The 132,884-nt window shown below is 33.5% G+C and overlaps 14 protein-coding genes and 1 pseudogene across 22 annotated transcripts; 11 read left to right on the top strand and 4 right to left on the bottom strand.

Moving 5' to 3' along the window:
- Positions 1-2,950: 2,950 nt before the first annotated feature.
- LOC11420339 (endoglucanase 9) lies at positions 2,951-7,096 on the top strand. Its single transcript, XM_003598278.4, has 6 exons — positions 2,951-3,243; positions 4,817-5,320; positions 5,669-5,818; positions 5,904-6,015; positions 6,229-6,392; positions 6,475-7,096. Exons 1-6 carry the CDS (start codon positions 3,046-3,048, stop codon positions 6,799-6,801), a joined length of 1,455 nt encoding a protein of 484 aa, XP_003598326.1. The 5' UTR covers positions 2,951-3,045; the 3' UTR covers positions 6,802-7,096.
- Positions 7,097-7,388: 292 nt separating this feature from the next.
- Positions 7,389-9,137, bottom strand: LOC11408530 (zinc finger SWIM domain-containing protein 7). Its single transcript, XM_024778016.2, has 5 exons — positions 9,004-9,137; positions 8,869-8,890; positions 8,646-8,751; positions 7,906-8,013; positions 7,389-7,774 (listed from the first exon to the last, which is right to left on the bottom strand). Exons 1-5 carry the CDS (start codon positions 9,062-9,064, stop codon positions 7,673-7,675), a joined length of 399 nt encoding a protein of 132 aa, XP_024633784.1. The 5' UTR covers positions 9,065-9,137; the 3' UTR covers positions 7,389-7,672.
- A 75-nt stretch (positions 9,138-9,212) lies between these two features.
- LOC11406994 (cell division cycle protein 123 homolog) lies at positions 9,213-11,828 on the top strand. The gene is made up of 2 exons (XM_003598276.4): positions 9,213-9,344; positions 10,529-11,828. Exon 2 carries the CDS (start codon positions 10,570-10,572, stop codon positions 11,584-11,586), a length of 1,017 nt encoding a protein of 338 aa, XP_003598324.1. The 5' UTR covers positions 9,213-9,344; positions 10,529-10,569; the 3' UTR covers positions 11,587-11,828.
- Positions 11,829-15,948: 4,120 nt separating this feature from the next.
- On the top strand, positions 15,949-18,530 carry LOC11406993 (phytolongin Phyl1.1). The gene is made up of 2 exons (XM_003598274.4): positions 15,949-16,088; positions 17,045-18,530. Exon 2 carries the CDS (start codon positions 17,407-17,409, stop codon positions 18,241-18,243), a length of 837 nt encoding a protein of 278 aa, XP_003598322.1. The 5' UTR covers positions 15,949-16,088; positions 17,045-17,406; the 3' UTR covers positions 18,244-18,530.
- An 11,209-nt stretch (positions 18,531-29,739) lies between these two features.
- On the top strand, positions 29,740-34,775 carry LOC25488520 (187-kDa microtubule-associated protein AIR9). 4 transcript variants are annotated; one of them, XR_003010163.2, is made up of 7 exons: positions 29,742-29,832; positions 31,102-31,725; positions 32,089-32,261; positions 32,718-32,903; positions 33,032-33,149; positions 33,566-33,613; positions 34,464-34,775. XR_003010163.2 is itself a non-coding variant. In XM_039832444.1 (4 exons), exons 1-3 carry the CDS (start codon positions 32,736-32,738, stop codon positions 33,577-33,579), a joined length of 300 nt encoding a protein of 99 aa, XP_039688378.1. In that variant the 5' UTR covers positions 32,611-32,735; the 3' UTR covers positions 33,580-33,613; positions 34,464-34,775. The 4 variants fall into 4 exon arrangements, 1 of the variants encoding a protein (XP_039688378.1); XR_003010159.2 differs by lacking the exon at positions 31,102-31,725 and having other exon boundaries at positions 29,740-29,832; XR_005645479.1 differs by lacking the exons at positions 29,742-29,832; positions 31,102-31,725 and adding an exon at positions 31,850-31,918.
- Positions 34,776-41,406: 6,631 nt separating this feature from the next.
- Positions 41,407-45,769, top strand: LOC11417828 (serine/threonine-protein kinase D6PKL1). Its single transcript, XM_003598271.4, has 3 exons — positions 41,407-41,844; positions 42,347-44,052; positions 44,678-45,769. The coding sequence occupies exons 2-3, from the start codon at positions 42,494-42,496 to the stop codon at positions 45,525-45,527; spliced, it is 2,409 nt and encodes an 802-aa protein (XP_003598319.2). The 5' UTR covers positions 41,407-41,844; positions 42,347-42,493; the 3' UTR covers positions 45,528-45,769.
- A 5,047-nt stretch (positions 45,770-50,816) lies between these two features.
- On the top strand, positions 50,817-54,268 carry LOC112419802 (uncharacterized). Its single transcript, XM_039831217.1, has 4 exons — positions 50,817-51,494; positions 51,580-53,199; positions 53,341-54,174; positions 54,233-54,268. Exons 1-4 carry the CDS (start codon positions 50,817-50,819, stop codon positions 54,266-54,268), a joined length of 3,168 nt encoding a protein of 1,055 aa, XP_039687151.1.
- A 12,886-nt stretch (positions 54,269-67,154) lies between these two features.
- LOC11422411 (KH domain-containing protein At5g56140) lies at positions 67,155-72,683 on the top strand. The gene is made up of 7 exons (XM_003598267.4): positions 67,155-67,428; positions 68,152-68,237; positions 70,735-70,880; positions 71,369-71,488; positions 71,575-71,691; positions 71,942-72,085; positions 72,175-72,683. Exons 1-7 carry the CDS (start codon positions 67,310-67,312, stop codon positions 72,322-72,324), a joined length of 882 nt encoding a protein of 293 aa, XP_003598315.1. The 5' UTR covers positions 67,155-67,309; the 3' UTR covers positions 72,325-72,683.
- Positions 72,684-76,533: 3,850 nt separating this feature from the next.
- On the top strand, positions 76,534-81,204 carry LOC11416314 (SOSS complex subunit B homolog). 6 transcript variants are annotated; one of them, XM_024779949.2, is made up of 4 exons: positions 76,534-76,838; positions 79,217-79,437; positions 79,932-80,439; positions 80,701-81,204. In XM_024779949.2, the coding sequence occupies exon 4, from the start codon at positions 80,705-80,707 to the stop codon at positions 81,116-81,118; it is 414 nt and encodes a 137-aa protein (XP_024635717.1). In that variant the 5' UTR covers positions 76,534-76,838; positions 79,217-79,437; positions 79,932-80,439; positions 80,701-80,704; the 3' UTR covers positions 81,119-81,204. The 6 variants fall into 6 exon arrangements, 4 of the variants coding, with proteins under 4 accessions (XP_024635717.1, XP_024635720.1, XP_024635719.1 ...); XM_024779952.2 differs by lacking the exon at positions 79,217-79,437; XM_024779951.2 differs by lacking the exons at positions 79,217-79,437; positions 79,932-80,439 and having other exon boundaries at positions 80,701-81,201.
- A 3,510-nt stretch (positions 81,205-84,714) lies between these two features.
- Positions 84,715-85,266, bottom strand: LOC112419798 (uncharacterized). Its single transcript, XM_024777709.1, has one exon. It carries the CDS (start codon positions 85,264-85,266, stop codon positions 84,715-84,717), a length of 552 nt encoding a protein of 183 aa, XP_024633477.1.
- Positions 85,267-86,197: 931 nt separating this feature from the next.
- Positions 86,198-91,853, top strand: LOC11422410 (phosphatidylinositol/phosphatidylcholine transfer protein SFH13). The gene is made up of 15 exons (XM_039831676.1): positions 86,198-86,421; positions 86,896-86,998; positions 87,292-87,598; positions 87,794-87,893; positions 88,524-88,790; positions 89,082-89,159; positions 89,245-89,349; positions 89,443-89,492; positions 89,572-89,671; positions 89,797-89,892; positions 90,019-90,129; positions 90,233-90,386; positions 90,612-90,997; positions 91,087-91,161; positions 91,434-91,853. The coding sequence occupies exons 2-15, from the start codon at positions 86,992-86,994 to the stop codon at positions 91,452-91,454; spliced, it is 1,857 nt and encodes a 618-aa protein (XP_039687610.1). The 5' UTR covers positions 86,198-86,421; positions 86,896-86,991; the 3' UTR covers positions 91,455-91,853.
- Positions 91,854-96,026: 4,173 nt separating this feature from the next.
- LOC11416313 (GPI-anchored protein LLG1) lies at positions 96,027-97,901 on the top strand. The gene is made up of 3 exons (XM_003598263.3): positions 96,027-96,300; positions 96,420-96,476; positions 97,294-97,901. The coding sequence occupies exons 1-3, from the start codon at positions 96,201-96,203 to the stop codon at positions 97,647-97,649; spliced, it is 513 nt and encodes a 170-aa protein (XP_003598311.1). The 5' UTR covers positions 96,027-96,200; the 3' UTR covers positions 97,650-97,901.
- Positions 97,902-99,032: 1,131 nt separating this feature from the next.
- LOC11405404 (actin-related protein 8) lies at positions 99,033-105,874 on the bottom strand. The gene is made up of 12 exons (XM_003598261.4): positions 105,447-105,874; positions 103,969-104,051; positions 103,804-103,874; positions 103,199-103,266; positions 102,362-102,423; positions 102,145-102,242; positions 101,621-101,702; positions 101,170-101,312; positions 100,919-101,070; positions 100,422-100,555; positions 99,824-99,942; positions 99,033-99,383 (listed from the first exon to the last, which is right to left on the bottom strand). The coding sequence occupies exons 1-12, from the start codon at positions 105,770-105,772 to the stop codon at positions 99,306-99,308; spliced, it is 1,416 nt and encodes a 471-aa protein (XP_003598309.1). The 5' UTR covers positions 105,773-105,874; the 3' UTR covers positions 99,033-99,305.
- Positions 105,875-113,509: 7,635 nt separating this feature from the next.
- On the top strand, positions 113,510-117,490 carry LOC11406992 (uncharacterized WD repeat-containing protein C2A9.03-like; annotated as a pseudogene).
- A 5,596-nt stretch (positions 117,491-123,086) lies between these two features.
- Positions 123,087-125,670, bottom strand: LOC11427996 (subtilisin-like protease SBT4.8). Its single transcript, XM_003598253.3, has 2 exons — positions 125,213-125,670; positions 123,087-124,881 (listed from the first exon to the last, which is right to left on the bottom strand). Exons 1-2 carry the CDS (start codon positions 125,646-125,648, stop codon positions 123,140-123,142), a joined length of 2,178 nt encoding a protein of 725 aa, XP_003598301.3. The 5' UTR covers positions 125,649-125,670; the 3' UTR covers positions 123,087-123,139.
- Between the last annotated feature and the right edge of the window lie 7,214 nt (positions 125,671-132,884).

Genomic DNA, 132,884 nt, shown 5'->3' with positions numbered 1-132,884 from the left:
GTTTGCTTGTTTGGACATCGGCTAATTTATTTTGAAACTTTTGACCGATTGTTTGTAAATTTTAGTGGTTTTCTTGGTACACCTTGTACTAAGGACACTACTTTGTCAATGTTAGTATATTTCATTTTTGTTTGTTAAAAAAAATTATTCACACACACTTATAATAAAACTGTTTCATATAACCAAAAAATATTTCAGCTAATTTTCTTAAACTAAATATAATAAATTCCAACTTTTTGCCATGAAATAAAAATAATTTCCTTTAAAATACAAACGTTCTGTCTCTAATGATTGTCTCTAACTGAAATAAATAAGTTCATAGCTATATCAAGACCTTTTATCGTTAACAACCCTCTCTAAGTTGAACTTTACCACCTCAATAAATATATAGTTAAGTAATTTAAAGTATAATAAAATGCATTTTCAAACTGTGCTACATCATAAAAAAATTTAACTAGATATATAAACTTGATGAGTTACGTGAGGAGTTTTCGAAGTCATGCACATTCGATTCATAGCAGCGAGACGAGAGAGACACCACAATTTAATCCAAAACTCTAAAGCATTGAGTTTATAGATCCTCTCACTTATAAAATGGTCGACCTTCATTTTTTTTTAAGCAATAAGATACTTTTAACTCACATTTGCCATAAAACAATCTACCCCTCAAGTTTGAGTCCATCAATTTAGCATGCTCACTCCTCAAACATGAGTTTTTCATTTGCATACACTTACTTGAATCGTCGTTGCCACTGCTCAACAGAACCCGTTGTTTGAACACTTTGTCAAAAAGATTTTGACACAAGAAGTTGGTCGAACCACAACTTTGATACCACTGTTGGGGCCACGAGGGGAGCCTAAGGGGTCATCTATATTGGACTCGGAACAACGAGACTAGTGAGAGAGAAACCACGCTTTAATCCAAAACCTTAAAGCATTGAGTTTATAGATTCTCTCACTTATAAAATGTTCAATCTCCACTTTTCTAAGCAACAAGAGACTTCTAACTCACACTTATCACACAACAAAACTTTTATTAATTAAATTTTCCCTCGTAATAAGTTTATTTTACGATTTTTTTTTAGTGGTTTTACTATAGTACTTGTATATATTAAGTTGTTTCAATAAAAATAAACAAACTAGATAATTTGAAATGGCGGGAAAAAGGGAGATTCAAAATGTTTTGTTTCTTCTTCTTTTTTGGATAAAGTGTTTTGTTTCTAAAAAGGATAGGAAGAAAGAAGATAGGATTTGGGAAATACCAAGAAAAAGTCACAACATTTGAAAGCAAAAGCCAAAACCTCAGAAAAAGCAGCAAAGAGACCATATGCATGATTATGCTAATTTTTTGCTTTAGCAAAATAAAAAATGTGATTATGCTAATTACTTAATTTTTCATGTCTCTTTTGAATCCACTAATCGGCGCCGTTTACTTAGCATAATTCAAGGTCCATATATTAGGCATAAAATAACCCTCCAAATGGCGCCATTTACGCCTCTTCTTTTCATGTCAATGTTGACAAAAAATAGAATCAAAGAAAGAAAAACCAATGAGGAATAATATTGGTAACTTTGCACTTTTGGTTTTGGGGGATTGTTTCCAATGTCACACCAAACAGGTTTTAGGGATTCACATTTTAGCCATGATGGTGGATAAGCTAAATCACATGAGAAACATAATGAGAGGATTAAGTCATGTGTGTTTCGAAACTTTGATGCTATATGGTCCTACATTTTCATGTGGTTTCATCATTTTAAAGATGTCATACGAGTGTTAATCAAATATTGTTTTATTCATTTGGTATTGGCTTGTGGTATTCCAATTTTATCTTTTATGTGTGTTTATACATTTTTTTTTTTTTAATACATTTCTCTTTAGACGTTATATATATAAATCTATGTCTGATGATTCTCGAATTCATCAAAGTTAAGGTATACCTTAAGATACAGAAGCACAAAATATTATTCATCGACACAAATTTTTTTTGTAAAAGTTGAACTCACTCTTACAAGAGATACGTCGCTCCTTGCCGACCATTATATATTAATTTCTTTTTTAACGCATAAATGACATAAAAGAGGGGTATCCCACGATACTAATATGTTTTTTTTACGCATGGTACTAATATTCTCTTTTTAAGGATGGTAGCACTAATATCTATTAAGAAATGTTATATTTACATTAAATTTGACAATAACTTACATTGTCTTTTTAAAATTATGTTCAGTTATTAAGATAGAGAAATTATTTATCTTTCAATTTTCTTCGTTTAAATAGGAATGCGTCCAAACATAAATCCTCGCCTCTTCAATCACACTTAAATTGAGAGGATTGACATGAAAACTAAATTTATTATAGCTAAAATTTGAAGAAAAAATTAATAGTGTTAATTAGAGATGTATTATATAAAAAAAAAAAAAAAAAAATTGGTAATTTATATTTAGAGAAAGATGTACATGTACTGACATTATAATAGGTCATTACTCCCATTTGACCAAATATAAATAGATTATTTTCTTCTCTTTGCCTCCATTATCCAAAAGGAATAAAATAACATAGAAAAGGCAAACAGTATAAGTTCCAAAAAATAATTATTCAACTCTAAGGTTTGGTCATCATAACTATAACTAATTACCAAACTACAATAAACCAAAAACAAAATTGGTGACTATAAGGATTTGTTGGAAAACGGTTTCAAACTTTGTTTGATTTGTAGTGCATGTCTCAATAAGATTCACAACTTACTTGCCATTTTAAAATCCCCATGCAATGACATTACTTTAATATTATCAAAAATATCACAATTGAATTGTTAATCAAGGAAGAAAAGACTTAGACTAAAACACTATACAAGTTTTTTAATATTGTTACCCTTGAAAAGCCTTGATCCACGCCAAGTGATTTTTTTTTCTTTTTCCCTTTGCTTGTATTATAAAAAGGGTAGCATATAACTCATTTTGCTTCATCCAAGAAGTCATAAAGCCAAAAGCACTTTGGTGTTGATTCTGCAAAAGGGTCACACAAGACAACAACCAGTGAGCATAATGAGAACTTCCTTGGTTTTCTTGTTACTTCTTACATGCTTGCTGGTTGTTGAAAATGTCCAATGCAAACCAAACTATAGAGAAGCTTTGGCTAAATCCTTATTGTTTTTTCAAGGCCAGAGGTCAGGAAGGCTCCCTCCTGACCAACAAATCAAATGGAGATCCAATTCTGGCATGTCCGATGGTCGCCTTGCCAATGTAATATACTCCATTTTTGCTTTTATTTTTTTTGTTAAGAGTCATACATTTGATTAGATATGAACTAAATATATTTTTATAAGTGAGAGTTTTCCTCACTTATATATCACCGACATGTGTGGTGTCTGCATGAAAACGACATTGACACGTGTGTTTTTGTCACTATCGTATATGGTGTTCATGTTTGTGTCGTGCTTAGCAAGTTCTCACCATACAAACCTATTTTTGTTGGGGTTGAATCCAACCAAAATTATAATGTTTTGCATTTTCTTTTAATATGCTTATTATTTGTGCTCTACTACGGTTGTTGTTCTAATGCCGGAAAAAGCTTCTATGTCTTTACGGGGGGGTAAAATGGCCTGCATCTATCCTCTTCAGACTCCATCTTTGTTATAATGTTTTAAAATTTTGACCGAATTGACCGGTTCCTTGTTTACCGATTTGTTTGATCTCGATCATATTATTGTCTAGTTGAACTAGTTCAATTGTGGTTGAATCGGTTGAACTACGACTTTAGAGGTGATCTTATTGTTTCAATAATCGGTCCAGTTTTTAAAATATTGTCTAATGGGAGCTTGGTCCTTTAAACAAAATTGTATGAGGAAGCACCCTATCTTATATTTGCTATATCTGGTTTGTCATTGAAATATATTGCAAAAGCAAGTTTTTTTTTTGGAGCCAACGTAATATGTTTGAAAATTTTCAACGGTCAACCAAACCAAACATACCAAGTACCTCACCATGTACCTTGCTGAATCTGTTAATACTTGATATTAAAATTCTAATTCATGTTTCTATATATATTATAGGGTATCTTTTTTGTTGACTTGTATAGATACTTTACTCTTTGATGCCTAGTTTATTTAGTCTTTGTTTTTTTCAATCACTTAAATGGTTTAAATTCAAATATTTCCTTATTTTAACTTTTGGTTGATATATGTTTTTTAATAGTTCTATAGTGACTTATATTATAATAAGGGAAGATTTAATGTTTTATTCTTTTGAAACGATTCTATTCTGTACATGGCTAAAAGATTCCAATAGTATAGAACAGAATAAAGACAAAAGTCAAATAAAAAAGTTAGAATTATGGTCTTTTTCTTTTGTCAATATTAGGAAAATTACAGAGTTCATATTCCTTCACCAAAAGCTTAAGAATACATTGAACTTACACTGTTTCGGTTTTTTATTAAATAAAAAACTGTGATAAATATGGAAATTTGCCTAGCTTCAAATCAGACAAAAAAACAATAATTTTGTTACATCATATTAAAAAAAAAAAGTTAACCAAAACAACATCATATAACAAAAACTAAAATAAAGTCAATTTTTTTTTTGTATACGTTATAAGTTGTTTTCATAGGCTATTCTAGAGAGCTTGCGGCAAGAAGCTAAAAACAGCTCATGGACATGTCATGAGCCGTTTTCATAAGCTCTCTCAAACAGACTTACAAGTGATTATGCTAATAGATGAGTTCAAATAAGTAAATCCAAACACGTCATTCTATAATTTCACTTGCATTATCCAATGGAACAACAAAGTGCTAACACATACACAAACATTGTTTTGCAGGTGGATTTAACAGGAGGCTATTATGATGCAGGAGACAATGTTAAATTCAATTTTCCAATGGCATTCACAACAACAATGCTATCATGGAGCACAATTGAATATGGAAAGAGAATGGGACCACAAATGAAAGAAGCAAGAGCTGCAATTCGCCACGCGACAGATTATCTCCTCAAATGTGCAACATCAACACCTGGAAGACTCTATGTTGGTGTTGGAGATCCAAATGTTGATCACAAATGTTGGGAAAGACCAGAAGATATGGACACTGTTAGAACTGTTTATTTCGTATCTTCAAAGAATCCCGGTTCTGATGTTGCCGCTGAAACCGCTGCTGCACTTGCTGCGGCGTCTATTGTTTTTAGAAAAGTTGATCCAACTTATTCTAAGCTTTTGTTGAGGACTGCACAAAAGGTTTATCAGTTTGCTTTGCAGTATCAAGGTTCATACAGTGATTCACTTGGTTCAGCTGTTTGTCCATTTTATTGCTCATATTCTGGATTCAAGGTAAAATTTATTTTCCAGTTAGTTTTAACTTAAGAGTATGTCCAATGCTCGGGTTCTTACTCGGTTCGTATAGTTAAATATCTAGTTTTGGTGAGTATCACTATTACTATTAGGGGTCTGGATTCTCAAATGTAGCATAATCACACATTTACACGTAGTAGACAATTTTGGTTGTTACGTTTACAAGATCAGACATCTCAGATCACACATTCACAAAATAAATTTTAAACATACGGTCGAAATCACTAACTGTGTGACACAGTTTTTGGAGGCAACCTATTTCTTACTATTAGAGAGAATTGATGTGATTCTACTAGTGCTGTTCTAATAGGCATTATTTATCTTCAGGATGAACTATTGTGGGGAGCTGCATGGCTTTTTAGAGCAACAAATGCTGTTAAATACTACAATTTGGTTAAGTCTTTGGGAGCTGATGATCAACCTGATATCTTCAGCTGGGATAACAAATATGCTGGTGCACATGTCCTTCTCTCAAGGGTAAGTTGGATTTCATTGAAAATGTGAATAACCAATTTGTTTGTCTAAACTTTGCTGATTCATTAGTTTTCTATTGTTACTGCAGAGAGCATTGTTGAATGGTGATAAGAACTTTGATCAATATAGGCAAGAAGCTGATAATTTCATGTGCAAGATCTTGCCCAATTCACCCTCTTCAACTACACAGTATACACAAGGTAAAAGCAACATGACTATCAATATTTTGACTTTCAAAGAAGTAATCATAATTTGAAAAGTGGTACCATCAACTATTATAGTAGTATTCTAAATGATTCCAAAAATATAAAATGATTTCATGAAAATGTAAAATGACATAAATTTCAAATCAATAGGGCTTATAGAGTATTATAAAGGGTGTTGTATCATGTATTGCTTGAATTAATGTGCAGGGGGACTCATGTTCAAGTTACCTGCAAGCAATCTTCAGTATGTGACATCTATAACATTCTTACTTACAACCTACTCCAAGTATATGGCAGCTACAAAGCATACATTTAACTGTGGTGGCGTCTTTGTCACTCCAAATACCTTAAGAACTGTTGCGAAAAGACAGGCAAGTCTTAATATTATTTTAACAAAAAAGTTGTAACAATCTCCTCTCCTCTTTGTTAATAAAATTTGTTGTAAAATTTCAGGTAGACTATATATTAGGTGAAAATCCACTTAGAATGTCCTATATGGTAGGTTATGGTCCATATTTTCCCAAGAGAATTCACCACAGAGGATCTTCATTGCCTTCACTATCAGTTCATCCACAGACAATAGGATGTGATGGAGGTTTCAATCCGTTTTTCCATTCAATGAATCAGAACCCTAATATATTGGTTGGAGCCATAGTTGGAGGTCCAAACCAAAACGATGGATTTCCGGATGACCGTGGTGATTATAGTCATTCAGAACCAGCAACTTACATCAATGGTGGGATTGTTGGACCTTTAGCGTACTTTGCTGGTAACAATTAATGTTAGATTTGACTTTGATAGCAAGGTTAAAAACAGAAATCTGCTATCAAAGTGTAGATACTATCTCATCTCTACCCAACAAAGGGATGTCTACCAAATCAAAAACAGATGGTGGTGGACTATGAAGGGAGCAGTGTTCTTTTTCAGTCTTTGATACAAAAAATATATAGCTTTTAGTAATCTTAAATGTAATCCAACATCTTTACTATGTTTTACACTACATGGTGTATCATAGCACCCAAAAAACTTATGTAATCACTTATTAAAATGAAATAGCTTCATCCATCTTTGCATTCGTCTTTATTCTTTTTCTTTGTTCATCTTTCTTCACAGTAATATTATAAAGGCCAAATTCATATCTTCTAAAATACATGATGCATTAATGTGAGCCACGGTAGCTCGATCGGTGAGTTAAGAAACATTGAAGAAGTTTTAAAAATGACATCCAGAGTCCAAGCTCTGGAACCCTGGAAACTAACATAACTACTAATTACTAACACTTGCATATGCAACAAACATGATGCATTAAGGCATTTTAAGGAATAACTTATGAAGGTTTTAACCGCCAATGTTGAATAAACTCAATCTTAAATGTAGTGTAGAAAGTAGATAACCATTAATAATCAAGAAATTGAAATTTTATACAGGCATAACCATAACAGATCACGGACTTAAGATAAGTCACTGTACTAGATTCCACATCAACAATTAACAGAAAAAGTCAATCTAATTCTGATGGCTTTAGGTGCTTCAGCTTTTCTATTTCAACAGCCAATCTATTCACACTCTTTTTACTGGCAACAAAGTGCTTTTTGTCTAATCTAGTTTCCACAAAGCAAAGTCTTTGTTTTCTTAATAAAAAATAAAAGGGCTATATTTTAGATAGCAACAAAGCTAATTCTTCATCAGATACCTTGACTTCGACGTATGATCCTAATGATGCAGCAAGTCTTGCAGCTAATTGATGTTTGCACTGAAAAAACACACACACGCACACAATGCACATTGATTGTATACTTCAGCACTAGAATGATACTAAGAATGTTTATAATGAATTGAATATGAAGAAAATAAAAGACAACAAGGAAGTGTATATGGTCTTACACAGAGTTGCTCCCCTCTGTTGACAACATCATAGAAGAAAGAATAACAGGCACAAAAGTTTTCAGCAAAACACAGATATTGGTCTTTTTTCCTGGATTCCCCTGTAACCTAAGAAAATGGAGAATATGCACATCACAGTTTCAATCAAGGGAATGAATGATTCCTTACACTGTCATGAAAATTTACAAAACGAACAATATTAATATATTTTAGCCAACAATTAGATGCAACCAATGAAGCAAACATAGACACAAACAGGACACTAACATGTAAACGCAGACACAAATTTGAGAAAATGAAAGTGATTAGTGTATGTTTGATTTCACTTTTGGTGGAGTCAAAATTGTTTCTAAAGGTGTAAAAATTTATTTTGACATGTTTGGATGTTCTCAAGTAGAATTGATTTTCCGCCTCAAATTTATTGTTCAACTCACTTTCATCAGAATCAAATTTTATACAATCAATCCATTCAAAATCATTTTTTGTCTCACAAAACCAAACATACAATAAATGTAACCACATATGTCGGTGTCTGACACGTGCCTTCAATCTAAAGAGTCAGTGCTACACTGTGGCAAATATTTCAAAAAATGTGTGTACAAGTTAAAATCATATGATATATAACCTAGTTTTAAACTATTCAATTGAAATGGACCCCAAATATGTTGAATGAAGAAGACAATAAACAAATAAACAAAAACAAAGGTAAATGCAAAGAAAGAGTGGTGCAAAAGAAAAACCTGAAAAATAAACCTTCCACTAGGGTCACCAGAAATCTTCTTAACACCTCTTTGATCCACTATTCTAGTAGCTCCCTCAAAATTCTTACCAAATAAGAAATGTAATCTGGTAAAAAAAAATAAAAATTAACCAAAAAAACATAAAATTTCAAACACAATAACAATCTATGCTACAAAAAAACAAAAAAGAAGTAAAAGGGAAGCAATATACTATTATACTTACATATAAAGTTGATCATCATTCACTGTGAAATAAAAATAAAAATAAAAAGGTGCAACAAAAGTTAGGGTAAATTGAAATTAAAGCAAAAATGAGTTTGGAATTTAAGCTATAAATACACATTACACAAATTAATACCAGTTTGTGTAGATTCAATTTGCTTCCACACTTGATCTGCTACCAAATTACTTGCACTCATTCTCACTTCGAAACTTTCTAGTATTCGTTGGTGATTGTAGATTTCTCACTTTCCCAGATTTTTTTTTTTTAACCGCAACATAATATTTTGTGAACTGGGTCAGAAAACCCGACCCAAATCTGTGATATGGGCCATAGCTCGGACCGGATATTAAAGACTCGGATTTGAAAACCGGGTTATGATACATCACTTGTGGTAACCCTATATTCCCAAATCAAAGTTGCTCAAATCGTGATTCTTCATCAAGGAGAGTTCTACACATCTTGTTATCAATGTTGAGGTAAAGATTTGTTCATAATTATTAGATATATTACTTGTTTTCATTGAAATGCAACTTATTATCGTTTTCTAAGTTATTCTTAATCTTCATCGTTGTTTAGAGTTATTTACTTGAATTTTGAATATGGTTGAAATAATTAGGTTAATTTCTTGTTAAATAGAGTGCATTGAAGTGTTCCTACTGTATTATACTGTGGCCAATTAGTTATGATGACTAATCTGAGTAAATAATTGTTATACCTACATCCTATGAAACCTGATACAGACACGGACACTTACACGACATCGATAAAAATTTGAAAAAACCACATAATTCAATGTAATTATGTTTTGTGTCGGAGTCAGACACTGATGCGTGTTCGACACCGGGACACGCCTAATCTAAGGAGTCTCCGTGCTTCATAGCCTACATGTGTCCTCCATAATTTTTTTTGTTTTTGACACTTTACATTGATCTCATATTTGTTGATATCATCTTGCATAGTTAAACTTGTATTGTCATTGAAAGGTTGACCCTACTTTGAGCAACTTTGTATGTAAGGTGACTTGTTTTGTTATATGCTTTTAATCGACTCAAACAAAAATGAGAGTGAAGTACTTCATTTACTACTTTTAATTTCATTTTCATTGCAATTTTTAAAGTTGGTACTTGATCTGTTAGGTATGTGGTTAATGAATTTCAGCTAAGGTTGGTCGTATCTAAGTTCGAGCTCTAGTCGAAATAATTCTTACTTAGGTTTTGTTTACCTCACTGCGAAATTTTGGATTATTTAGGGTCCTTTTAATTTAAAATTAAAGAGTAATGATAAAAATTAAATAGGTACTTGCTCTATATGTTGCATCTAGTTGCCTATCTTTATTGAAGCAAAGATGAAACTCTTTTTCTCTAATCTTATTTACAATTTCTTAGCCTTGGTGTGTAATGCAATGAACTGTGAGATTGGTTTTGTGAGTTCATTTTATTTGCTAACATATGAGCTGACCTGAAATGATAGCTAATATAATTAACTACGTCGATTAATCACTGGTCATGTACCAATGGCTATTTCTCATTGCAATTTTGTAATCGGTACTTGATCTATTTGATATTTCTAGTCAAGTTGTCCACCCTATATTGACAGCTAATAATTGACTACATTTCAATATTTAATTACTAATCATGTACCAATCGCTATTGCATACCAGGTAGTTGAAGACAAATTGTTCAACCGGTTTGATTTAAGAGAATGCAGAATATAAAAGAGGAAGAGGTGAATCGTTGCCAGATTCAGGAATGGTACCCAATTTTCAAATCTGTATCCATCAAGACCTTAATTCATCAACTTCCTGAATCTTTCATTCAGTACCTTCTTGACGACTTGGGACCCTTCCTATTGCCTGTTTCTGTTTTAAACGAAGATGCATTGCCGAATAGAATTCATAATCCTATTGATGAAGAAGACTTTCAGGTGTCAGAGGGATCTGAAGATGAAGCAGAAGAATCTTCTCCACCCCCTTCTTTTCCAGAACTCGAGTTGCAAGTTAAGGAATCCGTTGAGTCACTTGGTGGTGCAGTCTTTCCCAAATTGAATTGGAGCTCCCCAAAAGATTCAGCTTGGATAAGTACTTCTGGCTCTCTTCGCTGCACTACTTTCAGTGAGATTGCACTTCTGTTCCGATCATCCGACTCATTAGTCCACGACTTGTGTCATGCTTATGATTCCTGCGATGATAAATCTTCATCTAGACCTCATAATTTCTTCCTTGCTCTGCGTAAATGGTATCCGTCCCTTAAGCCAGAGATGGAGTTTCGGTGTTTTGTGCGGAATCAGAAATTAGTTGGAATCTCTCAGCGAGAGGTCACTACTTTTTATCCCATTCTTCTTGAAAAGAAGAATGGTCTCCTGTTACAGATACAAGGATTTATCAACAATCATGTGAGAAATAAATTTGAATCAGAAAACTATGTGTTTGATGTTTACATTACAAACGATGAGAGAGTTAAGATTGTGGATTTCAACACCTGGGGTGGCTTTACGTTGTCTTTGTTGTTTACATGGGAAGAATTAGAGCATATTCACAGTGAAGGAGATGATAGTGTGGAGTTTAGAATTGTCGAAGATTATTGTGGCGTTAGGCCGGGCCTTAAAACAGCAGTTCCACATGATTACTTGGATACAAGTCAAGGAAGTGGTTGGGATCAGTTTCTAAGGAATACTGCTGACGAAGAGTTAAGACAACAATCTACTGAAGCTGGTGCATGATAATAAATTCTTGTTCGAGATAGCAAATAGAATAGTATGTTCGCTATTTTTATATTGTTTACTGAGATTTTAAACAAAGGGGGGAATAAAGCTTGTGTTTGAAACAGTTCTACCCTATTGAGGATGTTTTTGTATTCTCACATAAATTACTACTCACCTCAGTCTAATATTTGGCATTGCTTCATGCCTTCAGTGTTATTTCTTCCCTCATGTTTTAGTGAAGGTTTTTTTACAACATTTAATTACTGTCTTAATTTGTGTATAGCATTAGAGTCTGTTTGCATACTTACTTGAGTTTATTTAGTGACATAAGTAGTCTATTAGTTTATAAGCATTTAACTACACTTTTAGCATTATAACAGCTTGGAAATATCTTCTGGTACATCTGATTGGTTAATATTTATCTTTTCATACACTTCTTAGAGTTCAGTACTAAAACTTATCTTTTCAACTTGTTCAATGTTGTCTTAAGTGCTGGAAGTAAATAGAAGGTACTATGCTAATTATTGTTGTTATACATGTCTGCATAAATGATAAAATACCATTAACTTGATTAATATTCTGTTCAAAGTGGGAATATTTTGAATTAGCATAATTATATTGCAGAAACACTTTGGCCTATTTCAATGCTTAGAAATATTGTCTCTTGGTTAGAACTTATCAACATATTTTTTTATTCAAAGAAGCATTATGCATAAAGTTGTTTATTTGGGTCAAAAGTTGCTCTTTATAATGACTATACTTTGAAGATTTGTATTACTTTGTGTTTCTCTGGTCAAGTTTGTCAGCAAATGGATTCTTTTAATTATATCTTTAATCCCTATCTCTCACCAGTAGGCCAAAGAAAAACATGTTTTATAGAACTCTTGAGGGGTTATCCATTTAGCTTAGAAGAAATGGTTCCTCAATGTAGAGCTTCTGATGAATCCATTTGTAGTTAGACTAGTGGTAGCCTTAATAGTTGAGCACATTTGATCATGAGGAGAACTGGAATATGAAATTTAATAATGTCTATTGAGAAACCAACAATGTTGCAAACTCTACCTAATTTGGGGTGTGATTAAGATGCTTATTTGGTAGTCCTTGCGCAACCTCACTTTTTCTTGAGCATGGTTTGCTTGCTTGTTTATGTTTCTTCAGCTTTTTTTATGAGCAAAATCATGTCTCAGCTAGAAGAAAAAGGTTAATGTTTTTTTTATGTGAGTTTCACTGAATTCTTGTATCCAAATATGTTAACAAATAACAAATGATAGAAGAATTGTGCCAATTCACACAAACAAAGTGAATTGTGCATCTGGTGCATTGATTAAAACTCTGAAGAATTGTGCATCTAGAGTCGAGTAGGTTCAGAATAGAAAATAAAACTTTGTTACATAATCCGTTAAGAGTCATAGATTGGATGAGATAATATGGGAACATGAGTTTAGTGTTGAGAAGCATGTCTAACATTTATAAGTAGAGACGGTCTCTATACAAGTTGGTTTTGTAAAATTGAATTTTACTCAACTCAACATAATAATAGTATTAGAGTCTATCAAATATTAGTCAGACCAATTAAGTTATTTATGAGAAGTATGGAGCATAAAAAAAAAACTTAATTATTGTGACTATTTTACTAATAGAAAAGCAAAATCACTATCTTTTTAATAAATCAAAATTGATTAAATTAATATGAACAAATGGGTCTACCCAGCACAAGTTGTGTCAGAGTATAACATGAAGGATTTAACAACAGTTATAAATCCAACACATAACATCAAAGATTTAACAATAGTTATAAATCCAACACATACGATACAAAGTAAGAAATAAAAGTTATTGAATGATACTCATGCATAAAAGCGATTAAGCCACCCACATGTGATATTCAAAAATAAAACAAACGCATTTTACTTTCAACTCCAAAATTCCTTAAAAAAGAAAAAAAACTCCATAATAAAATAAACTTTATTTTGTCTATTGTTGCAATCAAAAACAAAATCATTATTAATTATCAAAATACTTATATTTCTCTTTTTACTAACAGAAGGAAAGTGCTAAACAACTTTTGTCCAAAAAAAAAAAAAAAGGTGCTAAACAACTCATGAATTCCTATGATTTCCTATTAACACGGTTTGATACCATTGTTGTAGTTTTGCATAAACTAAACTACATATTTAATTTAATTTAAATTTTGTATATATCACAGTTTTTTAATTCCCAAAGGTGACAGTGAAGAGTCACTTTCTAATTAATTTTTGCTGTAAAAAGAAATGTAATTAATCACTTCCAAAGATATCCTTACCCCATCCTTACCCCAATTGAACCAAATTCCACTTCATACGCAAAATATCTTATCATATTTTATCTATTTACGTGTTCCGAAAAGTTAATTAAAATACTTTTCTTAGGAAAAATTAAATTGTTTTTTATGTCTCAATCAATATAATCGTAAATTAAATTGTTTAAAAAAATCGTTGTACTTCTTATGAATCGTGATTAGTCCTAACACAATCTCACCAAACCGATTTATAAGGAGAAGATTAATCCACTTATAGACACGGGTTGATATGTTTTATCTAACGTGAAACTTTCTAATACACATCACCACGTCGAACACTATTTTTTCCCTGTTACGGTTTTTAAAACTAAAGAATTTTTGATGAGATTTTGGTTGAACGTGAAGGGTTTTCCTTTTACGTTGATATTGTTTATGAATGGCTTTCTGCTTATTGTCATAACTGTGCAACAATTGGTCACGCCATTGGTCAGTTTAAATGGTTGCATAACAACCAGAAAGCTTCTAGGGAAGTTGCTAAGAAACAAAAAGTTGTAAACAAAACCTCTGAGAAGTTGCAGGATATAGAGAAGGGTAAGACTTCTTCTTCTAATGATGCTCAACAGCCTATTGTTTTGCAATCAACAGGTTGTAGTAAAATTGTTGTAGATGAGGACCCTCTTTTAAGTAATATGATAATGTCTAAAGAGATTGTTACTGGAACTCTTTCTATGCAACTTGTACAGGTGGGAGACTCTTTAGCTTATGATTCTCATACGATTGAGAAACATAACAGGGATCAGCCCTTTCCTGATTTGCGTATAACCGGTCCTTGGTGTGATGTTGTAACCGATTTAGATTACTGTCAAGATTCCACCACTAGTGATCTTGAGCATGATTTTGGTTATGATAGGAGACAACTTTCTATAGTTGCTCCACCTATTCCTGCTGCAGTCCAAAAAAATATGGATTTTCTTAGACAATCATGGGATAATATGGCTGAAGTTGATGTCTCCAATCAACAATTTCAAATGGTTGTCTCAAAGAAAAAGAAGAAGCATCAGAAGCAGCAGACAGAAGCTAGCAAAGGGACTTTTCCTACTAGGCTCAAGGTAAGTACTTCTAAAGGTTTTCAATAGAAGCTTTGATCTCTCTTTCTATCGTTTTTTGCTTTCTTTCAGGGTTTTGATTTATGTCCCGCCTCTTTTTTGTACTTTATTTTCTTTTTATCTATATATATTTTGGATGTGGCTGAGGAGACCCCTCTACCTCATCTTTCGCTTAAAAAAAAAATCAAAAAATATAAAATACAAAATTAAAATTAGCCTTTTCTTTGATAGGTAATTTAAAATTAATCTTTATAATTTGAAGGTTTTCAATCACCTCTATGAGTTAACAAGGTCTTCGTCAAGAATACTCCATTTGTCAAAAAAAAAAAAAGGTCTTCGTCAAGAATACTCCAGTCAACACATTGTCTAAGTCATGCCTAGTCGAAACATATTTTCAAAAAATTTCCTATCTGTAATTCTTTTCGTATTTTTTAGTGAATTTTTTCTTTTAAAAAACAAATTAACCACAAATAAAATAATGTTTTTAATTGAACCAATAAAAAAATTCATGTTTTTAGAAAATACAAGAGGATAAGAAAAAGAAACGACGCAATGAATTTGATGACCAACGGACGTTTCTATGATTTTTGTTCACTTTGTTGAAACGGAGAAAAATATGGTATGCAATGGTCGTTTTAGTGATTTTTATTCACTTTGTTGAAACGGAGGAAAAACAGCGTCTAATACTACATTTACTATTTTGTCTCGTTTCACGTTAAACTCTAAATTACTAAGGTCATGTACTCTCTAAAAATAGAAGGACCAACACAATAAAATGTAGTCCTCTTCAAAAAAAAAAAAAAAAACACAATGAAATGTAGTAAATTGGTTAACAAATTAATTTATCATTTCATAATTTAAAATAGTAAAAAAAAAATAAAAAAATTGAGGGGAATTTAAAATAGTAAATTATTCTACCTAGTTTAAAGGGAAAATAGTCATTCAGTCCTCAGAAAATATACGCGTAAACATTGTTTATTTTTTATTTCAAAAAATCACTATTTATTTAATTATTACATTATTATTCGACTGTGGAAAACAAAATCTGGAACCAGACTTTTTCGTCTTTCTTCGTCTTCGCCCTCGTCTCCTCTCTCTCTCTCTCTCTCTCCCCTCAACTACTACACATGCATCAGGTATGATCGATTATACTCTTAATTTTCGAATTTAAATTTAAGCTATGTAACACTTTTAATTTTAGACAAATTTTAGTCTATAGTGCTAATTAAGTTTGATTTATAATCCCATTTTAGTTTAACTGATTGGGCTGTGTTTATATCTTTTAGTTTGTCTTAAAAATTTAAACTTCCGAATGTTTTGGATCTTTGACTTCATTTCAATATTTTGTTAAAGTAAATTTGAATTTCTCTTCTTTTTTTTTTTAAATTTTTTTTTTTTTTTTTGGATTATTGATGTTAGAGTTTATAGATTTTGTGATCTGAAGTTTTGTTACTTCTTTGGTTGAAGATCTGATGGATTTACTTGATCATTTAATTCAATCTACGAAGCACTAAAACTGGCACCGAACACAACACTGACGACACGAAGAATCTAGTAATAATTTGAGAAAATTGAAGTGGTTGACTGTAAAATACATGTCTGTCTCGGTGTCTTGTCAGAGTCGAACACCGAACATGTCTTTGATATGAATCTTATTTGTTATTACTTTGTTTACTGGTAATAGTTTGAGACAATCGAAGTGATTGAATGTAACTAACTACATGTCTCGATGTCTTGTCTGTGTCAGATAGTGAACATGTTTTCGATCTAAAGTGTTGGTGCTACATAGCATTTAATTGATGAGATTTGTTTTCTTAGTTGCATGTTGCTTCTTGGTATAACTTTATTTGCTTTACTGCTAATAATTTGAGAAAATCAAAGTGATTAAATGTAACTACATGTGCCAGTGTCTTCTCTATGTCGGATATTGAACATGTCTTCAATCTATAGTGATGGTGCTACATAGCATTTAATTGATGAGTTTTGTTTTTTATTTGCTTGTTGCTTCTTGTTATTACTTTATTTACCTTATTATTACCAGCAGTTTGTTCCTATACTAAAATAAGATTTGCCCTTTTTTCCATGTGAATAGTCAAGTTGGACCCTTGGCAAGCCTGAAGGGTTTCGTTAACGATTTCCCTAGCTGAAGGGTTGTGTTGGTAACCTTGGAGGTCTTTGATTTTGTCGCCGGCAAGTTACCATCACTTTGCTTGGTGTTTTGCCTATTTTCTTAAGGAGTTTGTTGGAATCTTCTTTAGCCAAATCTTTGTTGCTTTTGTTTGTGACAAGACTTGAAGAATTCGGTTTGTATGTTTGATTTTTTGTAATAACTGGGTATCGGTGCTTTTCCGAGAAGCAAAATCAAAGTAATTAATTTTTATGATTTGCGGTTCTGGCATTTGAGTGGCGTTGATTGCAAGCTGATACGGGAAATAGTTGTTGCACCACTCTTCAATGGATTCAATTCAAAATAAAGTTCATTACTGTTGTGTTTCTAAAGGTAGCCACATCCTGTATGCGTATAGTGGTGGAGATAAAGAAGTTGAGAATGTCACAGCCTTGTGCTTGGAGGCGGTTCCTTCTTTCCACAGGTGGTATTTCGAGACAATAGGCAAAAGGACTTACGGGTTTTTAGTGGAAGATGGATATGTTTACTTCACAATTGTAGATGAAGGTCTTGGTAACTTGGTAGTTCTTCGGTTTCTGGAACATGTCAGAGATGAATTCAGAAAGGTAGCTAGAAAAGGTTCAAGGGGATTTTTGCCAAACGCGAATTCAGTTTACATTCAAGAGAAATTGGTTCCTGTCATTCGTAATCTGATCACTTCATTAGAGAATGTTTCACATAGTGGTAGTAATTGGAGAGACGAAACTTCCTCGACTTTTGGCATTGGTCCGTCTCCATCACCAAGTAATTTGAATGGACAAATTGAAAGTGTTGTTTCAACCAAAGCCCCTTTATTGGGAAAATCTAGCAAGCAAGAGAAGAAGAAAGTAAAGGATCATGTGATTGCAATGAGAGATGTTGAGTTAGAGGAGCATAAAAAATCTACAGATAGAGGATCAAGGCCTGATTCAGGAAATTTAGACGGTATTAGCCAAGGTGGTGCTGCTACATCTTCTTCTTTGCAAAAGGATATGGGTTCAATGAGGACGAGATCAGGCCCTCAAAACGTTCGTAAGAAATGGTGGCGCCAAGTACGCATTGTTCTAGCTATCGATGCAGCTGTTTGTATAATATTATTTGTCATCTGGTTAGTAATATGCCGTGGTATATCATGCATTCGATAGAACTCAATCATCTTATGTGACTCCGAATTTGATCGTTATCGTATTGGAAGTCGAGATTGCCCGTGCCTGATCTGATCATTTACAGAAATTAGTTTCTTTAGTGGAGTATTTAGTTGGAAGTTACATATTTCTGCTGTTATTTAAGATTTATTTTTAGGCATGTGCTTCTGGTTATTCATATATGAGCTTTTTAATTATAGAAGTCTATGTACAGTTTCATTACTTTTAAACATCTGTACTTGTATATGAATTTTGGAAAGATTTTAAAGGTTTGGTCTGTTTCTATATTTTTCTTTTATGCTTACATACATGCATGAGGCAGGTGTGAGCACTTGTTTTCCAAAATAGAGATTACCGTTATACTCAAGTTTTATCCGCAGAATAAGTCATCAAAATTCTTTAGGTTGGTTTTAGTTACCTTTTTGGGGTGAAAAATCATTTTCATCTTTAACAGTTAGCTGCAACTTACTGATCATTGATGACATTTAGCTTGATTTAGAATTTTCATGCCACTGCCTTTACAAGGATCCTTAAAATTGCAGCATGTATATCAGGTGAGAATGTGTTTTGTAATTATCTTAGGGGGGTGAAAAATTAAATAAATTGCAGTCTGAGAAATTTCGCAGTTGATCTGTATGATAAAGCAAAAGAATGAACAAGTTATTGGGGTTAGAGAAGGGCTTAAGAGTTGCATATCTAGCACCAAAACTATGCTAAAGACATTTTGTCTTGTGATTTAGAGTTCAAAGGCTTATGTTTCGATATGATTGGTGACACGACAATATGACGTGGTTTGATCTATGTAGTCGACTCTAAAAATTAAGTGAATCAATAGTCTCTTACTGCTGTTATGGCGATTCGTATGTGTTTGAGTAATAACCTGAGTTAAACCTTTTCTAATGATAGTTATCTTTGTTGTGGCTGTCAACTTTTCTATTTGATTCACATATATTAGAGAGCATAGCTGGCATGTTTACAATCACCCGTAAGTTTGATGAAATCACAGCGACATCGTAAATTTCTAAGTTCCAAAATATAGTTTTTGTCAAAATGTTCTATCAAACATTTTTTTTTTTTCAATGTTTCATCAGAAGTAAATATGCTGGGTCAAATACGCCAGGGAAAGCTTTGCTCTAGTAATGTACTTTTCTTTTGATTAAGTTCTAGTTATCTTGTGAAGTCATATTGCTATTTTCTTTTTGAACATAATTTATTTTTTTGACCAAGTAAGTGGCAGAAAAAAACATTGACATTTTTATAAATAAATAAAAAATTAAATTGTCTCATGAAAGCTCTATCAATATCATCAATTGATTGAACCTAGAATAAATCATGTGCTCGATTCGTTTAACTAAGAAAAATAGTTGATCCAAGGTCTGGTTGTGAAGAATCAGTCAGATTATACAATTTAATCAAAAATATAAAATATTTCTAAGCCAAACAAAGTTTAAAATGAAACTCTTAGTTAAAAAAAAAATATTGACTAACAAAATCTATGTAGTTTATTTTTGACGGGGTCATGTAGATTATTATTTAATGTTAGATTCTAGAGTAGTCTATCTTCCTACGAACGAAGAAAACTCTAAAATGAAACTCTTAGTTAAAAAAAAAATATTGACTAACAAAAAGGAACATCCTCAAATTCACATAATAGTTTTTTGTTTTCCTTTCTATGGATCATACCAAGATGCATGTCTTAGGAATCTCTAGTAATTTTCAACTTTATGATTGTATTTTAGTTGTAATATTCTTATGCATACATTTCAAATGTTAGGTGTTGATTGTGTACTTGGCAGCTCCCTAGTCAGTGTTGTTATGCAGGGTTTCTTGGTAACTTCTAGTTTATTATATTGTTAATTTTGTGAGACATCTATATTAACAAATAACAATGACTCTATATGTGACAAGTTTATGAATAAAAATATATAAAATAAGTCAGTGTCAACTAGTTGGACTCATTCTCAGTGTTGTGATGCTTTTGCATTCCATCTTTCTACGTAAAAAAGGTAAAAATATATCTTTAATTTCTTAACTTAATTTCAGGTAATATTTTAGTTTTTTATTTTTTTTTTAATTTCAATTTTGTCCTTTTGGTCCTTTCAAGCTTCAAATTCATGGTTTTATTTTCTTATGACATTTCAATCTTCAAATTTATGGTCTTCATCTATATTTACATAAGAATATTAGATTTGAAGTTTGAAAATCCATATGAAAATGGATCAAAAGGACAAAACTGAAATTAAAAAAAAATAAATGACAAAATTGTTACCTGAAATTAAGTTAAAGGACTAAAAGTAAAAAAAATTTGAGTTACTCACAACCAGACGCATAAAATGGAGTAGTTGAAAGATTTATGGTTGACTGATCCTCAAAAGACTAAGTCACAATGCTGAAATGAGAAATACTAATGTTTAGTGGTGGCGTTTACGGTACCCAAGTAAAAGAGTTGTGTATCATGCACAAATTGATAACCAAATGACAGCTGTCGGTCTGGATTTGTTGTACTAAATCCAATTAAATAAACACAAGACATATTTTAATGCTAAATATTGATTTTTTGTTTTCGCTAGATGCACCCCCTTATCTGAAACAATATCAGTAGCAAGGTTGAAAAGCAACGTTGTTTCCTGCAACCTGCAATCTTTTTTTCCCCAATCCAGTTATGCAATATCATCACACTCTCAATATTTTTTATCAAGTGAGAAAAAAAAGAATTCACCCTCACCCACAAACCAAGACATAGTTTGATTTATCTCTCAATTCCTACCTATCTCGTTCTTCATCTTCTTCCTCCACAATTCTCAAACCTAACCACAATCCAGATCTTGATTTCATTACAAAACAATATTTTTTATTCACTCGCTCTTCGTCTCCAACAAGATGCATCCTATCCTTTAATTGATTTCCAGAAATTCATATTCACATGCAACCTTCAACTACAAATTTTTCATACTCACCAATTATAGTCAATTATAAAGCTCACCCATCATGACCCATTTTCAAAACATCTTATGCGACGTCGATTTTCTTCAGATCTCATGTTAAAGATTATTCCTCAAAATCCTTTCAAACCCATAACTCCAATTTCAAATATCTCAATTAGGGAGAGAGAAAAATTAGAGAAAGAGAGAGGGTTGCACACAGAAATTCGAAAGAATTATGGAGAAGAGTTTAGAAAGAGAGCTTGGTATACATCTTCAAATTCGAATAAGAATAACAGATTTAATTATGCAATTAAATTTAGCCAAATTATGCAGCTACAATAAATTGCTCTCTCCAAATGCTAAAAAACGAGAGCAACCCAAATGCTACAATTACAACAACAACAACAAAAATATTGTTGTTTAATGAAATGGTGGGCCTCACATTTACTGTTTGAGAATCTAGCAAAAGGTCACCAGAAAGTTCCAGGTGAGAGATCTAAACCATTGATATATAATAATAGTATATCAGCGGTCTACAACAACTGTCATCAACAAATCAGTGTACTTGTGTATCATGCACAAATCTTATTGTTGTGCATAGCAAACGCCACCATGTTTAGTTGTCCATTTAGCAAATTTAAATGCAAGTCTTCCTAATTGAAACATGACATTGACATGTGTGTCCTAGTTTGGTTTCACGTTGATGTCATCTCTAGATTTGCCTTTGCATTCTCTCGAATAATTCAAAGAAAATTTATTCTATAAACAGAATCTTCCGTTTGGTGGTCTCTTGATTTGCCTTTGCCTTTGCCTTTGCAATAAAGGTATTCATACATGACATGAAAGGTTCATGTTCCCTAAAAAAACATGTGCTGTGTAATTTCATCTTGCACAATGGTGTTGATGATATCCAACTATTATGGAATTCCATTGTTGTGTTATCTATTATAATTGGGATTTTCACTTATATCTAAATTTAATGGGGTCTTTTGAACAATGCATATTTTGATTTAAAGCTGTAAAATTGAAATTAAAACGGCAGTTAACTGCCGTTTGGGGTAAAATGATAATTTAAGGGTGCATAAGAGCAAACTAGTATGTTTAAAGAGCGATTTTGAAAGTATTTTCACTCCTCACAACCTGGCTAAAATGGGATGGAATGACCTATGGAAAACTTGGCAGTCAAGAACCTCAAAAGAGTAGTATTTGTAAGTTAAGAAGAATGTTGTTCATACACTGTGTTTGACTGAAAAACACAAGTTATTTACCAATATAGCCTCATCGGTAGTTAACTGCCGATGGATTTTTAACCGGCGACAGTTAACTGCCGATGAGCAAAAATCTCTCTGATAGAATACACATCCAATTTTCTCTCTCTAAACAACTTTCTCCACCCTCTCTTTAAAACCAGCAGCGCTGCCCCAACCTCTTTTCTTCAACCCGACATATCCAAACCTTCGTTTTCCTATGTAGATATCAGTTTTGGGTGGTGTGACGAGGATCTTCTCCTCCGCACCACCGTCACATTAGTCGGTTTTAGTTTTCTCTCCGACCGGTGGCTTCCATTCGTCCGTGTTTATTCCTCCGTTGTTGCGTTTCTTTGAGTCGCCGACTTTGCAAGAGACATGGTGGGTCGTTCTAGGTTGTTTGATTCAGATCCGGTTTTGATCAGCAAGATTTCGAGCGAATCCGACGCAAGTGGCAATGTTTGTTGCTTTCTCTCTTTCGTGTGGCTTTGCTCATTGGTTAGTTTCATCTGGTTTTTGCTTGATTTGGAGCTGCTTGGGTATCTTTTGTATCAGCTCAACGCTTTTGGGGTTTGGTGTGTTAGGTGGTTGTTGTCCGGAGATCTGTCACCGAGGTTTTCGTTTGTTTTTTGTTCATGTTTGTTTCGTATTTGTTGTTACTTACGTGTTTGTTGTGTGTTTTATGAGGCTTTCTATCTGTACCTATTACGTTTGGTTTTTGGGAAGTTATTTTTGTTGCTGTTGTTAGGCAGCTTGTGTTGTGCGATGCCTAGGCTTTTTGGCATCAGGTGTTGTGTTGTTCATTTCTGGTCTTGGGTCTTCTTATTGTTGGGATATTGAGGCATGGTTATGCATATGGTTCCTTGCTCGAATGTATACTATGTACCTCGCCGGTGGTGTGGTTGTGTTTTGTGTTGGCCATGTTATGTCGTTAGTGTTGTGTTGGTGTTGTTCTTCTTTCATGCAACTTGGAGGTAATTTTGGTGTGGTTCCTTAATTGTTCTGTTTCATCTTTGTGATCTTGAGTCACCAGATAATGCTCGAAAGGGTTTGGTGCTTAGACGCTCCGTGTTGGCGGTAGTAGTCATTCATGTACCTTCAGACCGGCGTCGCTGTCTGTGTTTTGTTATTGGGTTTCATCTTCCTTTTGGTCTGTATTTGGGTTACTGCCTGTTTCCTGGCGAGGTGCTTTGGAGACGTAGTTTTTGGGGTTGATGATGTGTGGTGGTGGTTGGTGTTTTAAGTGAGGAGGCGGGTGCTTGTTGGGGTGATTTCCTTAAGAAGCAACCTTTGTTACATGGGTCCATATTTGTCGTCTCTAACTCTTGTTTATGCTTTTCTTGGTGGTTTAGGTGTTTACGGAGTTTGGGGGGGGGGGGGTGTCACGCTGTGGTGAGTCTTGTCCTTTTGATTTGTTTGTTATTTAAACTTCGCACGCCATGTCTTTCGTCTTACATATTGTGTGCTGGTTTTCGATGGGACGGTTCATTTGGCTTCAAGATCGGGAGTCGGGGTCTAGCTGCAATCTTTGTTTGACTTGGTTTGGTTTTACTCTGGTGTACCGGGGGCGAGGGGTGCCCTGCTAATTTGGTACTATAGCCTGGTGGACCGATCACTTTTGATTCGAGATTGGAAGTCAGTTCTTTGTCTTAAGTTGGTTTTTGGGTCGGTGGATCGGAGGTCGCGAGGTTTGTGCTAGCTGCATGATCCTTCGGTTAGGATCTCTTCAAAATGTGGCTCAGCTTGGGTGTTGGGGTCTAGGAGTTTTATTTTGTAGGTGTTATTTGTGGGTGAGTAGTGACGATGGGCGGTGGTGGATACCGTGTTTACAGTGCTTTTTTTTTTTTTTTTTAGTCTATTTTAGGCGGTGATGTGTTTTGGTGGGTTTATTTTCAGGGGTGTTTTTAGGTGGTTATGGTGTACCGTCTATATGCGGCACCATTTGTATCTTGTTTCGTCCATACCTTGCGTCTTGCGGGGATGACGTTTAATAATATTTTCCGATTAAAAAAATTGCCGATGAGCATTTTAGTCTTTTACTTGTGTTTTTCAGCCAAACCTAAAGTGTCAATAACAATCTTCCTAAGTTAATCATGATGGTTGTTTTGAAAAAAAAAAAAAAAAAAAAAAAAAACCATGTGCTTGATCTCTAAGAAGCTATACAAAGTTACAACTCAATATATTTGCAAACCGATGTTCATAAGTGATTCATGTTTTAAACCATGTTTTGTCGTCCAAGATCTTTAAGTGTTTTATTGTTTTGAACTTCATTTTAAGTGTTGAAAAGTTGTTGAAAGCTACATCGCATCAGTTCCTATGAGTTCGATCTTTTTTATATTATTATATGAGATAATATATATTTGCACCAATTAACTCTGAAAAATACGATAGTGTTTTCCATATTACCACTAATATATATAAAAAATAGGGATCATAATTGTGTGTGATAAATATAAAAGCATCAAGATTCGCAATTTCAATGCATTAACTACTATATAATTTCCTTTTTCTTATCCTTAACCAGTGCCCCAGGGTCTGGGGCACCGGTTAGCAATTCCGATAAATATAAAACAAACAAAATCAATACCTATGACCGTTATTCACTTTATAAGGTGAATTCTAGCCACTAGACTACTGACAAAAAAAAACTTTTTTATTAAAACAAAGGCTTATACCCAAAAGAGAAAATAAACTACACGAAAATCAATTGAAGTATCTCTTTTGCAGCTCTTCCTCCAAAATTGAATTTCATAGAAATCATTGGAAATTACCATGAGGGTGGAATATTTCAGTGCTTCATATGAATATGTTGGAGGCCATGAAGGAAAATTAAATTTTTATCTATTTCCAGTTTTGCTTTTCACTTCTTGATACATGCTAGACTTCCGTGGAAAGATAGGCTCATTTAGATTTTCAGTGTACCATGTTGAATAAAAGTTGAATAAAAGTTTGTTTTATTTCTCTATTGTTTTGTAAAAAAATTGGAATTCACAATAATAACATTTAAGCTAGAAACTTATGATGTGACAATCTAGAAGCCTCCAAAAGATACAAAGAAAAAGGAATTCAATAAACTATCCAACTTTAAAAAGAAATTCAATACTATTAATTTGTTTTGTTTTGTCCTTTTGACGCTGTGGTGAGTCTTGTCCTTTTGATTTGTTTGTTATTTAAACTTCGCACGCCATGTCTTTCGTCTTACATATTGTGTGCTGGTTTTCGATGGGACGGTTCATTTGGCTTCAAGATCGGGAGTCGGGGTCTAGCTGCAATCTTTGTTTGACTTGGTTTGGTTTTACTCTGGTGTACCGGGGGCGAGGGGTGCCCTGCTAATTTGGTACTATAGCCTGGTGGACCGATCACTTTTGATTCGAGATTGGAAGTCAGTTCTTTGTCTTAAGTTGGTTTTTGGGCTTTGTGTTGTGCTCTTTCGGTGGATCGGAGGTCGCGAGGTTTGTGCTAGCTGCATGATCCTTCGGTTAGGATCTCTTCAAAATGTGGCTCAGCTTGGGTGTTGGGGTCTAGGAGTTTTATTTTGTAGGTGTTATTTGTGGGTGAGTAGTGACGATGGGCGGTGGTGGATACCGTGTTTACAGTGCTTTTTTTTTTTTTTTAGTCTATTTTAGGCGGTGATGTGTTTTGGTGGGTTTATTTTCAGGGGTGTTTTTAGGTGGTTATGGTGTACCGTCTATATGCGGCACCATTTGTATCTTGTTTCGTCCATACCTTGCGTCTTGCGGGGATGACGTTTAATAATATTTTCCGATTAAAAAAATTGCCGATGAGCATTTTAGTCTTTTACTTGTGTTTTTCAGCCAAACCTAAAGTGTCAATAACAATCTTCCTAAGTTAATCATGATGGTTGTTTTGAAAAAAAAAAAAATAAAAAAAAAACCATGTGCTTGATCTCTAAGAAGCTATACAAAGTTACAACTCAATATATTTGCAAACCGATGTTCATAAGTGATTCATGTTTTAAACCATGTTTTGTCGTCCAAGATCTTTAAGTGTTTTATTGTTTTGAACTTCATTTTAAGTGTTGAAAAGTTGTTGAAAGCTACATCGCATCAGTTCCTATGAGTTCGATCTTTTTTATATTATTATATGAGATAATATATATTTGCACCAATTAACTCTGAAAAATACGATAGTGTTTTCCATATTACCACTAATATATATAAAAAATAGGGATCATAATTGTGTGTGATAAATATAAAAGCATCAAGATTCGCAATTTCAATGCATTAACTACTATATAATTTCCTTTTTCTTATCCTTAACCAGTGCCCCAGGGTCTGGGGCACCGGTTAGCAATTCCGATAAATATAAAACAAACAAAATCAATACCTATGACCGTTATTCACTTTATAAGGTGAATTCTAGCCACTAGATTACTGACAAAAAAAAACTTTTTTATTAAAACAAAGGCTTATACCCAAAAGAGAAAATAAACTACACGAAAATCAATTGAAGTATCTCTTTTGCAGCTCTTCCTCCAAAATTGAATTTCATAGAAATCATTGGAAATTACCATGAGGGTGGAATATTTCAGTGCTTCATATGAATATGTTGGAGGCCATGAAGGAAAATTAAATTTTTATCTATTTCCAGTTTTGCTTTTCACTTCTTGATACATGCTAGACTTCCGTGGAAAGATAGGCTCATTTAGATTTTCAGTGTACCATGTTGAATAAAAGTTGAATAAAAGTTTGTTTTATTTCTCTATTGTTTTGTAAAAAAATTGGAATTCACAATAATAACATTTAAGCTAGAAACTTATGATGTGACAATCTAGAAGCCTCCAAAAGATACAAAGAAAAAGGAATTCAATAAACTATCCAACTTTAAAAAGAAATTCAATACTATTAATTGTTATGCACTGTAGGGAGAAGTTTGATCAGCTTCTGCAGTTTAGTAGATGATCGCTTGGTAATTAATAAATATTTTACATGATATCAATACATTCTTGTGTTGACATACCAACAATTATACAATGTGAATGTGTTGTAACTGATGTGTTCGGAAGGTTGGATGAGGTGGTATACATTGAGACAACACCTGTATTGCCAGATGGTAGCTTTGATTACATAAGCACTCCTGCTTTACCATTATACCCCTTTTGCATGTACAAAAAAAAAATATAGTCTCCCTATTTAGTTAGGTCATGATTGTGTTTGAGATGTTTAGAACAGCAAAAAATAAGTTTACAAAAATGGAGAGAAAGAGATAAAGGGTGCATAGAAAATTCACTAATCAGTGATATATAAATTTTCTTTGCTTATCATTTACGGCTTGCAATAGTGGCCATATAAGCTAATGAACTCTTGAATGCTTATAGAGGAGTTTGTTGAAGTTATAGGGTTCTATATAAAGAAAGAAGTGAAAGAGAAAAAAAAAATTCAACTATGAATATGGTTTGATTATTATTTCTATTTATTAATTAATTATGTGTCAATTTTCCAACATGTTATCTATTAGAATTGGGATTTACGATCCCCGTAAGCGTAGCTCAGTTGATAGGGATATTGCATATTATATGCAGGAGCTAGGGTTCGAACCCCGGACACTCAATTTCTCCACAATTAAATTGTGTGAGCTCTAGCCGTTAGGCTACTTGACAAAAAAAAAAAAAAGAATTGGGATTTATGCTTATGTCTAAAGCCAATGGTAATCTTTTGAATAATGCACATTTTGATTTAAAGTCAAAGTCTTAAAATCAGAACGATATTTAAATGCCGTTGGAGGTAAAATAATAATTTTAGGGTGGATGAGAGCAAACCAAACTGCCTAAAGCACAATTTTCAAAGTATTTTCACTCCTCACAACATAGCTAAAATGGGATGGAATGAGATGGCACTTAGGGTGGGTAAGGGAAAGAGTTTCCCACTATAAAAAACTTTTTTTAACCATTGAATTAAAGGAGGAGTACTGATTTTATCATAGTCTACCAACACCGTATTCTGATAAACCCCAAACATAATCACTTCGTATTTTCTATACAACAAACTTGGTAAAAATCTCATTGTAACAAAAAAACATCATAATCATAATAATAAAAGAAGTTTTAACTTATATAATGTGGTCAGACCATGATAAAATCAATACTCTTCTTTAATTAAATGGTTAAAAAAAGTTTTTCCATAGTGGGAAACTATTTCCCTTACCCACCCTAAATACCAACGAAATGACCAATGAAAAACTTGGCAGTTACGAAACTCAAAAGAGTAGTATCCCTAAGTTAATCATGATGGTTGTGTTGAGAAAACCCCCAGGACCACTTGTTCTCTAAGAAGCTATACGAAGTTACAACTCTATAAATTTGCAAACTCATATTCATATCTGATTCATGGTTCTAAACCATGTTTTGTCATATGAGATTTTTAAGTGTTTTATTGTTTTGAAGTTCATTTGAAGTGTTGAAAAGTTGTTGAAAGCTACATCGCCTCAGTCTCTGTGGGTTCAATTTTTTTTATACTCTTACATGAGACAATATAAACTTGCACTAATTAACTCCAAAAATATGACAGTGTTATCCATATTAGCACGATAAATATAAAAAAAAAAAAAAAATCATAATTTGTGTGTGATAATTTGATAAATGTAAAAAAACACAACCTCAAGATTCAATTGATAAATATAAAATATTGTACCAAGATTAATGACTGAAAAATAAAAATAAATATAAAAAAACACGAGATCAAGATTTATAACCGAGAAATATAAGTCAAAAACATACGAGAAGACAATTTGTGACTAATAAATAAATGGGTTAAATATGTTTTTGGTCCCTATATTTTATGCAATTTTGAGAATAGTCCCTACATTTTAATAAATGTTTTTAAAATCCCTACATTTTTCCTTCGTTAGTGCAATTGGTCCGTGCCATCACTGCCATGTTGATGAAACACAAGCCATCCTAACAAGTTCAACCCCACCCCACCAAATCTCCACCACAACACCTTCCATACCCGCAACGGCAAAAACTTTCAACGATAACATCATCGCTTTCGGCCTCCAAATCTTCCCCTCTAAACCAACATATTTCACTGGAAATGTGACGAACGGTGGCGATCCGCATCTACGACGCTGCGGAGAAAGATCGTGGTGAAGTTCCCCGCCGTTTTTCGGCGAGATTGAACCGCCAACATTGGCATCACGTTAGAAATTTGACAACAGGGACTATTTAAGCTAACGGAGAAAAAATGTAGGGATTTTAAAAACATTTATTGAAATGTAGAGACTATTCTCAAAATCGCGTAAAATGTAGGGACCAAAAACATATTTGATCCTAAATAAATATAAAAAATCAGAAATCAACAATCAGTCTCAACAACAGCCCTCTCTCTCTCGCGTGAGCGTGCTTCTCAGCTCCTGTCTGCTCACTCTCTCTCTCTTAGTTCTCACATTCTCACTTTAAGGTAAGCAAATTGATTCTCCAATTTCTCTTCCTTCTCCATTTTCTTGTTTTAGATTTAAGGTTTTAAAATTCGGAATTGGAAAATTGCTTTGTAAATAAGCCAAATTTGAACATTTACTTGTGCTTTGTCATGTGAATGAATTATGCTTGGTTTGGTTAATTGGTTTTGTGCATTGTGGTTTCTTTCTACAATTCTTCTTACAAACTCACTATGAACAAAAAATTTCCTGTAATCTCTTTAGAATTGGGAATTGAAACTTTGTTATGATTGGATTTGGATTTGGAATTTTGTTTGTTATGAACAGGTTGTATTTATTTAGATTGGAATTAGAATTTTGTTATCAACGCTTTTTTGTTAGTTAGAATTGAAATTGGAATTTTGGAATGTTAATTTTTACTTACTGAATTGGAATGTATTAACTACATAGAATTGGAATGTTAATTACCTAGAATTGAAATTGGAATTTTGGAATGTTTGTTCTTTGAAATTTTAGCCACACATAGACTAAGGGTGTGTTTGGATTGAGGGTTTGGGAGGGGAGGGTTTACTTTTCTTTTCTAAATCACGGTCTATATAACATGTTTTTCTAAAATAAATTAAGTGTGATTAAATTATTATATGATCGTTTATCATGTTATTATTTTAACTTATTAAAAAACATTCCATAGTGTCCGTAATTTAAAAACGATTCCAAATCCTCTTGTGATGGTGTGGGTTTTGAGGGAGGTAGCTGGTTAGAGGAGAATGTGTGTAAGAAGATTGGTAGTGGGACAACTCTTTTTTGGTCGGATGGGTGGGTAGGGGAGGTACCGTTGCAGGAGAGGTTTAGCAGTGGCGTCGTCGTTTGTTGGCTTGGGAGGAGGAGTTGGTCAGGGAGCGCTAGATGGTTATTTCTAACATTCATCTGCAGGTTGATGTGACTGATAGATGGCATTGGCTTCTAGATAGATGTGGTGTGTATTCTGTTAGAAGGGTATATCACTATCTTACTAGTCTGCAAACTCGTGTTCATAACATGGTTCTAAACCATGTTTTGTCCTATCTCCTATGAGATCTTTAAGTGTTTTACTGTTTTGAACTTCATTTTAAGAGTTGAAAAGCTGCTGAAAGCTACATCGCCTCAGTCCCTGTGAGTTCGATCCTTTTTATACTATTACACGAGACAATTTACACTTGCACTAGTTAACTCTGAAAATATGATTCCATGTTACCACCGGTAAATATAAAAAAAAAAAGTCATAATTTGTGTGTGATAAATGTAAAATGAAGGCCAAGAAAACAAAGGCAACGCTGAAGTTCAAGAAGAGAAGGAAGCACTAGTAGCATCTCAAACTGAAGTAAAAATTTGTGAAGTTTATAGCCCACAGATCCAGAAAAACAGTGAAAAAGAAGATAGGATTTTGGATACCGAATTTGATCGTGAAGGTGACAAAGTGAAGCATATGGGTTCATTGATGGGTGCCACTGCAGTTAACGTCCATCGAAGTGATGGAGAGGACAATCCATCGCAGGCAGAAGACTCACCACCAACGTCACCATTGCCATCACACTTAAGAAATTCGGCAAGTGGGAAAATTAGAGAATTGAGATTCAGAGATGGACCAAATAAGCCCCCACTGCCAGAATGGTTCGACCAACAGCCGCCATTGTCAAAACCGCAGGACATCGGCTCTCACACGGTGGCTGCTGATATTCCTAAGATAAAGTCTAGGAATGAGAAAGTTCCATTGTCGGGGACGCTCTCGTCCCAAAACCCGGTCACGATAGGACTGAGAGCAGCGAGAGAATTTGATCCAGGAGGAAATTTTCCTATTTTATGTACGACACAATGTTTCTGTTTCAACTTATGGGACTCTGGTGGACACTTATGCTATCCTTCACCTTGAGGACAAGGTGAATCTTTAGGGGGGGTAGTATTAAGTTATAGAATACTAGTTGTTTATTTAATAATATTATAAATAAGTAACTGTTGCTTGTCTGCAGTAATTGCTGTCTACTAAACTTTTATGTAACTGTTATAGGACTTAGTATTATAAATAAGATGCAGAGGAAAAGAAAGGCATTCAGGGATTGAGATAAAGGATAGGTAGGGAGAGACCAAGCTCTCGAATTCTTGGAGGGGAGAGAACCGAGACTCTCGAATTTCTTGGGATTATATTGTAATATTAGTATATTACTATTAGTTTATATTTTGATATCAGTTTCTATCACATCCGTTCCATTTGAACTCAGGTTTTTTTTTTGTTTCTTTCTCAGTTGCATACATATGGATCAGGAGGATAACCAGGATGAGCAGGAAATTGTTGTGAACAAAGGTGGGAAATCATTCCGTGTTAAAGTGAAGGGTAGCATGACCTTTGATGAATTGAAAGCAAAGATTAGCCAGGAATTCGACATCCCGCTAGAATATCAACGTGCCGCAATTTTGAGTAAGAAACTTAAACAAATTCTACTATACTATTAAATAAATCTTATGCATGTGTCCTTTCTGTTTAATTGTTAATTTGTTATGTTCCTTTGTGAAAAAAATAAAACGAGTTTGGTTAACATTTTTAGAATTTATTTGTAACATTAGTAATGTGATTTCCGCTCTTTGTTATTGTAAGGGTGTGGTGTTATTTTTTAAGCTATTTGAACTGTTTGTGTAAAAACAAGTCCTTAAATGTTATTAAGTTTTTTAAACATGTTTTAAAACTAAACTTTGGGTTATCTTGGAATACCCCTGTTTCAATGGTTCACTGATCTGAATTATAGGAAGTGTTTTATTTTTGGTTAACATTTAAGTTTGAAAAAAATGTTTGTTGCGGATGATTTTAAGAATTAAACTTTCTGCTAATATATACCGGTGATTAGCATATGGTTATAATGCTTCATCTCAATTTCAGGCAAGCCAACAGTAACAAATGTCTAACATAATTGGTGATTTACGAGAGAAGGCCAAAGTCAGGGTCACTGGTACTGTAACTGGAGGAACTGATGGATCTAGTAGAGTTCAGTGGTACAAATCATATTTGTCAACACTGGATGAAAACAATCTCGCAGCATTAAGTACTTCTACAGCAGTTGCTAAAGTGGGTTATTTGTTCTTTTGTCCATAGGAGTTCGGCTTGTTTCCCATTGAATTGCACTATTATTTTTCCATGTATAGGCTCCTCTATGCACTAACTTCCCTTTTATTGTTTCATTTGGATCTGGTTAGGCTTTCCGCATTCCTCCTGGAGCTATTGGCTGTTACATTGTTGCAAAATTTACACCAATGTCTCCTGATGGTCGTTCTGGTGAACCAACATTTGTCATATCTGACAGAACAATTGAGTGTAGGTTTACTCGTCTCTTTGCACTGCCCTTTTCTCTTTTTATGTCATATATATAACCAAGGATATAACGACATAATCTATTCATGTGTTTGAGATGGCGTTGGGAGAGGTCAAACACTATTTTGAGTTCTCATAAATATTTGTTGCATTGGCAATGGATGCGCTTTAGAGTGTGGACCAGTGCTAAACCAAACACACCATATATTGACTGATTCCTTAAAGTATCAATATAATTTCTTTTCCAAATCAAAATCTGTGGGAGTTTGATATAAAAACTTCGTATCTCTTTTGCACCCCCAAACTTGAATTTCTTAGAAATCACTGGAAATTACCGTGAGGGTGGAATAATTGTCGATGTATCCTTTCTATTTAATTTTCATGTATTTCTATCGCATCATCACTGGTTTCTCTTTCAGGTCGAGAAGGATAATCATTGTCAGCAGTGTCTCCTGTTGTAAAACAAGGTATCTCTCTTTTCTCAAAGGAAACATGCAATGGATTTACCATTTGAAAATTGAAATTGATTTTTTCTGGAAAAAATTGGAGTTCTTGTCCTATCTAAATGCAAAAGCAGTGTTTTAACATTATGAACATTTCCTTCTTCAAAAAAAACATTATGAACATTTCTTTTTCTTTTATGATTGATTCTATCCTGCATTTTTGTCATGATTTCTGCCTTGCCCTAAATATTATATGTGCATTCTTAGGGATTCCTAGAATACACAAGCTGGAGGGGGATGGTTATTTTTCTTTTCAAATTAAGGAAGTTATAAAATGTTTCTAAAAATGAATTAAGTGTGATTGAACTAATAACAGTATGACCATCAGCCTCAGTAGCTTTGTGTATCATTTAATTTGGAGACTAGAGAGATGCTTGATTGTTAAGTATATGTGGATGACTAAGTGATCACAGGCAATGATTATAAATGTATCAGTACTTTTAAGTTCTCTTTACTTTGGTGCTCTAAAGTAACTTTATAGGCAGGCATTCAAGTTGCAAATTTAGGGAGGTGTCTCTCTTTACTCAAAGGAAACACACAATGGATTTACCATTTGAAAATTGAATTTTTCCGAAAAAATTGGAGTTCTTGTGCTATCCAAAGTTGTTTTTTAACAGTCATTATGAACATTTCTTATGCTATCTAGTTGCACCTTTACTTTTTTTCCAACTACAGAAATTCGTGGTAGTTATGCCCCTCCCTTTCATGTAAAGTTTGGGTGACATATGTAACGCATTTTCCTCATCAGTTATGTAATGTCATTGCCAGATTATTGTATCCTTGCTTTACTTATGTTGTTATTTGAATGTATCAGGTGGACCAGCTTTTCAGAAATGATCAACACGGTCTAAAAATAGTAGTGGATAGTTAGAATGAATCTGACTTGATGGTATAGTTCTGACACATTCGGGATGTTATTTTTCTTGCTATTAGAGGACTTGCTCTACTTCCCTAATTCCCGTCTCAAGATAGAGACATGATTTTTCTAATTGGAACATTGTATAATCTAATTTGATTTGGGAAACCAACTTTCGGAAACCGTTATCTCAATGTTTGCTTGTCCGCCAAGTATTGTTTGACATCACGGTTTTTTTTTAGGGTTGACATCAGTTATTGATGCTATAAATAGAGTTGTGAGTAACATGAGATAATTACTACTTTGAAGTTTCACATTAAGAATTGCATGCATATTCAGTGGATTCTCCCATCCACGAAGAGTTCCATTCCACTTGTTCAATGAAATGTCGGTTAGTTATGGTTTGCACACGACCAAATGAATTTTTTCTACTCAACTTAAGAAATAAGTGTGCACAAGAATCCGTTTGGACTCTGAGTGGAGGGGAGAATCCACTAAAATTGGTTGGATTTTAGTTGGATTTGCACACGACCAAATGAATTTCTTAAAATTCTTAAACAGTAAATCGACTAGCTTCACTGCTGGACACTGGTTAGCATGTGGCTTGTTTTTTTGACGAAGGTTGGCACGTGACTTCACGAACCATAAAATGAATTATAATTATTTAGCCTGAAATATGTGCTAAGGAGGGCTAAAACAGTGGTGATTTTACATTAATAAAAAACTAAAGAACAGAAATTGGCAATTTAATTATAATTTTAGATGAATAAAATATTAAACAGAGACTAAAACAAAAAATTCAATCTAAGGTTAAATATGATTATAGTCCTTACAAAATCACAAGTTTTTAACTTTAACCCTTATAAAACTTTAATGGTAATTGTAGTCTTATATAAAATTGCAGTTTGTGAGAAATATTCTCTATTTTGAAAACTTTTTACAAAAAATGAATACTTTTAACCATCCAAAATAGAAGTATATAATTTTGTAGGGACTAAAAACATAACTAACCCTAAAATCTAAAGTTATATAATTTTCATATAGAAACTAAATTTAAATTATTATGAATTTTACTTTACATTGATTTTCTTTCTTTGAGATAACTTTATTCGAAACTGTTTCAGACGAAATTCGAACTTTAATCTATACATTATGATATACTAACAAATTCAATTAGACCCAACTCTGTTGGTTAATGATGATGAATTTATAAACTACAAACATAATTTCTTTTCTAGAAAGTATTATCTGGATCTCTCATTCATTTTGTAGCCATCATCACAATATGTTATGTATCCAAGAATGATGGCCCCTTCTCAATAGCAAGCCTTTCCTTGTGTTCTATTATTTGTCCTTTTTGAAGAAAAAAAACTACACAAAGAAGGAAAAGAGAAAGGTTCTTTGTATCCTTCGGTTTGGTTTGTGTCTTTGGTCTTATTTACCAGCAATGCATCATTATTACTCACACAAGTAAAAGCATTACCTTTCATTGTTTTGGCATCATGACATTAAGTTATAAGCTTTCAAAATTCAACAATTGCCAACCAAGGTTACAAATTTTAGTTATTTCTCGTGTGTTTGAACCTTTATATCACATGTCCTATGCCCTTTTCATTAATAAACTTTTAAAGTGTTTAATTAAATTGCAACACTTTCTTAGCGGGGTTCATGAATTTGGTAGTTCTGTTGTCAATGGCAATCCACGTGAAAGCTTCCATAATTTAGTGCATGAAACAAGTCCATTATTATCATTTTAATTCCATTGAATGTGATCACCATATTTGGGATGGACATCCATTGAAATTTTGATGCAAGTGTATAATCACTAATGTGAAATGATTGTTACTTTGTTTGTCTTGTTAACGAGTATTAAGGGTCTTATATAGATAAGACATGGATATGAGTTCATATGTGAAAGATGTCATCATTTTACAAACCGATTTTGTTGAGTTTTGAGTTCAACCTAAATTTTAAGATGGTAGTCTATCTGAAATTTGGCGAGCCTCCTATTATCAAGTCGCTATGATTGGACAGACCACTCAGTTCATGCTCTAGATGTCTAATCTTAGACGAGAGCGGAGTGTGTTAAGAGTCTCACATTTGATGAAATAAAACATAATAAAAGTTTATAATAGCGACTTACTACTCCATTTTGTAAGTTTGAGTTAGTCTAAAATTATAAGAATGGGTGTCATAAATATATTGACCAATAAGATGAGAGAACAACAAAGTTGTCTTAAAAAATATCACAAAATAGTTATATAAATATCATTACTCTTCTTAAAAAAGAGATACAAAGATGATTAACTAAAATAAAACTAATACAATTGCTCCCTAGTTTACAAACAACGTATACCACCTATTTTTGTTAAATATGGTTTTAATCTTTATAAAATATTTTCTAGAGTCAAGATAATCTCTACAACAAATCTCATCTATATTTAGTCCCTCATTTGATAATTTTGGTGAAAAAACAATTATAGAAAATATTCAAACCTAGAAAAAAGTTGTAGGAACTAAATTTGAAAGAAAAAAAAAGTATTTTATAAAAATTAAAAAACATAGTTAACCATTCTCTTAAATATGTAACTATGAGACAAGCATAAGGACCATAAAGATCAAAATGTTTAGGTAAACGCAAGGCCAGAACTGAACAAACAAATGCAATACAAGATAGGTTATTGCTTTCCCCTATAATTGTACAATAATTATTCTTCTCATCAAATCCAAGCCGACAAGGTCATTTTGCACATCAAAGATGAAGACGAGGACCACATTATCATTAAACACTACACCAAAGGAAAATCAAATGCTATTGTCGTGTAGGATTTTTAAAAGCCACGTTAATTCTCACCTAGCAAACTCACAACAACTTTGTACATTCACAACCGTGCTTTTTTTTTTTTTGTCAACCCGCAGTAGTTAGGGACTCATTCCTTGCAGTAAAATCATATAGTTACATGTGATAATCAATCTCAAATATTGATTTGAGACTGATAGGTTTAGATTATACAATAATAAGTAAGTGATCTCGATAATATGAAATCAAACAATCGAAATTTGTAAATGTGTTACATATTTATAGTTGAGAACACAAACCGTTAGTTAGGGTTTTAAGATCTCTAGTGAAATCTTAGTATACGTCCACAAAATTCAACACTTCGATCGAGATTAACCTACATTTTGGATCTAGTATGTAACAATTGAAAAGACGTATCTGGATTAACCTATATTTCATCCAACCTAAAACATATATTTATCGCACATTAGTCTTTCTAATCCAAGATCACAAGGCTAAGACCATATAAACACTTATTTTCTGCATCACATAGAGACTCAAAAGAGAGATGTGATACATAATCAAGAAAGTGTAGATTTAATATTTTGACATATCTCATTGTAAATGTGTTACACATTTATAGTAGAGAATGGAGATCAATAGGTTTAAATTATACAATAAGTAAATTAATTGTAAGTGATCTCAACGATACGAGAACAAATAATCGAGATTTGTAAATGTGTTACACATTTATAGTAAAGAATGCAAACTGCTAATTAGGGTTTTAAGATCCCTAATAAAACCTTGGATTACGTCCACAAACTTCCACACTTTCGGTTAGGATTAACCTACATTTTGGGTTTAAAATGTAACAATTGAAGTTTTTCATCCTATCTAAAAACAATTTTGGTTGAAATCACACATTGATCTTTCTACTCCAAGACTTGCACAAGGGTAAGACCACCAAAAATATTTATTTTATGCATTATATAGAGAGACTCACACTTAATATTTTGACATATACCTCATTATTTTATTAGGCCTCATCCAAAAGAGCTTTGTTATTGGAAGATAAGTTTATTGACACGGTACCCATACACTAACCAAAGAAGCAAACTATGGAAACCAAAGTATTCCAACCGTATATTATACGGTGTTCGGTGTCCTGTTTATGTTCCAAAATCATTTCTCATTTAAAAAGGGGTTCACATTTTTATTTTATTTTGAGTTGACTTTAAACTTTTAAGTATATTCTATCTACGGTAAAATCTATACTTAAAAATTATTCAAAATTTAAAAATATAAAGGAGTTAACTAGTGCATCATGAATATTGATTAAGCAATCAAAATAAGTAAGTTTTTATTAAAAAGTAGTGTAATTCTTACTTGATTAAAGGAACAACTTACATTTTCAAGACAGAGTTTCTATTTATGGATCCCTTAATCAATGCTTCTGAGACACTTGTTAACAAGATCCAAATACAAATTAGATTGTTTGCTTTCCTCTCTTGATTATATTTTTATTTTTTAATGAAGAGAGTAAGATTAAGAGATAGATAAATACAACTCCGGTCTTTATTATAACAAAAAGTTTAATTTTTATATTCATTTAAATAACTAAATCAAAATTTATTGAGTAAAACTAAAAAATGAAATTTTTCTTTTAATAGAGTTCAAAAAGATAGTAAAAAAGTTGATGCATGTGAATGAAATATATATATATATATATATGTGTGTGTGTGAGAATTAAATAATGGAGGAGTATCCAACAACTTTTATATATAGGGTTTGTCTCACATGTGCAATATGTGACATGTGCAATATTGCACATGTTAAAACAACTAAAAGTAGTAAGTTTTTATTGAATAACAATTATTTATTAAAAAGTCATATATTAAATACAAAATATACAAGTTTTAATGCAAAGTTATTAGTTTAAATTTCCTAACATGTGTAAATTTGTAGATGCTAGAAAATTACTAATACCTCAAATTCGTCCTTGAATTTTAAAAAATCGGTCAATTTCGTCCCTGAATTTTGCAAAATAGCTATTTAGTCCTTGAATTTACAAAATGTCAATCAAATCAGTCCCTCCGTTAAGTTGGTTTGTTAACGGAGGTGACGTGTAATGTTAACATCTTACATAGCTTACCACGTCAGATGTCACGCAAGCAGGGACCAAATTGATTGATTTAAAGAAAATTGCCAATGACCAAATTGATGGATTTTCAGAAAATTGCCAACGTTGCCAAGGATCAAATTGATGGATTTTCAGAAAATTGTCAACGGCTCTTTCTCCTCTTTCTCTTAACGGCTCTTTCTCCTCTTCCACATTAACGACTCTTTCTTCCCCAAATATATAAATTTGGAACCCTAATATTATAATTTGTTACCTAGAGTTCAAAATCCCCCAAATTTCTTACATGAATTGATGTCAATGTTCTTCCCTAATTCAAAAAACTTAAAACCCTAATTTTTTTGATTCAATTCGAAATTCAAAAACCAGTGGTCATTGTTGAAGATTCGGTGGTCAGAAATGATGAGTGGTGGGCGTTTGGGCAAAAACAACTACAACAGTCGGTCTTCATCTTCAAGCTCTATGTAAAATAATGAGGTGAGAGAGCTTCAATGTTGGTGTCCTAGAATTTGTGTTGTAAGAAAAGCCAACACTGTCAATAACCCAGGAAGGCCTTTATATGCCTGCCCTCTGCCAAAGATTTGTTTGTTTGTTTAAATAGTACTGATTTTGTCTTTTGATTGTATAGGATGATGGTGAAAATTGTAAAATTTTTGTGTGGGTTGATGAAGCTGAAGAACTAGGTTATTTTAAAAACAATGGTGCTGGTCATGGAAGAAATGCAAGGTTGATGGATAAGTCAAAGGATAGGGGCAGAGAAGAGGTTTGGAGAGCAAGGTTGATGGATAAAGTTGATTGCGTAGGAAATGAGCTTAGGTTGATTAAGATATTGATAGGAGTATTTTTTTGATTGAGTTGTTTAAAATGTTATTGATTGTGCCAAGTCCATGTAATGTTGTAATGAAAAGAGGTTGTAATGAATCAAACCCTTATGTTAAAAAATTTCAATCAAATTGGTCCTTGAATTATATGCATATCCATCATAACGATCCTCAAATTAGTGAAAATACCATCAAATAGGTCCTTGAATTTTCACAACAGATATCACTGTGATCCTTGGTGCATACATTTGCTGAACAAAGTAAAAACTAAAAGACAAACACTTTGATTATAAAAAGACAAATATTTGCATATCATCATAAATCATATATTTGATGTTCATAAGTCATTACATAGCCAAAAAAATAACATTACATAGCCATCAAGTCATCAAATCATTTGATGTTCTTAAGTGATTACATATCCAAAAAAGTATAAACTAAACAAGTTCAAAAAGTATAATTTAAACAAGCATAAATGCTTTGGAAATCCTGGAGTTGGGTTAAACTCCATGTATTGGGGTTGAGTAGAAGCGGATGGCCCATAATTTGGATTTGAAACTGTAATAACTCTAGGAGCAGTTGAATTTTGTGGAACAGGACCCTCAGTGATGTTTGTTTATGCATGTCATTTGAAATCACAAGTCATCTAATGCTATATCTCCTTGTACTCATTTTCTGCAAATAAAATCAATCATATCAGCCCTTAAATTATAACAAAATCCATCAAATTAGTCCTCAAATTATGTCAGTAAGTCTCAAATTGATCCTTATGTAATAGCAGGGTATAGTTGGAACACAGGAAAAATTACATTGAAAAGTCAAATCTCGAATTTTTACCATTTCCATCAAATTAGTCCTATTACACGTGGCTGCCTTGTTGACACGTGTACATGACAACACATCATGCAAGAGGACACGTCATCACCACTAACGGAGCTTTTAGACGGAGGAACCATTTTGATGGACGTCTGTAAAATTCAGAGACTAAATATATTTTTTGCAAAATTCAGGGACGAATTTGGTCAATTTTTGAAAATTCAAAAACGAATTTGAGGTATTAATCGCTAGAAAATCCATATATTTCTAAATAAAAAAAAAAAAAAAAAAACATATATATATTCGACATAGATACACTTAGATAGTTTGATGCCCCTCTCTGTGTTTGTCGTGTATGCCTGCCTCTGGAACACAACATCATGTCATGTGTTACATTAATGTTGGTGTAACAGTTTAGTTACACACACAACACAATAATGAAAAACAAGAAAGAAAGATAGAGTAGGTGTGTAGTGTAATGTGCTTGTAGCAACTACAGTTACACTATTTTACTTGTACTCTCTCTCTCTCTCTCTCTCTCTCTCTCTCTCTCTCATGCTTCTTGTGATTTTCATTTCACACCTTTTATGTTTTTCTCTTTCCTCATTCACTATCCCTCTCTCTATCTCTGTCTTTTACACGCAAACTTCAAACTTCTAACCCTAGGAAATAGGAATACCCTCTTCAATATTTCAACCTTCACCTCTAAGCTTATTTTCCATTTTCATATTTTCTATTCTTGGCTCTTTCAGTTTTCCCTTACGCTGTCTTTGGATTTTGTTTCAGGTAATGTTTTTCTTCAACCCCTTTTTTTCCCTCATTAATACTTAATTAACTTGTTTTGTAGCTTTTTTATTTATTTATTTATTTTGTTTTTGAAGTGTTTGCTGGATTAATTCTTTTATTTTTTGGTTATATATTTCCAAGTTAATTGTAAAGTAAAAGATTTTTGTGTTTTATAGCTACCTTTTTTTATTGATGGATTAAGTTTCAAGCTTGCTATTAATTATGATCCATGGTGACTATAATTATCATCTAAAAATATTTAATCTTGTAATATTTTTTCCTATTTATTCATTCTGGATTTAAATTAAATTCAAGGTTCTCTTTGTTTTTCCTTGTATATGTAGCTATATATAAAGTATGTTTCACATGTTTACTAAATAAATTCTAATGCATTAAATTATAACTATCTAAGCTCTTCACTTTGACTGAAATTCTTGACTAAATCTGAAATATTTTATTACTCAAATTTCAAGTTTTGATGCTTGGTTTTACATTGTTAAAGGAATTCATGTCATTCACTCAATTCTGCTCAATCCGGAGGATGCTCCTTTGTGGATTTTGATTTCCTTGCAATTATCTATGTGAGTCATCTTTATAGTTGAGAAGATAAAACTAAGTTGTTGCTAGTTATTTTGCCGAATCATCAAATATGAATGCATCTAGCAATACATGTGAGATAGTGGAATACCGGGAAGAGATATTTCCCGAGTTCGAAACAGATGAAAAGCCTCAGAGTAGTTGTTCCTACAAATCAGGAAAAAGGTACTCGATTGAGGCTGATATTGATCGTCTTTTCAAGGCTATTGAGATTAAAAGTTCATCTAGAGGTCATAGTACATCGCGGTCGCAACAGAGTTCTCTTAAAAGACCGATTAAAGTTTGTCCGTCTCAGGCTTCAGGAATTGGCATTGCGGAGCCTGTCAGTTTGAAGCAGGCACTTAGAGGATTGTGCATCTCTCAGGCATCAGAAATGGCTGCTTTGAAAAGAGTATCAAAGCAATGCAGCTCATCAAGAGTATCAGAGGTTGGCACGGTAAAGAAGTTGGTCGAAATCTCCCTAGTGCCAGAGATATCTACACTTTCCGGTAAATTTCCTGTTGTAGCAATATCGAGTTCAAGTGCTAATCATTCTATTCCTGTGGTCAGTGCAACAAGATTAACAGAAATGACAACTAGGTTTGTGTCCCAAGATCAGATCGTTCCTCTTCCACCTGAGGTTGAAGCTGGCAAGCAAACGCTACAAACCGAGGAAGTGCTAGAGGTCAGAATGAATCCTGCTACGACGAGTAAATCTTGTCTCAGTTCTTCAATGCCGGATAAGGACCGGGAGAAAAATTTTCATTGTGCATCTTGTCCACCTAGTTCTAGCAATGATAGCGGAGTGGGCAAAAACTCAAGCCTTAGTACATGTTTGGCAAAACCAATATTCAATAACATGAACTTCCTTAAGAAAAAAGTAAAGAAAGATCAATGTTCTGCCTCAAGCTGTGCTACTAGTAGTTTCAACAAGGAGAATGGAAATTCTGATCTTAAGCATGATATTAAAGAAAATGATGATAAACCATCTCCGTGCAGTTCAAATCATAGTATTGAAGTTAACTCAATTAATGTTAGTAGGGATTCAAGTAAACCTGGTTTTAGTTTGAATTTCAGTAAGAAAACTAAGTTTCTTGTTACAAAAGTTGACGAAAAATCAAGATCAAAGGAAAAGGGTGAGTTCTCTCAGAGCTCAAAAAGTAGCATGGGTGAGTATAGTACTAGTAGCACAAGTATCAGTGAAGAGAGCAATCTTAGTGGTTCAAGTCGCAGTGGCCAACGACCTCACATGTCAAAACACTCAAGATGGGAAGCTATTCGTGCGATTCAACAGCAGCATGGTAACCTAAATTTGAGGCACTTTAGGCTGATAAGGAAGCTTGGTAGTGGAGACATTGGAACCGTTTATCTTGCAGAACTAATTGGTACTAGTTGCCTTTTTGCACTGAAAGTTATGGACAATGAATTTTTGGCTAGCAGGAAGAAAACATTTAGAGTTCAAACTGAAAGAGAGATCCTTCAAATGTTGGATCATCCATTTCTTCCTACACTATATTCCCATATTACTACGACTAAGCTCTCTTGCTTGGTTATGGAGTATTGTCCAGGCGGTGATCTGCATGTGCTGCGACAGAAGCAAACGTACAAGAGCTTTTCGGAGCAAGCAGCTAGGTAGGGTTTATGGTATTTTCTAGTCTTGTTCATTACTTAAAGATATCTATTTGCTGTTTTGAAACTTAATCTTGTTTGGAAAGGGATGGAAGGTCATGGGAATCCCCAAGAGAAATAAATCACGTAGAAAATTTCAAAATTGCATTGATTAATGTAGCCAAAATAATAGTCTTTATGCACCTGCAACTCAGCAGGATGCTGATTAGGTATACTAGATTGGTTTAGTCCACCACATTATCAGTATACCAAAATGATCTACAGAATTAGAAAACGTTAATCAAGTTTATCCCTCTGTTTGGATCTGTTAATACTTATATCCCTGACATTATTCCCGTAGTTTCAATTCACATTCGACATTACCAACTTAATGTCATTGCAGTCCTTACAAATATTAACAGAGGGACAAACCTGAAAAACTTTTTGCAATTTTAGAGATCATTTTGGAATATTGATAATGTGGAGAACTAAATTGATACAATCTTACAATTTCAAGGATCAAATTAGATATTTACCCATAAATGTTGTATTTTACGATAAATGGTTTCCCTAGATGACAAACAAACTAATGCAAGTTGATAACTTTCCAGTCATTTTCCTGACTAAAGTAATGTCATTGCATTTCCAGGTTTTATGTTGCTGAAGTTCTTCTTGCCCTTGAGTATTTGCACATGATGGGAGTTGTATATCGAGATCTAAAGCCGGAAAATATCCTAGTACGCGAAGATGGACATATTATGCTGACAGATTTTGACTTATCACTCAGATGTTCTGTCAATGCAATGTTAGTCAAAACATCTTCACCCGATGCAGATGCCGCAAAGAAGACCTCCAGTCCTTGCTCAGGGGCTAGTTGCATACACCCTTTCTGTCTCCAACCGGATTGGCAAGTTTCCTGCTTTGCTCCTATTCTATTGTCTCCCGGAGCAAAATCTCGAAAGATGAAGGCTGACATAGCTGCTCAAGTTGGTCCACTTCCACAGCTTGTAGTTGAGCCTACCAATGCACGGTCTAACTCCTTCGTTGGAACATACGAATATCTTGCTCCAGAGATCATCAAAAGCGAGGGACATGGAAACGCTGTAGATTGGTGGACTTTCGGTATATTTTTGTTTGAGCTTTTATATGGAAAGACTCCCTTCAAAGGTCCATCAAATGATGATACATTATCAAATGTCGTGTCGGAGAGCCTTAAGTTTCCAGGTACTCCTATAGTCAGTTTTCATGCAAGAGATTTGATAAGAGGATTGTTGATAAAGGATCCTGAAAATCGATTAGGTTCGATAAAAGGTGCTGCAGAAATAAAACAGCATCCCTTCTTTGAAGGCCTCAACTGGGCTCTAATACGGTGTGCGGCACCACCGGAGCTCCCCAAGTTTCGCGATTTTGGAACTAGTGCTCCATCTATGGCTGCACAGAAGGAGAATGCAAATGACTTAGAGGATATAGATGATTGTGAAGAGTTTGAGCTTTTTTAGTTAAACTTTTGTTTGCTGCCCTTTTCAATCTGCTTTTTTTCCCCTTTCTTCTTATGCTGGGAAGGGAATTAACTTGAAACTGACTTTGTTTCAGAACCTGTTCTCATCCTTGTAACACTTAGTATAGCTTATAGCATAAATGTAATTTAAACAATGTGACAAACATAAAGATTAGTATATGTTGATACTTAACTAGAAGTTGCAAATGGATTGAGGAAATACGACGATGTCTTTGGCTTGTCTGTCAACCGTTTCAGCCAATGTTTCAAACAATGGACCGAACTAACTGATTAAACCAGCTGAATTGTGAACCGACTAGTTCACCGGTTGGTTTGATCTCATCAGTTGTATTATGGTCTGATTAAATCAGATTGAAGTGGTTGAACTGCAACTGGAACATGGTTGGTTCAATTGGTTTTTATTCTTTTGTACATTTTTATTATTTATTTGGCATCTGATCCAACCATGGTTGAATTGATTGGTCCATGACCTGGAGGCTGGAGGTCTCACCGGTTCGACCTCGGCCCGGATTTTAAAACATTTGTTTCTGCCTCTATGATAATAATATCAATGGATATTTCTTTCTCTTTTTCGTTTCCATCTAGGGTCACGCTCCTTTTTTTTCTTCTTTTGGTTGTTTAATACATTCTATTCATTTGTATACCTTGTAAAAAAAATTGTCACAGTAACTATGCCAAATTTTATGTTTTTTAACATGAAAACAGGAAATGCAATTTACTCTTCTTTTGATAGTTATATAATTCCTTCAGATAACCCTTTCTAGGTCAATTTTAGCAACCTATTTTGATTCATCATGAACTTAATATAGCTGGTTGTCTTATTCTGCCCTTACACAGCCATGAAAAGGTTAGCATATGGTTTTGTTCAGCTGTTGTGACTTCAAATTTCTAAATAGACTAATGTAAATACTGATGAAACAGGTTGGTTGGCATGCTCATGTTACAAGAAAAATAACAAGGGTGGGAAAATTTGATTAAAATTTTGCAATTCCAGAAAACATTTTGGAATATCCATTATGTTAGGGACTAGATTGATACAGTCCTACAGTTTCATTGACCAACTATGCAATGTCAGGGATTATTTTGGAATATCGATAATGTAACAGACTATATTGATAAGAGTCTTACAATTTCAATGACCAATTAAGACTAGCTAATTTTATACTACTATGACAGGTTGATAAAATGTTCTAATTTGTTTGGTGATGCAGCAGTTGTTCTACCAGATACTGTTTCTTGTCATTCAAACAACCTATCCTGAGAGTTAAAGAAAATAATTGGGGAAGGTTGAAAAATTCTTGAGTCATTGTTCAACATCAGAAAGAATCTTAATCATGGAATGCAACTCAAGGTCATATAATATACATCAAAACACTTGCATTGGAGAGAAAAGTTTCTGTTTAACACTTTATTTGTACAAATGGACCAATAAAAGCAAGTACATGATTTGAGCACTTGAACCAATGATGCACTATTTATATACATGATTTGTGTCCTATCCATCATCACATTGGATGATGGAACTTCACAATTTATTTCAAAAGGCATCAAAGTAGCAGCTATTTTGTATCTTTTGAGGGGTTAACTGTGCATTGTTGGCTTGTTGCCATGCAAATGTTCAATCACTTGTCTTGAGCACATTCTATACTGTTTTTAGAGACAGACTAAGAAGTCATGTGACCATCAAGTTTGTTATGTTTCTGATTAGTCAATCAAATTTCCATGATTTGACTTGATTGTCCCAAGCATACAACTCAATTGATGAGCCTAGAGACACTGAAGGAGTACTAATTAGGTTGGTCCAGAGTTCAAATCCACCATTTTGCGCCCTATGCATCTCGCGGAACCACTGCTCCCTTATTTCGGATACCCCTCAGTTTTTGTGAAATTTACTTTTAACTGCCCTCCTCCACGGTGCCCACACCTCGGCAGATCTTACGGTCAGGTGTTCCACATCGACACATTCAATCATTTCATTGTACGACATCGGACAAAGGAATTTCCATTGAAGACGTGTCTGTTCTATAACATGCGTCAACTTTTGTCATCGACACATTCAATTATTTCATTTGTTTAATGTATTATCAGTGTAAACGTGTTGGTATCATGTTTGTTGTTTGGATCAATGTTAGTGTGTCAGCTCATAACTGTGTACTAAAAGAGCACCTTACTAGATATAAATTTCACCACCAACCATGGAGGAATTTATGAAACAGTATCACTAATATGCCTTTGATTAGTGGTAAACATGAATATATTTAAAAACTTAAAACTTAAACCACAAGAAAAGAATTATAAAAGAAAGAAAAAACAAGAATTAAAAAATATTACTATTTTTTCCAAAGGCAATATGAATATCTTAAAAAATCACACCCAAGAATGATGAAACATCACATAATAAGTTGAAATAAGAAAGACTTAGAAATCACAAAGGAGCCATCACTCCATTCAATCACCGAAGCAACCACTCCATTCAATCCCGCTACACACATCTACACAACCTCCACAGTCACAGTCACAACCATCGCAATCACAATCTCCCCAATCATCTGAAAAGATTAATACTCCATTATTCCTATTCTTCCTTTTTTTCCATCACTTGTCTTTGTTTCTTGTTGGCAAAAACAAGTTCCCATTATTTTTTTAATTTTATCGTACCTAGATTTTGAGACTTTGGCTTTGACAGCATCATTCCTATTCTTCTTTTTTCTGTCATCACTTGTCTTTCTTTCTTGTTTGGAACAAGAAGTTTCCATTACAACTTTATACGGATCGGTGGAGGAAGGTAATAATATATATGCGTGGTTGTAGTTCTTTTTCTTTTCCCCTATTGTTTGTGTTAACAATGTTGAGAATTAGAGAGAATAAGAAAAGAGGCTAACAAAAGCGATTAGGGTTTTCCTCTAAGAAAACAACAAATAGGGTTTTGTTGGAATATCAATTGCATTGCTTTTCAAAATAAGAGTTTGGATATATATAGTAAAATCTACTAAACTTATGATTTTTTATTTATTTTGAGGGATTTAATCTAAATTTATGAATTTAAAAAGCCCAACAACATGAGTCCAATAACTTATTATATATGTTTGTGAAATTATGATGAGATATTATATATATATATATATATATATATATATATATATTTTATTTTAATTTTTTTTTACAAACCAAAATGATATATATTAACAAACCACGATGCAAATCCCCTAAAATCATACTTCTAAAATCTTTTAAGAATTTAGTAATCTGAAGCACTTGAAATTCAATAAAAAATTAATGCGAAACACATTTTTTTTTAAGGGAATTAATGCAAAGCACTTGAAACTTTTTTTTTTTTTTTTTTTTTTATAAAGAAAGCAATTGAAACTTGAATATTCAGTAATCACATTGCTATATCCCACGAAATCTGTAAACACGAAAGCCACGATAAGCATAGTCAAACAGTTACAAAAGTTTCTTTTTTTTTTTTAGTTTTAAAATAAGATAATTTAGGATTTGGTGGCAATCATGTTAAGGTTAGTCTTATTCTTGGTTTTCGTGGAAAACAGCATTTATCTTCACGCAATTGCCTTAGTAAAATCTTTTGAGAACCTGATCAGAAAAAAAAATAAAAACTTTTGAGAATATTTCATAGCTCAGTTGATAAATACGCTGCAATGCATGAGCCGGGTTTTAAATCCTGAAATTTCCATTTATTTATCTTAAAGATGGATTTCTTTTTTTTTTGGTCAAATAGCCTAGTGGCTAGAGCTCGCACAATTTATTATAGAGTGTCTGGGGTTCGAACCCCAGCCCCTGCATATAATATGCAATATCCCTAACAACTGAGCTAAGCTCACGAGGATTTAAAGATGGATTTCTAGTCATTAGCTATTTAACATAAAAAAATCTTTTAAGAATCTATATCTATACTATATATAAAGAAAACTATCCCCTTTTAGTTTTTTTTGGTTGGATTTTTCTTTTCAAAAATACCCTCAATTTTCAATACAAATAACACATGTAACAAATAGATAAGAACAAATTTAAATATTAAAAAAATGTAACAAACCCGATAGGTGTGAACAAATTTAAATTATGTGTGATGGACTGTGGATCTTATTTGCGTACGGACGAAGTGACGTTGGAAAGTCTAAGATTTGATTTTGCTCGAGTTTTGATTTCTACGTCATCCCTAGAGACTATTTCTTGTGTTGACCGTCTTGTGATAGATGGTCAGTTGGTGGACATTAAGATAGTCGAGGATTGGGGAGGGAATGTTGGGGAGGATGCTTGCCTTTTTGAAGAAGAGGATGAGCGGCATTCACAGTCGGATAATGAGGAATTGTTTCGTGATCCGGAAGCAAGTAAAAATATTGATTTGGTGGTAGATGAAATGGTGAAAGAGTTAGAGGTGGAAGATTTGAAGAATGTAGCTGCGTTGAGGGATGGTGTGGATGAAGGTTCTGATCGTGCGTTTTTGGCAGATGAGGGGCCGGGAACTACATCGGTTAATGGGGAGTGTGCAACATCACATCATTCTACTGTTCCTGTGGTGGAGCGACCGGATTTAGGTGTTGAGAAGGTGGCTAGTCTTGATGGGGAAATGCTACAAAAAGTCCGCGTGGTCAATTTAGTTAATCAAGAAGGTGTGGATGTTGTAGGGGAGGACGTTCACGTTACGAAAAATGGTTTAGCGTCAGAAGTTGTTAGGCATGTTAAGGCCGTCTACGGACCTCCTTTCGAAGGTAAGAAGGTGTTATCGGGGCCGTGGAGTTCAGAATGGGTGAAGGACCATCATGGAGATGCAGGAATTATTTTCTCAGCTAAAAGAAAGTTTTTAAAAGTGGGGAAAAGAAAAGTGCTCAAAAGTCGGGAAGGAGAGGATGCGACAAAACGTAGGAAAATTGGTGGTGAATTGCGGCATACAATACACACCTTGAAAAAGGTGGCGTGGCTGTCTAGTAAAGACCGAAAAGCTGTTTTACGTACCTTGAAGAAGAGAACTTGTAAGAAAAAACAGTCTATTAACGTAGATGCCTCGCAGGGTACCTCAGTTGAAGCTTCTTCTTCTGCCTCGGTTAATCAAGAGTGGAATAATTGGGTGGTGTTACATGGGAAAGAGAAGGAGGCGGCTGAGGATGTGTGGGGAATAGGGAAGGCTGTGGGACTGCATTTTCAAGGGGATTTTCATAATATGTTTGGAGCGCTTGCAAAGAAAGGGGAAAGTAAGAGGGTGTCCAAGAGAAGTGGTGAGGGAGGGAGTGGTGCTAAGTAGGCGTTGGGAGATATGGGTGGTGGGGGGAGGGTGTTTGTAATGAGGATTGTGTCGTGGAATGTCCGGGGTTTAGGAGGGATGGAAAAGCGAAGGGAAGTTAAGGAGTTAGTGCGGGAAAAGAGGCCTTTTGTGTTGTGTATTCAAGAAACTAAGATGGAGGTTGTTGATGAGTTTTTATGTACTTCGGTTTGGGGTCCTACTAATCATGACTTTTCTTATAGCCCGTTTGTGGGGGCATCTGGTGGTTTGGTTACGATTTGGGATAAGTCGGAAGTGAAGGTTTGGTACACCGTTCGTGGTGCGCACTTTCTGATGATTCATGGAAGGTTTATTAAGACCAATGAGGACTTTTATATTGTTAATGTGTATGCACCTTGTAATAGGAGTGCTCAACAAGTGTTGTGGAATTTACTGTCAGCGAGGTTGCTTTCTTTAGGGAATAACAAGGTTTGTGTTTGTGGGGATTTCAACACTGTGCGGTCAGTCGAAGAAAGGCGTTCGGTTAGAGGTTCTCAGTTGGTGGATGATTGTGCACCTTTTAATGATTTTATTGAAGATAGAGTTTTGATTGATTTACCATTATGTGGGAGGAAGTTTACTTGGTTTAAGGGGGATGGACGCTCGATGAGTAGATTGGATAGGTTCTTGCTCTCTGAAGAATGGTGTTTGGTGTGGCCTAACTGCATTCAGGTGGCACACTTAAGAGTATTTGAAGTGTTGGCAAGATATGCCTGGCTATTATGATTTTGTTCGTGAAAAGTGGGGTTCGCTTCAGGTGTCTGGGTGGGGTGGTCATGTTCTCAAAGAAAAATTGAAACTTTTAAAGGTGGCTCTTAAAGATTGGCATGTTTCAAATACTCATAATTTACCTTCAAAGATTGGTGAGTTAAAGAACAGACAAGCGCTCTTAGACGGTAAAGGGGAGGAAGGGGAGCTGTCAGAGGACGAAATCAGTGAACTTCATGGTATTTCGACGGATATTCACTCTCTATCTCGTCTTAATACAAGTATTTGTTGGCAGCAGTCACGATTAAACTGGCTCCAGGATGGAGATGCTAATTCAAAGTTTTTTCACTCTGTTCTGGCCGCAAGGAGAAGAATGAATTCGTTGTCTTCGATTTTGGTGGATGGGGTTATGGTAGAGGGTGTTCAACCTGTTCGTCAAGCTGTGTTTACGCATTTTAAAAATCATTTTCTTAATCCAAGATTGGAGCGACCGAGTGTGGGTCACCTTCAGTTTAGGAAAATCTCTCTTTTAGAGAGGGGCGGGTTGGTCAAACCCTTTTCTGAGGATGAGATCAAGGCGGCAGTGTGGGATTGTGATAGTTTCAAGAGCCCGGGCCCTGATGGGATCAACTTGGGTTTTTTTAAGTCTTTTTGGCCTGAGATGAAAACAGAGCTTGTGCGCTTTGTGACTGAATTCCATAGGAATGGGAAATTGACGAAAGGCATAAATTCTACATTCATCGCCCTTATTCCTAAAGTGGCTAGCCCTCAATCGTTGAATGAGTTTCGCCCTATTTCTTTGGTGGGGAGCTTGTACAAAATTTTGGCGAAAATTCTAGCAAACAGGTTGAGGCAGGTTATTGGGAGTGTTGTGTCTGAAACTCAGTCTGCTTTTGTGAAGGATAGACAAATTATTGATGGTATCTTGATTGTGAATGAGGTGGTTGATGAGGCAAGGAGATCTAAGAAAGACCTTTTGTTGTTCAAAGTAGATTTTGAAAAGGCGTATGATTCGGTAGATTGGGGGTACCTTGATGAGGTGATGGGGAGTATGTCGTTCCCGACGGTGTGGCGAAAGTGGATTAGAGAATGTGTTGGTACTGCTACTGCCTCAGTTCTTGTGAATGGCAGTCCTACTGATGAGTTTTCTCTTGAACGGGGATTACGTCAGGGTGATCCTCTATCTCCTTTCTTATTTTTATTGGCAGCAGAGGGTTTGAATGTGTTGATGAAAGCGTTGGTAGACACATATCTGTTTACGGGGTATAGAGTGGGGAGAGAGAATTCAGTGGTGGTGTCTCATTTACAGTTCGCTGATGATACACTTCTTATTGGGAACAAAAGCTGGGCTAATGTGCGGGCGCTGAGGGCTGGTCTAGTTTTGTTTGAAGCTATGTCGGGTTTGAAAGTTAATTTTCATAAGAGTTCTCTGGTAGGGGTTAATATTAATGATTCGTGGTTGTCAGAAGCGGCTTCTGTGTTGGGGTGCAAAGTAGGTAAAATCCCGTTTCTCTATTTGGGGCTCTCGATTGGGGGCGATCCGCGTCATCTTTTGTTTTGGGAACCTGTGGTGGATCGTATTAAATCTAGATTGTCTGGTTGGCAAAGTCGGTTCCTATCTTTCGGTGGTCGTTTGATTCTTCTAAAGTCTGTCCTGACTGCTCTACCTGTCTATGCACTTTCCTTCTTCAAAGCTCCGACAGGTATAATCTCTTCCATTGAATCTTTGTTTAATAAATTTTTTTGGGGAGGGGGTGAGGAAAAAAGAAAAATATCTTGGGTTAGGTGGGATTCTTTGAGTATGAGGAAGGAGTATGGAGGGTTGGGGGTTAAGAGGTTGAGGGAGTTTAACATTGCTTTGTTGGGTAAATGGTGTTGGAGGTTGTTATTGGAGAGGGATGCTTTGTGGAGAAAGGTGTTAGTGGCTAGGTATGGTGTGGAGGATGGCGGTTTGGAGGATGGGGGCCGGAGTTGTTCTTCGTGGTGGAGGGAGATTGTGAGGATTAGAGATGGGATAGGTGAGGGTGGAGAGGGATGGTTTGGGTCTTGTGTTAGGAGGAGAGTGGGAGATGGGGCAGATACTGATTTTTGGCGTGATTGTTGGTGTGGTGATGTTCCTCTTTGTGTCCGGTTTAGGCGCCTTTTTGACTTGACTGTTCACAAATCAATCTCAGTTAGGAATATGTTCCTGCTGGGGGTGGATGTGGGCGGGGAGGCGTTGAGGTGGCGTAGGCGGTTGTGGGCTTGGGAGGAGGAGTTGGTAGAGGAGTGTAGGGCTTTGTTACTAACAGTTTCTTTGCAGGAATCAGTGTTAGACAGATGGCTCTGGTTACCTAATCATGATGATGGGTATTCTGTACGTGGAGTCTATGACATGCTGACATCACAGGAGCAGCCCCAGTTACACCATAATATGGACTTAATTTGGCATAAACAGGTCCCTCTCAAAGTATCTATCCTTGCTTGGCGACTACTGAGGGATCGGTTACCTACAAAACTTAATTTGGCAAATCGTGGCATTCTATCTGTGGAGGAGCGGTTATGCGTTGCTGGATGTGGGATTGTCGAAGATGTTACTCATTTGTTTTTGTCTTGTGCAACTTTTGGTGCATTATGGCCGATGGTGCGGCATTGGTTAGGAGTGGTAGGTGTCGACTCTCAATCAACTTCAGATCACTTTGTGCAATTTATTCATTATGCAGGTTGTTCGAGAGGGCGACGGTCTTTCTTCCACTTGATTTGATTGCTTTGTGTTTCGGTGTTGTGGAATGAAAGGAATGATAGGCTTTTTAGAAATAGACAAAGTACTGTGCCTCAATTGCTAGATAAAGTGAAATTAACTTCGTTGTGGTGGTTAAAGGCTAGTAATGTTGTATTTAGTTTTGGCACTCATCAGTGGTGGTCGAGCCCTCTTTTATGTCTAGGTATTGACTGATTTGTTTGTAATTTTTGCTTAGACTCTGACATTTTTGTGATTGTTGGGCACATCTTGTGCGGTAACAATTGTGGTGTCCGTTTTAATATATCTCATTTTTGCCTGTTCAAAAAAAAAAAAAAAAATATATATATATATATATATATATATATATATATATATATATATATATATATTTCTTTTATCATTTAAGAAATGTAACAACTTTTTAAATATTAAACTAGATGAATATATTTAATACTTACTTTTTTATTAAATTTTTTTTTATAATAAAGATTGTTGTTGGTGTCATTAAAAAAAGAATTTAAATTATACTTTTTTATTATATTATTGGTGTCATTAAAATAGATAATCATGGTTCGTTTGGTTTGTTATAGCTTGAAAGCAACAAACATTTATATTTTTAGTTTTCATCAAAATTTCATAAAAAAAATATCATTCATAATTTTCAAACATTAGCGTAACGTGCCCGTCTTTTCGCAGTATTTAGTAATGTAAAGCACTTTGAAACTTGAATTTGTGTCAACGATCTATAAAAGAATAAAATAAAATTGTGTCCAGCAACAAATTAACATATCATGACACCATGATATCCATAAATTCAAAAAAGAAAAAAATCTAACCCTTTTTTATACTGCAAAATAGTAAATCGCTAGCCTATTTGATAGCGTGACGAAAATTTAAGCTTGTCTATGTATGAATAAGTGACGAAAGTTTAAGCGTGTCTTTTTTTTTGGTGGCCACCTTATAATTAATATATTATATATTATTCTTATCAATTGAGCCAAACGTGTTTATATATGAATAATTTATGATTAAAAATTAATCTGTAAAAATAAATATTTGCTTAAAAAAATAAGGGTCCTGCTAACCGATGTTTCCGGGGCACTGATTAAGCATACCATAAAAGAAAACTGTTTTTGATTTTATTATCAATTAATTACACTATTTCAATGCATTAACTATATATAATTTCCTCTTGTAAAAAAAAAACTATATATAATTTCCTTTTTCATATCCTTAACCATTGCACCGGGAGCACCGGTTAGCATTTCCCAAAAAATAATTATGAATGTCTTGAACTTGGATCTCCATTTATTTCTTTTAAGGGCTAAGATTCTCACCATTGGATCACTTGATGAAAAAAAATATGAATTAACATGTTAACAAAATAATACCACTTTTTTCTTTTAAAAAAAAAAAAACACTTTTTTCTCCTTCTCAAACCTGGTCATCGCCATTCTTTTTCTTTTTTATCGAAGAGGGTGATTTAGGGTCAATTTTGACTCCAAATCATCCCTCAAATATGTTTTTTTGTCTCTTTTAATTAAATAAGTGAATTTTACATATAGTCTTTTTTTCGTTTGTTTTGTGATTTGTTCGTTTTAACACGACTGTGTTTGTTTTGGTTTTCCGTCTTTGTGCGGTGTGTTTCTTATTTTCCGTGTAGTGTGGTGTTTATTTGAATTCAAGTTAAAAGATTAACTTTGATCATGGGTAGATCCAATAAAATGATTTTAGGGTCGTCAGTGTTGCAGATTTGGAGGCATGACATAAGTATTTCAGAGATTTGAATATAGTCGAATTTGTAGGCATATGTACTCTGGCGCTGATCTATGTTATTACCATGAATATTATGAGTTTGTTCGTAGATTTTACATTTCCGTTTTCAAAGACTTTAAATTTACAATGTATTAATGTACTCTATCAATTTAAATGAATGACTATCATTTTTTTTCTTCCCAAAGGAACATATTAAAAATACTGTAGATGCTAGTATTGTTTACAATTATGTTTTACACATTTGAATGCTTCACTCATTGCATTAGTAAAAGTAAAGTTAAAATTAGTTTTTCCCAAGAGTGTTTAATCAAATCTCATATAATATTGATTAAATACAAAACAAATATTAAGAGTTTGCAAGAAGGTTTTGTCTAACATGTATAAGTAAAATGGTCTTATACTATAAACAGTGTCTTTTCTACAATTAGATCAAAAAGTCACATCATATTTCAATTAATTTAATAGTAAGAATTATTAATTTAATGATGAGAACTAGCTTGTGTGTGATGTAGATTTGTCTTACTTATACACCATAGATCGACCTTGCAAGAAATATATAGAGGTAAGGTATATGGTTCATTACATGTTTTGGTAGCATCCTTGTTTAAATTTATAACTACATTGTGGGTTTCAAATATTAATATTGTTTAGGCTTAAATAGAGTTTTTTTCATCCTTTACCTTTGACAAAAAATGTGTGTTTGATCCTTTATCTTATTTTTAATAAGTTTTGGTCTTCTATCTTTTAAAAATGTGTTGTTGTAGTTTGTGAGTCTGAAACATAACATAAGTTAACAAAAGTTGAATACGTTGACGGTGTTAACATTTTACCCATATTCTAACATATTTTGTAGTGATTCAGAGCAAAGGAATGAAAGCCCAAAACTGCCAGCACGATTCAAGTCAAAAATTTAAGCCGAGAACACCTCACTTGGCGAGTGATGGCGGTTTAAAGCCCCACGTAATTGAGTTGGAAGAAACTTATTGGTGAGAAAAGGTTCATTCACCTAGCCATCAATGCATTTGTCTGGAGAATTTTCAGTAGTTGTCTTCATTCTTTGTTTAGTTTTAGAGAGAGATACTAAGAACTAAGCGAATTAGCTCGAGTGATTAATGAACTCTATGTGAGATGAATCGTTTGGGAGAAACTGAGCTTGATTCTTAGTGGAAATAATTATTGGTCAGACTTTACTTACCTCTCGGTCAAACTTCGGGTTACTAGAGCTCCCTTCCCCTAAAAACCGGATGTTAATACAAAAAAATAATAATAATACTTGAGAGAGAGAGAGAGCACGTGTATATGTAAACAAGGTGGGAATGTTGGAGGCTTGTAGTTCAAATCGTTTTATGCAACATCTTATCATCATTTTCTTGATATTGTTAGTTATACAATTACATGTAATTAACATATGTTTGTGTGAGATTAGGTGTAGTTGGTTATGAATCTAATGTAAATACTTGATATGATTGATTATATATAAATCACATCTAATGTAAATAGTTGGTTACTAATACTTCTACTCCTGCACTTGATGCTTTTTTCGAAGTACAATCTGAAATTGATTATTTGATTTAGGGAGTGCTAAATATATACCTCTTATTTACGGGACATGAAATATATGCATTTGTAGATGTTAGTTGTGAAACATTGAACTAGATTTACAAACACACGCATTATCAAAATGCAATGTTATTCAATCAACAAACAGAGCGGGATATTGAAGTTAATGATAAAATAAATCTCCCGTTATCTACAGGATATCGAGATGTCCGAAAACAGTAGGTGAATGTGTAATTGAAATATGAAAAAAAGCCTATAATTGATCAAGAAAATACATTAGAATAACTAATGAAGATTAATCCCAACGCACTTTTACATATTATAGTTTCAAACCCCTTTCATTTTGTCACCGAAACAACCAATTGTTTATAACATTGTAACTTTAATAATCAAAATAGTTGAACGGTTCAATTACCAAATCTCTTATTAGTAGCATCTTTTGTAAGGTAAAAAAAGGTAATAATTTTTTGACAAAAAGAGGGGCAACTACTTATAAAAATCAAAAAGAAAAAGAAGGGTAAATATTGAATGATGCAAAAGGGTAGAAGTGTGTTGGTTTGGTTGAACTGGTATTAGTATTACAAAAAATAATTCGACACACTATAGCTATGACACACTATATACTTTTTAAACCAATAAAATACATTTTAGGTATATTTTAAAAAATATAAAACACTTTTTATAAAGAAAATACAAAACTATATCAAGGATATTCTATGCTTTGAAGTTTTTTATACTAGTTTCTTCTTAATTAATCTCTAAATCACAATAATCCACTTGAATTAATTTGGTGGTGTTAACTTAAAACCGTGCTCATTTTTTATTCTCTCTAATATCAATTTTGATGAACTGTTTTTTTTTTTTTTCTTTCAAATCTCTAGATCACAATTGTTGTTGTTGTCGTCATCTATTGTTAATATGAAATCTATAAAAATAAACAAGTACTCATATTTTATTTTTGTAAAATTTAAACCCTCGGGCGAATGATGTTTATACATATTTATTTGGACATAGCTTTTTTTATTTTGAAAGAATTTGGACATAGCTTTTACCACTAGTTTACTTTTTATTTTTTTAAAAATAACCGATTTAACTTTTTGTACATCATTTTAATTTTTTATAAAGATATTGTCTTCTTAGAAGATGAAACAATCATAAAAATTAAATAAACGATGAAAGCATGTTTTGGTTGACTTTTGGGAAGCAAATTCACATCTTTTACATAATAAGGTCTTAGTTTTATGTATGTTTGATGCTTCTTAACACTTGTGATGTTGTTTCCGCCCATAGTAAGTAGAAAGAAAGAGAGGAGAAATAGAAGATAATTTAATATTAGTTTTGAATAGAAAAATAAAATAATATGCAACCGTATTTTGGACAGCGGAAGCGGACACTATAGTGCAACTGCGGTTGTTGACTGTGATTGTTGATTATTCTTCACCACGATGACTATTGATTAAAGTAAAGACACTTCAACGACTGAGTAAGTGATGTCAAAAGGTGCATTGAGGAATATTTCAGAATGAGAAAGTGTATTTTTATTTTTGCAGTGGAGCGCTTTATTTATAGACTCCCCTGTGACACATGAGTGTACATTTGTTATGGTTATGCCCTTCAGGCAAAAACATTGAGCGACCATTTGATTGTTCGGAGGGCTCAAATTTTCTCTTAGTGCATTATTTTGTGCTTCGCGACCCTCTGATTGCGCATATGGTTTGTAGATGTCTTTGGGCGCTTTATTGGGCCTTGGCTTCATTAGTAAACTTTATATTCGAGAATTGGGCCTTGGTCCATTTTAGAATGAGTATTACTTTTCCCACCCTATAGGATTCTCGCGCGCCCTGTGTTTTTTTCAAAAATGCCCTTGAGGTTTCCGGATTTCATAATCCGGAATGGTGTTTTCCTTTGTTATAGGGTGAAAAATGGAGTTACGGATTTTCCTGGATTTTGTAATCCGGAAACTTCAAAAAAATAGGGCGTGTTACATGATGTTTCCGGCTTACATAATCCGGAAACCCTCCAAACACCCTTTTTTAAGGTAAAATAGTTCGGATTATATAATCCGAACTGTATCAGCATAAATCCTAAACATATTTGTAACATGTATAGCCATTTTAGGGACAATATTAATCTTCCTAACTCTTATCCTTTTGTTTTGGGTCATTGTTGCATATTCTTAGTCAAAAATCGGGTTTTTGGGCTACTTGATCGAATTGCTCTGAAACTTCCCCAAAAAATCAGAAAAAATTCAAGGACCATGACTCCCCTAGAAGGGACTTCTTACGGGACTACGCCCCTCAAAATCTAAAATTCCATTGTTTAGACCCATTTTTCATTTTTTTTTTAATTATTCATATTCTCAGAAAAATCTGAAAAAATTTGCACTAGTTTTATTTGATTTTTAGAATTTTTTGGTAGTATTTTTATATTTTTATGATTTTATTTGACAGGTTTTTAGCATTTTTTACTTAGTTTTTTTGTTGTTTATAAAAGCAAAACTCAAAACTGCTGAAATGTGAGAGATTCTGATGGCTGATTATACATAAGAATTGTCCGGATTATAAAATCCGAAATAGTAAACATGATTCCGGATTATGAAATCCGGAAACCTCAAGGGCATTTTTGGAAAAAACGCAGGGCGCGCGAGAATCCTATAGGGTGGGAAAAATAATACTCTTTTATAATAGTGGCCCCCAAAGTCATAATCTCGGTGGTCAAGGTAGGCACTTAAGGTTTGTAGTCTTCCAAAGTATGCGATCATCCTTGAGGGATGATGTAAGATTTTTACATGTCATAAAACTATTTACACGTAAGTATAATATGATCGTTTCTGCAGGGACTAGCGGAATATTCAAACCATTCAACAATCAATATTGTTCTAAGTGTATGGATTTAAAATGTGTGTTTGTGTAAACCTATAAACTATTTGGCATAAAATAAATAGAGAAGAGATGTGGCCATTTCGCTTGGGGTCAGAGACACTCAACCAAGCGTAACAACTGCAATCTCACGATCAAATAACGGATTCTAACTTTTTAAACGATATTATCACAATCACTCAACAACATCATTTGTGTCCAAATGATGTCGTGATTTCTAATGAACTATTCAAAAGTCGATTTCCCAAACTATTAAACAATCACAAAGTCGATTGGTTCATTTAATCGATGATTTCCCAATCAATTAATTGATCCAAAAGCATTAAGTTCTAGATTAAAAGTGATTATCAAATATTAACATCTGTCTAGAGTGATAACTTAATATAGATTATTATTCTATTTCTTAGATTCAAAAGTATTTGTCAATATCATTTTGAATCTCAATAAAGCATTAAATGCAAGAATAACAACAATATTGAATAAATAAGCTAGAACCATATATTAGAAGATCAAGAGTTTACATCATGGTTTGTTTGAATACCTCAAAACCCACAATGTTAGATGTAGCTACATATGTCTATACAAGCTTGGCAAAGGATGAAAGAAAGATGAAGATTTCATGCCTAGACTCATGATGTCTCAACAAATCTTGGGTTGAATCTACTCCTAACATCTTGCTTTGTGTTTCTCTATAGAAATGTCATCTCTCTAGGAAATCAAATCTCCACCAAAAGTGTGATGTGCGGTGCCCTTTTTCCCTTTTCCAAAACGTGAAATCCCCTTCTTTTCAAAAGTGTGATACCTCCTCCATTCCTTTGTTCTGCCATCATTCCTCGTTCATAAGATGTGCAAGACCTCCTTCTTTGTAACTCTCGGGTAAAAAAAAAAAGTTTCTTGGCCAAAGTCCAATTCTCCCTTAATCATTTTGCGGCTGCACCTATTTTGCTTATTCACACAACCCATGATTTAAAGGCAAGTGGCACATCAATAAAATCCATAGAAGCACAATTAAGTTTTCTTTCTTTGCTCCTATGACTACTAACTATAATAATAATAATAAAATAAATTAATTGACTCAATTAATAAATAAAACCACAATTTATTTAAAATGACTCTAAATGAAATACTAAACTAATAAAATAGACTAAAAACTTAATTAAAAAGACGCTAAAAATGTGATATGACGGACTGTCATCAAGGGACCACCTTTGCAAGGTTCTTGAGAAAAAATCGTGTTCAGGTGTAAGATGACCTTCCTTCACTGTTTAACCATCTAAGTGGGATGTTGTCGGAGGCTGGCAAAATTTAGTGTTGCCAAAGGACATGTATCTTTGTTTTGATAGGAGGCTTGGACTTAGTGCACAATGATTACGTTAGTTAGTCATGTCTCTTTGATTGTGTTTAGCATGTAATATCACTAGCCAATGGACATTTGATGAAGTGTGATATTTGAAAATGCGCTTACACATGGTGAGGAATTGGGATTGTTGGGTCACCTATTGACCTATGATCTTTTCATTTAATGAAGGAGTATATTTCTCACTTTTGATTTCCACATTTCATACATAAGTGAATTTATGTTTCTCTAAGTGAACTTTTAATTTTCTCCTTCTTTCTTGAACTCTTGAGTTTCGATGTTCTATCTTCTAAATATATTAATGTTATCCTCAATTAAGACAGGTCTCTCTTTTTTATCCTTTTTATTTTCCTCAATGCTAGAAGATAATCAGTGTCATGTAAGGGGAAAAGTGATTATGGTTATGGTATGTCTGCTTTATTGTTGAATTTTGTGAGGTTTCGTGAGTAGAGGTAGAGTAACGTGCGATTTGTGAAACTGGGTTTTAACTAAGTCCGCTTCATTTGATTTGTGTAGAAATATGAGGGTGAATAGCGAAGGGTGCATTGTATGGAACAACCAAGACATTCCTTCTAATTCTAGAAAATACCACTGGGCAGGTGAGGAGTTCATATGTATTTGATCTCTGCACTCTAATTGTGAGAGTTTTAGAAAAGTTTTGGATTATTTACATATTAGACCCCTTGATGATTGGGAGGTCGCTTGACCCGACCATGGCACCTAGCGTAACACTCCAAATTTTAATATTAATTTGTTAGTGATATTATTAAATAATACTGATATTATTATTGGATAATATTAGTATTATTGTTATTATTAGTATTAATTGCTCGATATTGTTAAATTAAATTTTTCACAGTTGTAGATGTTATGAATAATGACAAAGTAGGGGGAATAACTTGTCGGTTAAATAATTGAAGAAAACAATTTTAGGAAGAAAATAGTGTTTTTAGCAAGGGTAAGAAGGTAGAGTGCAAACAGAGGTGCATTAGTAAAACTGGATAAGAAACGGGTGTAAGTAATAGTTGTATATCATTAAGTGGTGTGAATAGAGGTCGTGTAAAAAGCAAAGATGTATAGTTGCAGCAAAGAATAATAATCATACTAGTGGTGCAGAAAGATTAAGAATGGGTGAGCAAGATTAAGCCCAAGTAGTGGCTATATATAAAGAAGAACATGGAAGAATTAGAGTTACAGAAAGCAGAAGAAAGAAATAGAGAGAAGCTGAGGAGGTTGTCACGTGGGAACCATAGAAGAGACGAGAGGAAATGAGACTAATCCTAGCTAAGGAAAACCAAGCCAAAAGCTACACTTTCGGAGAATTCGAGGTAAGAGGGAGAAACTTTCATCTTAAGGTATTCTTATATCAGGGTTGTTATAATTCTATGAATTTGGTGTTGTTATCATAGAAAGCATGATGAGTATTTGGTGATGAAATAATGATGCTTAGAGTTATTGGTGTGGTTGAAAGATTAGAGTTGTGAAACTAATGTTAGGGTAATCAATTAGAGTATTCAATCATGTGTGAAGAAGTGTATTAAGATAGATTGAGTAAAAATTGGTGTTTGAATGATAAGGTAACCTTAGGGTATTTTTTGGGATGATTTGGGTGAGTTTGGGGTCAAATTCAAACCTTGGGGGAAAATTGCAAAAAACTGTGATTCTACACATACTTGAGGGAAATGCACGGCCGTGCTTTAAAACAAACGGGTCGTGTATTTCTTGCTGCCCTTTATCCTTCTATGCGTTGTAAAAACGCACGTCGTGCACTCTGAGGCGCACAACCGTGCACTTTTCCCAATCTTAGGAAACCTTACTTTCCTTCCTTAAATGGGTTCCTAAAGTGAAGGTTAGGGTCCCAAAGTAATGTACCTAAGCGAGAGAAGTTTGTTTAGGTGTTTTAGAATTGATTTCTTAAAAACTATGGCGAGTCTAAAACATTAATTAGTTAAAGGGGCATAAGACGATTATAAGAAAAGGTATGGGCTGGTGATTTAGGATAATTAATGATGATAAAGGTAAATTCCCTAGAGTAGTAATGAGCCTAAGATAATTGTGAGATAGAGGAGTATAAGATTAAAATAAACGAAGAATAAGGTGTGGTTGTTTAAGATAATTAATGAATGCGAAGAGTACTCACACCAGTAATGTGATCCTCCGCGGCTTGTCGTATGTTCCTTCTCTAAACTAAGGGGTGGGTGCTGCAAAATGCACTCTAGGCGATACGTAGATATGCGTTCTATTAGGTAGCAAAGTTATTAAAGTAAGTTGATCATACTTGGGAGTGAGACCCCTATTTAAAGTGACATATTTTGATGATACTCTTCATGTTGTTGCTATTCTTGCTCTTACAATTTGGTCGAGTATGTTACAGATGCTACCCAATTTGTTTATAGTAACAGATTTTGAGATGGGTAGGAGTGACTATCTGATTCGAATGAGTTCCACATTACTATGAATAACCCAAAAATTATGTGATGGTTTATTGACGCCAAAAGTGGTAAAGCGTATGGGTGTTTGACTTATCTGGATGTAAGAACAAAGGGGTTCCAAAGACGATACATGAGGTATTTTCATGTGATGCACATTGGGTCTGAGACATAATATCGAATGAGGTACAACCCTGTGTTGTACCATGTTTTATGACGAGGTTGTAACCTCGAACGAACTTGAATCCTTTTCCAAATTTGAGCTATGTGTTATGTTCATGATGAGATTTCTATTTGGACGTCCCATAGGATGATTGGTTTGAGCCTTCTAAGCCCATACCAATTCACTACCAATCATATTTATGCAGTTATTCACCTTTTTATTGATCGTGTTTGCATATTAGTCATTATTATTAATTAATATACTAATCATATTTATATAGTAATTGAAGTTGCCTAGTTGGTATATTTTGTATGATCAATATTTTATTATTTATCAATTTATTATACATAAAGTATACATAACAAGTCCAAATACGAGTAATTATGCAGTATAAATTAGTGATAAGAATTATCTCTAAATAATAATCAACACATACATACAAAATATCAATTAAATATAAGCAAAAGAGAGAGATCAATAAACTTATATGCTCTTAACATTGATGTATAACTAAGCACATATACAACTCTATCAACATTCTCCACCAACAACTCATATGTAACCTGCAAAATAATAAACCGTTATATAACCTGAGGCATGATGAAGTCATTGTCCTTAAGGATTTATCCGCCTCATAAGTGCTTATCCTCCCAGGATACAACAGGTTCTTCTCTGATATGAATCATATAAGAGGTGACAGAACAACTTGAATTTGATAAACATTGAAATGATTTAACCCAAGAACTCAATGGTATTGGTGGAGAGAAATTGAATTTTGTGTACGGAGAAAAAATGAATTACCCAAGTGTGTATTTGTGTATACTATTATTTATTATATTGATCAGAATGAAGAAAAAACGTTTTGTATTAAGTGACACTAGTTGTTCCTACTAATGGGGAAGTAAGGCATGATAATACCAAAAATCAAACAGTATCATGGTCAAAGCAACACCAAATATTATTCAGAAGAATAAGGTTTGGCCTAAGTAAAACATCGCTTGGTCAAAACACTGTGACATGTAGTTTATAAATCATGAATTAAAACTCTAAAAATTACAACAAATTATATTTCTAATAGTTTCCTACAAACATGAATGCTACTATCCATGTGAGTATGAGCCAGAGTGTGAGTATTTTTTATTTTATTTTTATCAATTATGAAAGTATATAAGAAGGAATACTGATGTGTCATACCTAAACTCATTTCATCTCCATTCATAAGTTGGAGTGGGCATAGTGTTGAAACAATTAGATAACCAAAGAAAGTTACGGAAAAAGAAAGAAAAACACACTCATATATATGTCGTCTTTCTTTGCACATAAATGAATAAATGAAAAAGGTAGATGAACCATAAGGTTTTTCTCTTTAGTATTTCATATATAATTCTAATGTGACATATATCTTATTTCTTCTTTATCTTTCTTTTAATGACGTTTCTTTATTCACAAAATCAGCGCAATCAAACAAACTATGCACGTGTCTATTCATGCAGTATGCAGTGACACCCATTCCAACTTACAATACACCTTAACTTAAAAGAAAGAATTAACACAACGTAAATGAACATGCTAAACATAGCAAGGATCATCAATCACAATTCACAAAATGACATATCATATCGTTAACATGAATCCAATTATCCCTCCAACAAATGGAGTCGACCCTAATTTCTTCTATCCATATTTTTTTCTTGTGATTTTGTTCTCTCAATGCGGCGTTGTTTTCTTCGTCGTCTTGATGTGACATTGCTTGATTTTCTGTCCGAGTGTAGTATTCGGTTGGTTCAGATTGACATATCAACTTCAATCAATTACAAATTAAATCAAATAACTAGATCTTCAATGTTGCAAATCTGAAGGCATGTATGTGCAACGATCTACTGATATATTTCTCTTTGATTATGCATTTAGCTTACCTCATATTCGTTCAACTTAACTCACAACTTTGATTGCGTCAACAAAAACTCATAAGTTTGATTTTTTACTTTGATATGCATTTAACTTACGTCATAACGCAACACCCATGAATATATCTCTCTTTGTCGGTGCAATGACGTACGCTCCAAGATATATCAATCTAAAATTTAAAAAAGTTATACTAATTTAATAAAAACAATAAATGCGAATGTGTAATTATAATTCATTTCACTTAATAAATCAATTATAATTACCAACTATTTTTTCGATTGCCAATAATATCTTTTCGATCGTAGTTTAGAAAGTAATCCTTCAAAATACAATGATACATTTAAAGTACCCACATATCTTAATAAATTCTCTTCTAAACATATCGATCATAAGTTTAAAACCATTACCACATGTGTTAAGAGTTAATTTCCTATCAATCGCTCCACACTATATTGTTACTTTTCATAATTAACAACTACCCAACCATCAACAAGAATTTAAATATTAATAAGAGAAAACACAAAGATTATAGATACAAATTAAAATACTATATTGTCCCTATAAAAAAAAATTACATTGTCACTACATCACAATCAATTCACACATGCATCTAATCAAGTATTGTCTACTATATTGTTTTAAGAGTTAAAAATACATGGTTGTTTTTTGACAAGCAAAACACATGACGTGTTGTGTCTTTTTAATTGATGCGACAACATATCATTAAAAGTTTATGTAAAATTTATTTACATGGACGGTCTATATAAATTAAACTTTGATATACTGCTGGTAAAAATATTCATTCATGCATAAAAGGAATAAACCCAAGCATCCATTTTTAAGACAACAAAACCTCACTCACTCACAAATCTCTCTCTCTCTCTCTCTCTCTCTCTCTTTCTCTCTCAAACACACACATACCAACCACACACACACTCTCTCTCCCAAAGCCATCTCAGAGAGAGAGAGAGAGAGAGAGTGATCGATGATGTCTTCCTCCGGCGCCGGCAGGTACATGGCTTTCCCGCCGTCACCATCACAGTCACTTCCTCATCTCTCCGGTCTTCGTTCACCTGCTTCATCTGTCATCTCTGAACATGATCAGTATATATCTCTTTTCTCTCTTTCACCCTTTTCATATTTTTATAGGATCTATCTTACTCTAATTGTTAAGCTGAATTTTTTATGTTAAAGCTTATACCTTTGTTATTGTTATTTCTTAAATTTTTCTATGGTCAAATGGGTCATACCTTCTTCATTTCTGTTGCTTGCTATAGTTGGATTTATATTTGATTGCTTCAATTATTGATTTTTATTACATGATCTGATTTTTTTTACTGATTTTATCAGATCCATCATCATTTTGATGCAAATTATTCATTTTTATTTCATGATCTAATTTTTGGTGAATAATGCCTTGTTCATGCCATTGATGATTTTGATTTCAGAGCTTATGAAATATCACGATGGATGAGTTGAATATTACTTGATTCATGTAACTATGTCTAGATTACTGTGGATTTTTTTGTATAAATGGCTTGATCTTTGTGAAAAATAAGTTGATCTTGTTGTTGAGTTGAAGTTTTTTTTTTTGGGTTGAGAAATGAGAATTTGTAGATGAATTGGCTTTATTGCTAATTCATTATATGTAAAAGCACTTCCCTTTTCTTTGCTGTAATTGCAGTTCATGATCGAGTTTATTTATAGAAAAAAAATCAATTTTTGTGGATTATTGAGAGTTAATTACGTGTACGTTTGATATTTGCGAATAACGGATGGCTGCGATGTGCTATTCTCATTGCATGGTTTTTTCCTTTTGTTTTGCAGATATCTAAGTGAGTTATTGGGAGAGCGTCAGAAGATTAGTCCCTTCATGGCCGTGCTTCCTCACTGCTATCGATTGCTAAACCAAGGTTAGATTCACTGTCAAAGTAGTGGTGAAATTAGCGTTACTGGTATAACCCCCTCCCCTGTGTTTTTCTTGTTTGTATGCTAATCTAATACTGTTCATTGTTTTTAGATGCTCTTATTTTTTGTATGATTAAATTATTTTTGTTTGATTCAAGGAAGTTTATGGGATTCAACTCCTCTGCTCTATAAGCAAATTGAAACTACTTTTATCAATAAATTTGTTCAAGATTTTGTATTTCAAATGTTAAAGGATTTTATTTTATTTAATTATGTAGTTCCATCAACTGTATAATTAAATTCAAAACTAAATAAATAATAACAATGTATGGTTTGTTCGTTTATCGACCAAGATATTATGGCTTGTGAGCATTGGTTTATTTGTTTTGTGAATTGATTTATCTGTTTCATGCTTGAGTAAGTCGAACTGAATTTTTGAGATCAAGGTAATAAAAAATCGAGATCCTATTTAGGATCGGGCGAGAAGTGAAAGATTGTTAATGGTGTGATCACAACGCCGCAGATCATACAGCCCTACTAAAAATATAGAAGTCTATTTTAGTAAAAAACTTAATGATGTAATCAACGTTATCTGGGTGCTAACTGAAAAAATAAAAAGAAAAAAAGTAAAGTAGATTAAAATCTACTCCTCCCGTAAATGAACTACCCCCATTTTATCCGCAAGAAGTAAATGTCCTACCTTTGGCGGAGGCGAAACCATGCTAACCAGAGTTCCCTGTTTGCCAAGAAATAAGCGATCTGATTACCTTCTCAAAATGTATGGTGAAGCCCGAGTCTCCATAATAATTAATACATATAAGTATATCACTTAATTTCTAGTAAAAGTTAAGATATTTATTCTATAATTAATAATCTTTTATTCATAACGTATTGTTCTATTATTATTATTATTATTATTATTATTATTATTGTTATTATTATTATCATGATAATATTATATCGATGTGTATTTTATATGTAATAGTAATTATGAAATAAGAACACAAAAGGAAAAAAGAGAAAAACCAAAGACGGAGAAGTGAGATTAGGTTTCTAACAGAACCCGAAACAATTCATCTTCTGACATTAAAAAAGAAAAACACTTGGAATCTTTAGTTTCATTGGACAAAGAAACTAGAGAATGGGAACAGAGGTTTAGCGGCAATGTCACCTTGAGGGCTGCGGATTACTGCTAGATGGAGGCATGTCGGAGCTCTGAAGGGCTCCTGTGAGTTTGTAACTGAATCAATAAGAGATGACAAACGAACTGACAGATCGCACCTGGATGAGGGCGGAACAACAGGATGAAGTGTGGATGAGTACAGTAGTAGCAAGAATCGTGTTCAATTTGATGCGAAAACTGCTTATTTATACGCCTTTAAGAAAATCCGTTACAAACCTATTATCTTAATTCCTGATCATACCCCATTTAAGGCTTAATATAATTTAATCACGGTCAATCAGTGTTATCGATTGTGGCTGGCCGAAAGCCCAAAATCCTCCATAAAACACCAGGGCACTGCCATCCTTCACAAATTGGCCATGACAGCTGTCTCAAAATCTGCCACCGCAGTCCACCATGGCCATGACAACACTTTGGTTAATCAAGTTATGAAAGTCACATGACTTTTTGATCGACCGAGTAAGATTGAGCGGCAGGTGGTTTAGAATATTATACATATTACTCTCCTAATCATAGTTAAAAGTCAGGCATTATTATCCATGCACACATTAAATTAGAAGGATTTTAATTTTTTAAGCATCCAATACTTAATCCTTTATCCTCTTCCCTTTCCTTCCCGATCATTTTCTTCATTTCCTCCTCCCCCTCTCCCTCAACTTGCAAACTTACACTGATTGGATCAGATGGGTATGATATGTTCTATAAATTGAACACAAGTCTTTATTTTTCCTTTTTAATTGAGTGATGTGTTTCTTTTGTTAATATTTTATATGTTAAGAAAATGAAAAAAATTAGATGCCATCTTTTGCTTCTTTGAACAGTAGAGATTCTATGTGAAAACCATTTACTATATTATAATTGTTTTTCTTCCTTCTGAAAAAGTAATGGAATGATAATTTTCCTGCCGGCTTCCGGTTTATGTGATTGCTGCTTTTTGTTATTGTAATGGTGTGGTGTTATTGTTCGAGCTATTTGAACTGTTTGTGTAAAAGCAAGTCCTTAAATGTCATTAAGTTTTTTAAAGATGTTTAAAACTAAATTTTGGGTAATTGTAATACACTGTTTCAATGGTTCACTGATCTGATTTCTTGGAAGTGTCTTTTATTTTTATGTATAATGTCTATTCTATTGATATATTTAAATATTAACATGACACTTGACTGTATGTATTTTTTCTTGCTGCCTCGAGTACTACCATAAAAAGCTTTAACTTATAGAGATAGCAATAATTCTTTACTGACTCAGCAAACATCCAAGCTGTCTATCGGTTTTGTAGTGACTGCTAACTTGTTAAGAAAATGCTGACATTTTTGGAGCAGAAATTTTGCGTGTTACGACAATCTTGGGGAATGCATCAGTTTTAGGTCAAAGTGGGCTTGAACATGGTAGCCCCCTGGCTGCAGGAGGAATGTTTTCGAAGGGAGGTCTTGATCCAAATGGATGGGTATCACGATTTCAATCAGAAGTACGGATACTAACCATTAACATAACTTCATTTCCATCTAATTCTGTACTTTAGAAATTATTCTGACATAATTTTACATCTTATACTAACTCATGAAATTCATTCGACTGGTTGTAGTTCTATATTTTTGTACAGGTAATGCAAAGCTAAGTTATTAGCTAAGTTTCCGAAATGAGTTAACTATCTTATACCATCATGGTTCAAAATCATCTGTAGTGCAGATGTCGACCCATCATTTACTGACATCCTGATCCTTTCATTGACATAGTTAGGATATAACTTGCATTTTTTATGTTATGGCTGTTGATAGTTAGTTATTCTTCGCATTTTTTTTATTTATAATAATGAGTAGTTTTCTGAATTTTGATCAGCTAGTGCAAACCTTTTTGGTGGCCTCTGATACAGTAGTAAATTCATGTTCATCTGCATGCCGGTAAATAGACAATCATATCTGTTTATGTAATTGACATTAGAATGAAAACATGCAGATGCCAAGTCTGATACAGTCCTCACCAACACCAAGCTGGCTGAGTCCACAAGGTAGCTCGTCTGGTCTTCTTGTCAAAAAGACAATCAGAGTGGATATACCCGTGGATTCATTTCCTAATGTATGGAGGATCACATCTCTTCCCTAATGAACACTAGATTTTTTTTTTTCCGACATAAGAATCTAATAGATATTTGTTGATTGCAGTTTAACTTTGTTGGTCGCCTCCTAGGCCCGAGAGGAAACTCTCTAAAGCGTGTAGAAGCAAACACCGAGTGCCGTGTCTTGATCAGGGGTCGCGGTAGCATTAAAGATACAGCCAGGGTAAAAATAAACATATTATTTTTAGTTTTGTTATTTGTACCGAGATAAAATTACTTTACTGTGAACATGAGAAGATATTGTTAATGTGTTTCTTGTATAATATCAAACTAATGTGTTCTCTCCATCATCTGATGAATATTTTCCATTTATTTCACCTAGAGATCTATCACTTATAATTATTCTAAATGTATATAGATTTCATTTGGATAGTAAGACAGTTATAGTAAACGAATTTTGATCATATTTGTAGGAGGAAATGATGAGAGGGAAGCCTGGCTATGAGCATTTGAATGAACCTCTCCATATTCTGGTTGAGGCAGAATTACCAGCTGAAATAATAGATGCTCGCCTGATGCAGGCGCGTGAAATACTCGAAGATTTGCTCAGGCCTGTGGTATGTTTTTGTGAATTCAGTATGAGATTGGACAGCTTGATAGGGAAACTGTTTGATCTAATTGTTTGAATTATTGTCTTATCTTTCAGGAAGAATCCCATGATTTCTACAAGAAGCAGCAGCTTCGTGAACTTGCAATGATCAATGGCACTCTTCGCGAGGAGGGTTCCCCCATGTCTGGTTCTGTTTCGCCCTTCCACAACAGCCTTGGTATGAAAAGGGCCAAAACAAGGGGCTAAATTCCCTTTAAGGGGCGAGTGAGAGGATTTTGGAGATTGTGTTAATTTTCTACAAAAGCATTTACCATTGTCACAGGTGATGCTGTCAACAAATGCCCTAAACTGCGATCGAGGCACTGGCACCATAGGGTCAGTTTTATGTGCAGTGTGTTTACATTCAGGTTTAAAGATGGTAGCACATAGTACAGTATAATGGTCCGCTTGAGTTTGGTGAATTTGTTTTTTTTTTTGTTGGTTAGGCTGTTTGGTTACATGTTTCTGTCTATATTATTATGATTTTATCATTATATATTTCAGTTTGCATTTGACAGTTTTGATATGGTTTTGCAATATAATGTATGGTTTGTACCCGCATTGTATATATTGTCTTCTGCATTGCATGTATGGGTGACATTTTGCATTAGCAAATGTAGATTATTGATTTGTTATTTTATTTATTTACATACAATCAGTTTTTTATGCATTTCTCAGTACCTTGTTTCATAGTTTTGAGGATCTTATGGAGTGTCCCTGATAGGAACCTAGAAGCCCCGATACTAAAATTATTCTAGAAGGATTGCGGAGTTAGGTCTGGTAAGCAATCAGTTAGAAAAAATGACTAAAAGTATATAGTTTTTTTTTAGCTGAATTGTTTGCATGAATTGGAACCTAGGGTGGAATCACTTGAGCACTTCCAACATGACTTTTATGAAGAATATTGTTGTAGTGTGCCTTCAAGGAAACTCAAAGTTAGCTATTCCTTGAATTTGTGAAGTTAAGTTTAGTAACATGAGGATGTAGGTGTGTAGGTGGGTGGGGGCGGCAAGAACTATCAGTTGACTTCTATGGTGTTTTCTCTATTCCAAAAGGGTTATCAGACACAATAGACGAGTAGATCGCATTCCTCTCAAATTTGGCGACGATCCTATAAATACGAGACCCTACCATTACCCTCATATCCAAAATAGTGGAATTGAGAAGTAGCAGAATTGTTGAGTCAGAAATTTTTAACCAAGTTACAACCCTTTTTCTAGTCCAGATATCTTGGTTAAGTAAAAGGATGGCAAGTGTATAATCCTTGACCAACACCCAATTCCAAATGTTCGGTGAGTTACAATGGAAAATTCTCTTTATCCAAAATTGACCTTCGATCTGGGTATATTATCAAATTCAAATGCATTAGGATGATATACTGAAAACATCATAGTTATGGCTTTAGAGTTAACTAATGCTCCAACCTTATCTTTGCAAGTTTGTTCTAGTTTTTTTAATGATATTCTCATCTTCAACAACTCTTAGGCAACACATTTGCAGATTTAGAGGCGGTCCTTCCAACATCACAACAGTACCAATATTATGCTTATGGAAATAAATGTAGTTTTAAGAGGATGATTTACTATTAGGAAGGGGTATCTATGGATCCACATTAAATTGCATAAATTTTACTGTGATCAATTCCCAAGGATGTTAAAGAAGCAAGGAGCTTCTTGTGAATAGCTGACTTTTATTGTCGATTTGTTAAAAACTAGGACTAGGATAAGAATGCTTAGGCATTGACTGACTAGGTGAAAGTTTTTTTTGTTGGAGCTCAATTGTTGAAGAGGCCTTCAGAATGTTGTAGAAGGCACTCGCAACATCAACAATGTTGGCCTTGCCTTACTTTAGAAAGTGATGCTTTAGATAAGGGTGTTTGATTGCAGCTAGGGAGACTACCAATTGCCTACTTTAGCTAGACAATAGCTCCAACTTTAATCTCTAATAAATTGATATGTGAAAAAGATAAAACAACATTGGTTTTGGCCATTCAACACTGAAGACCATATCTGGTTGGTGGAAATGTACAATATTTTAGGATTAGAGGAGCCTAAAAATTCTACATGAATGAAGAATGATCGGCCAAAACCAACAAAACGGTTGTGGCTTAGTTGATGGGGGGTATGACTTCAAGATTGTAGATAATAGAGTGATAGATTCACTCTCAAGGAAAGGGAAGAAGACATCGGGATACAAGTAATTATAAGATATTTTGGCCAGATCATGTTGGTATTGAGTTGAGCAAAATAACGACGACATGGAAAACGATCCCAATTCCCACTCATATTATATACCAAGAGCATACTCACTTGTATCACAAGGGAAAACTGGTTCTTGCACTAAATTCTGCATGGATTCAAAAGTTCTCTCAGGAATTTAATACTACAAAATTGTGCAATCATTTTATTTGAGTAGAATGTTGCGATCGGTTGTCGTGTGTGCCAACAAAAACAAATACTCCTAGGCAGCTTCACCTAAATGTTTGCTGCAACTGTTGCTTATATCAGTGTGGATTTTATTACATGCTTATTTAGGTAATTGTGGACAAATTGGGCAAATATTCTCTCTTCATCTCTATCTAATGTCATTTTACTGCTCATTCCTTACCTGCAATTTTTGTAAAAGTAGTGCAATTGCATGAAATTCCATGCTGTGAGCAACAATTTTCGTGCATTCATGAGTAATTTATGCCAGAAAATCTTAAAACGACAGTGAGTTCAATTGAGGATGAGCATAACATATCATCCTAAATGTGATGGCCATACTGAAGTAACTAACATGACCTGGAGACATGATTTAGGCGTTTTCTAGTTGAAAAACGAAAATTCAGGGCATATGTTTTTTTCATTAGATAAAGTTTTAGTTTAAGGTTCGTCCAGACATATCGTTCACAACTAATGTTGGTTGGTCAACCCAAGGAGCATATGAAGTGTTCAAACAAATAGGTAATGTTGTGTTTTAGCTACAGCTCTATTAGCAAGCTCCTGGACATTGGATATTTCTTGTTTCCCATTTCAAGAAGAAAACTTGACAACTGATGGAACATTTCTTACCACTAGAGTTATAGATAAAAGCAGAAGTTATTCCAAAGCAAGTGTTAGACAACCATTTTGTTGAGGGAAGTCTGATGCTCGAGTCATATAGATGCAGCTTCCTTAATTCATTCATTGATTGTAGTACAATTTTTTATTTTTGCAAATGTGACACATGGGTCTTTTTTATTTTTGAGCAAATGTGACACATGAGTCTAAGATAGTATTTATTGTATAAATTTAATCAACCATGCTCACGATGCAATTTTGAGAAGAAAAAAAATCTCATCTAAAGATTAAAACAAAATATGGTTTGGTTTGGATGATTTGTTTAAAATTTTGATCTAATCCAATTAAGGAGTTAAAGTACATGGTACAAATCATGACAAGGGATAAAATACTAGTATAACTTTTTTTTTTGACAAAAACAAAATGATATTCATTCATTCAAATCGAGAGATTACATCGTTTAACACCGCTAAAGACGTAAAGGATGAATCTGCGAACAAACTCACAGCATCCAAGTTAATAATGCCTACAAAAATATATGATAAAATTAAAGTGACCGGAATATCCATATCCTCCGAATTTGCAACGTTGACGCCCAAATCTTTGATTGAATAATCGATATTTCAATATGAATCAAACAACGCCGCACTAGACAACGAATAACAAACCACCACACTTAGATGATGAAATCACAAAGAAAAAAATATAGATATATGTGAAAATCACTTATTTAGATTGAAATAGAGAGAAAAAGATGAAGAGGGTTGATTCAGGTTTAGAATTGACCCAAAACCACCCCTCAACGAAGAAACTGTAAGAGAAAACCTATAAAAAAAAAATTAGGGCCGGCTTATTGGAGAGGGAGAAGAAAACAGGAATCTTTACTGATATAACTTTTAACTTGCTAATTTGTTATTAAAAAAATAAAAATTAATACAATATCTCATCATACTAAAAAAAATGACTATAGAATTTATATATACGGTTTCAATTAATTTTACAAAATGAATATGGAATAAGAAAATTTAAAACATCCAATTATTTAGGTTTAGTGCGGTTTTTTTGTTTTTTTTTTAAATCAGTTTACAATTTTGATTTTGCTTATTAGTCTAGGATTCAAACAACTTTCTTTAAGATGGAATAGATTCACCCCTCTAAAAGAATGGATTATTAAATCTATTATTTGAAGATTTGTATAATGAAGATTTGAATTCGTTTATGAGTTTTTCTATTTAAAAAAAAATGTTGATATTTTATAATATAAAAGATTAAATATAAAAAAGATAAAGAAATATTTTTTTTTTTAGTCAAAGTAAAATTTTATTCAAAATTGAACGAGGAAGTACTAAATAATTCCCAAAAAACAATTGTTTATTGAATGCTGTACCACACCAAACCTGAGTTTCTCTAGCGCAACCTTCTTGCTTCTCTTTCAGACTCAAGTAGGGTGAGGGTGTCTCCTTCTCTAACTGGTCCCTTCACGTTCCTAACTAACTTGAGTCACTCACCTCACCTGTCCTCTAGAACCATTACGACCCATACTTGATTTTATAATCCATTCTTGGTTGCGGTGGCCTGAGAAGAAGAAGAAGAAGACCTCAATCAAGCTCTGCCGCGAGAAGACACTGAAACCCCCAAAGAAGTGAAGCTACTCCCTTTCTGTCGTCAGAAAAGCTTTAGGTAGCTGTAGCTATTACTTTCAATTACTGTTCCTTCTTTTTCCTCATCTCTATTTTAATTTAGTGAAAGCAATGTTCATTGTTTCGCCCGTGATTGTTTGTTTATATCATGATATATTGCAAATTGTTTAAATCTTATTACACAAATTTGGGAAGGAAAAAAAGTACCTTGTCCCTCTTTAGATAAACAACTTATTTGCAACGTATAGCTCAAATAAGCGCTTAAGTGTAGAAAAAAAAAAAAAAAGTTTAATTATTTTTGTATAAGCTATAAGCTATCTTAGAAATTTTATCACTCAAACTGAAAGGAAAATTTTATCATACAGTTGTTGTACGACCAGCATTGTTGTATGAGACAAAATGTTGGGTGGTAAAGAATCAACGCGAGAATAAAATAAGGATAGTGGAGATGAGGATGTTGCATTGGATGTGTGGTAAGACTAGACATGATAGAATTAGAAATGAAAACATTAGAGAGGGTGTTGGGGTAGCACCATTCGTAGAAAAGATGGTGGAAAATCATCTTACGTGGTTTGAGCATGTAGAGAAAAGATCTATAGATTATGTAGTGAGAGTAGAGCAAATAGAGGGTAGTCAAATCACTAAAGCTAGAGAAAGACCTAGGAAAACTATAAGAGAAACTATTAAGAAAGATCTAGAGATTAATGAGTCGGAGAGGGTAATGATATATGATAGAACATTATGGCGTTGTTTGATCCATGAAGCCAACCCCACTTAGTTGTATAAGGATTGGTTGTTGTTGTATATAGGTTTAGTTAAGAAAATTGATAGTGAATATTGGATAGCTTAAAGATATGGTAACTAAAACTGATAATGCAAACCCTCTGATGAACACAAATTCTTCAAATTTGTATCACTACTACACTAGTAGTAAATATAGCTGAGGAAGGTGATGAAAATGCAGTTGTGGGAGAGGGAAGTAAGATTAGGAAATCTAACGTGTGGAGTCATTTCTCCCTTGGTAGTTACCAAAGGGGGACATAAGGCAAAAATAATCATTTTCGTGTTTTATGGTACACTTGGATATGTGGTAAAGATTAGATAAAGAAGATGTTTTAGACCGAAGAAATTATGTGGGTTATAACAGTTAAAGCTTGGAGGGTTGTGGCTGAACTTGTAACATATTATGGAATATTGTAAATTTGTACTTGTAACATATTATGGAATATTGTAAAGTTGCAGAATGATGAATATTCTTTTAGAACATAGATTTTTGGTGCCGTCTAAGGTCTTATTTGCAAGTGAATGTTACCAACTATTTTTGGATGAGAAGAAAAAGTGTAAGGCTTGGTTCATAAAATGCAGCATTAATGTTTGTATGACAACTGATTGTTGGACGTCAAATCATAATCTAGGTTACATGTGCTTGACGATACATTTCATTGATGAAGAATGGAGACTAAAAAGAAAGTATCCTTAAGTTTTGTTTAATTGAAAATCATAATGTTGAAACCAGTGTAAGAGAAATTGGAAGATGTTTAACCCTGTAAAACTAAGAAGAATGAAAAAATAAATTGTGAGAACTTGAGAATCATAAAGATTGGGTGGGAGAGAAGGGTGGCTTGACATATGGAGAAAATAAAAGATGGAAAGTAGGAGATAGGAGATGACTTGATTAAATACAAAATGAAAATAAGATTAGTTTCTACATACGACTATATATAAGAATATAAGAATTATATTATACAATTTTTTTTTTTAGAAAAAGACTATTTTATTTATTTATAAGTTCTATCTCTCACAGTAGTACTGCGTGTGAGAATTATTACATGGCTACTTGAATTTAATTTACACTCACCATGTTCCCACTTTCCCTTGAGTTTGTAGACGCAAGAAGTTAAACATAGTCTTATACATCCTTTCTTGTAAACCACTGAAGACAGATTTTAAATGATCAATTGAGTTGGAAGTATGAATTTTTACAAATGAGATAAAACAGCCTAAAAAGCTTAGTTCATCACTTGCAGGTTCCCCAGACTCTTCAGATTTATTTATCCATCTCTAATCTGAGATCTGATTATCTAGAAAATAGATGCACATACACATGCACATGTAGAGATACTATTATATATTATTTTTCTTAATGGCATAGGGAACCATCATACAATTATATGAGTATAGAAATTTGGGAAGGACTCTTGATATGTCTTTTGCACAACAACACAAAGGAGAGTGGAAATTAGAGAATATTGGAGAAACTAGAGAACTAATTTATTTTGTTATCATTCTCACAGCAGTGGCGGAACTGGGGGGTGGCAAGGGGGAGCCACCGCCACCCCATTCTAAAAATAAATAAATTTTTTTATATATTGGAAATTACAAAAATATCCTTCAATAGTACTAATATTTCCTATTCAGTCTCATTTCCTCTTCCCGTTTCTCTTTCATCTGAGAACAAGTGAGAAACGCGATCCTTTTCTTCTCCCAACCAAAGCAAATCGATCCACCACCGCCGGTGAGCCGCGACCACTCTCCTCCTTCTCCATCCATCACTGCCGCCGCGATTACTCTCCTCCTTCTTCAGTTTAGAGAGTTATCTCCATCTCTCTCCACAAACCCTAATTGTTGTAACTTGTAAGGTAATGTGAAATTGAATGTAATTTCCTTCAATTATGATTATGATTTGTATTACATGTTCTTTATTTGATTGCCATGAGTTCTTTAGTTGATTTTCAACTCTAATTGTTAAACCTGTTGACTGTTGTTCTTTGCCCCTTTGGTCGTAACCATATTCACTGTCCTTTGTTAATTGATAAATTCATAATTGCATAACCTTTACTCTCTTTACAAAGATTTTTTTGTTAATCATAGTTTTAATCATAGCCTAGTGATGGTTTCACTTTCTAATGAAATTACTTGTTTAAGTCTTTGTGGTAAATTCTTGGAGGAATCTACTGATTAATTTTATGTGAAATATAGTATTATTGATGTAGGACTAAACTTTTTACATCTTAAACTGCTCCAAATTGAAAGCTAATGGAGTGGAATGGATGATGACTCAAGAAGATATGCAGTTAAAATGCCGTATATTTGATGGTTGTTTGAAATTGTGAATATTTTCATGTAATGTTAGATAAATTGGAGCAAGAAGATAGCTATGTGGTTGTAGCTTAATGTTGGAGAAGAGAAGAAGAGTTATTTATGATAAAATGAAACCTTAGAAAAGAACTTTGAGTTTGACAACTAGCTAGAGCAAGAGCCATAGGAGAGATCATGGTTTAGTATTCGGAGCTGTCTGTGCCTTACTGCCAGTTTATTTTCTGCTGTTTTCAGTTTTTTACTGGTTTTTTGGTGCTACTGGTGTAGCAGATCAGCGCTGCTTGCAGCTGTTTTTCTGTCTTTGGTGGTTGCTTTTCAATGATGCTTGGCTAGTTCAGGAGTGAGGTAGGGGTATGCTTGCTCTATGCTAGTATATACTTCGGCCTCATTGTTTGATGCCATTGTTGGTTTTGGGTTTTCTCGGGGAATTGGTGTTACGTATTTAGGCGGCACCTCTTTGTATTTTTTCCCGATTTTTCCTCAAGTTTTTTTAATAGCAGCCACCCCAAACTTTTTTGTCTGGCTCCGCCACTGACTCACAGGTAAGTTTTGTTATTTGTTGAGTATATTTGATATATCATCGTGTGTGTTGACAATTGTGTAATCATATTTGACGTGTTTAGTTGATGTGATTTCCTGTTCCTATTTCATATAATAGTCACTTGAAGCACGTGAATTCGTTCAACTGATTTTTTTTATGCAATCGTAGTTAAACCGATTGAACCACAAACTAGAGGCCTCACTGGTTTGATCTCCGGTTCAGTTTTTTAAACTTTGGCATAATGAAGTGTGCGTTCTTGCAGGAAGATGATTGTTCTCAAAGACGTTGTGCCTGCAGCTCAAAACAACATAGAAACTAAATTTATAATTTTGGAGAAAGGGAGGACAATACTTGAAGGGCAAAATAAAAAGTGTTTGGCACTTGTAGCTGATGAAACAGCTGCAGTTCATTTACAACTTTGGGGAGATGAATGTGATTATTTTGATTCAGGTGACATCGTTTATATAACCAATGGTATCTTTTCCTACCTGCGTGGAAACCTTATTCTAAGGGCAGGTAAGAGAGGAAAGCTTGAGAAGATAGGAGAATTTACTATGTCCTACGTTGAGACACCAAACATGAGTGAGATTCATTGGATTCCTGACCCAACAAATCCTAAGAAGTATATCCAAGAGTATGTCATATCTCCTCATTCCCGTGCCTTCTCTCCAGTTTTGTAGATTTTGATGTTAATTTTACTCGTTGCAAAAGATCTGTTTGTTAATAAACCTATCTTTATTTAAGCACTTTTTTTTTTCTTTCACTATGGGTATTTTTATTTTTCTTTTTTATTATTTGATTGGTATGATGGAACACATGATCACATTGCGGAATTAAAAGATGGGATGTGAATGCTACTACTTTTGCTACCATCAAGTCTGAGAAAACCATTTTATATTTTTCGATTTCTCAGTTGGTAACCCAAACCTATGGCTTGTTTTGGTATTTGTTGAACTAAGTACAAGCCTATACCAAATACAGCAGAACAGGGAGATTAATAGAGCAATGCGTAAATGCAATCTGATATGGTCAAATTTGGGTCACTGACAGTAAATAATTGTGAACTATTTTTGACACGGTTGACGTTGTGGAATCCTAAAGTTTTACAGATAGTATTTAATGACGGAGGACCTGAGAGAGAGGCAGGGAGTCTGATGGAAAGGACTGAGGTAGCATGGAGGGATAGAGTAGAAGATTTCAGTCCTTGTGGAGGATGTATGGTGTTGAGACGAAACTGAGTGCTGTGTTGTGGGGGTAGAAGCAGCAGATTGATACTGATGAATAGAGTTTTTCTTGTGTGTGAAACAATGTGGCTGGTGGGTGATGGAGAATTTTGAATTCAAGCATTTTGACAAGTAGTGGTGTATATGTGATCAAAGCAGACAAATTAATGGACTGACGGGGCTGGGAGTATTGGTGAAGGAATGTGGTTCTAGGTGGTATGGGGATTTAATTGATTCGTGATGGGAAGTTCATCTGATGGTGTGGTATAGTGGATAAAAACAAATCACTTGCTGCATATGTGTTGAAATTGTAAATTCTGGGTATTGGAATGTGTGCTAGTGAAAGACAGAAATAATTCATTCTTAATGTGGAGTAACATAGTGATTCCATAGCACAGCATGTTGATATTGGTGATCATAGAAGCACATGATTTTAGCTTTGAGACATGCAATTTAGATATGATAAAGATGTTTGCCTATCATTTGTGTCACTACTCCAGTGAGTATCACATAAAGCAGGTGGTGACTCCAACTAAATGTAGCACATGATTTAGTATATTTTGAGAAGAGGTGTATCGTAAGCACTCTCTCCGACATTTACTTTTTATTGAGTGAAATTCATAAGAGTACCACACTTTAGAAATGAATTCCATATAAAATGGTGAAATTCACATGAGTTTTACCTAATAGGAGAATGATGTTTAGAGAGTGTTTATTACATTTATCATTTTGAGAGTACACTTAAACACCCACCTGCATGCAAGCGACAATGAAAACATTCTTGTTTTGGAACAATATATATAACAAAGACAACATCACGATGATTTAAACACAAAGTTCAAACTCCGACTCCTCTATTTGCATGTAAATTTCTAATAACTATTATCATTTCGTCTATTAAAAAACACATAAATGCAATGTGCGAGTGATGATGAAGTAGAGTATAAAAAATACTATCAATTATATTTTTCGGTGATGTAAATTTATTTTGTTTATTTTTTTAAGAAGAAATGTACATTTATTTTGTTGTATCTTGATTCACATAATTACACTACTAATTATTGTATTAACAGAAATATCTAATAATTAAACTTATTTTATTATAAATATGCATAATATATATCCAATCATTTTTTTGAGAAATATGCATAATATTAAACATTGCTTTATCTATGAAATTGAAAAGGTCGGTTGCTGTTTTTTTGTCAAATAAAAAACCAATTATTTTGAATAGGAATTGATTATCAGCATGGAACGAGACTAAAAAGGAATGAAATAGGACACGTAATAGGAGCACAAATAGAAAGAAACGAAAAGGTAGACACATCGTCACCCCCACAAATATTTTATTTTTTATAAGATCTACAAATAATTTGATAAAGTAAAAATAGATAAATTTACTAATTATTTATATTATATAAATAGATATAAAGTAGCAAGCACAACACAAAGATGGCATGACACGAGTACTCGGTGGGGGATGCTTCATGTCATGCCAGATGCTGGAACCTTCAAAGTTCACATCAATAGACAAATAATAATATCACATTAGTTCTCATCTTCCAACTAACTTTTTACCATCCTTCATCCAATTTGAATTTCATCTTTATTCTCTAACTCCTTCAAAAAAAAATTCTTTATTTAAAAAAATACTAACATAAATAAAACAACTAAAACTGTTTTTATAAGTAAAATAGTACATGATTTTTAATTTTATTGGATACATTTTCATTATATACTTTTTTTTTTTAAAGAAATTTAACTATACACTTTAAAATTACAATAGTAAATTTTATGACCGACCCTCAAGTGTCAATTATTGTTTTGGTTGTGCTATACCTCTAATTTAAAACTCATATTTGTTAGCTTAACTAACTGAACCAACAGTTACGAGAAAAATCCACGGAACAAAATAATGGAAATAATAATATTACATACTTTGTTAAAAACCTAAAATATGATTTCATTAATTATGTTAATTTTTAAAATAATAAAATAATACACTTTTGAAAAAAGTTGTAATACTATTATTATTTAGAATTTGGCATAATGGTAGTATTATTTTGAAATAAATAACTTAAAGTTTCTTAAAGTAAAATTATTATATGATGAGATGATTATGATTGTTTTGGTGTGAACCGGATGTTTTATGTTCATAACTATAGAGATGAATTCCACAAGTTAGACAGGACCACAGTGATATTTTTAGCATATTGGAAAGTGAAAAGAGTAAGGATTCTCTCCATTTTTGTGCCTTGTATTTTATACGATGCAATTATTAAATGAACATTTAGATAAAGTAAATTCACTAGTTGATTGAGAAAAAAGAGTAGGAAAAATTAAAAAAGAAAAGAAATGAAGATTGCAGCTATTGAATGAACATTTACTTAAAGTAATTAAGTTTACAAGACCTATCATAAGATGAAAGTGTTAAAATTGTTAGACCGAATATCATTATAAAGATTTGAATTCTAACTCCTTCACTTTTGTATGAATGAAAAAATAAAAAAGAATAAACAAAAGTGAAAACGAAAGAATATTAGCTAAAAGAATCAGACAAAGAGCATAGTGATCCATTGGGTCTCTCTTTTCATTCTCTTCTCATATATCCAAAAGGTAAGTATGCACTTTCCCATATTCATTTTTTTTTTAAAGAAAAAAATATTATTATTATTATTATTATTGTCAAAAAATATTATTATTATCATTTTATGGGAATTATTATGATGATTATTTCTATTTTTTTGAGGGGATTATTATTATTATTATTAATAATAATTTGGTGTGTGGTAAAAATAATCAATGCAAACCATATGTAATGAGATCCAAGAAAAATCAAGGGTTGTTGATAAGTATATTTTTTTAGCAAATGCGAAATTACTGCATTTAATTTATAATAAAAGAGTACATAGTAGTGGGAACAACATGGAAAACAAAGAGGAGAAGATGAGATAAGGTAGCACTAACAATACTATGTGCAACCTTATTTACTTGCCTCCTAACAAACAACATCATAAAGTCGTGATTACTTAACAAGATGTTTTTACATTGAATCACAAAAGGTCTCCAAATTCATTGAGGGGAGTGGTAGTAGAGTAGAGTGCATTCTCCATGGATCTACTGTCAGTTTCAAATATAACATTATGCATGCCATTGGAGATTGCCATCTCCATAGCTTCTAGCAGCCCAATGGTTTCCACCTTAAGAATAGTAGCAGAATTTTGCATGTAATCTGATTTTTCAAGTAAAAGCTGCCCCAATGAATCTCGAAAGCACATACCATACCCTACCATGGAATTGTTGTTGAAAACAGCGGCATCCACATTGCACTTGATCGTACCATTTAGAGGTTTCGTCCATGAGAAGTTGATGTCCGAGTTAGGCTGAGTGAATTTCACCTTTTGCATGCAGCTCCACTCGCGGTGAACATCACATGCACGAGATACGATGGCAACAGCGGTAGTATCAGTAGATTCCCATAACTTTAGATTGCGGCTCTTCCACAAACTCCAGAGAGTCATGACAGTTGTTAGCCTTTGTTGTTCCGGTAACCTGTCAAGTAAATCAAATAACATAGCCGTAAAATTATCTGTCATTTGTACCATATTCTGGATCAAGCTGTCAATGCCAATTATTTCCTAACAAGTTGCGGCCTGAGTGCAAATAAAAAAGGTGGGCATATGTGACTCCGTAAAAAGATTACAAGATACACATGAGTCGTCACAAGGAATACCACGAACGAAAAGGTTAGACTAGGTAGCCAAACTTTGATGAGCCAGTCGCCAAAGAAAGAAACAAACTCTCGATGGGACCTTTAAATTCCAAAGGAGCTTCCAAGAAGGGGTGAGATGTGTTGTAGATGATTCGTGCAAGAGATCGATGCAGATTCTGCACGTAAATTTTACCGTATAAGAGCCATTAATTGTTGAATTCCATATACGGCAGTCTTCACTTGGATGGTTATAAAGAGGAGCGGAGAGAATGGTCGCGGCGTCCGAATGATTAAAAATAGAGAGCACTGAGTTACGGTCCTAAGAAGCCATATCTGGAAGCATCAAGTGGCTGACTGTGAGTTCCTCATAATGGGGTGGTGGAGGAGTGGAGGGCTTGAGAGAAGTCAGATTACGAAGCCAAGGCATTTTCCACACATTAATTTTAGAGCCATCACCAATTTTCCATCTATAATACAAGGTAAGTAAATGTTAGTACTCCAAAGACTCCTCCAAGTATAGCTTGGATTATGACCGAGATGGACATCCAAAAATCCCTACACATGAAGTATTTGGCTTTGAGAACACGAGTAAGTAGTGAAGAGTCGGACAAGAATTTTCAACTTTGCTTATCAAACATAGATAAATATGACTTTTAGTGGATGATCTATAGTAAAACCCGAATCTAAAAGCTTAAAAAAAAAAAAATTGAAGTGTTTAATTTTTTTTGACTAATTTCCATCAAAAAGTACAAAATTTGTCTGTGTTTTAAGTTATCTTTTTTGGGTAAAGAAAGGAATAAATAAATACAAGCATGATCTAAAACCATGACATTTAACATTAACATAAGCTTCCTCTCTCTTCTTCTTCTTCATATTCATTTCATAACGCCTTTTTCATTATAAACTTGACATCTTTCTCTTGAGCTCACTTGAATTAGCATTTTCCTCAAAAAATAAATTAGAATAAAATAAAAAGATAACTCTTGAGAATGCTAAGTGGTTTAAACGACAACAATCTTCATCATCATAGCTTGTAAAGTCTCAAACGGCAAGTCGTTTTTTCAAATCTCACCTTTTTGTTTAATTTCACTTTCTCTCTCTTCTTTCAACATTTTCTGCATTAGATTTTATTTTCAGATTTATCAAATCACTGATCATGATCATGATACAGCTTCACAACTGTTGGATTTATGAAATCATTAACTGAGATTTTTTTATTTTTTTTTGGGTATATTTTATGTATTTTTTAAGAATTCATGTAGCATTAGTTTTGATTAATCAGCTTGATAATGATAATTCTAGTAGTTAGCATATTTTTCATCATTAAGGAAAATGTAATTTAAGTTACTGTTTTCTTCTAAATCAATTTAATTAATTACTTTATTTGTATATGTTAGTCTCTGGAGTAGTGATTTATGAACAAATTTGCTGTGAATTTTATTTATTTATTTTTATGTAATTTGGAGAATTCATGAAGGAATTTGGTGTGGATTTTACTTATTTGTTTGTTTGTATGTTGTAGATTTTGGAGCAGCTACTAATGAAGGAGTTTTCTGTGAATTTGATTTCCTGATTCAGTAATTAGGATAAACTTTCTTTGGTTTTCATTTGGACCAAAATGTCAGGTATTATTTGATATCTATCACTTTCGAATGTAATCAATTTTTTTATTTTATTTTATGGTTTATGATGTCCGTAAGACCTAGCTCGACTGGCAATGCTGATATTGTTAGTCTGGACACCTTCACCTGGGTTCGAGTCCAGAATCTCGTAATTGTGGGTTGAGTTTTAGGCAGTGTTTGCCACTTCGTCTGCAGACCAAAAACTAAAATTAAATGTGTGTTGTGATTGGCATGATTTTGTGTGTGTGTATGTGTGTGGGTAAAAAAACTGATTTGTATTTAAAATGTGTTGAAAGGATTTGAAGGGCAATGTAGTAATGATGAAATTAGGGAGAGGAGACTGGATGTTGAGTATTCGGAAGATGATAGGCGGCAATATTCTAAAATCGGAACACTTAGGAAGAAGGCAATGAATGCTTCTTCTAAATTCACTCACTCACTTAAGAAAAGAGGAAAAAGAAAAATTGACTATAGGGTTCCATCAGTGGCTATTGAGGATGTTAGAGATGCACGTGAGGAGACCGCAGTCCTTGAATTGCGCCAAAGACTTGTCGAAAGGGGATCTTTGCCTTCTAGGCATGATGATTATCATACATTGCTGAGGTACTTCCTCATTTTTTTCAAACTATTTCGTAATTTTTAACTAAACTACCTTGGAGAACTGTTTTTTGGATTAGCACTTTTGTTGTTTAAGGGCATTCTCACTTGCATTTTAAGTGTGTTGTCATAAATAAAAAGTGTTAGGTTTTTTATTCGCTCACATTACGTTGATTCTTGTTAATCTGTATTTCCCGCTAGGTTTCTTAAAGCTAGAGATTTTAATATTGAGAAAACAATTGAGATGTGGGAAGAAATGCTTACGTGGCGAAAGGAGTATGGAACTGATACCATTCTTGAGGTAATAATACTAATTTAAGTCATAGCCATAAAAAGGTAGATTTTCTTTAGGCCACAGAATCTTTCGGTGTAACAGAAGGATAATTAGGATTCCTTCAGTTTTTCTGATTTTGTCGATCGTAAATTCAATACATTTATTATTTAATTTGAACAAAGCAGATACTCTAGCCTCCACCTCACAGCTCATACTTGTACATGAATTGGTTGTTGATACGGTATTAGGGATGTATGAGTGTATGACTAAGCAAGTGGTCAAGAGTTCCACCTCCTATTTTTATAAAATTTAAATTTCTCCAAAACAACTGTTGCTTGAAGTGTGTTAGATATAAAATCACTGACGAGTTTCCACCTTAACAGCCCAAGCTTTTAAGAGAGTTGATATTTGTCGTAGTACCGAAGTCTCTATAACTATAATCTAGTAGTTATGAGTTCAATGCTTGCTACTCCCATTTTGCACACCATCAAGCATAAATAGCTCTTGCGGGAGGGGGAATGTTAGATAAAAAAACCTCCAATAATTATTGATAGCATAAGCAAATAAGAGCAAAATATTTTACTTTTGTAATATTTGAAAATTTTGCTTTATACATGTTTCATTTTCTTCTAATGCGAGAATTATCTATCCTTGAAGGATTTTGAATTTGAAGAGCTGGAAGAAGTATTGCAGTATTATCCTCAAGGTTACCATGGAGTTGATAAGGAAGGTAGGCCGGTTTACATTGAGAGGCTTGGGAAAGCTCATCCAAGTCGCTTGATGCACATCACCACAATAGATCGATATTTGAAATACCATGTGCAAGAGTTTGAGAGAGCGCTGCAAGAAAAATTTCCAGCATGTTCCATTGCAGCAAAGAGACAGATTTTTTCGACAACAACAATACTGGATGTACAGGGCTTGGTATGTTGCGTTACACTAATAATTTTTATAAGTTAAGCACCCTTATTACTAATATCAGGTGTGAACCCTGTTAATCATTCGGTGTGTCGGATAGTTTGCTAAGCTGCTTGTTAGTAGATTGTTTATGTGTTTAGGATTTTATGAAATATGGTATCTGCCTAAAAATCAATCTCTTTAGTTACTAGTGAGGGGGTTCTTTGGTGTTTCTCAATTTTAAGAATTTCCTTGTTTGCAAGTTGTTGAAACGTTTTTATGCTGAAATTTTAGCTGCAATTGAAATGTGTGATGCAGGGAATGAAAAATTTCTCACGTACTGCAGCAAATCTCTTGGCTTCCATGGCTAAAATAGATAGCTGTTACTATCCTGAGGTTTTTATCCTGTCCGTTTCCAAAGAAACTTTTTTGTTGCGTCCCTTTTCATTTCTATGTGATGATTATCCGTTTGTATTTGCAGACATTACATCAAATGTACATTGTCAATGCTGGTACTGGCTTTAGGAAGATGCTTTGGCCTGCTGCACAGAAGTTCATAGATCCCCAAACTATTGCAAAGATACAGGTGAAGGATATAACTATCATATCAGTCAGCAATATTTAACATGCTCGTTTCTTGCGAGGTTACTGATCTTATATTCATTTCCCTAATTTTCAGATTGTTGACTCGAAATCTCTATATAAATTACAGGAAGTAATTGACTCTAGGTACGCCTCTGTTCCTTTGTTATACTGCATTCTAGTTTCTATTTAACTTACTGATTAGTTTGTAAATGAATCTGCACAGCCAGTTGCCCGATTTTCTTGGTGGTTCATGTAAATGTCCTAGTGAAGGTGGATGTCTTAGGTCTAACAAGGGTCCATGGAATGATCCTGATATCATGAAGGTAATGTTTCTTTGTTATCTTGTTTCTTAGCCCTTAATTGCGCCAGCTTTTTGAAAATATGTATGGTGTAGAAATACCTTGTCAAACTAGCATTTGGCCAACTAATGTAGATATTCTGATTTTAGCTATCAGGTAATGCGGAGGCAACTTTTGTGAGGCAAATCACCAGGGCGTCCAATGAACAGAACAATTTTGACTCCTTTCAGTTACACTCACTGAAGGCAAGTTTAAGTCTTTTGGTCATGAAAAAGTTGGGATTTCACGAGTGTTTACTATCTTATGGTAGGTAGACATTCATTAGAAATTACAATCTTATGGTTTTTTTTAACTATTTTCTTATCTCCCAGGGGCGATGCAGTGACTCTTCAGCAGAATCAGGGTCTGATTTTAATGATTACTCATCTCCTACCAGACAAAGGAGATGTAGTTATCCTCGTTTAGCGCCAGTTTGTGAAGAAGTAAGTTTTTTAGAATCCTCATTCTTATCTTAACACACGGCATGCGCATTTTGTGTGGTTGTCTTGAGCTTTTAATCATACCTAACTGCTCTGTCTTTTGCAGGTCAGGGTACCAGATGTGAATGGCTACTACAGCTGTGATGATAGTGCTCTATCAGCTCAGAATGTAATTGAAAATGATCAACATCGCCTTACTCGAGAGCAGTCATTGCAAACTAATGATATGGAGAATATTGCTTGTAGGACAAATTCAGAAGGTATTGTTATAAAATTGTTGAAGGCTTGAACCAATTATATTTGTGTTCCTTTCATATATCGTATAGAGTCCAAATTGTGCATATCCCCTTGTCATATTTGGACTTCGAAGTTGGAAATACTTGATGGCTACTATTCATGCTAAGTTTAACTCATTATTGACAAGTATTTCTGTTTTATCCTTATCTACTGAGCTCCCACTAACTTTTTCTTCTTCTTTCATTCAGGTACTGTGGTCAGCAATTTGCTTAGCATTATTAAGGAAAAAATAGAGAAAATGAATTTTTTATATGTACCACAAGTGCTGACATCCTTTATGGAAAGACTCGCTGCGTTCATCTGCAGTCTAAGATTTGAATTTTGGAGAACACGGAACATTGTTCACCCATCAAATTCCACAGAACGCGTCATTATTAACCATTCCGCAGCTATTGAATCAACTTCTGAAAGAGATTATATTCTTCCTTGTGAACAACGTCTTCAGAGGCTAGAAAAGGTTTTTAATGAACTCAACAACAAACCCGATGGCATGCCTTTGGAGAAGGAGCAAATGCTTATGGAATCCTTGGATAGAATAAAGTCCGTTGAGTTTGACCTTGAGAAGACAAAGAGGGTATTTGTCTATGCTTTCATCACTCATCTATGTCTTTCGATTAAGTTGATCTGATGGTGTGGTTTTTAAAATTTGTGTTTTTTCTGCAGGTGCTGCACGCTGCAGTGATGAAGCAGCTTGAAATTAATGATTTACTGGAGAACATGCAGCAGCCGAAGTGTCGAGTAAGTTGATCGTTGTATGATATTTAAATAAGGAACATACTTGAAGAGGATGATAAACTTCATGAAATTTAACTAAAGAAGTAAACTTGAAAAGAAGGATAAACCTCAAAAGTAGAAACTTTTTTGACTGCTGTGATCATCTGTATTAATCTTCTAACGGCATATGTTCGTAAACCTATAAAGTTGCAACATCATCAGTTAAGAATAAGTTGCTTGTGAGAACATTAAATTGGGTAAGCTTGTCATTAACTTTTGCTATATTATTCTTGCAGCAAAGAAGGCTATTCTGTTGAATCATCATTTTTAGTTAAAGAAGTCCTTTAAATGTCGGATATCAGGCAACACAGTCGAACGTTGATCGGACCCAATGAAGCCCTAGGCGAGGCATTCAAGTCTAATGGGTTGCTAACTAGAGCATACATACTTACTAGAGTGACATGAGAATTTGGTATAGTACACAGTTCAGTTCACTTTGTTTTTTTATATATATTATACTAATAAAACAATAAAACTATATATAATGACTTGACCAAAAAAAATATATATGTAGATTTCTTATACGCTTTTTTTGTCGTCTGTTTTCACAATAAACAAGTGACAAAATTTGTACTGTAATATGTTATATTCAGTAGTATACAGTGTATAGAATAGAGATATAATAGAAAAGTTTCAGTGCTGAAAATTTAGAGAAATTAATGGTGTATTTTGCGTAAAGTTTTTAGGTAGGCATGGGAAATATATATTGTCTATTAATTAATATCGTGACAATGAAATTTCTTGTCACATTCCCATGTCCAATATAGTGGATTGCCTACTTTTTTCTTTTTTTTGGGCAAAACCTTTTTCACATAAAACGAGCAAAAACATACATAAGATTGCAATGCATTAAAATCAATTCCACTTGCAGCAATATTTTGAAATTCTTCTTTCTTGTTTAAGAGCAAATTCAATACGTTGAAAGTGAAATTTCTAGTCAGAATAGTGGATTACCAAAAAAAATTCACGAAGTAGTTTACCTACTTTTTACTAAAAAAAAAAAAGGTAGCATAAGTACGTTTGCGTGCATTAAAATTAATTCTAACACTATTTTGCAATTCTCTTCATGTCTTTAAACTTATATATTCAATAGGATTAAATATGTTTTGTTTATCTATAAAAATTATGAGTTTGTAAGTTTAGTCCCCGCGAGGTAAGGACAATGCATAATATATGTATCTTAGGGATAAGGTTTAATCCTCAAAAGAAAATTATTCGCGTTTAGTGCCTAAATTGTCTTTTTTCATTTCTAAAGGACTATTCAAAGGACTGAAAATATATATTTTTTTTAAAATGTTTTCAAAGGACTAAAAATATATATTCTTTGTGAAGTTTTCTAATATAGGACTAATGGGTCTATCTATGCATTCAAGCATATTACATATGGCCGGCTATAGCGTCAAAAATCCCAAATTCATGGGTTTCAGGGTTTATGTATTGCATAGAGATAGAATCTATCTATTTGTTTATATTTTCCTAAGAATTCTGGTCATTATCTAAATGGTTTCGTCCATTCCCAAAGTAAAAGTTTAAAATGTCCCTACGCATGTTAACATGCGCTAGTGTATTTTGTACCTAAAGTTATGTCACATAGCGTGACTTAACTTGCGCTAGTGTATTTTGAGCGTGAGTTAACTCACGCTAGTTGGCCGGTGCAGAACTGAAGAACAAACGTTTTTTGGTCTGTGGTCAGTTTTTCAACATTCAATCCACACGTTTTTAACACTATTTTACACGTTTTTTGACAACATTAATGGTGTTTACAACCAATACTACCATTCCCACCTATAAATACTCCTCCATACTTTCCTAATTCCTCACACCATATCACTTTCTCTCCCTCTATTTCTCTTCTTTCTTTCTTTTTCAATATTCTCTTTGGGGGCAAAAGTGATCAATCTTCTTAAGGTAAAATAGTGAGCAGCCGACTTGGGAAAGTGATCGACCCTTGGGATAAGTTTAAATATGTTTTTTTAAACCCCATAAACTTTTTACCGTGGGTAAAAACAATCTTCTTGGGGTAAAAAAAAATCAGATTTAAATTTAGCCCAAGGGTTGATGATGTATTTTTTTCAAAAGGCTGCTCACTATTTTACCCCAAGATGATTGGTCACCTTTTACCCCAAAGAGGGAGAAAATAAGTAGTGAATTTGAATAAATTATTGTAAGAATTATTGTATTGTTTCAATTATTAATAAAATGGGGCATATATTATATGCCTCAATTTTATTCATTCCTTTTTATTTTATATTCGAATTTTGTATTTAATGAATAAATATTAATTTAGTTTATTTACTTGTATTTATATTTATATTTATTTAATGAATAATATCAAATCAATATTTATTTTAAGTGCATAAATAAATTAGAATAAAGGAAATCAAATAATTTGAATATAGTAAATAAAATAATTTAGATTAATGTAAACAAAATAATATAGATTAAAGTTTATAAAATAATTTAGAAAAAAGTAAAAAAAAAAATTAGAATAAAGTAAATAAATTAATTTAGAATAAAGTAAATAAAATAATTTAGGATGAAGTTAATAAAATAATTTAGAATAAAATTAATAAAGAAAATTAGAATAAAGTAAATAAAATAATTTAGAATAAACTTAATAAAATAATTTAGAATAAAGTTAATAAAATAGTTTATAATTAAGAACTAAATGTAACCAAAAAATAAGAATAAAGGCCTAATTGAAAATTATTTAGTGCATAGGTTTCATATGCACTAATCAATCAAAAAAACAGTAAAAACACTTGTAAAACTCAATAAAAGTGTTGAATAACCGACAAAAGTTCATAAAACTTGTTCTTGACCACCGGCCAAACTGGTGTGAGTTAACTTACGCAAGTGTTAACTTGGACGTGAGTTAACGCACGTTAGTGTTAATCCTGGGCTCAAGAAAACATGTTTTTTTGACTTTGTTCAATGCATTTTACACGTTTTTGTTAAATTTTTACACGTTTTTTTGACCCTATTTATGGTAGATATAACCTATGTTATAATCTCCCCCTATATATACACCTCTAAACTTTCCCATTTCCTCACACCATCTCTCCTCCTCACTCTCTCCCCATGAATCTTCTTCATTTCCTTCTTTTTTTCTTTCTTTATTTTGGTGTAAAAAGAGAAAGAATGATAAGTAGCGGGAATGCTGGGGAAAAGATAAGTTGTGAGCAACTTTCTTGGAAAAAGAATCTGATTGGGTAAAACTAAATGTGCAGATTTAGTTTTACCCCAAGAAGCTAGGTTTTTTGGTGGTTTTCTTTTAGTTTTACCCCATAGAGGTCGGTTTTCTGGTGGTTTTCTTTTAGTTTTACGCCAGGGAGGTAGATTTTCTGGTGACAGTTTTAGATCTACCCCCTATGCTCAACCATGAAATAAATAAGAAATAAAACATGTGAGTACAAGGAATCCACTATATTCAGCACACTAACAAAAAAACCCTAATTTCTAAGATATGTTTCAAATTAACATTTTTTTGGTTAGTGTGCTGAATAGAGTAGATTCCTTGTACCCACATGTTCTATTCCTTGTTTATTTCATGGTTGAACATATAGGTCTAAAATTGCCTAAAACTGTCATTTATCCGTGTTTCTGGAGTTGAAAATAGGAGGTAGGACTAAAATTGCAAAAAACATGATAGTTTAGGATGGTTTTGTTCGATTTGAAAGAGGCAGTATAATTTTTGTGAACTGGTCAAAATGCGAGGACAAAAAATGTAATTAAACCTATAAATAATTTTAAATTTGAGGGTTTTTGAGTATCTTTGAGTGCATGAAAACATAAAAACTCACTTCACCCTTGAGATTTAGGAATTTGAGAATTGAATTCGGGATTTAGGGATTTGTGATTCAATTTAAGGATATTAATTTTCGATTCAAGGACCAAAATATTCAATTTGGGGTGACATTGGGGTGCAATGTCATGTGATATTGGCCAACCACAATGTTATTTTGTACACTTGTGACATTGTAGTTGACTAATATCACATAACAATGACATTCTAATGTCACCCAAATGTTATCCTTGAAGAGGGGCGATGTGGGGGTAAAAGAATTTAACCTAATCTAGAAGGCATTATTGAAATTGAAAAAGATAGTTGGAAAGGAAGGAAGGACATTTTAAGTTGCAGCTAGTTCTGTTCTGTTAATTAGTTTGCGCGTATTCCTTCCTCATGCTGTCTGTGCTGTCATACATTAACCTATTATCAATCCTGTCTGTCACTTATTTAATTAGCAATTTCCAAATGTTAGTTAGTTTCTTCAACTCCAACACGTAAATGACTGCCACTACTTTTTCCTTTTCTTTTTATTATTAAATCTAAACAATACTAGTTTTTACAACACAATAATTTATCAATACTGTAGACATAATTGGTACATAAACCATCAAATAGATCTAATATCATGAAGAGAAAGAAAAAAAAAAAAGTAAATTTAACATCAATAATTTTTTTGACAATAAACCATCGAAAGGAGTTTATAAATTAAGTGTTTTTTTTTTTGCACAATTTATTTATTTTGGATTAAGTATTCAAAATGACTAAAATTTCACTTAAAATAAACGAATAATCGAGAGTTCAAACTTTAATCTCTAGATATAGAATATAATATTCAAACAAACTGAATTATATTTGGAGGAATTTCACACAATTTTTTAAAAAAAAGTTAAAAGTTACTAACGTATATTTGTGATCTTTGATAAAAATTGTAAAAGGGTATTAATATAATTTTAATAAATAAAATATTCATTTAAAAAAATTATTAACAAAATTTTACACCAATTCAATAACTGCTCATATATAATAACATAAACACAAACCATTTTTCAAAGACAAGAAAAAACAAAGACTCATCTCAACAAAACTACTTCATAATTAATCATCAATTCCTCAAAAGGAAACTTAGTTAAAATATTTGACAATTGAGGAACACTTCAAAGAGAAAAATCTATAACTGGATCTATTTTATCTACAGCATCATAGAACAAACATCATGGCTTGTTCTGTGAATCAACAAAGCTTCTTGCTTTGTTCTTCACTTCTTCTCATCATGGCTGTTTCTGTTTCATCTTTTCATCCAACTTTTCTTCCTAGTAACTATCTTTTCATTTTTCACTTCATAGCTTTTTTATATTCAATTTTCTCAAATTTTGTAATAAATTTTGAAAAAGTTCTAATTTTTATATCTGGGTTTTGCTCTTTCTTATTGCAGATACTATTTTTGATGCTGAAACACTTACTGGTCGCCATCTTCTTCAAGCTAAAAAAGGTTCTTCATTTTCTCTCTCTCTCTCTCTCTCTCTTTTTTCTTCTATGCTTTTGGATCTACCTACTTATTTGTTTTTTTTATTGTTTTTTTTCTCAAATATATAATATTAAGTTCTAGTTTTTTTGTTTTTTTTGTTTTTTGGTTTATTTTGCATTTTTTTGTTGTTGGTTATTAGTATTATTGCTAATTTTTTTTGAAACATTATTATTGCTATTTATTATTATTATTGTTTGTAGCTGTGGATTTTCTGTTTATATAGTTTATTATATTGTGATTGCAGAAAATAAAGTTTATTAGCATTAATTTCTTGTCTAAAGATTCATGATGACAAATTAGTTTTTCAAATATATGAAATGAGACTAAAATGGTTCTTCCATTAAGCTTTCTGTGAGATCAACTTTGACCATTTTTTATGTTACTTCAAATCTTTGGATTCGGAAGACTGATTTGATGTTACAAATTTTTGAAGCACCAAATTGAGGTCTAAAGTATAGGATCAAAATGATAACTTAGGGCTTATTTGGGTTGACTTATTTGAGTTTATTTTACTTGTGAGATTGTTTGAGAGAGTTTATGGAAACAACTTATTACATGCCCATTAAGTTGTTTTCAGTTAATTTCCATAGGCTCTCTATAGGATAGCTTATGAAAAACAAGATCTAGTTTATATGAAAATAGTTTGACTTTATTTATCTTTTGTTATTGAATTAGCTTATACGTAAGCACATATATGAGAAGCTCTTAATTAAGTTTGTGTGTGTCTAAACACCAAAAGAGAAGAGTTTGCTGATGACATTGTTTCACATTGCACCTGCAGGCTGTTCTGTGAATTTTGAGTTTCTAAACTACACAATAATCACAAGCAAATGTAAAGGACCTAAGTACCCTCCCAAGGAATGTTGTGGATCATTTAAAGAGTTTGCTTGCCCTTATGCTGACGTGATAAATGATTTAACAAACGATTGTGCCTCAACCATGTTTAGCTACATTAATCTTTATGGAAGATACCCTCCTGGCCTCTTTGCGAGCGAGTGTCGTGAAGGGAAGGAAGGCCTAGCATGTGATGCATTGCCACCATCAGTGTCCGCCGATGATACTGCAAATCAAATCGTACATACTCCATCTCTAGTGCTGGTTCTCACAGCCTGCATCTTCCTAATCTTGTTATTCTAATATCTCAATATCTCAACTTCAATTCATTTGTTGCAGTGCTTTGCATTGTTGTATTATCAGTGAACATATTTATTTATATAACATGTTCGTTATTGTTGATGCGGGTTGATTATGCTAGAGCTGAAACTCGAGCTTGTACTTATATATAGTTACCATATAGTTACCTATGTTGTATTTGAGTGTTGTTTAGAGATTGCAAGTTTTGTTGGATCTTGTGTTCTCTGCAAATGAAGAGTAATATTTTATGTAGAATAGGTTTGTGTGAATTAATTTTTTAGAATCTGGATTTAAACTACTGCGATCAATTGATTTAAGCCCTTGGATAGAGATCAGTTGACTCACATCGTGACCTCGACAAATTGAGTGTTTTTTTTCTTCTTTTTCGGATAGAAAAATGTAAGTTTTGGGAAGCAGATTTTCTGCTGTAACAGCAGGGTGCTGTAAAGCATCCGAGCTGTCCGGTCAGAATTGTACGGCCATGATCCGGGTCTGCTCACCAATTGTTCTGATGTCGATGTTCGTTCTTCATCAACAATTGGCAATTTGGCATCATTGACAGATTGAATCAAATCTATTTCCAAAATTTAAGTGTGTACTTGTGATTTAAAGAGATATCAACCTATTATTCACTTAAATTATGTGTGCCAAATGAGCCTTGAGCAAATGAAATTACTCAAATTAGTTTCTCATGCTTTGTTATTCAGGTAAAGAAAATGCTTCATACATAACCCGTGTAGAATGTGGATATCATAGCAAGGACTCTACATAACAAGGATTTGTACCTACGCAAACTAGGAACGTGAAGGAAACATATAAAATTATAGGAATTAGGTGGATTTCATATCTAAACGAGGTTGACAACAAGTTCTTTTAAAGTTGACCATTTCTTCCTCTGTTAGAGGTGTTCCAGAAATGTCTTTGATAAACAAGTAAATGACTCTGAAAGAATGAATGTATTATTCAAACATTTGTAAATATTTTAACAACCTTAATTAGCTTTCATAAAATTTTGTTGAAGTAATTTGGAAAAGTTGCAAAAATTCACTAGTTAAAAGGATCCACTTAACATTTCTTTTGAAAAAAATAAAATGAAACTGCATATTACGTCAATAGTATTCTGTCACATCTTGATGTCTGCAGATGAGGAGAAGAGAATATGGAAGCTTGTGAAGAAAAGGAGGAAGATGAGTAACAGCAGAAATGGAAAAGGAGGGGAGGAGAGGAAAAATGATGGAGATACTGTTTTCGAGTTACAAGACAGCAACCTTGGCGTTGCGTCAAGGCTCACTCTCCAATAAAAGACTAAAGTCCTAAAGAAAATTAGAATGAGTGGCGAAATTCGGAACAATTTGTGTATGAAGACAATAAATGCCATTTTTCGAGTACTTCAAATCCTTAAGCTCGAGGATATTTTCAATCATAGTACAATCTCTTCACTCTTGTTACATTACATATTACATAAATAAGACACACAACTTTTTACATTATTCTTAACAATCCCAACGTTTACTATATGATTCTAATCATATATATCATAGTATCTATAATTATACTAAATGACGTTGAAAAACCGAGTCCTGTTATTCCAGCCTCCCTAAAGTTGGAGGGTGCAGAATAATTTACACTGCCGAGGAAACATATTTTAGAACAAAATAATCACCATATGAGGCCGAGCCTAGGCTTCTGGCGGAACTTCTTTTTTTCCACACACCAAGATCCAGGAAATGTGCTCAACTGTACACAATTTACAATTAATTAGCCTTACTAGAAAAACTAGTGAGAATGAAAATCAAACTGACAAAAGTGATGAAAAATCAAATGATTCTGTCTGTAAAGCAATTCGGTTTTGCAATATAGTTCAATATTTTCCGATACACTCGGCATAAGATGGAATATCCTGCAGCAAAGTAGATCGGTGCCTGTTTTGATCGACTTGTTTGCGTTTACTTACATGGTCAGAAGTTGTTTTCAGCTTATTTCTATAAGCTCTCCAGAATAACTTATAAAAACAACTTATAGTTTATATGAAAACAATTTGATTTGATTTTATCTGTTGTTATAGAAAAAGCATATACGTAAGTATGTACATGATAAGCTCTTATAGTATAAACATTTACTTAAGTTGTTTACCCAAAGAGAACCTAAAGTATTTATCAAGGTAGTAGGGAACTTACATTGCCAATCATCTTTGCTCCAAACCATGGAGTATCGACACCGTATGGAGGAGGTATGACTCTAATTCCATTGGACATGTATGGAGGAAGTAAGCCATGGAGTTCCTTCTCTAATCTTTCTGCACAAAATATGGACCCCAAAAGTAGTAGAATTAGGCCATGTTTGGAATGGAGCTTACAAATAAGTTGATAATTATTCACTTGCCAAAAATCATTGTAAGCTTTATAGGTGTTTATTGTAAAGTTAAATGAGAGAGCTTGTCTCAATCCTTTCAAAGGCTATTATTTAACTTCTACATAAACACGTAAAATTATAACGATTTTTTTTATCTTAACCTAAGCGAGAAGTTATTATTTAAAAAATTAAGCCTTTTCTTTTAACAATTTTAAAAAATTTAGTTATTGCAAGATTCTTTTAATATTTCTTTTTCAATACGTGTTTCTTGAGAAGTTTATCCAAAAAGACTCAGGGAACTCTATTATAAATAGCACATTACACCAGGAGTTCTCAGTACTATAGTTTTCTTTCATCAGTCTACTCTGTTGCAAACATATGAAATGTCATGTTACAAATAAAAAAGTACATTTAAACATTTACCTGCCAAACCTGGCAAACATGCAGTTCCACCTGATAAAACTACAGTTTTGTACCAATCGTTGTCGCCTGGTAATCCTGCAGAATGGCAATTCTCCATACAACGAGCTATGGCATGGTGTAAACCCATGGCTTGCCTATACAAAGAAGTGAAACATAAGCATCCATTAAGTGAATATAAAAACTAACAGAGGAAATAAATCTACATTGTAACCTTTTACCGTCCAGTCAACCATAGGCAAAGATTTTCATTACCTAAGCATTTACTAGTCTGACAGAGGCTGTATATACTACTAATAGTAGTTAATAGAATGAAAAGGGAGGAACTTCCAAGCTCGTTGGATCTAAGATTTAGAAAATGGATTTATTTTCAACATAAATCACTTTTGCAATCAGTCTATCCAGTTAGGTAAAGATATGAAATTTTAATTCATGAATCAGCCCGCCTACAAATATGGTCAATCTGTCGCATCCATATTGAAAGAAATAGAAAAACTTACACTCCAGCAAGATGTGGCTTGAATAAAATCTCAGCTGTCTGAAACCGCTCTTTTGAAAGTGTAAACAATCCATCTCCTGTAGCTTGAAATGATGCTTGTGTGTTTTCTTTCAATAGCTCAGCTTCATAATCAAGAGCAACATAGCATAGATTCTGTTTCCAAACCAGAAAATTTGTAATTAATTGAACATACGATATCCTATTCTCCTTATTATTGATGTTTCAGACCTTGGAAGAGAACTATATTGATACCTCTTTCAAAGCGCGAACAGTGTACAATGATTGAAAATTTAGGTTGTTCTGTTGCATCTTCTCCTTAAGAAATCCTGTAACTTTCAGTGCTCCCAGTCCCACAACTTTCACACCGACCTTACGCATTACTTTACCATTAAAAACTGTAAAAGGATAATTCAGGTTACCTTTACACCATCAACAAAGGGGAAAACAAATAAACAGTCATTTGCGTCTGATACTAGTATTGAGAACCCATGCAATGCACAGGGAGAAACTCGTCCAAAGAATATAGTCGGTGTTTAACAGTAAATCACAATATTGCATTATTAGGCCTACATCAACGTTGTACCACACTTAGACAACGTATTGAGATGCCTTATGAATTAAATTTATTATTATGCAAAAATTCAGAATTATATTCAAACAGAGAAAGAGAAAGAGCAAGAGAAAAGAAAACAGTAGGGCATACTTGGAACTATTGATGTCACTTGAAAACCTATATTAACAGCTATTCCAGAAGTACGTTTTGCAGCATACAGAGCTAGAGTTGCCTACATTTTTCAAAAATATAATAAGCAAATACAGAAATAACAACAAATAAAAGCGGGCATATTTTATTTCACTTTGCAATAAAGACATGCACAATCACATTCTTCGTTCGAGAAGTTGTAAACTTTTTATCAAGTTCACCTCTTCAGGTATCGATTTGTAAATATGGAATTATTATATATCAAAGTGACATAAGTTTATGTTTTTTGTTTTGTCTTAACCCTCCAGTTCCAAGGAAAAGGGCCTGCTTTTTGTTTTGTCATAAATTTTACCTGCAGCGTGAAAGACTACAAAATCTAGATGCTAGAATAAATATTTATTTTAGAAAACAGGTGCAAGTGCAAGAGAATCTTCTAATGCAATTTTATAACCATAGTCACTAGTCAGTAAAAAGGTAACTTATCAAGTTTTTATTTTTTTATTTTCTACCTTAAGATATATTACCTGGTTGACAGCACAAACAGCAGGAACATTCAAGTCGAACAGGGAAGCATAAATTGCTTCTTTAAGTTGCTGTCTCGATGCTCTGGCTGATTCAGTATCTGGAATCAGGCAACAATTTGTAAAGCCAGGGAATCATATATGCAACAAGACTATGTATTATTAACCAAAATTACATGTAGACAAGATGAGCACGGTACTGTTGAAAATGTGAACTTACCATCATAATGGCATATTGGTATAGAAACAATAACTGGTTGATTTTTTGGTTTCACCTGCATCCTGCCGAGAAATCAACCAATATATTAAACATCAAGCAAGAACAACATAAAAATGATTAAGCAAACAACATAAAACAATTATGCCTTTTTCCATGTTAAGCATCAATATTTCTTTAGTGACAAATTATTTAGTATTAGATGATGAGTCTTGGCACAACTGTTGGAATTGTTACCATGCGCTAAAAGGTCTCAGGCTTGAGTTGTGAAATCAGCCTCTGACAAATGGAAGGTAAGCTTCCTATAATAGATCAGTAATGAATCTAACCCTTCCCATGACCCCTGCATGGCAGGAGTTTTATAGCACCGAGTTTCCCTTATTTAAAAATATTAGGGCTCGGTTATTCCTCATGGTTTTGTTTTCATTTTCACTTCATCTAATAAACATAAGAGAATATAGATCCAATATTTCCCCCACCGTTTTCTTTTACAATATTTTGAAACAGATCTAGCATTTTTTCAGAAATTTTGAAAATGTCAAAACACTGTTTCCATTGTCTTTGAAAATGCATTCTCCTAACTTGTCTTTCATCTTCTCTCCATGTTAGCAATTTAAAATGAATACAAATTTGAGAAAGTAAAACAGAAAAATGTTTTTAGAAAATAAACAGGCTCTTAACTAGTATTTAAAAGTCCACTGCCTTTTCCAAAACTTGATTGTTTTGGTGATATTCATCTATATATGTATGCATGTGTACATAGATCTAAAAGTACTCAATTGCACTGAGAGAGTTGATACATGTTGATTTAACTCAGTGTTTAAGAAATGACAATATTACCTGTTATAAATAGTTGCGAAAAAATGTCGAAGCCTAGTATACATTGGTGACTCAATGTTGCCAAATTCCTGCACATCAAAAAGGAGCAAAGTGTTAGACGGTTCTGAGTATTGAAATAAGGCAATTATGTTATATTATATTTTAATTAGGAGGACGGTTGTATATTGTTTTAATTAAGACAGTTATGGTTATGTATGGCAGTTATGTATTTGTGTTATCAATAGGGAAGTTATGAGACAAGGGAGAGGGGGATTTGGTTAGTTGGGAAAGGATTGGGAGAGACCCAACTCTTAAACATTTGGAAGGGAGAGATCCAAGATTCTCGAATTTCTCGGAAATCTATTGCAATATTAATATTAACATTAATTTGTATTTTGGTACCAGTTTCTATCACAAAGTTGCAGCAGGAGTGAAAAGAAACTGAAAAGGAAATGCCTATTATCTGCAGTTTAAGTTTCTCCTCGGTCGAAGTCAAAATGAGAGTAAGGTAAAATGAGGATGTATGAGCACAACAAAATCCAGACACAGTCAATTTTCACCAATTATTTTTATTCTAACAACAAAACATGCCGTTGTTTAGTGCTAGTTCCAACCAAAATCATTACCAAAAATGTTGCAGATCGCCCCGACGGACAAGCATATTTGCTCCAACCAAATTTGCAATAGCCGGAACCGCCTTGAGCAAAAACAGATAAAAGAAAAATGTTTATATGTACCCATCAGGAGTAACAGAAACACAAGATAGTGGAGCGAAAATTTGCAGGACTAACCATCAATGATAATAGCACCAGGAACCTGAGCTCTCTGACCATAAATATGTTTGAATGACAGCTGGGGCCTCTGGCCAAAGGATCTGCAATTCATGGAATCTCAAACATTCAATTTCATGAAATACCAATCATCTTGGACAACCAAAACTCATCAAATTCACCCCAAAGCACAAAATAACAATCACTTGCACAACCCATCAAATTCACATCAAATAACAAAATAACAGTCATCTACACCATGAACCATTACTTGCACAATTGCACGATAACTGGATCACCGTTTTAGTTCATAAAGTTATAGGAGTTCAACAATTCATTCCCTGAAATTAACAAATTTAAAAATGATCCCTGAAATTAAAAATCTTATATCACACTAGTCCTTTTGGATAAGTAAATTTAGTCCTAAAATTGTCTTCAACAAACTAATGTGAATGAAAATTTTAATTTCGAAGATCTTTAAGATATCGTTAATTTCACTGTGGAAGCCTACTGATCCCTACAGTTTAAAGGACTAAACTGGTGGTTCCATCATTGCACCCATCAAAGCACACAAAAAAATCACTTGGACAACCCATCAAATTCACAACAAATCACAAAATAACAATCATTTACACAACAATCCATCAAAGCACAAATGTGCAATCAATTTCAAATATGATCTTGAGATTTCTTAAACTTCATGATTAAGTTCACTAATCCCTACAAATTGAAGAACTAAATTGGCGATTATCTTGTTGCACGACCCATCAAAGTACAAAACAACAGTCACTTGCACCACAAACAATCAAAGCTAATTTTTTTTACCAATTCACTTGCACCAAAGCACAAATTTGCAATCACACATACAACCCATTAAAAATCCTTGATCAGATTTCTCCTTTTGAATCCTAAAATTATCTCGAACAAAAAATTTCAAATTCAAAGATCATTTTGAGATTTAGTTAATTTGATGGCCAAAATTTCTAATCCATACAATTTAAAGAACTAAACTTGTGATTCCATCATTGCACCCATCAAAGCACAAAAAACAAAAATTCACTTGTACAAGCCATCAAATTCACAACAAATCACAAAATAACAATCATCTACAACACAAACTATCAAAATTAATCACTTTGCGTAAAACAAAAATTTTCAATCACACACACACAACCCTTCAAAGTCACTTAATTGCAATCACAAAATAACAGTCATTAGCACAACCAATCAAAATCCACATCAAATCACAAAAATAACAATAATTTATTATTAACACCACAAATCATCAAAATCACTTACTCACTCCGGTCACTATTATAATCAAATATTCATTTTTCAAATTCATTGAATAATTGATGTATCTGATATATAATATAGTCCAGATACATCGGTTATTCAATAAATCTGAAAAGAGTATTTCCAATCACAATCACACACATTCAACCCATCAAATTAAACAGCATTAACCATAAAAAAGGAAGAAAATTTAGAATACTAACGGAAGAGGGTAACCAGAGATCAAATTAGTTTCAGCAAAAAACACAGAATCCCAAGATGGATCAGATTGATGAGTCTGAAGGAAGTGAAGCCATAAACGATTATCAGATACAGAAAATTTCAAAGACTTGCATATCACACTCAGTTTTGCAACTTCTTTGGGACCCAAAAGTCTCAAAATTTGTATCAAGATATCACTTGGTAGTTGATCTAATTCACCCATATCACCATACGGCAACGGCAACACTTGTTGTTGTTGTTGTTCATCTGAAGATGTTGGATTGCGTTTTAAGATTATTTCCAACAATTTTCTTAGTACTATTGACATATTTTGAATATGTTTCAACAGAACAGAACATAGCAGAGAGAGAGAGAGAGAGAGAGAGAGAGAGAGAGAGAGAGACTGAAGAATAGTTGGTTAAGTTTGGCACATGATGAAAACGCGGGCATATTCTGTCCACAAATACTTTTCCACATTCCACCTTTCCTATTTTATCATGTTATAATAAATAATTTCACACTTCCTCAAAAAAAAGGAAAAAATAAAATAAAATTTCACACATGCTATTTGAACAGATACTAACTAAATTCTTTTATATTTTGTTATGTTATTTTGACACATCATTTCCACACCGACATTTTGTTTGAAGGAAACATGTCAATGCATTTTATTAATTAAAATATGTCAAATACATGACGGTAGATCTTCATAAACATGTAATCTAATTTTGGATGGGGTTTTCATGAGCGGTCCTATTAGCTTGCCTCCTATTAAATTCTAAATGAGAATTTTGAAATGTATCATAAAATAGTTGTCTACATACATTAATAATACATCCAAACTCATTGATATGTCCGGTGAGTATGGATGAGAGGCAACAGTGGCGCAAAGTGCTCCGGTACGGTGGCGAAGAGTCTTCGTGGTGGAATGAAAGGTGTCTGCAGATACGTTAGCACTCCAACGCTCAAATCAGCAAGGGATTTGAGAAAGAATGTGTAGAAAGTGTTGTGAAAGGTGAATCATACCTTGAGGGTGAAGCAATGTCACCCTTATTTAGACGCGCGATAAGAATAACCGCCTCCGGGTTTTGTAGCGTTTGATTACGGACGGATAGAGGATGCTTGTAGGGTGATCCTCGCACGGGGGTATGCTTGGATGTGATGCGGTGCACTAAAGTTGGTGTGTTCCTTCAGGTGCGAGGTCTTAAGGCGGTGCAAGTTTAGGTCACGTGCCAACGTGGGATTGGTCTTCTGACAGGTCCAAAACACTCGCTATTATCTACCACACATGTATGGAAAGAGTCTACAACCTTCTTAGAGTCTACGAAAAAATCAACATTGTCAAATTGAAGATCAGAAACCCATTACAATGTCATATGTAAGCCAGCTGCCTCATCGATTGCAACATCACAAAGAGGAAAAAACCAAGTAGTCTTCGCAAGCACATACTCCCCAACATCATCTAGCTGAGAGAGAGAGAGAGAGAGAGAGAGAGAGAGAGAGAGAGAGAGAGAGAGAGAGAGAGAGAGAGAGAGAGAGAGAGAGAGAGAGAGAGAGAGAGAGAGAGAGAGAGAGAGAGAGAGAGAGAGAGAGAGAGAGAGACCGTGAAGAATAGTTGGTTAAGTTTGGCACATGATGAAAATGTGGGCATATTCTATCCACAAATATTTTTTCGCATTTGACATTTCCTATTTTATATCGCGTATAATTATTTCACATATGCATTATCACATCAATCCATGAATATGAAACTTATATATTTTTATATAAATTAATTGACATAACAATACATCATTCCATATATGTTTCAAATAATTGTACACTCGTGAAGTATACTACCTAAATTCTTTTATATTTTGTTATGTTATTCGGACACATAATTTTCCACACCGACATTTTATACTTTCTATGGCCTCATGAGTATAAACCTCAAAATTTAGTTGAATTATGAACTTGATTTATTCAACGAAAAGAGAAACGAGATTCGAGGAATCCTAATCGCTTTCATCATTTATTTTCTTTGCAACAACATCTTTACACACACACCATTTACCTTTTTTAAGGGAAATGTTAAAGAGTGTCCTTAAAGCATTGATTAAGAGAATTAAAATAGAAGTAAATGTATTGGAAAATGGTAAAAAGTCATGAATTCAACTTTTTAAAGATAAAAAATTATAGATTTCAATGTCAACTTATGGTTTCTTTAACAAGTGCCCTTTGAGCAAGGGCACTTGTTAGCACAACCTTTTTTTTAATTAAGATTTGTTTATTTGCCGAGTCGAAAACGACAATTCGTTTAGCGAAGATTAATTTACTAATTTAATACTTGAAACGATTGTTTCACTTGTCAAATTTTTATGGGTAATGTATCATATCATTGTCTACCAGGGCATTATCCAAAATGGCCATATTTATGGAGTAAAGATCCTTCTCTCAAAAAAATGGAGTAAAGATCCTCTCCATTTATGAAAACAAATTAAGAATGCCATTTAGAGAAAAATACATACAAAAAATAGGATGTAGGTCATATTACCAAGTGAATCCCATCATCATTAATTATTTTTTACTTTCTTTAAAATTTTGTGTCTTTATCTCTCTAAATGGAAGAAATAAATAAGCACGTAAATGGAGATGATCTTGACTCATATTTAGGACAAACGCTAAACTAAATCAAGGACGTGTGTATATAAATCATATTCTCCATCCTTAATCTTAATTGAACCTAATTTTGGATAGCAAACAGACATTCCAACAACGTAACCTTCTTCATTTCCAACTTCCTTTCCCGTTCCGTATATTAGTGTTTGATGAGATCAAGAGCTCATTAAGCATGTGGAAGGAAACATATAAAAAAATGAATATTTTATTCATTTTTTAATTCCAAACAAGCATGCTATTTTCCTAGTAAAATAATTTGGCTATTAATCCAAATGGTCAATTATTAGCACTGTTATGGTTCTAATAAAATAATTGGCAGCAGGTTGTGAGTAAGTGATTATCTCATGGAGATGTAATTATCCCAAAGTGCTGATTCATGTTCTAAGCTGACAATCACAAAGGTATATAAGGTTATTTTTTATTCCATCGGTTACAGAATTAATGTAGCACTTCATTGCAAAATTTACGTTGCTGAAACAGCCCAATAATCCAATTCAAGATTTCCATGCATGGCACTACAATTATTGGATTTGATTGGCCAATCATCAGTTTAGACCAAGTCGCATTTTGGGCAAGTAGTTCACACCTTTTGGACTCCAGCATGTTACGTAGTTATTTCATATTATTAGGAAAATAGTTGTTATTCTTTATATGTCATTTATTTGTTATTAAGTGTCATTTTTAATTTATTAGGGTCCATTGGGTGACTTTGTGAGAACTCTATAAATTGTAAGTTTCATTATGAAATAAAAAAAGTAGAATTTTGATAAAAAAAAAAATTACACTTTGTGTGTTGTGAAACTTTGCTTCTTTTTGGTTCTGGATTGAACCAAGTTTATCGAATCTTATCAATGGCTTCCTTACCATTGTGGCGATTCCTCAAGGCTTAGCATTCCTTCTTGGATTGGAAGTGAATGTGACGCATTCTATCATCATTTCTTTCCCCAAATCCATCTTTTAATTTTACTTTTTATCCTAATACGATTTGTGTCACTCATCAGTGTTGTTGTGCACAATGTCCTTCCATCCTAATTAATTTATCAAAAACAAATAGTGAACTAATAAACATATAGATTATACATGCACTAAAACAAAATAAATTTTACTAAAAGAAAATTTATTATTACTAACGAAACAAATCAAGAAAGCATAAACTAGTTCAAAAATATTTAGTCAAATCGATATTAAACTATACCTGTCCATATAATGTTGCATTAACAACACCTGTATGCATATGAGCAGTTCCGTAGATATAAGATAACCACCATTTTTTTTTTTTATAGGGATTCTTGCTTTTTGAACATTGACAGGGTCACCACTATTGTTTCCTTGAATAGTATAGTCTGCCTGTAACAAATTAAAAAATCTTTGTTAATCACTTTCTATGAATTTGCAAAATGATTTAAAAATGTTAATTAACGTGTTATAAGTGAACTTATTTTTCTTTTGCTTGCAAATGAGAATATTATTTGTTACTATATTTCATGTTATAAAGTAGAGTTTCCTTGGACGTCCTTCTAATGTGTTCATGTTCATTCACTTATGCTACGACTTGATCATGAGATAATTTAGTTGATGATAAAATTGAAAATTTAAGTTATATGAATTTTACCAGACAATCATGGATTGTGTCAAAACCATTTGTTTTGAAGATCAGTGGAATCAAGTATATAAAATCTAACAGAGATTTGACGTTGGTCCCATTAATTCAACCCACATTATTTTGTATCTTAGAGCAAGTTTTCTACGTGGTGCTTGGAATCCCTTTCTCAACTTGCACAGAAAACCATTGTGGCAACAAAAGATTCCTCCCTTATAGTCGGGGGGACAACGGTTTACCATGGATATCATGTGTCACGTTATAAAAATCCTTTGGGAGATTAAATTGATCACACCTACACTCGCTGCAACTTTTTCGATCTTCTGTGCCACGTGTATCAATGATCATGATAAGAAATAGTCATTTCTCTTTTCAGGCTTTTGTAATATTTACAGGGTTACCTACTTCAAGTGCAAAAGGATCTGGAAGCTTTGAAATTGTTCCTCGTGATTCACTTCCTAAACCCCAATAATGTGGAAGAATATCTCCGTTGAAGGATCCATTATTTCTTTTTATAAGAGAACCCCAAAAGGTTTGGTATGATCTTTGGGGTCGTGTGTCATATTCTTATCATCACTTTCATCATATTTTAAAGCAAACTAATGATGGATGTATGTTTCATACAATGGTATAGAATTTCCATAGTAAAAGGTTTGCCTCTTGTTGAACTTCTAGGAAGTTTTGAAAATAAAAATTCGTAGAATTCAGATTTGTGAAGATGTGGAGGTCGTGCATATTTTCTACTTTTATAGTAGAAATTTATAAGGTTGGCATAACTTTGAATAAACTTTCATCATATTTTAAAGCAAACCAATGATGAACAGTTTTACCAAAGTAATATTAATGTTAACTCATATAGAAGTTAACTGTTGGACCAAATATGAATTTCCTTTTTAAATATACGAAAATGTCTCTCACAATACTTTATGGTGTTACTCTTTATTAACTATCGTACAAGATTTTTAAAAAGTTATATTATTGTATAGTTTACATAATGAGATAGTTTTTATCTTTCTATAAAAAAAACCATAATTACAAAAAACTCAAGAAAATGAGGCATTTTTTCTGTCACGAATATTAGAAGTTAATGAATGATATTAGTTCATATTTTTTTTTTCATAAAAAAAAAAAAAATACCACTTTGCGAACTTTTTATCCAATCATACTTAGACTATTTTAGGTTGATGTTTTCGATCCTTGACATTCAATTGTGGTTTTCTATACTTAATCTCATGGAAGTAATGAAAGCAAGGAGAACAACAATGAAGTTATTGAAGTCCAAGCAACTTATGGAATATCTGTTCCATGCCCAAAGATCATAAGAATTAAAAGAACGTCAAGGGACATGCTTTAAACTATGTATATGTGTTATCACGTTGGGAATAGCGGGTAGGTCTATAGCCATGTTATCAAGTATGTCTCATCATCATCAAGGGGATGATGCTGAATATTTCTGAGAAAAACTTCTTCAATCATTTCATTGATCATAACTTATGACCAATATAACTTGTTATATCATTACTATTATCCATTACAAACAGGATTTTAATAAAAGTACAAAAAAAGGAAACTCATTTTATGAGTTCAGAAGAAATTCAAGATCAGTTAGACCAACAATTCTTCATTTTCAGGTAAGCGATATTCTTTTTTTATCGTCTCTATAAAAATTTAAGAGCGCACTCTACTACACATTGACTTTGTTAATTCGATTTATATGAAGTTGGATGTTCGATTGACTTATTTGAGTCTATCTACTAGCATAAATATTTTGTTAAAGATTCTTATAATAATGGTCGTTGCAACCTGCAAGTATTTATTTTTTAGAATTAGCTAGCTAGGTCTAATACAGATGCAAAATTAATAGCATAAACTTTGGAGAAATAGTTATGGAACTTGAAACCTTTCATTGTAGCCACTGCATTTCTGACTCTTCTTTCACACCCATCACAATCCATTTTGACTTTGATCTCAACTGTCTATAAAAAAATACAAAATAAACAACATATTGTAATAAAAATAAAGCTAGCTATAGTAATGGAACTTCAAAGTTTTAGGAAGAAAATAAAATATCCCTAAACCCTAATTAGTTAAACAAAGGAAAAAATGGTTAGTTAGGTTATGAGAGTATACCTGCATTGGTTTGCGTTTGGATTTTGTGCTAGGTGTGCAAAAATTGGAGATCAAGTAATAAAGTGCACCCATATTTTTCTTCCACACTTTCTTAGAAAGGTAGCTAGCAAAGAGAGAAAGAAGAGTGGACACAAAACACAACATGGAGCAATGTGTGTTATATAGGAAACTCAAAAGATTCACTTCACACAAAAGAGGAGGTTCAAAAGCAGTGTCTAGAAAATTAACTTAATATAAAAATAGTTGAAGTTGACATATAATATGCTCCATATAAGGTTAATTAGTGGTGAAGGAAAATGCTTTGTTTGCGATTTCAGATTTTCCAACTTTTTTCACCCAGCTAAAATTAGGAACTTGAGTCTTTTGAAATTTCCATTACTTGGGGGGATTCTGCCACTGAAGCAGTTTCTACCAAGGTCGAGTTGTTCTAATGATGGAAGCTTGATCAACTCTTGGGGAAGAGGGCCCAAGAATCCGTTCATGTAAGCATCAGAGACTTTTAAGAATCTTAACTTTTGAAATTATATTTTAGTTATTTGACATATAAGTTAACATAAGTTTAAAGTGAATTTAATATAAATTATAAAGTTAACTGTAATATGGTATAGTTTTTATATAAAAAAATATTTATATTATAATAATTGCATTAGTGTATGCCAATAAAAATTAACTCATTTGGTAAGGTATCGATTCACCCGCAAGGTTGTAGGTTCAACTCTTGTTATCAATGTGACGACCTCTTCGATGGATGATTTATACATACCTTTGTAAGTGCTCTCTGAGCTTTGAGCCTTGAGGAAATGTGTACGGTAAGATATGAGCAAACCTTCGGGAATTTCTATCTTGCTTTCACCATTTTCATCTGCGTCGTGACCGTCTTCAATTAAAAGTACTCATTTGTCAAGCTCCTATCAATAATAGGGTTAATAAGCCTTTACCCCCTGCAATATAGGTCACTTTTGGTTTTCCCCCTGTAAAATTTTTTTCTCAGATTCCGTCCTTGTAAATTTTTTTTGTTTTGGAAAACCCCCTAGGCCAGCTGACTGTGCATTTTCGCTGATTTGGCACGCTGAGTCACCATTTTTTGATGACGTGGCGCGCTGACTGTATATATATATATTTTTTATTGTGTACACGTGGCATTTGTGATTTTTAAATGCCACGTGTACACAATAAAAAATAATAAAAATTATACAGTCAGCTGGTGTAGGGGGGTTTTTCAAAACAAAATTTTTTTACAAGGACGGAATCTGACAAAAACATTTTACAGGGAGAAAAACAAAAAATGACCTATATCGCAGGAGGTAAAGTTCTATTAACCCTTAATAAGCCTCAAAACAACACAATTTTCCCATAGAAGGAATGAATTTAACTCAAGGATATAAATGAATTTTGCCTTCCCTTGCCTTGCCTTGCCTTGCCTTGCTTGTAGAGAATAAATGAAGAAGGGTTAGAATTGATGTTTACCAAGTTAAGTTACATGCTTCCTCAACTCCTCTACCTTTAAGAAGTGGAGGGACCCACTGTGGGTCAGTAGTTGGAAAGAAGAGACTTTGTCAGTAAGAGACTAAAGATATAGATATTTGTAGCAGTGTTAATCATTTCCTATTTCTGAGAACAAGTCCACACAGCTCTTCTTACAATCAAAGGTTAGCTGCATATATCTATCATCATTTTATTATATGCTTTTCCAATTCCTAATACTTGTTACTTGTAAAATTCAAATAAAGAACAATACAATCACTAATTGCTATAGTCATATATTAATGATGTAGAGTATGATATCTTGATGTTAATTTTTATGATATAGCTTCAATTGGTCAAGCATGTCTCATCATCAAGAGGATGATGCTGAATATTTGGTGGATGAAAACAAAATGGAAGATGTAGAAGAAGATGAAATGGATATTCAATCTATTAATAAAGAAGGAAATGATGTTGATTCTGATGACGACGAATATGATTTCTCGGTTAGTAACATGTTTCTTAGTGTTTTTATTTTTATGTTTTATGACTATGATATAGATGAGTAATTTTCATTGTACGATAAGGCCCAGTTTTGAGCTTAATTTACAACTTATAACACAAGCATTCATCATGATAAGTGATTATGTATAAGCTATTTCTATAATAAAAGATAAAATAGCTAAATTGTTTGTGTATAAGCTATTTTGAACATGTCATAGCTAAAACAGCTTATGAACATGTCATAAGTTGCTTTCATAATTTCTCTCAAATAGTTTCACAAGTGTTTATGCTAGTAGATCAGTTCAAATAAGCCAATTCAAACTAGCTCTAACTCATTTTGCTTATATTTCTATCAAACACTAACACAGACATTGGAGATGACATTGATGGATCCACACCAGTAACAATTTGAAAAAATATGAAGTAATTGAACATAACCACATGTGTCAGTATCATGTCATACACCAAACACATCTTCAATCTGAAGTTTCTGTGCTACATACATGTATGTTTCTATGAGTAATATTGTAGTTATGATTGTAGATTACCAAAGCGTTAGACACTACAGCTGATCAAGCCAGAAGAGGAAAAGACATCCAGGCGATTCCTTGGGATAAACTTAACGTCACTAGAGAAAGTTATCGGCAAAGTAGGCTTGAGCAATACAAGAATTATGAAAATATCCCCCTTTCAGGAGACAGTTCAGGGAAGGTAACAATTTGATGCCTTTTCTTTTTTATATTTCTGAGAAAAACTTCTTCAATCATGTCATTGATCATAATAACTTATGACCAATATAACCATAAAACCATGCTAACTTGTTTATATTATTACTATTATCCATTACAAACAGGATTTTAATAAAAGTACAAAAAAAGGAAACTCCTTTTATGAGTTCAGAAGAAATTCAAGATCAGTTAAACCAACAATTCTTCATTTTCAGGTAAGCGATATTCTTTTTTACTGGTTTCTATAAAGGCCTAATGGTGCACGGGGACATTCTACTACACATTGTCATTGTTAATTTGATTTATATGAAATTAAATGTTCGATTGACTTATTTAAGCTTATCTACTGGCAGAAATATTTACAAGAATATTTGACACAGCTTATAGAAATATGTTATAGGAATTGCTTATAGATAAGTACTTAGATGATAAGCTATAAGTTTTTAAATAAGCTATTCATCCACATAGGATCTGAGAGTGCTTTGTGAGGCCTTCACTCTTCAGAGCTGCAACATGTGCTTTGTGTAGTCTGTTCATAGGTTGTGAATCCTGAGCAGTACCTTGCATGTCATAGGCTTAAGAGATATGACCTTACTTGGTTTGACTTATATTCCATCCTTTTTTATGCCAATGCAGTTGAGGAATTTGGTGTGGGCTACATCAAAGCATGATGCATACTTCTTGTCGCAATTCTCAGTTATGCACTGGTCTTCTTTAACTTGCACAAGTTCTGAAGTACTCAATGTTTCAGGACACGTTGCACCATCCGAGGTAAATGCCATTTTAAATAATATTTTTTAATTGAATAGCATGGAATTTTGATAAATGAAAGGTAAAATTATGATGTTATCAATTTTCATTATCAGAAACATCCTGGAAGTGTAGTGGAGGGATTCACACACACTCAAGTTAGTACGCTTGCAGTTAAAGATAATCTTCTAGTTATTGGAGGATTTCAGGGTGAACTCATTTGTAAGGTAAATAGTTGACGTATAATCTTAATTTTCTTTTCTTGTTACTGAATAGAATTGTAAACTGATATATTTTCATTACGTTCCTTGTTACTGAAACGCAGCACCTAGATCGACCAGGTGTTAGCTTTTGCTCAAGGACTGCTAATGATGATAATGGTATCACCAATGCCATTGAAATTTATGCCACTCCTAGGTATTAGTTTTCCTTCTCCTTAATTGTTTTGTTTTTTGTTTTGTTTTTATAATAATGGATATATGGGTAACATATTAAATGTACTTGTTTCATGATTTTTAGCGGCGCAGTTCATTTCACAGTAGCAAGTAATGATTGTGCAATCAGAAACTTTGATATGGAGAAGTTCCAACTTTCTAAACATTTTTGTTTTCCCTGGCCAGTGAATGTAAGTCTCTTTAAGATTGATAAATGGGAAATCTTATTTGTGTTTGTCCAGAAGTTATATTTCCATTTTCTCGTCAATTCTGAGAGAGTTGTGTTATTTTGACATAACCTTTCACAACAAAATTCGACAATAAATTATGTGTTTAACAAAATCTAGGTATGTGGTTAATTACATTTAGTAAGTGGTTAATGAATATAAGAAAATATTGCAATTCATTAATCATCGATTGAACACAATTAACCACATTTTCAAATGTCATTAACCTTGATTTTCAAGTGTGTATTTGAGCACAAAAAATCGTGATTAATGAATATCATGTGTATTTGAACACTTAAAAATCATATCATTTTAACTCAATTTGGTTGGTCAAGGGATATATGTACTTAAACATCTGAAAGTTCTGGTTAATGAAGTTTGAAATCTTGGTTAATTGTTTTCAGTGAGGGTTAATAATCTATAATATCTAGTTTATTCATTAATCATTTACTTAACGTTAATTAACCACATATTTGAACTTTCTTAACTATTTAAATCATTGTCGAAGTTTGATATCAAAATTGTGTGTCAAAATAGCACACCTCAGTATTATATTACAAGGCAATAGTTAGAATTCTATATATCTTTCTGTCGGATCGTAATCTTTGCTATGTTTCTTTGCTTTATATTTTTGCTATGTTGTAGCATACTTCTATGAGTCCAGATGGTAAGCTACTTCTGATTGTTGGAGACAATCCTGAAAGTATATTGGTGAAGATGGAAAGGTAGCATTACTCCTACTCTACGCCCTTTCGGCCAAACAATAGATCAAAATTTCAATTAGTTATATTGTAAGATAGATTCTGATGAAAAACCTTGCTAATCTAAAGCTCTTTATTTACCAGACTGTTGCTTCAATATCTGGGCACTTAGATTTTTCATTTGCATCGTCATGGAATCCTGACGGAGTGACTTTTGCTACCGGGAACCAAGACAAAACATGCCGGATTTGGGACATGCGTAATTTATCCAAATCAGTGGCAGTGCTGAAGGGAAACCTTGCAGCTATTCGTTCAATCAGGTATACTTCTGATGGCCGATATATGGCTACGGCAGAGGCTGCAGATTATGTGCATATATATGATGTGAAAAGTGGATATGAGATGGAACAGGAAATTGATTTCTTTGGTGAGATATCTGGTATATCTTTTAGTCCAGACAGTGAATCGCTTTTTATTGGCGTTTGGGATCGTTCTTATGCCAGCCTTCTTGAGTATGATCGCCGTTAGAATTACTCATGTAAAATGTGAAGCAGATGGTCTTGGTACATGTTTGGATTGTTCTTTGTTCATGATGTAACCTCAATGTTGGGGAGAAGCTATCTTTGGAGAGCTGTGTTATTATGAGTTGCGTTGGCATGCGATGTTTTGTGTTTCCAAACATGCTATTGGTGTGTAGCAAATAATATGTTAGCATAATTATGTAGTTTATTTCTTTTTCATTATAACTACTTTGATTATAGAGTGTTGTTTATGTATTGTATCTCATTAATTAGGATCAATTTGGTATAACTTAGTAACCTATATGCCAAGAGGCTAATTAGGAGGAGAAGCTTTGTGTTTAGAAGGCAGATATCCATCCAAATTTCAGAGTATTGAAAAATTCTCCTAAAATTTATTTTGCTTCCTAAGATTGATTATAACTTTTTTTGAAGAGGAGAATTTATAATAACTTGAAACTCGAATCTGTTGACTTCAAATATGATTTTTACACTCGAACTTTATTGATCAACATATGTTTATGATAGTGAATCAAAACATAAATCATTTCACAATTTCTTTTTTTCTTGTACAAAAATTATTTTACATTTAACTCACTTTTAATTAACATCAATTTATTCAAAATTAGATTTTATCACCGCAGAATCAAAGATATACTTTATGTTATCTTTTGATATAAGAAACACAAACTTACACAATTCGTTCCTTAATTTAATTTCATGTAATACTTTCGTCATTTATATTTTTTTTCTCGATTTAATCTTTTATATTATAAAATTTCAATATTGTATTAATTTTGTCTTTATTAACGTGTTGCTGACTGTACACTGATACAAATGTCCTATTGAGAAGACACAACATTTGTGCCTTAATAGACTTAACAGTTGGTGGACTCTGTATTATTGGTATGACTGATCTACTATGAAGAAATAATATCTATGCCTTAAAGAACGGTTCAATTCAAAGCCGAGCTAACATGTGAGCGACCTTAAAGGTCAAACTATTGTCCCCCCAATTCGGGTCACGAGGGGAGCCGGGAGAACACCCACATCTAGGCAAGAGTAACCACACAAGTGAGAGAGACGCCGCATTTTTACCCATAACCTTAAAGGCAATGAGTTTATGGGTTCTACCTCCACTTTTCTATCTGACGTGGGACATATAACCCACACTTGCACACAACAATATCCCCCTCAAGTGTGAGTCCATCAATTTATCATGCTAAGCCTCAAGAGGAACTTTCATCCACGCACACTTGTACTTGTACCACCGTTGCCGCTTCCCTCACAACGAAGCCCACCACCTGAACATCTTTTTCAGGAAGACTTTCGACACAAGGAGTTGATCGAGTAAACCTCGGCTCTGATACCATTAGTTGAAACATGAGGAGGTCCGGGGGATCATTACATCGGCCCTCGATGTTTATTAAAACAAAACTGAGTGGATATGATTTGGTGTTAAATTTTAATTTGAACCTGGTCATTTGTTCCTATATATTGCAATTATTCATTGCATTCCATATGGCAATGTCATTTAGGTAGCTTTCTTACACGAAATTGTGCTCAAACTAGTTATTATCAATGCCAAACAAAAAGGTGCAGAGAGGAATGCCAAAATTGAATGAAAGCGCACAGATTAATCACATATTTAAGTGAATTAGTTATTATTAATAAAATAGTGATAATACTCCACCCCTAAATGCTAGCATATTTTTTTACGAACTACCACATGTTGTAAATGTTTATAATTATAAAGACACTATTTTCATTAATACAAACAGAATGATATGGTGAATCCCCATCTTTAATTATCTTCACTTTAATTGATGCATCATTTTCAAACAGAAGTTGACACTTTTACATCTTCATCTTCATGGAGTACATTTTACAAGTATATACATACAAGTAACTGACATGCATATACGTGCTAAAGCTCATCCTCATCCTCATAGAGTACATTTTGCAACACTTTTTCTTCTTACAACCCCAATGGCATCTCTCAGAGAAAAGGGAGTTGAATAGAGAAAGCCTTGTGGATTGAAGGGATATCATACTTGTAGTGACAATGTTTGTTTGTCACTCATCAATATATTTAAATTTAGTATTTTTTAAATATTCATTCAACACCTAATTTTTAAATACTCATTCACTACAAGTATTCTTATCATATCATCTACTTATCACGTTTATGAGATCATTCTCCCCTATTTATTTCTCTCTCATCGTGTTAAATAGATTTTAGGGATTCTATTTTAGTAACACACCTGGGGCAGAACATGTCCCTGGTGATTCCTTTAGAGTGGAGAGCCTTTCTAACAGGAACTGCATCATTGAGAACACTCCAAAGGAGATCTTTGTGTCTTGGAATAGTGTCTAGGTTCCAACTAGCTTTCCAAATTCTCTGATTATTATTGTTGTTAGAAGGTCCAGGTAAACTGTTATAGTGCCATTCCTTGATGAAGTTATAACCAGATTTAACAGTGTAGTTGCCATCCTGGGAGTACATCCACATATAACTGTCTTCTAAAACTTCTTGGACAAGAGGTAATTGTTGTATACGTTCACTTTCAAAACTTAGAAAGTGATTTTCCAGTATGGATTGGTGCCAGCCTCTAGGGTCCTCCACCAGTAGCTCCTTTACTTGTCTAATAGATGATGAGTTAGCCCCAGGAGTGTAGATCTTAAACCCATTGTGTTGAGGAATCCAGTTATCCTCCCATACATTTACTTGACTGCCATTTCCAATTTTCCAACAACCTCCTTTTTGAATTACCCACTCTGCATGATGAATGCTGCTCCACACAAAACTAGGATTTCTGCCCCTCCTGGCCCTTAGCAAGTCAGTGTGAGGGTAGTATTTAGCCTTAAGACATTTAGAGATTAGAGTTTGTGGTTGATGAATCAGCCTCCATGCTTGTTTAGCAAATAATGCCTCATTGAAATGGTGCATTGTTCTGAAGCCTTGCCCACCATTGAACTTTGACTTGAATAGGACTTCTTTACTCTTCCAGTGAATTCTTCTTTTTTCTTCACTGCCTCCCCACCAAAATCTACTGATAGCTTTTTCAATTCTCTCACAGATTCCTTGGGGAATGAGAAAAGTGCTCATAACATAAGAAGGGATTGCCTGGATGACAGCCCTTATTAGAACACCTCTACTTGAGAAAGATAGATTTCTTTCCATTATGAAGTTGAAAATCTGATTCTTTAACACTTGAGTTGGTAGGCCAAGGTACTTGTCAATATTGTTGGTAATTTTTATGGTCATGTACTGTTGAAATTCTGTCTGGATTGTTTGATTCAGATTTGAATTGAAAACCATTTCAGACTTGTTAAGGTTGATCTTTTGGCCAGATATGCTCTGATAATCTGCAAAGATTTCCATTAGGTTTTGTGCTTCTGACTTATTTGCTCTGCAAAACACCATGCTGTCATCTGCAAAAGTTAAATGAGATAAGGTAGGAGCATTGTTAGCTATAGAAATACCATGAAGTTTGTTATCATCATGGTACTTGGTGATAAGTCCAGAAAGCACATCAGCACATAAAATGAACAAATATGGAGACAAAGGGTCTCCCTGTCTGATACCTCTCTTGGGTTTGAAAACTGGTGTTGGAACACCATTAATAAGAATTGAAAATGCCCAAGTGAACTCATCACCAATGGATCCTAAATCAAGGAGATTACAGGCATTGATGGTATTATGAAAATAATCGGATAAGCTAGTATCAATAGGATTACCACCCCTTTTTTCATTGGCATTTAATATCATTTTAAAATCACCAAAAATAATCCATTTATCATGTTGATGGTTAGAATAGATATCTCTAATAAGATCACAAGATTTTTTCTTATCATTATGTGTAGAATAACCCTAAAAACCAGTGGCATACCAAGAATTACTATTATTAGAACAAGTGATATAACAGTCAATGAATCTTTCATTATGATTGAGAATGGTCAAATTTACATCATGTTTCCACATCATAGCTAGGCCACCAGACCTTTTACCTTTATTTTTTGCACAATTAACAAGAAGATAATTTGGCAAAAAATTAGACCCTAGTTTAGTTTTGAGGTTTAGATCAGACTCACAGAGCTTAGTTTCACTAAGAAAAACAATGTCAGGGCTGTGAACTTTCAGGAGCTGTTTGAGAGCTCTAACTTCATGAGGTTTGCCCAAACCTCTGCAGTTCCAAGCTAGGATTTTCATAATCCTTGGCTAGCCTTGTTAACAAGGCTTGCCATTATATTGTCTGAAGACACTTACTGTTGACTTTGAGGGGTAACAATCTCAGGTATGGTTTTCCTCTTTAGAGGGTTAGAATTCTGATACTGCTGGTCTGCCTTCCTTTGCCCAGTAGTTGGTGTAGGTGTTCTGCTGTCATTATTCTTCTGTTGAGCTTGTTCCTTATTGAGTTTAAGATTTGCCATCTGCTCAAGCATGGCCTTAGGAATATGACTAAACTCTTTTCCACTAACAGACTTCATAGGGTTGCTGTGGAATTTCTGGTTCTTCTTTTCATGTATTCTTCTGCCATATACAATTGATCTAAGCCAAGGGCCCTAGGATTAGTTGTTCCCTCTGGTGGTACAGATGAGACATCCTCACAGTTTTCTGTACTATGTCCTATTAACCCATAGTAGAAACAAAATAGAGGGAGATTTTCATACCTAAATCAACCCAGTTGATACCATCATTTTCATTACCAATATACATCCCAGCTCTAATGGGGTTGTTTATGTCAAATTGCACCTTGATCTTTATGATTTTAGCATTATTTGGGTAGTCATAAATGGCTGCTTCCTCTACCGTACCTAGTTGGGCTCCTAGTTGCAGTCCCATAGCAACAGTCTTGCAATGCAGAGGGTGACCCAACAACTGTATCCAAAGTCGGGCTTTTTGGAACTCCAGTTCTTGAATGCTACACCATATGCCCATGAGGGAGTTGTAAAGAACCTGTTTGGGGATTTGTTTAGTAGTTAGAAGTTTACCCAATATGCTGTTTCTGCATTGTTTTATGCCCTCATCCACCACTTCTTCTTCATACATAAAGAAATTCCCTTCTGAGTTCCTGTTGCTTTCACCAGAGTCTTGCTCACCACTTTCTTGATTGGTTCTTGACTGATTGTTTGCAGGTGGGGTGTGGGATTCTTGATTGTTGGTTTGATCATGACTTGTTGAGGCTCCTGGATCTTGATAATGGCCAGTTGGCATAATTGGTATGTCTAGATTTTGGATTTTGAGAGGTCTATGAATATTGTTGTTTCTGGTTTCATTGTGGTCAGGTCAAAAGATTGATTATTGATTACTTCTTTGCCTTTTTGATTTTCCATGATAACAGGTATCTGATGAGACAGTTTCTGAGAGTTGATACATGAAGAAAATTGGTAGTGATTGGTTCACAGTTGGATGAGGAATCCAACAAAACACCAGGTTGGATTCAAGTCAGCACTAAGCCAATCAGAGGGATTTAAAAGAATTGGGGGAGATAACAAAGCAAAACCCTAGCAAGAAGGAATCCCAAAACGATTTGAAACAAGACTATAGAAAGAAATTAAGAAGCAAAGAGACAGATTAAACCAAAAACGCACAAAGTGCCAACTACATATTCAACTACCCAAAAACAGTTTAGAAACTTGTTTATGGAAGGATAACAATGAAATAACAGTAGAACATATAATTACACTTAAACATATATAAGTAATAATTAAAATAATTATAGCTAAAAACGGGTTGTTACATTCTAGATTTCCGTTTTTGTTTTTCCTTTTTCTCTTAATGTGAACTATTGTTAAATTTATTCAAGAGATAACTTGTACAATATGAGCTATAATACATGTGGATATCGTAACCTTTTTCGAAGTTCTTTTTTGATTTTATTCTGTGTATTAATTTTATATTATTATGAAATCAACATGAACAACTATAAGAAAGAGAGAATCATATATTTAATTTTTCATAGCAATAACATGATCAACTATAGAGATAGTATTTGCACAATGATGAAACTCTTCACATTGTGGGTGCCATCGGACCAAACAAGTGAGGAGGAAAATACAGTTTGGTTTAATTTTTCTCCACCAACAATAGTGACAATAAATGATTGTTTCTCATTTAATGATGTGAATGAGAGAAGTTTTGGTTTCACAGTAATCTTGATTTTTAGATTATGATTGATGAGAATAGCCTTGTAGGTTGAGTTGGGAAAGCCAACATTTGTCACTGTTCTATGAATTTTGGCATGGAAGCTCTTATGATAAGGCTCAACCGGAATCACCATTGCAGGGTAGTTTATATCTTTGACCAAGGCTCTTCTGGAAGCTTCATGACAACTTAAATTTTCTCCACTTATTTGTTTAATTTTGTTAGCATCATAACCATAATTACAAAGCATTTGCACATAATCTTGTTTTGTGATGTCATAAACAAGTCCAGGGTGAAGAGCTTGTTGTGGATTGATATTCCCAGATCCATAAGCAAACTCACCTGCTAAATCATCATAACTACCTTTCACTGGTTTAGCAGTTGTCATGATGGCAGATTTGATAGCTGCAGGTGACCAATCTTTATGAAAAGATTTAACGTATGCAACAACTCCAGCGACATAGGGACATGCCATAGAGGTTCCAGATAATATGGTGTATTTGGTCTTTCTTTTGTCAACATCATCTATAGGTGCTATAGGTGAATATGCAGCCAAAATATCCAGTCCCGGAGCAGATATATCTGGTTTCAAAATTTCTAGAATTCTAGGATTTGGGCCTCGAGAAGATTGCATGTCAACTATAGGAGCATTGTTGTCATGAAATATCTTACTCTTTGAAATTTCAGCTGTAGGATATTTAGTGGAATTTGTGTAAGACTGAACTTGAACAAAGTCATTTTGTTCCAAGTTAATTGAAGGCTTATCACTGATAACAGAAATATCAAATATAGAATGGGAAACATTAACAATTGAACCAATTGTACCATTTGCAGGAGAAAATAGTTCGCCCATTGGTGATCCACACAAAACGAGCTTACCCTTCACCATATTCTCGTCAAAACAGTCACATTTTTCCGGGGATGCATTTCCTCCATTTGGGCACTTTAAAGCATTACGCACAGCTATTGGAAATTTGGTTCCATTTGAAGGGATGGTATTTATTGACTTGCCAATAAGAGTCTTTCCATTTCCAAGAATGAGTTTAGTAATGAATTTACGATCTATGGTAGTTGCAGCAACACTAAATAACCAAGGTGCAACACTTATAACAGAGCTTGGTTCAGGACCAAAGTTTCCTGCTGCCTGCAGTGTTAGTATTCCCTTCTCCATGGCATGAAAAGCACCAATGGCAACTGGATCATTAAAAAATTCAGCGGCATATGGAACACCAAGAGAGACAGTGATAACGTCAACTCCATCAGCAATGGCATCATCAAATGCAGCTAAAATTAGATCACCACTGCATATACCACCTAAGATGCATACTTTGTATACAGCAATCCTTGAAGATGGAACTGCACCTCTTGCAGTTCCTTCTGCAAGACCAAAAAAGCTCACACCCTTCACTTCACGTCCACCTGCTATTGATGATGTGTGGGTTCCATGACCAGCACTGTCTCTTGCACTTAATTCTCTCACATCGTAAAATCGTGCTCCGATGATCTTATTGTTGCAACTAAAGTTACCACCGCCTAAACAAACTCCCCTCCACTTTTTTGGAATGGGACCAAGACCTGATTTATCATTAAAAAAAATTCAAATTAATAAAATCCAAATATATAGTTAGTTACTTCAATCTTCTAATCATATTGTATTTTCCTCCTAATCCATAACCCATAATATTGCTCAATATTCTAAGATACTCATGACCAACATCATTTATAAATAAATCTTTGTAAGAGAATGAATGAATTAAATATAATAATAATCACAAATTTGTAAAATTATTTAACTATGTGTCATTTTAATTGGGGTGAATACTTCCTACATATGACAATTATATGACAAACAATCTTTATGATAATTATTGTAAGATATTTCGATTGGGATTAAAATTATATATACCTTGATCATTAAAACTTTCAGATTCTGGCCAAATTCCACTATCTATAACTCCTATCACCAAATCACTTTCAACCGTTTGGCCTCTTTTGATTGATTTAGGTAAACCAAGGAAGTCCCACGATCTTGTTGTTTGAAGACGATAATCTGAGCTTGGAAAAACCGAGATGACACCTGTCATGTTGGCTAAATTTTCCCTTTGTTGGTTGTTTAGTATGGCGGCAAAACCATTGAAACTCCTCTTGTAACTTCGAACTAAGCGATTTTCTATGTCGCTATCATCAATAACTTGTTGTAGCAAGCTGAGATGGTGAGAGGTTGGGGAATATGATTCTTCGTTAGGAAGTGAGCCCATGTATACAATGTAAAGTTTATTGGTTTCGATGTCACTTTCAGCGGCATCACACACCAAGGATGGTGATACCAAAACCAAAGACATAAGGAAGAATAAAAGAACAATATGATTGGTCATTGTTTGTATTTGTAAAATGATTAATGCTTAGCCTAAACCAAAACAATTTATTTATAGTCAAAAGAAAGTTTAAGTAAATGGAAATGTTTTCAATTGATTTAAAAAATAAGCTAATCTAGAAAGAAGAAAAAAAGTTTAATAACCATATGACAGTTGAATTTTAAAAAAAAAAATAGCTTTAATAACTATTAATTAATGCTATTGTAAAATAACCATATATGATTTAATATATACATGTATCTATTTATTATTGGCTATATCTTTACCATCCATATCAAAGAAAAGTCATCACCTTTATCACTTTTTTAAATTCCAATCTTAATACCTAATTTAAATTTTTTTTTAAATAATATATTGAAATAAAATAAATAATATATTGAATATTTTTTGTAAAAAAAAAAAAAAGAAGAAGAATATATTTAATTGAAACCATAAACGTTATTCAAAATATAAAATTAGAATTCAATATATCTCCATATAAAGATTTCTTTTTTTGACAAGTCATATATAGATATTTTTAAATAAAAATATTATTGATCATAAAAATAAAAATAAACAATGTGACTAAACACTCAATTTAAAAAAAAATAATCAAAATTATTTTTAAATTAAATTTTAAAAAATATAGACACATTTTTAGTTAGGATTTAACTTTTAAGAAAATGAATATGTGGGAAATTTTTATTAATTCAAGTGGTACTAATGGCCTTTTTACACCTATTCCCGAGGAAATTTGAAAATTTTGTACGTTGAAGTTACAATGTTAACCTCCTGCCATTGAACTAACACGTCAAGTGTATTTATTTATTTTAATCACTCTCCAAAACTTTTAAAAAAAAAATATCATTATGAGTGTAAAGAATTTTACATTCTCAATCAATCTTAATAATCAAATCTTTAAAAATGAATATATTTAGGATATATTATATACACACTATTAGTTTAAAGAACCTTTATATTCTCAATCAATCTTAATTGTCAAATCATTAAAAAAAAGAGTCTTTTCTTTTAATTTTATTCTAACTAATTACAATGTCACACATATGGTTGGTTGTGATTTGACAACAATGTATAGTTTTTACACCATGTATGCAAACTAAACTCATTTATTTATAAAAAGCTTAGGATACTATGATGATGATGATGATCATAATAATAATCACTTGACGTTTGCGGGAATGGGGCTCTTCTAGGGTTTATCCCCTAGCCGCCATTCTTCTTGGTGATTCTTTATTATTCAATTCAAAGCAATCAGCTCCCACGTGAATCACTTGAATTGTGATTGCTATACATACCAAAAAGCCTTCTATGAGTTGCAATTTTCTTCTGGTGAGAGAAACCATTTTTGTGAAGAGCATCGTTTGACACTTTTCAATTCAATTCATTCCACCATCATCTGATTTCGGTTCAGCTGATGCCATGCCTTTCGATTGGCAGGCTAAGCTTTCCTCCACGATGGTCCCTGCAGCAGCTGCAAGGGTGCGCCCTCCTCCCCCAACAATGCCACCGGCCGCTATTTCTTTTGCAAGGGTTGTCACTCCGCCACTGCCCACTGCTTCGCCGGTGGTTAATTTCGCACAAGCTCTAACGGCGTCAACTAGGGCTGCCTCTAATGAAATTTTGCCTCAGCCAACAATTCGTGGAGAAACAGTTGGTATTAAAATTACCCAAGGTATCTATGAACGTGGGATGGATGTATGCAAGTCTAATTTACGGGGACGCCTTGTTTTGAACAAGGGAGACAAGCCATATGCCACAAAAGAAATTGCAGAAGATTTGGAAGACAACATGTGTCTGGCGCATGATGCCTTTAGGAAGAGGGTTTTACGAATTTTTCTTTACTTCAGAGATGGATAAGCGGTCTGTCTGGGCTGCAGGCATTGTAAACCTGAAGCCAGGTGTCCTTAGGCTTTTCGAATGGTCCAAGGATTTTAAAAATGCACACGCACCGCAACACTCATGCACAAGTATGGATTAGACTGCTGGAATTACCTCAGGAGTACTGGATGGAACAGACACTCCGGGAGATTGCAATTGCGGTGGGCACTCCTCTTTTGATTGATAATGCAACGTCGAAGCGTTTGTTTGGCCATTATGCACGAATTCTAGTTGACATGGATTTCTCACATAAGTTATTTCATGAAATCATCGTCGAAAGGGAAGGGTATGCCTTCACGGTGGAGGTGGCTTATGAATGGATGTCTGATTACTGTTCACACTGTCAGAATATTGGACATGATGTCACTGCTTGCAGAAGGCTATACCCTATAAAGGAAATAATTTCCCCTAAGGATCAATTATCAAAGGGGAAGAAGCAGGTCCCGACACAGAAGGATACTTGGGTACCAATGAAAGAAAACCCTTATGGAATTGGTTCCTCAGTAGCCTTTGGCGCCACAGACAAAATTGTTCCGGAACTAATTACGGTGGAAGAGGAAACGGAACCAATACCTGAACCGCAACAAATTGTCCTAGTACAACAATCATCAGAGACCGAGCCTTTGAAGGATACACTTCAACTTGATAACCAAAATCATGAGGAAGAAATACTTGACCATATAGATGCAACTCCGGCAGCAAACCAAGGGGCAGACCGCACAAACACTCCGGGAGGAATTCCATCACTTGTGGTAACTCATTTTTCTCATAGTCCTGTTATTCAGAATCATAATTTTAGCATGCAGCTTGAGAATGTTTTCGATGATATAGTTGCACATAATCTGGATGGAAATACTATATCTGTTTTATCTCTCGTAAAAAATAAAACTCTTGATATCAGTAGTATTGTGGCTCCAGATGGTTCTAAGATAGATCCGGTGCTACAAAAAGACTTAGATTTTATGAACACTTGGCTATCAAAGGCAGCAGCAACCGAGGTACCATTTACAGAGGTTGTTTCCAAGTCTAAAAATAAAGAATATGCAAAAAGTTTCATATAAAACATGCTCTCAGGGTCCTCTTCCACCGTTTAAATGAATATCTTTTTATGGAACATTCGGGGAATTGGTAATAATGATTCTCGGCTCGCTTTCTCTAATATGGGTCGGCTAGATAATCTGTCATTGGTATTTATTGAAGAACCTATGGTTTATTATGCTTCTATTCCGAGTTGGTTTTGGAGAAATCTTCGTGGTCTGCAGAGGGACATGACATAGATGACTCTTCTTGGTTGACTATTTTGCCTTCTACTTTGTTGGCGGACTTTGCACGGGACAGGAATGGCTATTCCATAGCTTTTTCTGTTCCTTTTATTTCTATCTTTTTTCTTCATTTTGAGGGTTTTGGCCTAGTCCCCCCTCTTTTGTAAATATTTTTTTCTTTTTTTTTAATAATATTACGTATTGGAAAGGCGGTAGAGGATGGGGGTTTTTGTGGGGTGCCAACCTAGTTGGTATGCTGTAGATTCTCCCGGATGCCCAACCTTTCTCTTGGCCTTATCGAAGAAAAAAAAAAATCATCATAATATATATTGATTTAAACATAATAATAATAAATTTGTATTATATTGAATATATAAAAAAATACTTTAAAAATGAAAAGGAAAAAACCAGTATATTATAACATTCATTTCATTGATTAAATGTTCAAATATATATATATAATGTAGTTGGTAATATTTTATTTCTACAATTGAAAGAAAAAAAGTCTGTCAAAATCTCAATTGATCGCTTTCCTTTTTGGTAAATAAAATATAATCATACAAGAATACAATTATAATAAAATAAAAATACTAATAAAAGTCCAAAAATATGATCAAAGAAAATCATAATTATTTCGTTTAAAAAAAAATATTTATCAAAATAATAAATAACAATGACAATAAAATCAAATTGAAATATAATAACAATAAGAAATTTCAAAACTCAAAATGTACAATAATATAATAATAATAATAATGTCTTACTTTTGTACACGTGAGCTTAACTCGGTTGATAAGGAAAATGAATAATATATGCAAGGTCAGGGTTCAACCCTGACCAAAAAAAAAAACTTACTTTATTTATAATTATAATATAATATAAAAATATCTTCAAGGTAGAAAAATTACCGAGTATTATTGTCAATAATATTATATTTACTTCCACTATATCAAAACCGAATTTTTTAAGCGAATTATTTATACAATAGCTCGCAAACAAACAAACATATATATATCAAATAAGAGGAGTTTTATTGTGAGAGATGAGAGGGTTAAATTAAACCCCTTGGATTAACATCAACAGTTTATATGAAATTCCTTTAAAACACAGTTGGACACATCGTTTCCTTCTGAAATCTAATATCCAGTTTTTTCCCTTTCACTAATACCATGAACTCTTCCCAACTCAATCTTTGAAATCAAAATTAAACAGGCCTCTGAATTTCCTTCAACCTCTCATATCCTTCCTCTTTCCAAAGACCTTCAAATTCTATTTTTTGTTTTGTTTTTGAAGAAGTCGAATTCTAATTCTTTAAAAACCTTAAAGGGGTTAAGTTCACCCTTGTTGTTGTTGTTCCTATTTCTAATAATTTTGATGCCATGAATACAATATCCAATCCTTTTTCAAATCATCATGTTTCCCTTTTTCTGATTTTTTTTGTTTGTTTATGTTTTTTTTTTTTTTTACGATGAATGGTTGAAATTCATGAATTTTCAGTATGAGCCGTAAAAAGTTGTGAAATTTTTGATAATAAAGGGAAAAAGAAGAAGGAATATAGATGATATAAAAAAAATATGCCCATGTACTGAACCAAAAAGTGAAATCCAAAGGAAAGTTGCAAAATGAGTAGGCGAGTGCGAGAGAGAGAGGAGAGAGGAAGAGACGACATGCACAACATGGAAAAGGATGGAGGAGCTGAAAAGATCTCATGCAGTTATAAACATTAAACATCATGGTAAAGATTGATCAAAGGGTTAAGATTTGATCCTCCCATCTCTCACAATAAATACTTCTGTCATTTATATATATATATATATATATATATATATATATATATATATATATATATATATATATATATATATATATTGCTAAGCCAAGAGAAAGGACAGATATCAAGGGGAAACAACGACAACTCGGCTAGGTTATCACCCTGCTGAACCTCCATCATAAGCCGCCAGTCTCAAAATTTTATTAAAAAAGAGAAAAATATATACAAGAGGGGGGACTAGACAAAAATGCTCCAAAACAGATAAAAAGGGAAAAATAAACCACCCTCTAAGGGAATCTAAAACTAGGCAAACCGCAACAGTCCCTAAAAAAATTAGCATGCAATTCTGGAGGTAACATAAAAAACCAGAATGAACCATGACCTAAATTGAATGACCCATATATGCAAACTATTCCAAGAAAACACAATCATTGGGTAGTTGGAGATGGCTCACCCCTGGGTTTGATATGGAGGCTTCCCAATATGAAATTGCTTTAATTTTTGCTTCTATTTCTTCGATAAGACAGGTGTGACCAAAAATTTTGTTGCCTTCTTATCATAATCGCAGGTCCTATGTTGTAACACCCTCAAGCTCCACATGCGATATTTAACATTAAATCAATAGATAAATACAAGGTTCAAGGTGTTACGCCTTCAATAACTCAAAAATCATGCATAGTTTGGTTTTCATAAAAAATTTCGCAACGGAATAATAACAAAGTTCCAAAATATCTTAAAGTTTCAACAACATATCTCAAAGTCTCAACTACATATCTCAATCTCATAATACAACAAATAAAAACTTCATATCTATAACATAATACAACATGTATCATAAAAAAATAAACTTCCGACCAAGGTTCTAATTAGAGCCTACAACTAGACTCCAAAATGCAATAAGAAAATGAGGAAGCGTCAAGCTAATCCTTGGTACTCACGCCGTCTCAAGCGTCTTCAATCATGCACGTCTACACCACCCAATAAAATGGCATAAGCGGAAAACCGCAAAAAGGGAGGTGAGATAAATATTCAACATAAAGAATATATAAGGACAATCATAATATTATAGGATTTCAATTATCACCTAATGCACAATCCACATTTCAACATTATAAGACATGCAAGAATTCTCATAATCAATTAAACATCAAGAGGATTTTACATCATTCTCGATTCATCACAATCATCACAAGTGTACAAGCATCATCAAGGATCAACACATTCATGTACACATCTCCACGTATATTCACATAATTCACCTAATTCCCACAACTCACATAATTCACATAATCCACATAACCAAGTGTAACAGTCCATTTTTCGCTAGGATGATTTTATTTATTTATTATATGTGTTTAATTGCTTGTTTATGCGTTTGATTTGGGATTAGTGGATTTTTAGGCGAGAAGGGTATTTTGGTCATATTTAGGCATGAGGGTATTTTGATAATTTGAGGAGTGAGGGTAAATTAGTAATTTTAGAATGTAGAACATTTTAGTGTAAATAGTTATTTTTACTAAGTTAGTAGTAACTTGCAGTAATTATTTAGAAGTGGTAATTTATTCGATGTTTTAGTTAGTTAAGTGTGTAGTAACTTTTTGGAATGAAAATTGCTTTTTTGACATAGAAAAGTTCATAAAGACACAGGTAAAATATGTTTATGCCCCCAACGGTCGTTAACTACCGCTAGATCCAGCGGTCGTTAACTGCCCTTGGTTTTTTCCCCCCAAAACCAGAAAACCCCTACCTCTCCTATTCATTCATCACCTTACATCACCAATACGATACCCAAAAAAATCCCCATTTCAAAATTTTTGTATCAAAATCTTGCTTCCAAATCATTGCTGGTCGATTGTTATGACGTTTCTACACACAATATGCATCAAAGAACATGTATTACAACGTTAAAATCCATTACATTTGATTGATTTTTCTGGTTTTTTTTCTGTACTGTCACGAGCTTGAGCGGCAGTTAACTACCGCTGGGTGTGAGCAGCTGTTAACTACCGCTGGTAACTTAGAAATTTTTTCAAAATTGTCAAATGGCAGTGCTATTGCCCCAAAAAAAAATCAATTTTTTTTCCTTTTTTTTTTGTTTGTTTATGTTATTATATGATATTAGATACATGTTTATTAATTAGTTTAGTAATTGTATGTTGTTTATTTATAGATAAGGTTGAGAATGCGGATGATGATCCGGGTGATCGAAAACCTAGAGTTGTCGATTCCATTAAGGTTGAAGCACCCGCTAAGATCGAAGCTTCCGTTAAATTTGAGGCTTCAAGCGTCAAT

This window comes from Medicago truncatula, chromosome 3, assembly GCF_003473485.1.
Source record: "Medicago truncatula cultivar Jemalong A17 chromosome 3, MtrunA17r5.0-ANR, whole genome shotgun sequence".
In the NCBI taxonomy this organism is placed as follows: Eukaryota; Viridiplantae; Streptophyta; class Magnoliopsida; order Fabales; family Fabaceae; genus Medicago; species Medicago truncatula.
The sequence above is the reverse complement of the archived record's forward strand: the minus strand, read 5'-3'. Positions and strand labels throughout refer to the sequence as shown.

Coding starts and splice junctions, on each gene's coding strand:
- LOC11420339 (XM_003598278.4), top strand. CDS start 3,046: ATGAGAACTTCCTTGGTTTTCTTGTTACTTCTTACATGCTTGCTGGTT. Junction 6,016..6,228: donor AACTACACAGTATACACAAG/GTAAAAGCAACA, acceptor ATTAATGTGCAG/GGGGACTCATGTTCAAGTTA. Junction 6,393..6,474: donor GAACTGTTGCGAAAAGACAG/GCAAGTCTTAAT, acceptor GTAAAATTTCAG/GTAGACTATATATTAGGTGA.
- LOC11408530 (XM_024778016.2), bottom strand. CDS start 9,064: ATGAGTGCAAGTAATTTGGTAGCAGATCAAGTGTGGAAGCAAATTGAA. Junction 8,891..9,003: donor AATTGAATCTACACAAACTG/GTATTAATTTGT, acceptor TTTATTTCACAG/TGAATGATGATCAACTTTAT. Junction 8,752..8,868: donor AATGATGATCAACTTTATAT/GTAAGTATAATA, acceptor TTTTTTTACCAG/ATTACATTTCTTATTTGGTA.
- LOC11406994 (XM_003598276.4), top strand. CDS start 10,570: ATGCAGAATATAAAAGAGGAAGAGGTGAATCGTTGCCAGATTCAGGAA.
- LOC11406993 (XM_003598274.4), top strand. CDS start 17,407: ATGGATTCAATTCAAAATAAAGTTCATTACTGTTGTGTTTCTAAAGGT.
- LOC25488520 (XM_039832444.1), top strand. CDS start 32,736: ATGTCTAACATAATTGGTGATTTACGAGAGAAGGCCAAAGTCAGGGTC. Junction 32,904..33,031: donor CTTCTACAGCAGTTGCTAAA/GTGGGTTATTTG, acceptor GGATCTGGTTAG/GCTTTCCGCATTCCTCCTGG.
- LOC11417828 (XM_003598271.4), top strand. CDS start 42,494: ATGAATGCATCTAGCAATACATGTGAGATAGTGGAATACCGGGAAGAG. Junction 44,053..44,677: donor TTTTCGGAGCAAGCAGCTAG/GTAGGGTTTATG, acceptor TTGCATTTCCAG/GTTTTATGTTGCTGAAGTTC.
- LOC112419802 (XM_039831217.1), top strand. CDS start 50,817: ATGGGTGGTGGGGGGAGGGTGTTTGTAATGAGGATTGTGTCGTGGAAT. Junction 51,495..51,579: donor TGTGGCCTAACTGCATTCAG/GTGGCACACTTA, acceptor GGTTCGCTTCAG/GTGTCTGGGTGGGGTGGTCA. Junction 53,200..53,340: donor CTGTCCTGACTGCTCTACCT/GTCTATGCACTT, acceptor AGTATGAGGAAG/GAGTATGGAGGGTTGGGGGT.
- LOC11422411 (XM_003598267.4), top strand. CDS start 67,310: ATGATGTCTTCCTCCGGCGCCGGCAGGTACATGGCTTTCCCGCCGTCA. Junction 71,489..71,574: donor CCGTGGATTCATTTCCTAAT/GTATGGAGGATC, acceptor TGTTGATTGCAG/TTTAACTTTGTTGGTCGCCT. Junction 71,692..71,941: donor GCATTAAAGATACAGCCAGG/GTAAAAATAAAC, acceptor TCATATTTGTAG/GAGGAAATGATGAGAGGGAA.
- LOC11416314 (XM_024779952.2), top strand. CDS start 80,705: ATGATTGTTCTCAAAGACGTTGTGCCTGCAGCTCAAAACAACATAGAA.
- LOC112419798 (XM_024777709.1), bottom strand. CDS start 85,266: ATGGTACAAATGACAGATAATTTTACGGCTATGTTATTTGATTTACTT.
- LOC11422410 (XM_039831676.1), top strand. Junction 87,894..88,523: donor GAACTGATACCATTCTTGAG/GTAATAATACTA, acceptor CTATCCTTGAAG/GATTTTGAATTTGAAGAGCT. Junction 89,672..89,796: donor ATGATCCTGATATCATGAAG/GTAATGTTTCTT, acceptor TTCTGATTTTAG/CTATCAGGTAATGCGGAGGC.
- LOC11416313 (XM_003598263.3), top strand. CDS start 96,201: ATGGCTTGTTCTGTGAATCAACAAAGCTTCTTGCTTTGTTCTTCACTT. Junction 96,301..96,419: donor TCATCCAACTTTTCTTCCTA/GTAACTATCTTT, acceptor TTCTTATTGCAG/ATACTATTTTTGATGCTGAA. Junction 96,477..97,293: donor TCTTCTTCAAGCTAAAAAAG/GTTCTTCATTTT, acceptor TTGCACCTGCAG/GCTGTTCTGTGAATTTTGAG.
- LOC11405404 (XM_003598261.4), bottom strand. CDS start 105,772: ATGTCAATAGTACTAAGAAAATTGTTGGAAATAATCTTAAAACGCAAT. Junction 103,267..103,803: donor GGCGATCTGCAACATTTTTG/GTAATGATTTTG, acceptor TTTGATGTGCAG/GAATTTGGCAACATTGAGTC. Junction 101,071..101,169: donor CTGTTCGCGCTTTGAAAGAG/GTATCAATATAG, acceptor GTTTGGAAACAG/AATCTATGCTATGTTGCTCT.
- LOC11427996 (XM_003598253.3), bottom strand. CDS start 125,648: ATGTCTTTGGTTTTGGTATCACCATCCTTGGTGTGTGATGCCGCTGAA. Junction 124,882..125,212: donor TGAAAGTTTTAATGATCAAG/GTATATATAATT, acceptor ATGATAAATCAG/GTCTTGGTCCCATTCCAAAA.